This window comes from Sminthopsis crassicaudata, chromosome 6 (assembly GCF_048593235.1).
Source record: "Sminthopsis crassicaudata isolate SCR6 chromosome 6, ASM4859323v1, whole genome shotgun sequence".
NCBI classification, from domain to species: domain Eukaryota; kingdom Metazoa; phylum Chordata; class Mammalia; order Dasyuromorphia; family Dasyuridae; genus Sminthopsis; species Sminthopsis crassicaudata.
Window position 1 is genome coordinate 176,296,883 of NC_133622.1, and position 144,179 is coordinate 176,441,061.

Genomic DNA, 144,179 nt, shown 5'->3' on the forward strand with positions numbered 1-144,179 from the left:
CCCAGGCTTAGAGATCCTTGTCTCTATTCCCATCCTACCCCCTACATACATTTCCCCCCATTCCAAGTCTCCCTCCTATCTTAGGGAAAACACAAAATTGCATAATCAAGAGGGAAATCATTATAAAATTTCTTCTATTTACCTTAATGAAAGAGATTTTTAACTTAAAAAAACAAAACAAAACAAAACTATTTGAGGGGTTTTTTGTCTTGACCCTAATCCTAAGCATTTCCCTAATATTTTACAGCCTATTATCACCTCTTAATAACTTGTCAATCCTATTCAACTTTCCTTCCTTAGCCTGAAGAACAATTCCACATTCACACTCACTTCCTCTTCATTCTGGCACCAGTTTCCCATCTACTTTGCCAGTCTGCCACACCCACCAATTCACTCTATCAATCTACATATTTCCTCTAATTGCTCCATTTATCTTTTCTTAATTTGTTTCATCTTGCCAACAATCTTCTCCCAAACCTACTAGTGTTTTCCTCAACTTCTACTCCCTAATGCCTTCTCAATCCTCCTTAATCCTGTTATTAACTCCTTAAATGGCCCTGACCCTACTCCTCTTTCCACCCAGAAGTAGAATTTATACAAGTTCCTGGATTATCTTCAAATTTTTCTTCAATGTCTTCCAAATTTCTTCTCCCCTAAGTCATTACCTGACTTACTTCATTGGTCCAAATTTTTCCAAGTCATCTACATGAACTTCTTCTCTTAATTTTTTTTCTCTCACTCTTTCCACTGAAGTGAGAAGTTAAAATGTATTTATTTATACATATAGTCATTGTGCCAAATAAAACTTTATTTATACCCAGGCCAGGTACAAAAGATATGAATGAAAACATATGAGAATAACAATTTGGCTATTGGTGTTCTTAATGATTTCATTAATATTCTATGTGTAAATTAAACAAAACTCCACATTTGGAATATTGAAATTTAAATGGTTATCAATTAGATTCTAAGGCAAACAAGGAGCATCTGTTGTTAAGCATCCTTGTAAACAGGGAGCCTCCATTTCAGGGAGTTGTAGGGGATGGCACAATAGAACTTTTGCTTCTCACAGGTCATCTGTTTCTGGCACAATATTCTCTTCTATTGGCACTGGGGTGATTGCTATGGAAACATTCTCTGATATCCATCCTTTAGGAGTTCTATTGAAGGATCTTCGGCTGGAAAGAGGATTGGTGAAAGCCATGAACCTGGGATCTGTTAGCAGGAGTAGATCATAATCTGGAACTTTGAATTTAACCATTTTGGATGCTTTCTCAAACCCTCCAAATGGTGTGGCAACTCTGCAGAGAGTGAAAAGAAATACAGAAAATTTAATTACTTCTAATATTGAAAGGACCTGAATTGAAAAGAACTTCAGAGATCATAGATCAACCACTTCATTTTTACAGATGAGAAAACAGGTTTAGGGAGATGTTAACTATGACTCAAAGGAAATATAATATGGTACCATTTCCAAAGACCAACAGATCAGGGTTTTTGCTATTCTCAGAAGTCTTCAGGAAAAGACTTGGGCTTAGATTTCCTCTGAGAAGACTCATCTCATGTTATACGTCGGTGAAATACATGAATGATTTTTTTGCTTCATGCAATGATTATTAGCTTGTCTCAGATTTCAATTGAGCCTGGTTCTCAAGTCAGAAGACAGGGAATTCAATCCTTCCTCTTACATTTATAACCTTTGAAACTTTGGCAAAATTACTTTCCTTCCCTGGACCTTAGTTTCCCCATCTATGAAAGGAACTGGCTAATCTAGATGGCTTCTGAGGTTCAGGTTCAGATCTACCAAGTTTATGCATCTGTTTTGTTTTATTTCCAAATGCCATTGTTACTTGCGAGCACTTGTACTATCTCTACAAAATTGATTATTTAAATTCTGTCTCTGACTCATCATACTCAATACAAATTTAATAGTTTTGAAGAGAGTGATAGTTTATTCAGTGACATGCAGAATTTAAAGGCCAGTTTGAAAGTCAAGCAGAAAATTTCTATGCATGCTCTTGTTTTAATATTGCCACTGACCCACAATGAAAATTCAGGTTATTTTTACCTATCCAATTCTTCCTTTGCAACAACAACAACAACAAAATTCGGTTCTGCACATATATACTGTACCTAGGATATACCATGACGTATTTAATATGTATGGGAATGCCTGCCATCCAGGGGAGGGATGGAGGGAAGGAGGGGAAAATTAGGAACAGAAGGGAGTACAAGGGATAATGTTGTAAAAAATAACCTATGCACATGTACTGTCAAAAAAATGTTATAATTATAAAATTAATTTTTAAAAATTTTTAAAAATTCAAGCTTTTGAGCATTCCCTTTTAAGGTAGCCCATAGGTCTATAACCATAAAAATTCACCTACTGATAATGTCCCTCAGACTCTTATAGAATTCCATGTCACCCAGGATTATGGAAAAGATCTCAGGGCCAAATTATCCAACTTCCTCCTTTTACAGATTAAGAAATTGAGTTCTGAGGGTGTTAAGAAACTTACCTAATGTCTCACACAGACAGTAATCAAACAAAGGTGAGATTTGAACCCAGGTCCCTAGACTCCAGTCAACAATTCTTTCCTTCTACCATATGCCATATACATATTTAAATCAACAGACTTTAAGTCCGTGCTCTGGGCAAAGGTCTGGGCTATCAGCTAGAGGTCTAAAGAAAGATCCTGCCCTCAGAGAGCTTATATTTTAACTAATTTTACTACAGCGCCCAAATTGCCTTACCATATTCCAGAAAAGAGACTCTGGTTATGGATTCAAGTTGACTAATTTCTGTCCTGAGGGATCCTCACCCTAAATACTGATGCTTACTTTCTAGGTGATCTTGGGTAAGTCTTTTAGGCTTTTGAAGTATGTGTCTATATTTTTGTTTTTTTGTTTTTTTGTTGTTTGTTTGCTTTTTAATTTTTGCACATGCACATTCTTTTTTTTTTTTTTTTTAATTCATTTTTCCAAATTATCCCCTCCCTGCCTCCACTCCCTCCCCCCGATGACAGGTAATCCCATACATTTTACATGTATTACAATGTAACCTAGATACAATATATGTGTGTAAATACCATTTTCTTGTTGCACATTAATTATTAGCTTCCGAAGGTATAAGTAACCTGGGTAGATAGACAGTAGTGCTAACAATTTACATTCACTTCCCAGTGTTCCTTCTCTGGGTGTAGTTATTTCTGTCCATCATTGATCAACTGGAAGTGAGTTGGATCTTCTTTATGTTGAAGATTTACACTTCCATCAGAATACATCCTCATACAGTATTGTTGTTGAAGTGTATAGATACACATTTTTTAAAAAATATTTCCTTATGAATCATGTTGGAAGAAAATAATCAGAAGAAAAGGGAGAAACCATAAGAGAAAAAAAAAAAAACAGATGAAAAAGAGAAAAAAAAACTGAACACAGATTTTGCTGATTTACATTCAGTCTCCAGAGTTCTCTCTCTGGATGCATATGATGTTTATTGGGATTGCCTTGGATCATTGAACCTCTGAGAAGAACCAAATCTGTCATAGTTGATTATTGCACAATCTTGCTGTTACTGTGTACAACGTAATCCTTGTTCTGCTTGTTTCACTTATCATCAGTTCAAGTAATTCTTTCTAGGCCTTTTTAAAATCAGCTTGTTCATCTTTTTTTTTTATAGAACAATAGTATTCCATTACTTTCATATGCCATAACTTATTCAGCCATTCCCCAAATAATGAGCATCTACTTATTTTCCAATTCTTTGCCATCACAAAAACAACTGTTAAAAACATTTTTGCACATGTGGGTCCTTTCCCTTGGAGTATGTTTCTACTCTGTAAAATTAGGATAATCGTTCCCCTATCTGCTTCATAGGGTTACTAATAAGAAAACACTTTGTAAACATGAAAGCATTTCAAAAATATGAATACTAATTGCCTGAGTAAGATTCCAAGTAGATGCAACTGGAGGAGCAAAGGAATGAAGAAAGGAATGACTGTGACATGTTCATGACAAGACATGGGGATTGTTAGCCCTAAGATTTAATTAGTGTCAAATCATCCATAAGTAGAAAAGGCTCTATTTTCTTTGTCAAAAGATGATTTTAGAATGCAAGTTGCAAACTAGAAGACCAATCTTCTCATTTCACAGATAGGAAAACTTAAATCTCAATTTTTGAGGTAGTAGAGGATGGAACAGAGAAAGAAATGGTAAATGCTTCCATTGTCTTTGCCAAGAAAACTCCAAAATTGTATCACAAAGAGTTAGACGTGATGGAAACAAATCAACCACACCATCAACAGAAAATGGGAGAAGACAGTCACTAGCTACAACATGCTTGTTTCCGCATTTAAAAAAAATCTTTTTATTCATAATATTCTTCTAGACCAAAGCTATTTAACCTGGGGTTCAATGATTCTTGTTGGAACCTTAATCCCCAAAAGGTCTGTGAGAAGATTTCAGGGAGTCTGTAGACTTGGATGGGGAAAAATGTTATCTTTCTTTTTACTAACCTAACTGGAATTTAGCATTTTCTTTGACTATTCATATAGACAAGAAACATACTACTGAAAAAGACCATACCAGATTGCCAAAGGGGTCTATGACATTAAAAAAAAAATTAAGAAATCTTGCTTTAGATAGATTGTTGTGTTCTATTAACATGGAGGCTCAGATCTGAACTGGAATTGAATTTCTTAGTTTAGGGGATCCCAGATGAAGAAACTCCCCTTATCAATGTGGCATCTGCAATTTCTAGTCTTGGAGATTTGCATAGAGGAATGAAAGTGATTCAGCCAGGATTATGTAACCACTATGTGCCAAAAGTAGGACCTTTGGGGCCTTGCAGATATTTGTTGGACTTAAAATGTATTAGAGAAAGAACTTATATAAACTTGTACTCATGTATACACACACCCACACATATACATATAATACACCCCCCACACACACACATTTACGTGTGTGTGTAGTTTTCTTGACCATTTATCCTCAGATGTGCCAATGCTAAAGAATTTTGATAGAAAGCATTTCTCTAAATCTCTCAAGCATTCAACCAACTCAAGTGCCATTTTCTCCATGGAGACCTCCCTGCCTACTCTCTAGCTCAGAAGTGATTTCTGCCATCAGCTCTGAGCTCTGGACTGAGGAAGTGTCTTAGGGATTACATACCCAGACTCCTATCACAGTTATTTGCATCATAGTTACATCCGGGTCTGATCTTTGTATGACAGCAGGGACCATATTGTCCTCTGTTATATTTTATTCACTTCAGTGCAGTATAATGATGAGAGAATATAGCTTTTGGGAATGACAGTAAAGTACTTTAAAGTGACAATATTCAATCAATTCCTGTCACCCTAAAGAGAAAAGTTAAGGCTGAATGAGCACTTATTCATCATAGAAGGGATTCCTGCTTAAGGTGAGAATTTAACTCAAGGATCTCTGCAAGCTTTGTTCCCCAAAGTGTCTCTCACAGAGCCCACTTACACTGTGACTGCAGCTTTAACACTGCTAAAGTCTCTAAAGCTGCAATTGTGAGGCCCTGATTCTATGACCCATGTAAAACATTCAACACAGAGTCCCCACCTCCAGAGGCCATGTTTTTATGATGTCAAATAACTGGTCAGAGCAGGGAAAAAAACCAGTCCAACCAGTTCAGTGCCATGGAAATGAAACACCCAGTGGATTTCATTTCTTACCTTTCATCAAGTAATGTTTAACAAGTAGTGTGGACCAGTCTGTTTACTACTGAAAATTCAACATAGTTTTTGATTGAGAGCTTTTTTTTTTTTTTTTTTTTTAGGAACTAGAGATGGAAAGGACATCATATCATTTTGAGGATGAAGAAATGGGGCTTAGAGACTTAAAATCACTTGCCCAAAGTCACATAAGAATGAAATAGCAGAACCCAGATAAGAACTTTGATATATTAAGATAGAATCCATATCTACGGTTCTTTTTATTATAGTCATAGTTACCAAATTTTTAGCCTTTTTAGCTCTTTTTTGTTGTTGAGGTAATGGGGTTAAGTGATTTGCCCAGGATCACATAGCTAGTAAGTGCCTGAGGCTGGATTTGAACTTAGGTCGTCCTGAGTATCCTACCTATTCTGACCCCTTTATATTCTTAAAAATTATTGAGGATCCTCCAATAAGCTTTTGTTTGTGTGAGTTATATCCATCCATATTTGCTACTTTAGAAATTAAAACATATATTAAAATTTATTAATTTATTTAAAAATAACAAACAGATGTTAACATAAATGATATGTTTTTATGAAAATAATTGTATTTTCCAAAACAAAAAAGAAAATAGTGAAAAGAGTGGCATTGTTTTAATATTTGTTTGCCAGTGTTTGTTGTCTGTCTTATCAGAAGATAGCCGAATTGTCAGCTGCTTCTTCATTCAATTTGTTTTGATGTTGTTTTGGTTGAAACATAAGTTGTCCCTATAAGTCCTAATGTAGTTTAAAGTTGCCACATTAAGGTGGAGGGTAGGGATATTTATGACATACAAAAAAAAGCATATGCATTCTGCATATGAAGAAAATCTAGCTTCACACAAATATATGATTGGAAAGGGGAGGAGAATTTTAAAAGTTAAATGACATTTTAGTAATATTATGAAAATTATTTTGACCTCTTGGAACCCCCAAAAGGTTTTAGAGACCTCCAGGTATACACAAACTATATTTTGAGAACAAATACTTAATACCATGACTACTCTTCTATTTTTATTTCATTTATTTATTTTTGCTAAGGCAATTAGGGTTAAGTGACTTGCTCAAGATCACACAGCTAGGAAGTGTTAAGTGTCTGAAAGCAGATTTGAATTCAGGTCCTCCTGACTTCAGAGCTGGTGCTCTACTACTGCACCACCTAATTGCCCCCAAGACTAATCTTTTAGAAACTTGCCAAGTTTATGTGATAAATGTATCTTATAATGGTGCGAATTGAGTATTTCTGTCTTTTTGCAGAATTCAATCCATTGATCTAATTGGCCATTTTTATATATTATGTATATCACATATATGTATATATACACATACATATATACACACATGCACATTTTGCCCCATCATTATTTTACTGGACTCACTCAAAAGAAAAGAAATATTCAACCCCTCCTCTGATTCCCATGAAATCAGGCCTGTGGGTTTACTTTTTTCATTTAGCAATCCTTGCCTCTTCACCTTCATTATCTTCCTGGGGTTATTATTTTCCCAGTTCTCAAATGAGAAAATATTTCCCCCAATGAATCAACAAGAATTTCTATGGGAAGGTGAAGTTTGGGTTAATACCCCGTCACATGTTCTGCTCTGCCAGAGATCTTTCTTGCTATTTCAAAACAAGGTATTTTGATGTGCTTGAACAGGCTGGTTCTTTGTTGGAAGTCTTTATTGTTTGTACTACCCAAAACTGAGCAGAGGCTTAAGCAGCAAAAACATGTGTGACACACACTGTGAGAGTGAGAAAATGGGATTGCTTGTGGGGTTGGTTAAGATTTCAACAAACAGATTCAAATTGCATCTCAAGTTTATGTTACTGAAATTTCCACCAAAGGCTTTGCTTTAAAGCACTTTTTTGCTCCCTCATTTAACCTTGCTCCCCCTGACTACTTGTAGTGGACATCTTTGAGTTTACTTCATTAGACTTGAGTTTTAGATTGTTGAGATTTGAAGCTGGTAATGGATTGGAGTGGACTTGCAGTCTGTATATTCATGTGGCAATCTTGGCTTTGTTATTCACCCCCTATGTGAACCTGGTCCTGGGCCATCTTCTCTCTTGGTTTCCTTTTCCTGAATTGTAAAATGTGAGTCTCAGACTAGATCAGGGGTTCTTTATCCCTGGCTTTTTGTGTCATAAATCCCTAGGGCAGTTTGGCTAAGTTTATGAAGACCCTTTCTCAGAATCATGGTTTTAAATACATAAAATGAAATACATGGGATTACCAAGGAAGCCAATTCTATTAAAATATAGGTATCAAAATAAATTTTTTAAAAACATGGGCCCCATGTTAAGAATTCTTGAACTAGATGATGTCTGAGTTTCTCCTTTACACCCAAAACCTTCTGAGATAAGAGACTTCAGTTTCACTCAGATAAGCATGTACAAAATGATTTCCTATTAAATGTGTTTAACTGGCATTTGAGTATTGTAATTTGTAAGGATTAAGAATACTGGGGATTCCATATTGTATACTTTATACTAAGATAAAGTCCAAATGGGTACATGACCTAGATATGAAATGTTGGAACACAGACAAATTAGGAAAGCATGGGGAAAAAACACCCTACCTGTCAGATCTATGGATAGAAGACAAGTTCATGACCAAACAAGGGATTATTGAGATTAATGGATGATAAAAGGTATAATTTTGTTAATTAAAATAAAAAAAATTTTAAAACATACAAATTTTAAAACATACTAATCAAAGGAGATGATACATATAAAGTGCTTTGTAAATCTTGAACCATTTATTAGCTACTACTATATTTTTTTGCCAATTTTTTTTGTTAGTTTATTAATTAGATATTTTTCACCTCTTTTGAAGAAAAGACTGCCCATTTTTCTTATAATAGTAATATCAGATCCAGAATCCAAGTCTAAATCTCCTGAATCCAAGTTAAATGGTGATGCATAACTGTATCCTTAGCAGACCTCTGGTTTTTCCAACTACCCACTGGCTGCTTTTCCCATAAGTCTTCTTAAAATCAGTCTGTCTTATTTTTCTTTTTTTATCCTCAAGTATTAGCACATAGCAAATGTTTAGCATTTTTTTTATTCATTCATTCATTCACTCATTCATTCCTACTATACCACACTAAATATGCCTATAAATATCCATGGAAATACACAAAAGGGAGACTGGGTAGAAATAAACAGCTATTGTAGGAATCAGGAATCTGAGTCTATTTGGCAAGTGGCTTGGAAGTTTAGTTGTCCAATATTTTGAAGATAAACAAATTTGTGAGACTAAAGAACTCTGCTCAATCTAACGATTTCAGAGGACCAAAGATGAAGTATGTGGCCTATTTCCTTATAAAGAAGTGATGAATTCAGGCATTTTAAAAAATATGTAGCTACTGTGGGCCTATATTTTGGTTGAATACACATATGTATTACAAGGTTTGTCTTTTTTTCCCTTTTCTTCTGGGAGAGGAAGGGAGGTAACAAGGAGAGAAAATAGATTTTTGTTCATTATGAAAAAAATTAATTCAAAACAAAACAAAAGATGCTTACTTGTGTTTTTACACTAGAATTTGGGGCAGAATATTTCATTCTCTCAGACTTAGAGTGAGTTTGTTTCCTATATCTAACTGAATTGGACCTCAGGGTTCTATGTAGATTCTTACAGAATTTCATCAACTCTATCCTCAAGGGAGACTTGCCTTAAATAATAATTAAGCAATGGTGACATCACACAGGGCAAAATCAATTAAAGCCATTCAATGAAGGGAGCAGCACATGACCCAAAAAGAGAAATGAGGAAACTGGGCTCCAGGTTCACATAAGTAATAATCACAATGATAGAATCAATCCTAAATTGTATTTTGAGGACTTTATGCAAAATAGCAAGCCAGGTTGAAATTCCAGTGCCTGTTTGAATAGAGAATCAGCTCTGTGGTGGTAATAGTATGAGCTAAATCCTCTGTTTGATTAGAGAAACATTCATGATCTAGAACCTATGATTTTATTTTATTTTTTAAATACTTTGACAACTTAAAAAATATAAGTGCTTTCCTTTTTAATGCCATGTATTTTTATTTATTTATTTATTGCTTAAAAACATTCTGAAAAAGAGTCCACAGGCGTCAGCATATTGCCAAAGGGGACCATGACACCAAAAGGGAGGAAAAAAACCATGGCTAATCATAGTCTTGCAAGCCTCAGGAAGTCCTGAAGCCATGGAACTCCCAGTGGCATCCTAGCAATGCTCCTGGAGCAGAAGGCACTGACCATAGCACTATATCAGAAAGCAGAGAACAGATGAAGCACTTAAAGGTAGAGCAACATCCCTGGAGCATGAGTTGACCAAAGCATTCACATCAGAGCTGAAGTCAGAATAGGCCTCCAAAGGAGGGACAACTTCAGGACTCTCCAAGTTATCCCTCAGAAAGTTAGCTTATACCCAGAGAAAACTTTATGAGACCTCAGCAAAGGGAATATAGGACTTCTAGAAACCAGGAAGTGGAAGTTGCCCATTTGCCCTAAGCTAGGGTCTGCTTTCCCTTGAACTCTGTAGGCATTAGTAGGAGAATGTATCACAGATTCTTGGAGCAAAAATTTTGTGCTGAATGTTATTATATTGCCTTTGTAAATATTCATTTCTAAAAGCTAATTGTCTGACTAATATCAATCTATAACCATAGTGGGAAGCACAGTGGTTCAGACTTGTCAACTCTTGTAGTATGCCTTGCACACACGTAAACCTGACAAAATCTCTCAGACTTATCTTTAGAACCTTGAGGGGACAAGTAACCAGCTGCCTTCTGGAGATTCAATCTGCCAACATCAATTAGGTTCTAGAAAGAGAAAGTCTATGGTACACTATCATTTTATTCCATCCAAAGAAAATCCAGCAGACTTGGCTCTTTTCAACAATGAGGTGATCTAAGGTACTTCTAATAGACTTGTGATAGAATCCATATCCAGAGAGAGAACAGTGGAGACTGAATGTGGATCAGAATATGCATTTTCACCTTGTTGTTGTTGTTTGTCTGCTTGGATTTTTTGCGTAGCTGGACAAATATGGAAAAATGTTTAGAAGAATTACATATTTAACTATATCAGATTATTTGGAGAGGGGAAAGGGGGGAGAGAAGGGGAAAAATTTGGAACACAAGGTTTTGCAAAAGTCAATATTGAAAACTATCTTTGCATGTATTTGGAAAAATGCTATTAAAAATAAATGCAAAAAAAAAAAAAAGAAAGAAAGAAAAAGAAAATCCCAAATGGGGTCATGAAGAGATGGACTTAAAAAAAAAAAAGAACAAAAAAGAAAATCCATCATTTATTATTTGTCTGCTGCAATTAATGTAAGATTAGGAGCCATTGGAGAGAGGCCTGGCTCTCTATTAAAAGGATGGGAGACATATCTGAGTCCCACTGAGTCTCACCTAGGAAGAGGGTGATTGTACTACCTGTGGGGTAGCTGCCCACTAAATCTCCTGTTATCAGAGAAGCATTTCTTACAGTCTCATACATTAGAGCAGGTATTATAAAGTCAGAGTGCTGGAATCTAACCTTGCTCCTGTCCATCACCTTTCTCATCCAGATTACCAACATCTAGTCAATGTTATGTTCAAATATAATTTTTAACTGTACTGTGATGTAAAAAAAAAAAGTCATTCCACATAATTTTCTTAAACAGGAGAGGTATACTACCTGTTAAAGCTTCGGAAGTCTGGAAGTTCTGCCTTTTCTTCAGGCTTAAAGAGTTTGGGGTAGAAAGCCTCCAATAGTTCTGGTTCATTGCTAATGGCCTGCTCCCAGGGAGACTGATAGTACTTAGGTACAGCTGTGGTGTTGAATCTCTCAGGAGGAATTTCCTTCAACGGTCCAGAATATCCTTTAGAAAAATATGAGAATAAGTAAACACAGAATATCTGGGGGTTGCTAAGCAACAACTAATATTTTAATATGTTATTTTTCAAATGTTAGAATAAACTTGTATAAAATACAATAAAAATAAAATAAAATATACATCCTCTAGATAGTTCCTCACAAAAACTGTAATCACTTATATTTTTTAAAAAAGTAGACTCCTGGATTTTTTTTTTTTAAACAAAGATTAATTTTCTTAACATACAAACTTGAAAAATTATCATTCTGAGCCAAAACAAATTCTTTATCCATTGGTTATAATTATGCATATTTGTATTATATTGGAGGAGAAATTCTACTAATATGTTTTTATTAGACACCAAAAATAAAGGATTTTCTAACGAGGTTATTTCTGAATTTTTTTAGATTGTAAAAGTTCCCTAAAGATTAACCTCTCTTATTTCCCCTTTCCAAGAAAGACAGCACAGTGTACTGGATAAAGGATTAGTCATGGAATCAGGACCATCTAAGTTCAAGAAGTGCTTTTGATTCATATAAACTGGATGACCTCCCAGTACCCAAGGAAACTAAGACACAGATGAGGAGGCAATCTGCATCAGCGAAGATTGCTTCCACACAAGGAGCATCCTATATTAAAGTAATCATCTTAAATTTATCCCCTGTTTATCTTATTTTTATGAAAAAGTTTTGACCTTTGACTCCTTACTCATACTCTCTTGACCTCACCTTACCAGTCTATAAAATAATGGGCTTGGGCTTGGTCTATGGTCTTTCTGACTCCTCCCAGCTCCAACATTCAATGGCTATAGAATAGTCCTTTGAAAATGGAATGGCATTCTGGAATGTTGTTCAAAGGGACTAGAGTTCTCTTGCAGTTCTGAGTGTTTTGGAGTATCATAATCTTTAAGCTAGAAAAGGGACCAGAGTCATGCCGAAGATTTAAAAAAAGAGACCCATAGCTTGACGAGAACAAATGGAGATGAAGGAGTAGTAACAGCTGTGAGGAGCCACCCTGGTCTGGACCTACTTGGGCCTTAAAAAGCCAAGATGGAAAGAATGCATAACATAGGGACAACAAATAAAAGGAGAAGCTGAAAAGACAGCTGAGCTTGGAAGAGAAGGGAGAGATAAAGGTGGGTCATTGAGCCCCTTCAGACATAGTTCACTAGGATCAAAATTATGCTTTTTCAAGGACTGAACAACGTTCCAAAAAGTGTACCTTCCCCAATTTCCCCTTCCTTGTCTAGTAACAGCCACTGGACTATACAGGGTTTCCTTTTCTTTTTCTTATAAGAGTTTATCATATCCTGATTTTATTCCAAATACGTAGAAGTCAGAGATTTATTTTCCTAACTGGGGGCTGTGAGCTATTGTGATTGTATTTAATTGTATTTATTTTTCTTAGGGATTTTTTTTGGGGGGGTTATAGATCAGATTAAATCTGATATAAATGCCAAGAGATAGAAAAAACAACTATATTGCCCCCATACATATACCCAGGCTAAAAGTAAGCTAATTGTTGTAATTGGGTGTGGCCAATTAAATCTTCAGGCCCCTTCTCTTTCCATGAAAAGGAAAGAGGGTGGGTAGATTTAGAGACATGTGGGTAAGATTCAGCTCTGCCCTTTCAGAAAGGAAGGGGGAATAGAAAATACTTTCAAGTTCTTTCCATAGCCCCACCCAGCAATATTCCAGAAATACGATCCAAGGAGGTCTGACTACTACGTCTTTCACAAATAGTCTTTCCTTTTCCATAAATATAATTGATCCCCTTCTCAGAAATTTTAAGATGCTCCCAATTGCTTCTAACTTCAAGTCCCAACTCTTTGGCATGTGTCTGTACTAAATTGAATTGTCCATTTAAGAGTTATGGCTGGCATTCATGAATCAATTATAAAGCAAGTTCAAATAAGTTTAAATATGCACTATTGTGCATTATGAATTGTGAGTTTATGAAATTGTTCTGGATTGTTGGTTGTGAGGACAGTGTGGTGGAAGGTAAGGATGCTGGATTTGAAATCTTAAAACTTGAATTAAAATTCTGGCATTGATCCTGGTTCTCTGATGTGCCACCTGTGAACTTTTATGGCCCTTACTTTAATGGGTGTTAAGCTCAATACATGTGCCACTTTAAATATATATATATATATATATATATATATATATATATATATATATATATATATATAAAATTACTTGCAAAGTGAAGTGAGTAGAACCAGGAGAACATTATATATAGTAATAGCAATATTCTATGATAATTTACTGAATGACAGCTATCTCTCAAGGTATTCATCTCCAGAGAAAGAACTGATGGAGTCTGAATGTAGATTGAACTATGTATTTTTTTCCTTAGGAATTTTTTTTTTTTTTTTTTTTTTTTTGGTGTATAGAGATATGTTTTACATAACTGCATATTTGTTTGCTGTTGATCAAACATTTTTCAGTCATGTCCAATTTTATGATTCCATTTGGGGTTTTCTTGGCAGAGATACTAGAGGGATTTGCCATTTCCTTCTCCAGTTCATTCTTCAGATGAAGAAACTGAGGCAAACTGTGTGCCCAGGGTCACATAGCTAGGGTCTGAAGCCAAATTTTAATTAAGGAAGATGATAGCACTTCATGAACTGCATTACTTAGCTGAATGTGTATAACCACTATCAAATAGCTTTGTTTTGTTTATCTTTGAAAGATTTTTGTATTGCAACAAAAAAGTTAAGAATTATTGATTTAGTTCAGTATAATTTACTGGATGAAACAAACTCTGGAAAAGAAGTGATGTGTCTAAAATATACTTATTCCATGGAGTTTTTCTTTTGGATTCAATATGATTCTCATAGCTCAGTTTTTTCCAGATTTCTTTTATTATTAATGGAAACATGTTTGAAAAATACCTAGAATTCTATAAACTGTAGAGCTTTCTCTATTCTATATGAATTAAAGGAGAACGAAATACTCCATTGGCTGAATTTAAATGTTGTTTCTAACTTCCAACTAGTCTTGTAAAAAGGTCCCAGAAGAAATGGGAGTATGTGATTTGAATCTTAAATTCTTACTTATCTAAAATATATCTCTTTCCCAATATCTTAGGCAGCTAGGTACTATCCAGGGACTAGAGCACTAGGACTAGAGTCAGAAAACCTGAGTTCAAATCCAACCTCATACTAGCTGTGTTTGGGGTTACATGCACATAGAATAGCTATTCTTGACTATTGCTTATAGCTGACATTTCTAGATTTGAAAACTGCTCATTTTCAATTCATTGATTCTTTGATGTAAAACTGGCCCTATTTTAGATAGATAAAGTATTTGTTAGATGCTTACTGTATTCCAGGCACTGTGCTAAACATTGAGGAGGCAATATAAACAAATAAGATAGTCCCTACCCACTAGGAGCTTAAGACAACACGTTAAAGGGAGCTGAAAAGGATGACCTTCCTAGATGCTGTGGAGGCCTGGATCCCTGAAAAATAAAGCCAGAGTCAACTGATTAGAACCAAAGATGGTTGTAGAGGCAGAGTCTAACATTCTCATGGGGAAAGGATAGAGATGAAAGCCTAAGAAGAGATTGCCAGTATGTAGAATGGGATTTGAACTTGGGTCTTCTTAATATTTAAATCCAGTATTCTTTCCACTAAACCACACTGCCTCAATATGTCCTCCACTCAAAATTAAAAGTTATAAATGCAGCAGAAAAGGTGTTATAAAGAAATTGGGTATAAATCTTAAATTCAGTGTATTTGGAAAGGAAGGCCACAGGAAATCGACTAGACTTGGTTATATTCCCACATTATCCACATTATAACTTAGGAAATCTCTTTGTCTTAGATGTTTCCCTTCTGCTCTCCCTTCCAATTCCTTTCTTTCTTCATTTTTTTTCTATTTCTATCTTTCATCTGAAAAGGATCTTTTTCATGAAACTTGTCCTGCTCTGGTTTCATTTTGACTTTACTCAATCTTGGTTGTCTTGGACTGTTTGTTCCATTACTACTGTTCTGGTCTTGTTTTTTGAGAATGATGTTGGGAGAATGGATAGAGCCTTAGATTTGGGGTCAAATCAGACATAAAGCATGTACTTAGGTGGTCTTTTCTTAGTAGCAAGTCGTGAATATTCCTTGAAGGCAGAGACATTTTTATTTGATTTTGTTTCCCTAGCTGCCTTGCATAGGAGAGACACTAAATAAATGTCTTCTGAATTAGTTTAGGATTTCAATATGGTAAAAGTCTTCCTGCTTTGGTGTCACTAACATTTCCAATTAATTTGCATTTATAAGATATGGGTTTGCTTTTCATTTTCTTTCATGAGACATTATGTGAATCCTCCACAGGTTGTAGGAGAGTAGTTGAGAATATATGAAACAATTTAGGTGTGTAAGTATTAAAAGTGGACAAAGGACTGAACTTGAAGTTGGGAAGGCCTGAGTTCAAATCTATCTTTAGATATTTATTAGCTGTGTGACTTAAGGCACATTATTAAATTTCTCTGTCTCAGTTTCCTCATTTGTAAAACAGTTGTCCTGTTATGTCTGACTCTTTGTGACCCCTTTTGGGGTTTTCCTGACAAAGATATTGGAATCTTTTGCCATGTCCTTCTCCAGCTCATTTTACAGATGAATAAATTGAGGCAAACAGGGTGAAATGACTTGCTCACGGTCACAAAGCTAATAAGTGTCTGAGATCAGACTTGCACCCAGGGAGATGAGTTTCCCCGCCTTCAGGCTGAGCTCTCAATTTATTGCTCTAACTAGCTTTTCCATATGAGATGAGACTTGAAAAACACTTTTGCAAGCTATAGAGCACAATGTCAAAATTATCTATTAATATGTAAAGTATGTATCAATGTGAATACTAATGACTGATTTTTTAAAGAAAATTTTATAATATGAATATCTATAGAGAACTGGCACCAATTGACATCATCTATGGAGAATTGGTATCAATAACCCAAGTCTCAATCTTGGCTTACATTTTAAAATGCTATTAAAAGAGAGGGATTTGATGGTAAAAGCCCCACAGTTTAGCGAGTAGAATGCAGGCTCCCAATACCTTTTTTACTGGTGACAGCTCTTTACCTGGTGCAATGTTTTCTGGGTTGGGTGGACTCCGGGGATCTGGTGTGTTAGGAGGGGTCAAGGGGCCATGCTGGGAACCACCTTCCATGCTGCTGCCATCCAAAGTTCCATTCTGCATGGCAATCCTGTACTGCGTGGGAACAAAAGGAAAATGCTGAACTCTTATCAACATCACACACATTGAGAGAGGATACCATCATTGATCCGTCTTTATAATTGTAATTTATATGATCTTCTGAGTTTTGTGGGTTGTGGATAATTTACCATATTTGCAAGGTGCTTCACTAGTATTATCTCATTTGATCATGGAAAGTAGGTGCTATTATTATATCCATTTTATAGATGAAGAAGCTGAGGTAGACAGAGGTTAAGTGATTTACACAGTGACGAGTGTCTGAGGCTAGATTTGATCTCTGGTTTTCCTTACTCCAGACCCAGTAGCCAATTATTATATTTAATGCTTTTTATTACACATCCACCGGTTATTCCACGTTTTCCCTGTAGCTAGTTTACATTCTTTTGTGCTCATGTATTTTTTGGATTAACAATTTTTTGCCCTTTTCATGGGCAATCATTGGCAATATTTTTTCAGTCTAATCATGCCCAGGCAGCTAGGTGTTTCAGTGGAGAGATCATTGGAATCAGGAAGACATCTTCCTGAGTTGAAATCTGGCCTGAGACATCAACTACATGAATCTGTGCAAGTCACTTAATTCTGTTTGCCTTAGCTTCCTCATGTGTTAAATGAGCTGAAGAAGGAAATGGCAAATCTATCTGTATATCTGCCAAGTATGTCTTCCAAGAAAATTCCAAATGGATTCACACAAGATTGAAATGACTCAACAATATGAAATTCATATCTACTTATGTCTTCTCATTGTCCTCTGGGTCACTCACCCATATTTCATATTTTGTGTATGTGTGTGCATGTGTGAGTGTAATGGTTATATTCTCTGATGGAACCATCTTATAAGCACAATATATATGTTAAATGAATGAAGGAAAAAGAATTTGTTAAGCACTTGGAGCACATACTCAGCACTGGAGATTAAAAAACAAAAGAGGGACTGTCCCCATCCTTGAGGTTACATTATATTAAGGAGAAAAAAAGTCTATTAGAGGGTGGTGAAGGCTTGGGAAGGATGATTTGGTTTGAGAAATCAGAGAGATGGTGAGCAGGGCCTTGGGACAGTTGACTTGCCCACACCTTTTCCACAAGCAATGGTCATATTGATTTAATTACTGTCCTCAGAGCAAGATGTGGAAAGTGGATGTGGGGAGTATTATCTGAATGGGCAAAGGGTAAGATGGTAGAAGGAGATCATTCTCTGGGTTCTAGGATTGACTAGATATAGTGGACTCTTACCACTTCAAATCCTGTCTCAGACACTTAATAGCTGTGTGACCCTGGACAAATCATTTAACCCTGTTTGCCTCAACTTCCTCATCTGTACAATGAACTGGAGAAGGAAATGGTGAACCACTCCAGTATTTTTGCCAAAAGACCTCAAATAGGTTAAAAAGAGTCAACTACTAATTAGGACTGCACAGAACTAAGGCACGAACTCCAAAGCTGATCTGTTAAAGCTGATCTGTTCAATTCATCTAGGGTGTGGTCTCTGAACTCCTGTTTGAAGAGGTCAGCCTCAGTAGCCTCAAGCATGGCATGAAGATGGGGCTGGGGTAAGGAGGTATAAGGGGCAGATAAATCATGATCAGAGGGCTGGGGCTGATGAGATAAATCTTACTGTAGCATTCCATAGACCTTAATAACTGGTTTATTTACTTTCTAGGAAAGATTTTCTAAACTCATTTTCGTCATGTGTATGGCAGACTACTGCGAAACTAACTAATGTTGAGGGAATTCATTTACTCTTCATTCTCATCATGCAATGCTAAAACCATTGTCACCTGAAGCTTCAATCAAGTTGCTAACCTTGATACTTTAAAATAGTCATCCAACCGACTCAAGGGTGGGCCATTTCCTGGGGATTAATGACAGGCTAGAGAATCTACTCTTTCCAGTTAGTCATTAGTTGACAGGAAACACCAAGTACCCCAGTGGTTATCGTTTAAATACACAGTCATTCCTTATGGTGGCCAAGCAGTGCCTTATTTTAGTTATGAGAAGCAACCTAAATTATAGCCTTGTTTCCATTCTGCAGTGACTCCCTACAAAGAAGGTAAGAAAGACAAACAAAAACAAAGACCTTTATTTTAAATGAACTCAATCCAAACAAAGCATTTTTAGACTATGGTAGATTATGAATATATTTCTATATATGTATTTTGTTGTTCAATAATTTCAATCATGTTCCACACTTCCTGAACCCATCTGAGTTTTTCTTGGTAAAGATCCTAGAATGGTCTTACATTTTTTTCTCCAGCTCATTTTACAGATGAGGAAACTGAGGCAAGCAAGCAGGGTTAAATGATTTGCCCAGGATCACACTAGTAAGTATCTAAGGTCACATTTGAACTAAGTTCTTCCTGACTTCAAGTCTCATGCACTACCCACTTGGTTGTCTATATATATGTATATGCATAGCTAATGAAGTAATTGGGGGAATCTACTGGGATCTGGAGGAAGGGTGACAAAACATGGAGTATATGGGGGATGAACCCTTGTTTGGTCCCCTTCATAAAGGAATGATTGTCCAATAGATTCTAATTGATTCCCCGGGACAGGGGTGGGATGGGAGGATTAGGGGTGCTAGTGGTGGTGGTTATAATATCAAAGGAAATTGGCCATTGAGCCAAGAAGAATGGTCCACTCAGACCAGAACTAGAAAAAAACAAAATACAATAATCTAAAATAATCCCAAAAGACTAATGATGAAGCATTCTATCCACTTCCAGAGAAAGAACTGATATTGATTGAATACAGATTGAAGCATGTTATTTTTTAATTTCTAGGAAAATGATTTTATTCTGATTGTCACTTTCTGTCTTTTTTTTTTTTTCCCCTCCTACATTACATAAGAATTCTCTTCAGTTACTTTAGTCATCTAAGAATTGATTCCCTTATCAGCCCAGGTATTTCCTTGATTGTGTCTTTAATTCCTCCTATACTTAAATGATCTTAGATAGTTCGGGGGAAAGGTCTAAAAATATGCTGTCTTGTGACCATCCTGGGCATGAGCCTCTTTGACTTGCAAGCCTAATTTGGTAGTAATTTGGTAGCAGTTTGGTAGGTTCTCCTAGAATTTTAGTTTCATTGGCATCACTTCCGAAAGCCCAGAATCTCCTCTGAGTCACAAGAGGTGAATGCTAGTGAAGGTTTGGATTTTATTGTCATTGGGAAATTACATTTTTAATTATATTTTTAATATACTCCATATAGAGAAAACACCTTTTTTTGTGTGTGAGAAAACTATATGTTCATGCATCTCAATATATTTATCCTGGAATTGGGACCAGACGATTTCTAAAGTCCTTTCTAATTCTATAATTGTTCATGATTCTGGGTCATTGTTTCTACTTGCTTTTCATTCATCTTTTTTTGATCCTTTCTCCATCTCCTGATTCCTAAAACTGCTTATTTAATATCTCTGTGAACTGATAGAATTTGAATGCAGATCAAAGCATACTATTTTAAAAACTTTATTTTTCTTGGGCTTTTTGGGGGGATCTGTTTTCTTTCACAACACAACTAACATGGAAATATGTTTTGCATAGCTGCATTTGTACAAATTTTATCAAATTACTTGCCTTCTCAATTAGGGAGGGAAGCTGAGAGAAAATTTGGAACTCAAAACTGTAAAAACAAAAATAAAAATTAGAAATTTTTTATATGTCATTGGAAAAAATATTAAAATTAAAAAAATATTTCTGATCCACAATGTCTTGATTTCTAAAATCAGGATAATCTTCTAGTCATTTGGACTTGTTATTATAAAATGAATGAAATCACATTTTTAAAACCCTCTTGGGTTTTCACAAATTAAAGGATAGTTTTCCTCCCTCTATTCCCAAAATGGTACCCATAAATAAAATGAACTTGAAGTTTCTGAGAAGTTAGAGGGGGAAAAAGAACTATGCTGAGAATTTTTTATATATCTAAAAAATTGAACCATGAATAGAAGACTAGAAAAATCAACATTAATGGTCTTGCTAAATCTTTCAGCTCTTAGGTAAGCAAGGACAGGTCATTCTCATAGATTTTTCATTTGTCCAAGTTAATGTGAGATCTTAAGGGGAAAATTTACCTTCTTTCTTGAAATCAAACCAAATTAGTAGGCTTTTTAACTCTCAAGGCCAATTCACATTTCACCAAGAATTTATTTTAAAAGAAACCCCAATCATCTGTTCTTTTAAGAAGTCTAGTGAGGGGGATTCTTTTGAGACAGCTTATTCTACTTTGAAACAGATCTGATTGTTAGGAAGGTTTTTTTCCTTACCCAGAGCCATAATCAGCTCTTGTGAAATTTCCACCAATCATTCCTCATTTTGCTCTCTAGGGAAACCCGAAACAAGTATCATTTCTCTTCTATATCTCAGACTTAGATAGTAATTGTGTTTTTCCCAAAGTCTTCTACTCTTCTTAAAATATGGATCTATAACCAAATATCATGCTGCAGAGATGTGGTCTGGTCAGGAAGACTACTGCCTCCCTCTTTCTGGACATGTCCCACCTAATTCAAGTCAAGTTTGCTGTTGACTTGCCATTTGCTAAACTCCCTATACATTTCTAGATTATCTGGTTTCTAGCCATGGCTTTCTCATTTTATACTTGTGGAAATGATTTCTTAAAGCCAAATGCAAGACTTTGCATTGATTCCTATTTTCAGCCTAGAATTCTAACCTTTCAAGTCATTTTTAGTTCTTGATTCTGTAATCCAACATGTTATATCTTTCACTCCAACTCCCTACTTCATCCTGTCACCCATTTGTATCACCCATAAATCTGGTAAGCATCCAAGCCCTTGATTAAAATATTGAAGACAATAGAGTCCAGTACAAATCTACTAGAGAGCTCCCCTTAAGTTGACATTGATCCATTATTGACTACTTTTTGGATCTAGTCATTCAAGCATTTTCAAATTTGTTTGTGTCCATCCATCTAACTCACTTGTTTTTTTTTTTTGTTTGTTTTTTTTTTTTTTTCACAAGATTAAAATGAAAGACTGTTAAGTGCTTTGTTTAAAACTAGGTAAATAATATCTATATATCTAGTAGCCCTATTTTAAAAAGGGAAGTAGAATAATCTAGCATGACCTGTTCTTGATGCAACCATTTTGGCTCTTTATCATCACTATTTCCCTTTCCAAATTTTCACTAATCACCCCTTTTCTATTATATACTGGAATTTTTCCAGGATTAAAATAAAGTCATTTAAAGATTTGATTCTCTCCATTTTGTGTATATTGGAACATTAGTTCTTTTCCAGTCTTATAATCCTCTCACATTTTTTTCCCCCCTGAGGCTGGGGTTAAGTGACTTACTCAGGGTCACACAGCTAGGAAGTGTTAAGTGTCTAAGACCAAATTTGAACTCGGGTCCTCCTGAATTCAAGGCTGGTGCTCTATCCACTGCGCCACCTAGCTGCCCCATAATCCTCTCACATTATTCACTTTTTTTTTTTTTTTTTTTTTTGGTAGATCACTGAAAGTGATTGAAACTCCTAGTGGCCAATTTTTCAGTACCTTGGAAAGTAACTCCTCTGCCTTTGGTGACCTGACTTCATCATTGATATCTATCTGCTCTCTTATTATGTTCCAACTTATCTTGGGTTTTACTTCCCTATAAGCATATCTTTTTTTCCTCCCCACACCCTCACTCAAAGCTCAAAGTTTGCTTAAGTTCATCATACAAACATTGAAAAAAGTATGGCAACAACTGGACTGTAGGACAGAGATTCTGGAGATGGACACATCACAGATTCACAGATTACAGACCTATGTATCTGAAACTAGAAAAGAGCTCAGAAGTTATTTAATGCAACCCAGGTCTTTTGACTTCTAGCCCAGTACTTCCTCTCCCTCATCATACTGCCTTGTCTAGTGCTAAGTGCCAAGAATTCTAGGAATCAGTCAGCTGGGTTCTGTCCCAGGTTTTGCTGTTGTTGTGTAACTTAAATCTATAAAAAAAATCAGCACTAGATAGTGTGGCCTATCCATGTAAGAGAGATGGAAAAAAGAGTATCAATTTAAGGTTGTATAATTTTAATTAGTGTGATAGGTGCTATCTTTTACAAGAAGAACTTATTGACATTCAGTTTTTAAAGTGAGATATTATTGCTATGACTAAGATTTTCTGAGTCATTTATGGGAAGTTATTTCAGTTTTTTACTATTCTGTCTCCCTTTTTATTCATTTGAAACTTATTTTCTAGAGATTACTGAACAAAGACTCAATTAATGTATGATGGGAACATTAGCTTACAGATTGATGACATGTACAATAAGGAGCAATAAATGGGAGTTTCAGAAAGGGAAATCTGATCTGAATTTTAAGGAAGATCTGAGCAGTTAGACCTATTCAAAAAACAGTGGAGAGAGAGCACTGAGTTTAGGGTTAAAATTAGATATCAGGGGAGTTAGGTTCATATTTCGCCTCTGATACTAGTTACCTGAGTGATCATTAGACTCTTTGAAATTCTATTTTTGTAAAATGGAGGGACTTGTATTCAGTGACTGCTAAGGTTCCTACCAGTTTTGAATTAAAGGTTCTCTGATGTCTATGAACTTTATTTGGAAGCAATAGGGAGCCATAGCAGGCTTTTCAAGAAAAAGCTGGCATGACCAAATATGTAATCTGATAAAAAAAAATGGAAGAGGCATTGGGATATCCATCAGTAGAAGTCTTTAGTCTAGGATTAGATAACAAAGCATCAAGAATACAGAACCACAGACCCATAGAACAGGGGCCTCAGAGACTTAGTAGCTGTGTGATATGACTGAAATAACTGAAAAACAACAATGAAGCATAGTAAAAATCCAATCTAATTTAGTCCAACCCATTCCTCACTGAAAATTCCTTTTTCAACATCTTTCCCAAAGTGAAAAAGAGAGATAAGCCATCATTACCTGAGATAGTATTTTCCCCCTTTTGACATTTTGAATGACTAGGAAGTTTCTCCTTGTATTGACCCAAAATGTACAATCTGGAACCCAAATTGAGGCTCAGAAAAGTCCTTGCCCAGAGTCACACTACTTCCTGTTCTACCCATTGGGACCAAGTAAAAGTCTAATGCCTCTTCTATGTGATGGCCCTTCAAATACTTATAGACAATTACATCACCTCCCCCCCCCCCCCCCCACACACTTCACTGCTGGTCCTTCACTTTGGCTCCTGGCTTCTTTTCTTTAAATGAAACATTTCTAAATTCTTCCACCATGACATTCTAGGGAGAATTCCTGTTTAGGTCTGAGATAAACTAGATGATGACCTCTGAAATCTCTTTTTAGCTCTAAGACTCTGGGATTCCTTATATGAAATTATGGACTGTCATTTGGGATACAGACACTCAGACTATAATAGTAGAAGTTCCTAAGAATACTCTGTCATACTGATTTGTTTTTTTTTTTTTTCTAAACTATAATTACAAATTCTGTCTACAGATTAGCAGAATAAAGGGAAGAGATTAATAAATGATGTAATTCCCTTGTTTCAGAGATCTCTGCACTTACTCAACTGTTTGAATAACTGCCTCTTTTTTTTTTTGTTGTTGTTGTTGTTGTTGTTGTTGTTCCAAGATAGACCTATTGGGAAACTTCCTTCCTTAAAAAGAAAGATTATCTAATCCGGACAGTCAGATGGTGCAAGGTGGCTTACTCTAGGGGCCACAGACATATTTTGCTAAGAGCATACTAGGCATAATTATAGGGTCACAATTTCACATTTATCCACACTGTAAAGCCTCAAGCCATTCTTCACAATGTTGGGAGGTAACTGGGACATGCTGTCTGACTGGCTTCATAATTGGGTCTGGATTTTATCTTAGGAAAACTAAAGAAGGTTCATTAACATGGGGAAAAAAGTTAACAACAAAACAGTAATACCTTGCATTTCTAGAGAGCTTTCAGTTTATTTAATCACTTTCCTCTTAAGAACTACATGAGGTAGGTAGTATAAGTTTTATTATCTCAATATATAAATCAGAATACCTCAAAGATTTCTTTCTTTTTTTTTTTTTTCCTGAGGCTGGGGTTAAGTGACTTGCCCAGGGTCAGCTAGGCAGTATTAAGTGTCTGAGATCAGATTTGACCTAGGGTCCTCCTGAATTCAGGGCTGGTGCTCTATCCACTGTGCTACCTCCCTGCCCCCCCCCTCAAAGATTTCTAATGCGATTTGCTAGAACATATCAGCAGCAAAATAAATTTAGATTATAGCATAATAAATGAGAAGGGACCTTGGATAGTATGGAGCCCAATTCCTCTATTTTATAGATATATAACAATAATTAATAATAGCTAACATTTATATGATCTTACTATATGCCATGCAATATGCTAAGTAATTTATAATTATTATCTCATTTGATCCTCCTAACCACCCTGGGAAATGGGTGCTATCTCCCATTTTATAAATGATGAAATTGAGGCAAAGAGGGGGGGTATAGATATATATTCAGGATTACATAGCAAGCAAGAATCTGAAATAAAGTTTGAATCCAAATAGTCCTAATTCTAAGCACAGCACTCTGGTGCATTTATAATTGATATCAGAGGCATGTCTCTGTGAGTAAAGGGGAAAAGGTATATGAGAGAATTGGGTAGGTAGAATCAATTTGACTTGGCAACTTAATAGCTAATTTGATATAGTTGCATTTTTTTTCCTTTTCTTAAATTTTTATTATCAGGTAAAAATGAATAAGATGCTTTCCTCACAAGAATCCTTTATAGCAGGTACTGTCTGTTGGGATTCAGAGAGGTGAAGAGGTTTTTCTAGGGTCACACAGCTAATAAGTAAAAGAGCCAATTCTGAATGTTGGCTTGAGGCTGGGACCAACAGGCTCCTTCTACTAGATCGCAAATAATATGATATCAGATGCATTGTTATCCCTGCCCAAACCAACCAATTCCCATTTACAATGTAAAAAAATGTTATAGGGTTTTCTGATTCCAACTCATCCTCTTCAGAACCTCCAGAGTGATGGGACAGTGTGGTTTCAATCACATCCTCTCCCTCCCCCTAATAAACTCCAGAGTTTTCCTATTGATTCCAGAATGAAATAGATATTTAAGTCTCTTCCCAACCTGACCTTTCTATCTTTTCCAGTATTTTTAAGCATCACTCCCCTCCTTTTACTTGACAATCCATCCTTGTGGAGCTGGTCAGTGTTCCACACCATTCTATCAAGGGGAATGTGCCTCATCAATGGGAGTGGGAATGTCTCTTCTCTACTTTTCAAAGTTCCTTCAAGACTCAAGTTGAGCATCACTTTCTCTGTGATGTCTTTCCTGATCCTCATTCTTCTATTGTTAGGGCCTTTCTTCCCACACTATCTTTAGTTTATAATATAAACACAGATATTGTCTTCACTGCTAGAGTGTAAGTTCCTTGAGGGCAGGGACTGTTTTGCTTTTGTCTTTGTATCCCAACTACCTGGCCCACAGTAAGAACTTAACTACTTGTTAAGTTATTGATCTGAATAATAGGAAGGGAAAGATTCCTTCAAATGATTTTTTAATATTTTAAAATAATATTCCATTGAAGTCTGGCAGTGAAAATCATAGTGTTTGGCATACAGTAAGTATTCAATTAATTTTTTTTTTTGATTAATTGCTTAATCTGGAAAATCTCAGCAAAAAAAAAAAGCATATTCTAAGTTTATTGCCTCAGTTTTCCTTCTTGTTTTGTTGCTTAATAGTTAGTCTTAGATTAGTTTTGCTCAGAATATTATTCAAGAAACATATCTATTTGTACCTCTTTTCAAGCCTGGAAGAAAGCATTTTATTTATTTATTTTTTATTGACTTTTTAAATTGAAAAGTGTGTGTTGGTCCATTTGTGTGTGTATGAGTATATATGTACAAGTATAGAAATATATGTGCATATGTATATGCATGAATATACACACATCTATGTGAATATAAATGTGTATGCATGTGCATGTAGACATATGTGGGTTTTGTGGTTGGTAGGGGGATAATTACATTTAAATAGCACAGAGTTATAGAGCTTGGTGTTATAGGAAGAACAGTTCTCTAGCTTCACATCAGCTTGATTCATGCTACCACTTTCCCCCTTGGCCCCAGTTTCCTCAACTGCAAACAATATGGTTGAATGAGATGATCTTTGTAGTCTTTTTCATTCAATGGAAGAAACCCTAGCCCTGAATTCAGAGCACCTAGGTTCAAATCCCACCTCTAATGTGACTTTAATCAATCACTTAATCTTTCTGGACTTCATTTTCCTCATTTGTAAAAGTGAGGGAGTTGGAACTAGATGAACTCTCAGGTTCTTTGCATCTTTAAATCTAGGCTCCTTCTGGTCTCTACTTCCTAGAAGATGAACTTTACTTTCATTCCAAAGCTTGCAAAGCACAAAAGAGATGTCCTCTCATTTGTAGTTCTTTATTGAAGATACTAAGTGAGACAGATGGAAGACCAGTTAGCTACCCATGCCCACAATAGGATGGGCTGCAGGGATTTTTCTGGAGTTCTCCCAAAGCATTACTGGTGAGGTCAGAAATAGAACATGGCTTCCTGACTCCAGGCTCCATGCCGCGTTCAGGAGGACACACTGTTCCCATAAAAATGGAAAGATATTGAGATCATACATCAGAAACCCTTTGATAATCTATCCAAGAGATTCAGAGTTATCAGGAACATTGTCTCAGAGCCAAGTAATATAAAAGGGATGGAACTTGGACAATTGATTTAAAAAATAATTTAAGACAGTCATGGGCATCTTACACTTCTCTGTGGTCATCAGACAAATGGTGTCAGGTTCTGCTTTGCTACCTGTCTGTTAAAAAGGGACAAAACTGATAGATATGTGTAATCTGAAGTGCTGTTCTTGATACATCACTTATCCCTCCTTACTGGTTTTGCCTTTCTTTGTGTCCCCCATGTTTAGCAAAATATCCAGTATATAATAAGTGCTTGTGAAATGTTTGTTTATTGACTAATTGATTGATTCCATAAGTCTCTTTTCTTATGGATGTGAAAAGGATGGAAAAAATTGATATAGAATTTGCTTAAATTCTATAGAGAAAAGATTCTAAATAATCTAGACTTCTGTTACTATTAAGCTATTTTGAAGGAGGTTGGTCATACACACAATTGGATTATTTCCTATTTCATGACGTACATGGAGGAAAACACAATTTATTATCAGGAAAGACATCGGTTTTTGAGCTAGTAATGTTGTCCAATTCCTCCATTTGATAAGTGAGAAAATCGAGACTCTGAGAGAGGTTCTATCTACTTAATATCTAGAAAGAAGCAAATCTGTGACTCAGACTCAGATCAATTGATTCCAAAAGTTAGTATTCTTCCTGTGATATAATACTGCTAATCTTCAGGACATTAGCTGAGTCATTTTATCAGGAGATGGTTGGATGGATAAATGGATGGATGGATGAGTAGATGGGTAAGTGAATTGATGTATAGGTAAGTGGGAAGAGAGAGAGAGAGAGAGAGAGAGAGAGAGAGAGAGAGAGAATTTCCAAAGTTATTAAAGACAGAATTTGGAACTCAAATTATTTTGAAATGAGTGTTAAAACTTTTTTTACATATAATTAGAGAAAAATAAAATACTGAATTTAAATAATTTTTTGTTGTTCCATGATCCTGAGGCTAGATTATTTCACCTTGTTAGACAAGATATTCGGAAATTCATATTTTTTAGGACAGGCTGAGGTACCACAGGGCATAGGCTACATATCAATTTCTTTTTAAAAAAATAATTTTATTGATTTCATTTCTTTTAAAGTTTTTCTTTGATTTTTATATTGCTTAAATTTCCCCCTCCTCTTCCCTCTCTTCCCACATCATCCCATCAAATTATATGCTGGTTTCAAAAAGTTTCAATGCCTTCATCAAAAAGGAGGTCATTTTGTTACTATGGTGGAGAAAACCAGAATGACTTAGTAATCAGATCACTAACAGATGAGATCAGTAACTTGGAGTCAGGAAGACATGCTTACTGTGTAGCCCTGTACAAGGAGAGAAGCATGACTGTCATAGAGGACATTCTTGTGAATCTCAAATTTGGATAAAAAAAAAAAAAGTGGAAAATAAGTCACTGATTTCTCTCCTTTCAGTGCTGTATAATGGGGGCTTCAAACATAACTAAGGTGAATTTTAAAAGGACAGAATCCAGAGAAAGAGCAGGAGCTTACAGGCACTCTCCAAATCATTCAATTTCCTAGTCTTAGACCCATCTTTGTCACAGTTTCCTTCATTCCTTAAATCAATCCAGTCACCCTATTCTGTTTATTTTTCCCTTCTAAACATCTCTCATTTCCATCCCATTCTCTTACACTCTGTAGTCCAAACTCTTTTTAACAGATTCTTACTAGATCTTTGTGATTCCAGGTATCCCCATGTACAAAGTAGGAAACAACTAGGCAGCTTAGTGGATAGAGCATTGGACTTGGAGACAGGAAGACCTGAATTTGAATATTACTTCAGACACTAGTTGTGTCAAGTCATTGAATCTCTGCCTGCTTCAGTTTTCTCACCAGTAAAATGGGGGTATCAAAGTACCTCCCTCCCTCCCAGAGTTGTTATGAAAATCAAAGGAGATAAACAATGTGAAGGAAGTACTTTGCATACCTCAGAACACTAAATAAATGTTAATTATTATTGCAATTCATTCTGTGTATAATTTCAAATGGATCTTCCTTAAACACTGTTTCCTCCAGGACCTCTTCTCCAGAATCTTGATTGTCTGCCTCTGTGTGTCTAGGACGTCTGTCTGTGCCACCCTGGCTTTTACACCCTCCCTTGTTTGATGTAGCCTTGCCTTATTTCCTACTCCTCCCAGTAGATATACTTCATCTGAGTCAGGCTGGGCTCTTCCCAGTCCCATGAATTAGTTGCCATCTTTGTGCTGTCCTTTATTCATAGAAAGTTCCTTTCTCAGGGACACTATGGTCTCCACCCATCTGACTATTATCCTCCCTTCAAGTTCAGCTCCAACTCCACCTTCTGTGAGATGCCTTCTCTGATGTGCTACAGCACTCACTGGTCTTATTGCACAGCTGACAATCCATTGCCTTTTTTGCTCATTGCTCTATAATCATCAGCTTTATTCCTTTCTAACATTATTATGGCCAGAAACTTTTATTCCTTGATAATTAGACAAAGGGTCAAAGATTTAGGATCTGAAGGAACCTTAGAGCTCAATGAGTACAGTCCCCTCATTTTACAAATAAAGAAACTGAGGTGCAAAGAGATTATGGGACTTTCCCAAAGTCAAACATGTTAAATGACAGAGGTAGGATTTACAGGACTATAGATTCTAGTAAATATCCAAGGTAGGATTTGAAACTACGTCTTCCTGACAGTTCTAGTGCTCTTTAGAGAGACAGGTGACACAGTGGATAGAACAGTGGGCATGAAGTCAGAAAACCCTGAAATCAAAAGTAACTTCAAATACTCACTGCCTGTCTTTCTCTAGGCAAGTCTTTCTATCTCTCTTAACCTTTTTTCTACCATAGTTTCTTTTATTATAAAATGGGAATACTAATAGCACCAACTCCCAAGGATGTTATGAAGATCAAATGAGATTATTTATAAAACATATGGCATATAACATCAAATAAATGCTTGTTCCCTTCCTTCTTCCCTCCCTCTCTCTTTCCTTCCTTCCTTCCTTCCTTCCTTCCTTCCTTCCTTCCTTCCTTCCTTCCTTCCTTCCTTCCTTCCTTCCTTCCTTCCTTCCTTCCTTCCTTCCTTCCTTTTTTCCTTCCTTCCTTCCTTCCTTTCTTCCTTCCTTCCTTCCTTTTCATCTCCTTTTCTTTCTTTCCTTTCCATACACAAACCATCCTATGTTTCAGGCAGCAAATACACAATTAGTCTCATCTCAATAATACTGTAATTTCCAAAAGAATAGAGAAAATATCTTAAACTCCTATCCTTAGGGGGAATGATACTTAGGAAAATGTAGATGAATAAAAACAAGAGATATTAATGAACATTTATTTTTTTTTTAAAAAAGAAATGCTCATTTTGTGTCTAGTTGATTAATAAAGTTGAAGACATGGATTGGAAGTAAGCCAACAGTTATAGTGAACAGGTGAATGCTGGGGAAGGGCCGAGGAACTGATGATCAAGTTTATGTTCAGTCATTCTTCATACTCTACTTGGATACTTATTATTTTGTTAAAAATTTCCCAATCAGCTTCTCATGACATTTTTGTACTTTTATTATCCAAAGAGTTATACCTAATTTGAAAAATACTGTGGCTTTCCCCTGGTGCCATGTACCCCACTGGGAAATTACACATGTTGAAAAGTCAAATGTGCCCTCTGGTAGATACTCACGTTCATTTCTGCTTTAGATTCACAATGGAAGTTTTCAAATGTGTACTTCTCTGATCTCCTTTGGCGCCTCTTAAATAACCTGGCCCCTCGGTTACTGAGGACTGACAGTTCTTCCAGCATGATGTCTCTGGGAATGCTGAGCTTTTTGCCCAGGTCCATACCATCTACTTCTGCAAAGCAAGATGCAAGATCTTGGTCATCCTACATTCAAAGATTTTGTATACCAGCTCAATTTGACATCCATACTACACCCTTAAAAGCTGAGATTATCTATTTTGAAGCTATTGTGATATCAGCAAATAGTAATTTTTTCTTCTGGTTTCCTGCTTAGCAGGACTCCTTTACCACCACTACACAAAAGAATAAAACCCTTCTATTTTCTTCATTGGAAGGGGAGTTAATCAGATTGAGTGTGACCTGACCATGGTTTCTACCATTCTCTCTGTGAGTAAACTCAAGTTAATAATAAAAAAATGTAATTTAAAAATTGATTGGTAAATCTGACTCCAAAGAAAGTGATGAACAGGCACTTCTCTTTTTTTGCAGAGGTAGGGGACTAACTATGGGTACAAAAGATTATGGACAATGTCAGAATTTTGTATAGCATTGGTTAGTTTTGCTGAACTATTTTAAGAAATTCATTTTAAAAAATCATTTTATTGCCTTCTGGGAAGGGAAGGGGGTGTGAGACTTTAAAAACTGCAGATGATGCAAAAATAAAAGGTACTAATCAAAATTTATTTTTGAAAAAGAAAAAATGGTTACGAGAAACATTCTCAGATTAAAGAGCAACTAAATCATATAATGAATATTTATGAGGGTTTGAATTTTCTGGTCTGTGTGTCTGTATGTGGGGGAAGGAGGAAAGGGTAATATAAGGCAACATAAGTGCTCTCCCAGAGTGCTGTCCATTGTACCCTCATGCTGCCCCCAAGAATGGCTGATCCCAGTTCTAGTTTTCTCTGATTGCTGGTCAAGAGATAGCAGATGACTCGATTTCCAACTTTTCCCTTTGAGGATTTCTAATTCACCTTTGGGCAAGGACAGAGGTTATTAACCTTGGCTCAGTGAACTTGCTTTTTAAAGTGTTTTGAGAATTGCATTTCAATGTAACTGGTTTCCTTGGTAAACATATGCATTTGATTTTATACATTTCAAAAACGCAATTGTGAGACGGAACTTCCCCAGACAAGTGACACATGACACAGAAAGGGTAGGAACCCCTGCTCTGATGAATCCCTGATGAAAGTTAGGGATTGCTGACAACATCTACAGACCTTCAGCCATAGAAACCAAATGACTGAATACGTGTGGTCACTGGCAAGTCACAAATACTTCAAACCTCAATGTACTATGCTGTAAAGTGAACCATTTGGACTAATCCAGATTTCTTGTCTACTTCCTGATGAAATCCATGGAGTCCTTGTCAGAACGTTTTTAAATGCACAAAATAAAGACCACAGTATTTCAAAGGAAACCAGAGGCCAATTAAAATTAAGATATAATACTTTTCCCATTCAAGTTCAGCAACTCTGAAATATAATCATGGACACTGTGGACACTCGATTATCCATCAGTACCTGTGGATAACAAGTTAAGAACGCATGGACTCTAAGGTCCTTTATGGTTCTAAAGTCTATGATGCTACAATCGCTCTTGGTCTCAGATTTCTTCTTTGTAAAAGGTGTGTGTGTGGGTGGGGGGACAAGGAGAATGCCCTTAATAATCTCTAAGTCTCCTTCTGGCTTTAAGATTCTGTGAGAAAATGGCTTTGAATGAAAAAGAACCAGAGCCACAGGTGGCAATTGTTGTACATGGAGACAGTGGCCTTCACTGTGCCTCCAGTTCAATATCCAATGCTGGAGGAATAGGGGAGCAGAGAGGAATGGGCCTGGAAGGAGCTCATCTGGGGTATGGTTATCAGGGGGAGAAAGTGGGCCATTTGGTAGCTTCCTATTTTAATGAATGATCCTTGCCCAGTTCATTTGTTTTTACATCACTGAAGGGATTCAATTGCTAAGAATAGCCTCTAAATATGGCCACCCTAGGCACAACACTATTAGCTATACCTTACTCTATGGCTTTGATGAACTTCTGCACTTCATTAAAACTGCCATTGAACCAAGCTTATGCTTGAGTCCCATGAAGCTGTGTCCTGCCCTTTCTTGGCAGTTGCCATGTAGGGTCTGAACAATGTACATCATAGTGGTGCCTGATAAATGATATGCCTCTTCTATTATCTGTTTCCTCACACTCATGGCTGGGAAGTCTGCTTCTGTGAGATTAGATCATCCATTGAAAATAACTCCAGTCGGCCGCATTCATGGAGTGCCAGCACCATGCTGATTAACTGCTGGGGGGGAATTCTGCCCTTAAAAGTTCTAATATGGGAAGAACAACTATAGCACCAAACTAATTCTCGATGTTGGTTCAAGGTTTAGGACCCTTTTTTGTATCCTTTTAAAAATTATAATTATAAAAGGGCTGAAAGCCATCTTTTTCATAATGGATGATGGCCTTAGAGTACACCTAACCAATTCTCTTGGAGAATTTGAGGTTTCCAGCCATTGGAAAGCCTTTGCCTTATGTCCCTGAGCTGAAGCCTCATGTAACACTCCCTATTCTGGACAGCTAGAGTTAGGGTTAGGACAGCTAGGTAGCCCAGTGAATAAAGCATTGTTTCTGGAATAAGGAAGAAATCAGTTCAAATCTGGCCTCAGGCACTAACAGTGTGACCCTGGCCAAGTCACTTAACTCTGCTTGTCTCAGTTTCCTTATCTGGAAAATGAGCTGGAGAAAAACATAGCAAACCACTCCAATGTCTTGAGCAAGAAAACCACAAATAGGGTCACAAAGCATTAGACACGAATGAACAACAAAAAGAGTTAGAGTGACTGACTAATTATACACAAGGTTCAGATTTTCAAATTTAGATTTTTTTATGGACCCACATTTAACACCACATACTAAGATTAGATCAAAATGGGTCCAAGATTTAGGCATAAAGAACGAAATCATAAATAAATTGGAGGAACATGGGATGGTTTACCTCTCAGACTTGTGGAGGAGGAAGGAGTTTGTGTCCAAGGGAGAACTAGAGACCATTATTGATCACAAAATAGAACATTTTGATTACACCAAATTAAAAAGTTTCTGCACAAACAAAACCAATGCAAACAAGATTAGAAGGGAAGTAACAAATTGGGAAAAAATTTTTACAGTTAAAGGTTCTGATAAAGGCCTCATCTCCAAAATATACAGAGAATTGACTTTAATTTATAAGAAATCAAGCCATTCTCCAATTGATAAATGGTCAAAGGATATGAACAGACAATTTTCAGATGATGAAATTAAAACTATTTCCACTCATATGAAAGAGTGTTCCAAATCACTATTGATCAGAGAAATGCAAATTAAGACAACTCTGAGGTATCATTACACACCTGTCAGATTGGCTAAGATGACAGGAACAAATAATGATGAATGTTGGAGGGGCTGTGGGAAAACTGGGACACTGATGCATTGTTGGTGGAGTTGTGAAAGAATCCAACCATTCTGGAGAGCAATCTGGAATTATGCCCAAAAAGTTATCAAAATGTGCATACCCTTTGACCCAGCCATACTACTACTGGGCTTATACCCCAAGGAACTACTAGAGAAGGGAAAGGGTCCTGTATGTGCCAAAATGTTTGTGGCAGCCCTTTTCATAGTGGCTAGAAGCTGGAAGATGAATGGATGTCCATCAATTGGAGAATGGTTGGGTAAACTATGGTATATGAATGTTATGGAATATTATTGTTCTATAAGAAATGACCAACAGGAGAAATACAGAGAGGCTTGGAGAGACTTACATCAACTGATGCTGAGTGAAACGAGCAGAACCAGAAGATCGTTATACACTTCAACAATGATACTGTACGAGGATGTATGCTGATGGAAGTGGATTTCTTCAACATAGAGAAGAACTAATCCAATTCCAATTGATTAATGATGGACAGAACCAGCTACATCCAGAAAAGGAACACTGGGAAATGAATGTAAACTGTTATTTTTACCTTCTGAATCCAATTCTTCCTGTGCAACAAAAAAATTCGGTTCTACACACATATATTGTATCTAAATTATACTGTAATATATTTAACATATATAAGACTGCTTGCCATCTGGGGGAGGGGGTTGGGGGAGGAAGGGAAAAAATCTGAATAGAAGTAAGTGCAAGGGATAATGTTGTAAAAAATTACCCATGCATATGTACTGTCAAAAAATGTTATAATTATAAAATAAAATTAAAAATTAAAAAAAAAATAAAATTAGCACAGTATCTACATTAAAAAAAAAAAATTTTAGATTTTTTTTCCCCCTTCTTTAGTTTTCCTCTACCCTGCTTATATTATGCTATTATAAATTTCAGAAATCTGAGTTTTGTCTAGAGAACGGCAGGAATCCTTGTTGATGTTTTGAGAGAATGCCCCTGTCTAATGGGTACACACTGAAATTCTGCCCTTTCCTTCTCCAATCCCTGCCTTGTCTTTTGGGTGTGGAAGGGTTTGTTTATTGCTTCAAATTTTATGCACCCTCTCAAGTCCCAAAGAGGCAAATAACTTGTTCCATTCATTACCTTTTATGGCTGAGTGATTATCTAATTCCATTTCTGTTAGTAAATTTTCATTCTAAAATTGTCATCTGTCTTTCTGAAATCCCATTTCCCCTTCTAAATGATGGGGACAGATAGAAAGCTATATAAAGAAGGGTCAAAAACTTCCTTTTTCTGGTACAGTGGGTGAATGCTGGTTCTGGAGACAGGGGCCTTGAGCCAAGATCCACCCATGATATTTTTGTTTTTGCATGCTTAGCCCAACACAATGCCTGGCATTTAGTGGGTGAATATTTAACAAATATTGATTGATTGACTAATTGCCACTTATGTGATGTTGGACATCTGTTTCCTCTTGGGTAAAATGTTAGAGTTGGTCAAGATGACCTAAGATATCACTTCCAGTTCTGGCTCTGTGAGATCTTGGATTGCATTCTTGGGCTTCAGTTTCCTCATCTGTAAAATGTAGCAGGTGACCTTTGAGATCTACACAAGATGGATCCATCCTTTCCTGGGGACAAGAGTTCATAGGTAGACTGCAAGAGGACTGGCCAAATGAATGTGTACATCAGAGGTCTTGCAGACTGCCTTTGTGTTCCTAAGCCTGAAATTTCATAGGATTAGGAATCTAGAGTTGAAGAAATCTTCAAGATTATTTAAACCTGTTGTTATTTAGTTATTTTCAGTCATGTCTGACACTTCATGACCACCTCTCCCTTTTTTTTGTTTTTGTTTTTGGCAAAGATTCCAGAGTTGTTTGTAATTTCCTTCTCTAGTCCATTTTACAGATGATGAAACTAAGGCAAAAAGGGTGAAGTGATTTTTCCCAGGGTTACATGGCCGAGTGTCTGGGGCTAGTATTTAAACCCAGGACTTCCTCACTTTACGCCTGGCACTTTAACCACTGTGGCACCTAATGCCCCTATTTAGACTTACCTCCTCATTTTTGTAGATAATCTGAGACCACACTTGCTCAAAATCACACAGAAAGGGAAGAACAGGATTAGGATTTGAATTCACTTTCTCTGACATAAAATTCACTACTCTCTGCCCCATTAAATTATCATCTGGTTCACAAAATACCTGTAAAAGTTGTCCCTCAAGATTTTTTTTTTCCTGGGTAAAGGACATTGTGGGGAGGAAATAAAAAGAAGCTTCTTTTCCCCCTCCTGTGCTAAAGGTGGTACTCTTTGGAATTCAAAGAAAGGTGAAAGGGACCACTTGTATACCCAGTTTCAAGGGATTTGATGCATGTAAACTATACACAAATGCACTCTGAGTGGCTCAGATGAACTTTTATGTGATCTGTCTCTTCTCCTTCTCAACCCCCATTAATTAATTTTAAAAAGCCAATATCTCCCAATGGATCCTGAGCTGTCATCAGGATTGGCAGTGTTGTGGGCCCCCTTTTTAAATGACATCAGATCTGTCTTCCCTGGGTAAAATGAAAGAAAAAACAAGTGATCACTTGGCTCATTGCCAATGAAAATCCATATAGATTCTTCATATCCAATGAGATATAATGTGCGACAGTGGACAGTGTGGTTGGTATTCAGTGCCAAAGGACCTGAATTTAAATCTTGATTTAATTTCTAGCTGAGACCCAGGATGGATCTCAATAGTCTTATCTGCAAAATGGAGATGGATTAGATAGAGTAAAAAGTTCCTTCCAGCTCTGGATCTATGATCCCATGATGGAAAAAACTGCCCAAGTTTCGTGTTTTATGCTTCCACACCTCCTTTTAGCTACAGACAAGGTACCCACCTGGTCTAGCCCTTCTTTTGGCCCATGTGTTCAAGACTCCACATGATCATGCTTGAGATGAGGATGCTGACCTTCATTAATTTACAAGGGGATTTGAACAGGGAATTAAACTTCTCTCCCAAACTGCAGATTTTAAAAGTTCTTTCTATCAGATCCCTCATTTAACACTAGGCATAGTGAAATCTCATCACTTGTGTTTCAAATGGTGGATCTGGGAAGAGACAGGTCATTTTATGGTACACTGACTAAGGGGAACAGGAAATTGTTTAAAAGGTTTAATCTGAGTTTGACTATTTGTGTGACCTTGGCCAGGGTCCCTTTCCTCTCTGCACTTCATTTCCCTCTTCAATCAAATGAAGAAGTTGGAGTGGGTTTGACAGGGGGGGTTAACTAGGAATCCTTCCCCCCCATCTCTGAGAGAAATGCTGGAGGTAGCTTATATTTGCTTATGAGGGTGATTGGTAAATCTTCAATCTGAGCCTTGAAAATCAGCCAGTGCTACAATCAAAGCTTGATTTATTGTTTTGTTTATTGTGTACTTGAAACAAATGATGGAGAAAATGTTAATAATGCAAATTAAACTGAAGAGTATATTTTGAATGCATATATTCCTCCTCCCCCCAGAGAGCTGGCTGTTAAACCAGCACAGCCCTAGGTCCACAAATCCAAATTTGAGGGGACTGGTGGATGTGGGTGGAAAAAGTACACTTTTGCTTTCACTAATCTTAACTGAAATTTAGCATTTTGTCCAGTTGTAAATTCAAAACAAAACAAAACATGGTATTCTGAGAAATGGTATATAGCGTTTATCAGACTGACAGAACAACTCTGGACAGAAGATACATTAAAAACCATTGGATTAGATAATTTCCAAGGGGGCTCAGTAGATAGAAAGTAATAGATCTGGAATCTGAAAGATCTGAGTTCAAATCTAAACTCAGACATTTACTAGCTATGTGACTCTGGGCCAACCATTCCAGTATCTTTCCCAAGAAAATTCCACGGACAATCCAGTCCACAGGGTAATGAAGAGCTGGGCACAATTAAAAAACAAAGATTCTTCCCAGCCAGGACATTTATGATCCTAGGACAGAAGATATATGTCCAGCCTAATAGCTCAGGATTCTCAATTTCCACTTGTAAACAATTTTATTCATTGGTTCTTTGTTGATCTTTTCTGTAGCTCCCAAGCCCCTCCCTGGTGTTCCACTGGGCATTTTGGCAAGATCACCAGTGCATTCTGGTCCCAGGTTGGGCTCTTGGAATGATTATTCTAGCATACCTACTGAACAGCCTGGGGCCTTGTTCCTTCCCGTGACTTCCTTCCTCTGGTTTCTCCGAGTCATGTTGATGTGAAAATAAACCAAAGACATTTTCACCTCTCACCCCTTGAGATCCTTCCCTTGATTCCAAGGTTTCTGCTGTGTGTCCCAAACCAAAAATGCAAGAATTTCTAAACAGTCATTTTGAAAGGCCCAGTGATGGGATGGAAGGAGACTTTAGTTGTAGCTGGAGAAGACTTGGCTTTGTTCCTCCTTGGCTTAATGCCACTGGGCAAACTACTGCCCCCCCATGCCACTGCACTAGTTTATCTCTCTAATCCTTCCGAGCTTTCAATCCCGTCTTAATCTGTGATATTATAATCCTGATTGCATAATTGCTCAAATTTATGACATAATCATCATATAATGAACAGTCACTTTCTGGGAGAAGCCTCTAGATTCCCTAAATGGTAATTAACTTTCAAAAAACTCTGGTAATTCAGATGAATATTTTTCTCTTCATTTGACAAGTCATAAAACTGAAAACCATGAGTCTGCTTGATCTCACGGCAACAAAAGAACTAGAATTAAATTCTCATCTTAGTGTGTTTCAACCTGGATTTGGAGTTGGAAGATTCAGATCGAGTCTTAGTCTTACTACTGAGAACCATTAAATCCTTGAACTAGACCTGGGAAGAGTCTTAGTTCTCCCACCTCATCATGATCTACTCATTCTAAGAGCTCTGAACTCCTTCCCATCATTGTACAAATCTCATTCTCCAATGCATGTTCCTGTAGCCCCATTCCCCTAGAGTGGCTCATTCTATAGATGAGGAGACTGATGATAAAGGGATTAAATGGCTTTTCTAAGATTATAGAAGCATTAGATGTTAGAAGTTAAATTTGAAGCCAGATCTGCAGCCTCCTAAGTCAATATTCTCTTCTCTGTACCAATTCACTACCTGTGTGAACTTGACCAATTTACCTGATGTCTCTGGGCCTCAGTTGCCTTTTCTGTATAAAGGATAGGTTGGAGTTAATGACTTTAAAATCTCCATTTGTCAATCTCTGAAAATAGGATTGGATCCTCAACTTTACATCATATGCTAGAGAAGACAAGTGGACAATCACAGAGCAGAAAGATCCTTTCCTCAACAAAACTCCAGTATAGACAGAGAGTCTCGATGACCCAGGATTTTTCACCCTTTATGAAGCTATCTGTCTTTCTCATTTTTCTAAGCAATATGGTTTGGTGGGAAAGAGGAAGAACATGAAGACAAGGTATTGGAATGAAAATTCAATTCTGACATTATCCATCTGTGCGATTGTGGACAAATCATTTAACTTCTTGGAGCTCCTGCTTCCTCATCTGCAAAATGGGGATGATAATTTCAGCAGTGTTTGGTTGGTTATTGTGTGGTTCAAATGAGAATAAGATAATATTGTTATTGTGGTTCAGTCATGTTTCATTCTTCCTGATTCCATTTGGAGTTTTCTTGGCCAAGATACTAGAGTGATTTGTCACTTCCTTCTTCAGCTCATTTGATAAATGGGGAAATTAAGGCAAATAGGGTTGAGTGACTTGCCCAAGACCACCATAGCTAATTCAAATGTTCAAATGTGACCTCAGGTCTTCCTGATTGTAGACTTGGTACTCTATCTATTGTACCACGTTACAAATCATCAAACACTATACGTTCAGGTATCCTCTCTCCTTATGGTGCTAGATGTCAAGGTCTTTGTTTCAGCTTTTCTTGAAGTCACTTTAATCCCATTCCCCTTCTCTGCAAGGGGGTAACAGGTAGAGAGAGCTTCTTCTCTTCTCTCTTCTCACTCTCCTTCCTTCTTCCTCTGCCAATTTTTTCCTGTCACTTCCTGTCTCTTCTCTTTGTTGCTCAGTCTCAAAATGGTACTAATATTTGTGGATAGGAGGGGCATGGGAGTGGTTAGCACAGCAGAGATCCATGAGTTCATTCAGTAAATTGGCCCTCATTCATGCTTCATTTATTCATGCACAAAAAAGAACAGTCATCAGCAATTACCGACATGAATAAATGTACATCACGATGTCAATATGCAGCTGGCATTTCTATCATGTTTTAAGGTTGCAAAAAAAAGCACTTTGGGTCATTTGGTTGTCATCATCCTCAGGAAAGTGAGGATTGAAAAAATCAACTGATGTCCCCAGGGTTACACAGAAAATAACACTCAGGCCAGAGTGGAAATCCAGGTGCTTTTGGTGTCAGTTCTAGAATTCATCAACTTATAGAATTTGAGAATCAGAAAGACCTCATCTGAGGAGAATCCTCCTCCTTCAGTAAACATGATGAGTTCAGGTGTCGAGTTTGATGACCTCCAAGGATAAGGAGCTCATCACCATTTGGGGCTACCCGCTCTTCTTTGGATGGCTCTGATTGGTTGTTGAGCCTCATTTGGGTTATTTGCAACATTCTCCCATTCTTTCCCTTGGGTTCAAACAGAATAAGCCTAATTCCTTTTAAATAAGACAATCCTTTAAAAGGCATTCTATTTCCCTTAAATCTTGTCTTCTCCAAACTGTGCCTAATTCCTGCAATTAATTCTTATAGGACATAAAATCATTCACTAGGTTACAATGGATTTTCCATCATGGAGAGATTTGTTGTATGTGTGTATGTGTAAATATACATAAACATATTACATATATGGAGTGAACCTGTATACATATCTATATATACATACAAATGGAATAGTTCCATCCCATATATGTGTATAAAATAAGTGTGTACACGTTTATGTATATGTGTATGTATATCTAAGAGGCACTATAGTAGTAAGGCATAGAGAGATTTGGCTTTGAGGTCAGAAAAAGGTGAATTCAAATTCTTCCCTGGATACATGATACATAACCAGTTGAGTATCACTCAATTCCCTTACACCCAGGCCCTTCTCTAAGACTATAAATTAGAGAAAGTTTCTAATTTGCATTAGTGGAGGGAGGTTCCCTATTGGGAGCTTCCTTACTGAAATGAAATGATAGATTTAGTTTATGTATGTATATATATATATATACATACAAACATACATATTATGTATGTGTCTATACATATACACACACATTTATCATACATATACACACATACATGTATCACACATATACAGGGAGTTTACTGCAACCAATCTGTATTTTAAAAAAAATAAAATAATTGACTTATGAGAGCTGGGTAAGTATTACATTTTCAAAGTAAGTATTTATACCTCAAAAATAGGTAAATGCTATAAATCTGGACTTGATTTATTGTTTTGTTGAATGTTTAAAGTTGAGAAAATGATGTAGAAAATTAGGCAGATTAAACTTAAAAGGGTGTCATAGGTACTTTTTTGGGAAGAATCAGCTGTTAAACATTTGCAAACACTTTTGTATGCATGTTTACACAAATATATATGTACACACATATAAACACATATACATACATGTATACATACATAATCTATATAGGTATATGTGTGTGTATGTATGGATTCAATTTGTGATTTCATTGATCTAGAGAACTCCCAGAGGAGGAAAATCTTTCCCTGATTGTAGTTCAACCCATTCTCCGCAATTTATCTTCTTAGGAGGATTTTTAGAGGCCTGAGGATTGAAATGTGACTTGTCCAGGTCCACATAGCTCCTACCTATCTGGAGCAAGACTTGAATCCAGTTTTTCCTGGCTTTCCAGATGTCTCTCAGTCCTCAATGCCAGATGAATATTCCCATGCATTAAGCATAGTGTCCTGGGCTCCAGTGGGACACTATCTTGAGGGAGACTCCCAGAGTTCCTTGGCTTGATAAGCTGCATTAGCCCAGGAAGGGAGAAGACTGTTCTCCAAAGCAAGCTCCTTAGAGAATTGCAAGCTCAGCACTCTGTTAGGAGCCAGCATAAGGAAGGGTGGTTGCTGGTTGGGAAGGCAAGAGCTATTTCATGGGGGATAATGATCTCAGTCCCTAGAATCCGAGCACTGAACTCAAATCTCATGTCATCCACTTCTGAGCTATGTGACCTCTTCTCTAGGCCTCAGCTCCCCACAAGTATAAAATGGATGGGACAGAGTTGAAGGTCTATAGCAATTTCCAGCTTAAAATCCTCCATAGACTCAACCTATACATTTGATTTGAATTTCAAAGGATGGGTGGAGTTCAGAAGGCAAAAGGCTTGAATAAAAGTCCGGGGTAGGAGAGAAAATAAAAACATCTTACTTCTCTGGTCTTATGTCCTAAAACCTATTTAATAATAATTAGCATTTATATAACATTTTTAAGATTTGCCAAGAACTTTACAAATATCATCTCAGTTTATTCTCCCAATAACCCAGGGAGGCAGGTGCTATTATTCTTCCCATTTTTCAGATGAAAAACTGAGATAGATAGAAGTTTGGTGCTGTACTCAGAGTCACATAGCTAGAAAAGTCTGAAGTGAGATCTGAACTCAGATTTTCTTGATTCCAGGTCTTGGGCTCTATATACTGTGTCTCAAACTAAACTTGGTATAGAAGACAGTCATCATTTCTTTTATATAGCTCTTTTGTTATGTTGTTGTTGTTTTTCAGTTGTGTCTTCATGACCCCATTTGGGGCTTTTTTTGGCAAAGAGATTAGAGTAGTTTGCCATTTTCTTCCCCAGCTCATTTTACAGATGAGGAAACTGAGACAAACAAGGTTAAGTGACTTATCCAGGATCACACAGCTATAAGTGTCTGAGGCCAGATTTGCATTCAGGAAGAAACATCAGATCCAGTGCTCTGTCCGCTGTGCCACCTAGCTACCTAATTTAGTTGCTTACCCTTGGGAACTTTGAATAATAATAGTAATGATGGGTAATATGAAAGAAAAGCAGGTAACTGAACACAAGGCCCCTTTAGCTTCATGTATACCCTGAGAACTATACATGGGATCTCATACCAGCACAAGCGTACACAATACTCACATCCCTGACCTATCAAAAAAGTGTAGGGGATAGAGAACTGGAGTCAGGAGACTTTTTGACTCACTCTGGCCAAACAACAAATCTCTTAGTTTCGAAGACAACTCTTCAAGATTCCACCTTGCAGAAAAGAAGCCACTCTCCATGGTAGAGAGCATTTCCTCATCCTGGGAGTTCCCTCTGCCTTTGAGATCCCAGGTCTACTCCCTCTTCCTACTATAAGGACATGCTAACAGAAGTTAACATTTGTGTAACATTTAACAACATATCAGGAAGTTATTCAATCACTGGTATTAGTCAGAGACCAAGATCCAGAGCTGGAAGGATCTTTGGAAGGCTCCTTGTCTCTCATTCATTTTATAGATGAGGAAACCGAGGGTCATGGTGGGATTATGGTTTAGCCCAGGTCATCCTCCTCACTCAATCATACCCATGAAGTTAAATAGTAGAAAGAATCTTGGTTGGAATCCCACCTCAGCTCTTACTACTTTACCTGATCTTAGAATTCCTCATTCCTCTTTCTGGAATTCAATTTTTTATTCAGTCACTTAAGTTGTGCCCAACTCTCCATGACTTTACTTGGGGTTTTCTTGGTAAAGATCCTGGAATGGTTTGCTGTTGTTGTTGTGTTTTTTTTTTTTTTTTTTTTCCAGCTCTTTTTTCCAGATGAAGAAACTGAGGCAAATGGAGTTAAGTGACTTGCCCAGAAACACACAGTGAGGAAGTGAGGAAGTGTCTGAGTCCAGATTTGAATTCAGTTCTTCCTGACTCCAGACCCAGCATTCCGTCTATTGAAGTCACCCATCTGCTTTATGTACTACACCATCTAGTTTCCTGGATTTCAATTTACTCAAGTGTAAAAGAAAGGGTTGGAAAATTTTTAACCTGAAAAATCATGAAATTTTACTGTGGTTTCATGAAATTTCAGCTCCAATTCTGTAACTGGCTGGTAGAAGAGATTTACTTTATTTCCCCTTCATAGGAGATCACCCCACTTCTGACACCCATTTAGCTATCTGATAGAGAACAAAGCCTTCTGTTTCTCATCCCTCTAGAGAGCTTAGTCAATCACTAAACATATTAAGTACCTAGTATGAGCCAGGCTAAGAGCTGAGAATATAAAAAGAAGCAAAGGACAATCCCTGCCTTCAAGTAGTTTACAATCTAATCTAATAACTCTTGAAGATAAAAGAACTCTAGTAATACTAGTGAAGATTCCTCAAAGTGAGAGCAGGGATGAATTTAGTGAAAGAAGGACCCAGGTTTACATTAAAGCTTTGCTATTACGACCTGTGAGCAAGACACGTCATTTATCTGATCTCAGTTTGTTCATTTTGAAAATGAAAAGTAGGAGACAGATGATTTCTGATGTCCCTTCTAGCCTTAAATCTATGACCCCATAAAACAATCTTTATCAGTAAAGGGAGTTCCCATATTGAAAATACCCCAAACCTTTGAAATCACAGATCCTAACAACAACAAAAAAGATAAGGAAGAAGCCACGAATTTCTGTGACAACTAAGTGTGGGTTCTCTGAAAAAATCAGACATACCAATTTCTTTAAGGAGAAAGACTTAGAGAATTTGGGAGAAGAATGGGGCAGTAGAGGTAGTCTAGGGCTGGTAGGTGATAAAGAAAATAGAGCAATTATACCAGAGTTAGGAAGACAAGTTCAAATCCAGTCTCAGTCATTTACTAGCTATATGATCAGGGCACAGGGACCCTTAGCTTTCTTCAGTTTCCTCAGCTGTAAAATGAGGATAATAATTATTTGTACTTCTCAGGGTTGTTATGAAGATAGGTGAGATAACATTGGTAGAGTGCTTCCTAAATGCTAGCAGTGCTTTTTTAGCCATCAGTCCAAACCCTTTCATTTTACATATATAAGGAATTACAGGGTCACACATATAGTGGCAAAACCAAGTCTAGAATCCAGGGCTGCTGACTCCTAGGCTGAAGTTCTTTCTACTTCACCAGGCAACCATTTTAATTACATAGAAAGAATTTCATTGGGATAGCCAGTTCTCTTCAGGAAATGGGAAGTCATAAAAATGATCTGAAAGATACTTTTGTGGGTTTATGTAGGAGGAAGCAAAAATATCTGCCTCTCTAGACCCAGCCCACTCACTTAGATGAATCAGCTCTGCACACAGCTGTATACATCTGCATGTTTCTGATTGTATATGTTTATATATGTTTGTATATCTGTATCATTATTTTGATAGAGATAGATAGATAGGCTGACAGATGGGATAGATGGATAGACAGATAGGTTAAATAGACAAACAGGATAGATAGAAAGATAGGATAGAAAGAAAGATAGGTTAGGTAGATTAATAGATAGGTTGGTTAGACTAATAGGATAGACAAGATAGAAAGACAGGATAGATAGATAGAAAGATAGACAGATAGATAATACAGATAGATGACTAGATAGATATGAGGTCATGGGAACTGCAATAGGAAGGAAGCCAAAGAGTGAGTCAATCATGGGCTAAAGGTGAAGTGAATTACCCATGAGAGTTTTGAACATCATAGCTAAAGATCATTTAGTCCAGTTTGGCCTAGAGTAATTGATTTGCCCAAAGTCACATTCCTCCTTGCTTGTTATGACCTCATAGATTTCGAACTAAAATAGCTATCTAGGGATTCTTAACTTTTTTATGTCACCAGATTTTGAAAGTCTGGTGAACCTTATAGATCTGTTCTCAGAATAATGTTTTAAAATGCATAAAATAAAACACATAGGATGACAAAGGAAATCAATTATATTGAAAGATAATTATCAAAACATTTTAAATTTTTTTAAAAGTTCATAGACCCCAGAATAAGAATCACTGACATAATCTATCATTTTATATTTGAAAAAGCTGAAGTCTACTTAATAAAAATGAACTGTCCAAAGTTATATAGATATTAAGTGTCTGAATGAGCATTTGAACTCAGGGTTTCCTGCCTCTATGTCCTTTCCATCACACTTGCTGCTTTGAGCTGACCTTTTGGCTCACTGATTTTCAGCATACAATGTCTGCAATCTGTGTGACTAGATTCAATGGACCAGGGTTTGAAGAACACTTGGTAACTCTCAGAGGATTATGGGAAGGAAGGTTCTTCTTCTCTTTCCTGGCATGATCATGGGGCCCATGTTTGTATAGAAGAAATTGGCTGCAAATTGGGGTGACAGGGAACATCCGAGATAGAAAGAAGGGAAGTCTACCTCCTTCTGCACCAGAAGGCCTTGGACTTAACCTCTTCAGATTGGCAGTGGGAAGAGGGCATTGTTCCCCTTAGAAAGAATCTGAAATTAGTACTGTGAGTACACAATATCCCCAGTGTTTGAAAAAGGGATTTCATAAAAGAATTCTGAAAACATTTTACCCTTGAATCTTTCCCTTTTTAATAGCTTGAACTGACCTAATAACAGCTAATATTGGTATCACAATATGAGGTTTTCAAAGCCCTCTATAGACATAACTGCTTTTTAATTCTGTCCCTGAATTTCAGGACATTTTTTTTTGTCTTGCTAGAGAAAAGTTTAAGAATCATAGACTCATTGTGCTGTAAGAAACCTCAGTGGTCACCCAATTCAAACTGTGTCTAGACAGAAATCACCTCAGCTTCATGCTCAGTCAATTTCTGCTCAAAGACCTCCAGTGATAGGGAACTCACTAGTTCCTGAAGCAGATCATTCCATTTTTGAATAGTTTAAACCACTGGGAATTTCCCCTTACATTGCTTCTAATTTTGCCAAGTACAAAATGTTTACTTCTTCAACACCTGAGAGTCCTTATGGTACTTGAAGTCACTGATGCTATGATCCTCGAATCTTTTTTTCCTAGGCTCAACAGCCCTAGTCCCTAAAGTTAATCCACAGATGCCATGGTCATTGTATCTCTCCCTGAAGTGCTCACATTGGAACTAGAGGCTCCCAGCCTCTTCTTAACTCTAAAAGAGAGTTAGGTCCAACCATCTCCCTTTATAGCTTAAATATGTGAGATCTGGGGGTATTGAGGGTTTTATCCAAAGTCTCAGAGTGTTAGAGGCAGGATTTGAACCCAGAATCTCTTTATCAGAACCAGTTTTATTTCCAGAGTATCACAATAACTCCCTTCTCAGTTGCCAGCATCCAGAGCTGATCACACTAGCAATATTTCTTTTTGTTGTTGAGCTGTTCCAGTTTTGTCTGACTCTGTGACTTCATTTGGGGTTTCCTTGGCAAAGACACTGGAGTGATGTGCCATTTCCTTCTTCAACTTATTTTAAAGATGAGGAAGCAGAGGCAAATAGGTTTAAGTGACTTGCCCAGGGTCACACAGCTGGTATGTGTCAGAAGTCAGATTTGAATTAAGAGAAGAGGAATCTTTCTGATTCTAAGCCTAGCACTTTATCCACTGGGTCATTTAACTCCCCATAATAATTCTTTTGGTTCCAATGAAGTCAGCCCAGATAAAGGCCATTGTCAGTCAGTGAAGATTTCATGGCCCACACCTGTCCTTCCTTCAACTGCTCCTTACACACCTGTCACACACCTAGCAAACAAGACTGCTAAGGCCCTTGCAAGGACAGCATCTGTTGTGAAGAGGCCTGGCTTTGGACTTGATCTCCTTTGGGCCCCATGCCCAACTCCCAGGGCATCAGGAGTACTTGCCTAGGACTCCAATCTTCCTGAGAAGGAACGGGATTTTTGGTAGGAGGTTATTTGAGAAAGAGATAGCTGTCGGTATTCTTTGTCATCCATGTGAGGCATTTTCCTAACTAGACAATAGTATGCTTGTCATTATTAAAAATGATACAAACTCTTAAATTATAATCATCGCACCAACTTCACAGTAAATGACTTTTTAGGGTCCTTTGCAAACCTTCTAAAATTGTTTTCATAGTCTATATAGGGTTTTGTTTTGGGGAGGCAGTTAGGGTTGAGGATCTTGCCCAGGGTCATACAACTAGGGAGTGTCTGAGGCTGAATTTCAGAGAGAGAGACAGAGACATTCAAACAGACAGACAGAGACAGAGACAGAGGGAGAGGGAGAGGGAGAGGGAAAGAAAGACAAAAAGAGAGAGGAGAGAGAGAGAAAAAAGAGAGAGAGAAACAGAAAAAGAGAGAGATGATGAAGAAAAAAAAAAAACACACACAAAGAACCTAATTAAGTTTTCACTATGAAACTTTACCTCTCAGAAATCAGCTCTATTGACTATTTTGTTTATTCTCTAGACTTAAGCAAGTGATAGAGAAAATGTTATTCATGCAGGTTAATCTTAAAAGTTCATCATGTGTCACATTTCCTCATCCTTCTCTCAATTAGTTGTTAAATATTCACCACCAGCCCACTCATACTTAGAGCTAAGTCCCAGCTCTGAACCTTATTATCTGGGTTGGTGCAGGATCCTTCTATTCTCTGAGCCTCAGTTTCCTTTCCTGTATAATGAGGGGACTGGACTAGGTGTCTTCTAAGTATCTTACAACATTAAATCTATGATCCTATGTTTTTAAAGATCATTTCATTATAGAATTCTATGGTCCTTTTATCCATTTCATTGTTTCACATTTATCTATCTAATCATCTACCTGTCTATTGTCTGCCTGTCCATCCATCTATCTGTCTATTTGTTTATTTATCTGTTGGAGCATGGACTCTGGATACAGGAAACAGGTTGAGATCCCTCCTATGATGCTTACAACTTCTGGGATCTTTGGTGACTCCCTTCTCTTTTCTGGTTCTCAGTTTCTTCATCTGTAAAATAAGAGGATTGGGCTTGATGGCTTCTGAGTCTCCTTCTGCCTCCAGGGCTATAATTCTACTATCCTCTGACCCCTAAGATCCCTTCCAGCTCCAAAAATGCTATGGCATTTCACTCCTTTATACATTTCACTTCTCTTCATCTATTTATTTTTCCTTGCAGAGTGTGCTACTATTGTTGGAAATAGTTAGCAATAATAAAAATGGCAGGAGACAGAAATCTGGGTTGTATTATTAAAGATCCTTGCACTTGCTAAATGCATCTACCCCACCCAAAGATTTTTGATTAGTCTTGGTTCAACTCTAAAAGATGACATTCATTTTTTTCCCCCTGAGGCAATTGTAGTTAAGTGACTTGCCCAGGATCTCACAGCTGGGAAGTGTGAAGTGTCTGAGGTCAAATTTGAACTCAGGTCCTCCTGAGTTCAGAGCTGGTGTTCTATCCACTACACCACCTGGCTGCCCCATGACATGCAATTAAAAAAAAATAAACACATGGCATCATAGACTCTTAAGTAAGGACAGTTGTAGGTGACATAACCTACTGATGTAAAACTAAAACCAAAAAAACTCAACAAAAACACCAATACATAAATATCCTTTTTTTTTTTTTTTTGGTGGGGGCAAATTGACTTAGAAAAATCATAAATAAATATTATCTATGCTCTCGTGAATTTTTATATTTTTTGTTACATATCTCCCAATTACATTACTCTTGCAGTGTTTCTTTCAATTTAATTTAACCCCTCACTTGACAAATAAAGAAACTGAGGCTGGGAGCTCTTGACTTGTGGCAGATCCCACAAGCCCAAGGTCCTTTGCTTCCAAAATCAGCCATCCTCAAGGTACCATTTAGCACTAGCCCCTTCTGCTTTGCCCTTTCCCCAAACACAATTCACAGAGGCTGGAAGAGGAAATCCGATAGGAAAGGGAGGAATCTGAGTCCTTTTCTGAAGCACTGCAGCTATTTTATCTGCCAGGAGCAAGGACGAGTTTCTGATTGTCCCTGGGTTATCTGGAATAGTTAACACTCCAGCAAAGGCACGGCATGTGATTATGTGGGGGACAGCTGGCAAGTGTTCTGTGGCAGCCTGCAGGCACTCCTCATCAAGCTTTAAATGGCCAGGCCCATCTCAGGAGCCTTGTTCCACATCAGTCCTACAGCCTTACTTTTAGAATTGTTTGGATTGGTGCTGACTTTCCATGATCATACTTCATAAATCTTTTAGACCTTGGCAATGGAGGAAGCTTTCTTGCATTCCTAGCTCTGTTTCTAGACCCCAAACAGTGGTGACCATAGCCTGTTGATAGATTTGCTTAGATCAGGAGGGATTTGTGATTTCAACATCTGCACCTCTGGTAATTTGAAAATCAAACTGTGATGGTGGGGTGCTTAGACAAGGATGATTTAGGACTAAATTTGGTCCGAATGCTGCACTCATTGGGTCAGTCTCTAGGACATGAGTGCTTAAGGGAACAAACTAGCAAATAACCTTGGTGTCCTAGGACACAAGCAAGGGCAATATCTGCAAATTCGATTCTGGGCTTGGATTCCAATTCAATCTCACTTTATGCAAACTAGTTGCTCTTTCAGTAACCCTAGAGTTGGCTTGGAGCTCTTCCTAAGATGGAAGAGCTATGAACCTTCTCCTGAATAGATCCATCAGATTCTCTCTTTACACAAAGTAAAAACAAAATTTTCAGAATCCAGCTCTTAGGTAAGACTATAATCTAAGTGCTCAGAATAATAGATGAAATTTCCATAAGACAATCATGATTACAAAGCATTTTATAAATATTACATCAATTGAACTTTGCAGACAGATACTGAAGGTATTGTCATCCCCATTTTATATCTGAGGCACAGAGAGGTTAAATGACTTGCTTATTTTACAGAACAGGAAACTTAGGCAAGGAAAAATTAAATGATTTGCCTCATTGCCCAAGGTAGCCCAACTACTCAGTGTTGAAGGCAGAATTCAAATCCAGTTCTTCCTGATTGCATGTTCATCACATTATCTACTACCTCATGTTACTATGTCTAAGAAGTGTCTTCTTGCATTATTCATTTTGCTTCATGGAGAGTGAAATATGAAGACATGGATATGTTCAAAAAAATCTTTCTGTTTTCCTAGAGATAGAGATGCTCACATGGGGGGAGAATGAGGCTACTTAGGTTTCCTGAAAATCACCAGGAAGATATTGGAAATGCTCAATCCTTCTGATCCCCCAAACTCCAATTAGGAGAATGGGCTATTGCCCTTCGCCTGAGCTCTGAGGCTGATTTTCAGCATTAACAAACTTATAGATTTAACTCTTGTATTGATGAGAGAATATAGAAATTAGTTGGAGGGAGAGACAGTTTAAAGAGAAAAAATGAGAAACTAAAAGCACAGCATTTTCCTAAAAGGGTTAATTGCTTTGAATCACATTGTTCAGATTATATGTGTCAGAGTTAGAATAGACCTTAATTGATAGCAGTCCAACCTTCCATTTTACAGATGACAATTCTAAGATCTAGAGTAGTTGAGTGCCTAAGATCCTATGGGTATTTGAGGTAGAATTTGAATCCAGCTCTTATTAACTCTACAGTCAAAATCTTGTCCATCATGCCATGATGATATGATGAATCTTTCCTTATTTTTGGAAGTATAGCATACAGAGAATAAAACTTGCTTTCCAAAATATCATAATCAGGTAGGAAGGTGATGAGAGAATGAAGGGTGGGGCAAGTGAAATGTGAGAAATGGGAAACCCTGGAAACTCAGAGATGACTGGGAAGAAAAAAACAAACAAATAAACCAAGCCCCTAGAGATGAGCCTCTTTGGGTGGCCAAGGATGACAAGCTTTTCTAGGACCTCACCCAATCAAATGCAATTAGGAGAACTTCAGATTAAATTCTGCAGGCAGAATGTCCCTCAGCTGTCCCATGGCTCCATGCCTTTGAAACAGTTGTTCATCTGGAAATAACTTTCCCATGAAAAAGGACAACTACAAAAGGCAGAGGGACATGGCCGTAGGCTCTCACACCCCCTCTCTCCAGCACCGAGGTTATTTATGACAGTATGACCAGATACAACGGTAGGAGGAAAACTGAGTCAGTTGTGTTAGGAAGGACAGGAACAATGTTAGGTGCCCCCATAAGGATCGGTTTTCTACCGTTTCCATGAATTTCCTTCATGATTGCTGATACTCGCTGCTTCCTTTGCTTTTCCAAGGTGCTGGGTGTTAATATTCCACGGCAGCTTCCCTGCTGAAAGAGAAAGAAATGCACACAAACGCAAAAGATTGAGCCTGGATGAGAGGGTCAATCTATGATATCTTTCCTCAGCCACTATCTATGAGCATCAGTCCATCAACAAGCATTTGTTAAGTACTTAGCACAGTGCCCGGCACTGTGCTAAGTACTGTGCTAAGTACTGTAGATGTGAAGAATGTCAGCAAAAACCCAGCTCCCCAGAGCAAATATTCATTCTAATGGAGGCGACAGAATGCAAAAAATTGGACATGCTGCATGCAGATAGTGGAGGAAGATAATGAGGTCATCTCAGAGGAACGAAAGGTGCTCATGGGGTTGTGGGCTTGGCTGGAAAGACTTTAAGAGCAGCCTTCAATCTGCAGCCCCATCTGATGAGAAACACTGATTGATGATGGCTTGTGGAGAAAAGGGGAGTCCTGAACACAGGTACAACCCACTCCAGGCCTTTGTAAAGGATTGAAAAATCAGTCTCCTTTCCCCACTTTCCCATTATTTCTTCCTTTGCTTGCAGTTAATTGGCGATTTATTGTAATCTGCCTGTCACTTTGTCATTTCTCTCCCATCATTGATAGCACATGCATAGATTCCAGGATAGTGCCTGACAGAGGAGTGGGGTGCCAGTATAAACCAGAAGCCACTTTGGTCCTGGTCTTTACACCTGGGGCCAGCCACCTGCCCTGAAAAGAAAGGAGAATGTCCATCTCTGAGCCACGAAAGGGTGACTCTCTCCCTGGAAGACCAGAACCAAGAGTTGGAGAAACATTCTACTCACCAGGTTATCCAACCTTGTTTTGCAGCAGGGAAGAGGCCTGGCCAGTGGCTGGAGGTTTGGAAGTCAGAGGGATGTGGATGGGGAGCTGGCCCAGACAGCTTCTATCCTTGTGTCTGGGTCTGCATGGTACCTCACACCAACATGAAGTGAGGACTGAGTCTCTCTGAAAAGGCTGACATCCAGCTGACATCAAGGAGCTAAATATAGAACCACACACTCAAGCCCCTCCTCTTACCCTTTTGAAAGGGGAGACCTGAGGATTCCATTGCCTCCAATGGGTCTCATGGTTTATGACAACCTTCCATCCATTCAACATCCACCCTGGACTTTGAGAATACCTACTGTGTGCCAAACATGAGATATTAAGGATAAAATGGCAGACTTTTAAGACGTGTATCTCCAGCAATGTATAACAATTTGTTGCTACCGGAATGAATTTGACCTGGATCTACCTAAGGTACCTGGGGATCTGTTCTGGAGGATTCTCCTGTAAAAGAAGGGTGGATGCCAGTCCTACAATAGAAAGAAGCTGTTGACTAAGGTGACATGGCCTTTACTCTTGATTTTAACTAGAGATGTATAAAAAGAGATAGATTTGCATAGCATTTGATCTCGGTTCACCTGCAGAATAGTAGACTTTACTCTGATGAGATGACTAAAGTCTTAAGGAGATCACATACAATTAGCCACTGTAAGTAGACTGTAAGCCCCTAGAGGCCAGGGGACTTCTCCTTTTGCCTCTTCATGTATCATAGCAGCTGACACAGGGCTTTGCCCATCGGAGATACTCTGAGTCAAGATTTTTTAAACTGGATGGACCTAATCTAAGATGAAGACTTTCATCTCATAGTCTTCCAAAAGCATCATATTCCAGTTAGTTTTGAAAACACAAAGGGATTTTAAATGATGTGGTAGTCAAGTCTCTGACTCTGGAAAAAGCATGAATAGAAGAAAATTTACATTTTGGAGGTCATCTTTAAATAATGGCACCTCCATATGATATCACTTTAAAAATTATAATTATGCCTTCAGTGTTTTCCCCCTTAACTGTGACCAACATTTAAATCTATTTTTACATTTTTCAACATTTAAATCCAAATAAATATGAAACAATATATCTCAGAGCATCCAATTTCTTATTTTTGGGTTGGTTGCTTTGATAGGAGTTATTTTTGATTCTTTTAAGCTATGTTGTCATTTATTTATTTATTTTTAGCTCATTGCCTCCTGTTCCCTGTTATTTCTCTGGTTTCAGATATATTGTTTATCCTGCACAAAAAAAAGGAGGCTGGAATCTAATTGCTAATGGCCTGTACAGTCAGAGACATTGTGTTCAGTCTTTGTTGGAAGGACCTTCTCCCTTGAGCACAGATCAGTTTGTTAGCTTGGAGAGTTGACACATTGACCCAGGACAGGATAGAATGCAGGGCAGATGAGTTTAGCAGGACAGGGAAGTACTGAGCTGTGAGAGAAAGGATGGCAATATCTGGGAGGAGGAAGGGGAGAGGGAACTTCTCTGGAAACCTTCACACAAAGGCATTCATGGTCTTGTATTATACTGATTTAGGGGTACAGATTCAGAACTGGGAAGAAGCTTATCAGGCTTCTAGTCCCATGCCCAGTTTGTAGAGGACCAGACAAGGTAAGATTTTGCCCCCAATCACATAGGAAGTCAGTATCAGGCCCAGCTATGAATTCTGGTTTTCTGACTCCAAATCCATAGTTGTTATTCTTGAGACACCTTCCTTGCATATCAAGAAAATGGATACTTCCTTGCAGTCAAGAAAATGGATACTTTTTATATCTGATAAATAGAATTAAAGTGCTTAACACAACTACATGGGTTTTTTATTTAGTCATTTTCAGCTGTGTCTGACTCTTTGTAACCTATTTTGGGGTTTACTTGAAAGAGATACTGCTGAAATAATTAGACATTTCCTTCTCTGACTCATTTTACAGATGAGGAAACTGAGACAAATCAGGTTAAATGACTCGACCAAGATCATATAGCTAGTAAATGTCTGAAGCTATACTTGAACTCAGGTCTTCCTGACTCAAAGTCCAGGACTCAATTTACAACATCTAGTTTCCCTAGGGATGACTCTAGGGAAGATAAGATAGGTTGAAGAATGTCTGAATTCCATGTCTCTTCTATGTAGTCTACTCCCTCTCAGCACCTTCCCTATTCCTTTATGCATCTTGACCACCTTCACCATCCTGTCTATCTGACATATATACTGTTCTCTCATAAAGGTTAATTTTCTATTTCTACAAACTGATCTGTACTGAAGGGGTTGGACTCCTTCCAAGGAAAAAGCACCATCATGCAGTGACAAGAAAGCTGGCCATCAAGCCTTAGGTCAACACTATGCCTCTGACATGGACCAGCTGTATTATATAAGCATAGAAAGGTCACATAATCTCTTAGACCTTCAGTTTTTTAATTTATAAAATGGAAATTATGATAATAACTCTAGTATTTACCTAATAAGCTTGTTGTCAGAATAGATGAGATTTTACATGTATTTATATATATATATATATATATATAAAATGTATAATAATCTAACACAATATTTAACCATATTAATATATAATATACTTATAAATCTAATAATATCATCATATATTTATTATCTACCAAAAGTCAGGTACTATTGCTAGGCAGATTTAAAAGCACTATTAGCAAATATGGAAGTCACTAATTAATAGATATATTTTATTTCATTTTAATTTGATTTTATTGATATATTTGATTTTATTTTATGTGATCATTCCTGGATCTAACCCATTCTTCCATGGCCATTGTCCATGAGTCTTCTTTTCTAACAAAGAAAGGCAGTTAAGCAAAACCAATCCACACAATGACTAAATCTGACTAATTATTTAATATTCCATGCATGTAGCCTCCCATTTTTCTACTGAAAGGAGAGAAATATGTTTCATTTGTTTTCCAGGACCGATCATTATAGTTACCCATGCCCTAGCTTCCCTGCTGACTTTCAAACTGAAATGTTCACTGCTTTGGGGATATTTCCAACTGGATGTCCAATAGACATCTTAACCTCAACATATTCAAAATAGAACTCATTATCTTTCCCCCTAAACTTTACCCCCTCTCAACTTCCATATTGGCATTGACAAGGGTAATATTATCCTCCCAGTCCCTCAAGCTCACAACCTAGGAGTTACCTTGGATTCCTCACTATCTCTCACTCCCATATGAAAGTTGTTGCCAAGGACTGTCCACTTCACCTCTTTAGGATCTCCTAAATATACCCCTCATCCCCATGTAGGCCCTCATCACCTGGAGTTTTATGAGGGTTTTATGAGGATTAGTACTTGGCTCTTTCTATCCAATCTATTCTTCATTCAGCCAATCAAAATGATTTTCCTAAAACCCAGATCTGACCAGGCCCCCACCTCAATAAATTCCAGCAGCTCTCTATTGCTTCCAGGAGTAAATACAAAATGCTCTGTTTGACATTCAAAGTCCTTCACAACGTAGTTCCTTCAAGTCTTCATTTACCTTAGTCCCTAAAATGTAATCTTCAATCCATTGTCAATGACCTCTTGACTGTTCCACAAACAACCTCTATCTCTTAGCTCTAGGCACTTTCTCTGAAATCCTTTCTCTCCTCAGTTTTGCCTACTGATTTCCCTAGCACCCTTAAATCTCAACTAAATCCCATCATTTATAGGAACCTTTTTTAATTCTAGTGCTTTCCTCTGTTAATTATTTCCTATTTGATCTGTAGATTGTAAATTGTCATTTGCCTCTTTTTATATTTAGTGCTTAGCACAGTCCCTGGCACATAGTAAGTGCTTAGTAAATGATTATTGACTGACTGATTCATAATTAGACTTCGCAATATAGATTTCATATACATTCTTTTAATGATTGTTCTTCTGTCTTCACTTTGCATCAGTACAATTTTTCCAGGTTTCTCTAAATTCTTCATATTTGTCTTATGGTATAAGAATATTTCATTAATGTTGGAGGGGATGTGGGAAAACTGGGACACTGATACATTGTAGGTGGAATTGTGAATTGTGGAATTGTGAACCATTCTAGAGAGTGATTTGGAACTATGCTCAAAAAGTTATCAAACTGTGCATACCCTTTGATCTAGCAGTGTTACTACTGGGCTTATATCCCAAAGAGATCTTAAAGAAGAGAAAGGGACCTGTATGTGCAAGAATGTTTGTGGCAGCCCTCTTTGTAGTGGCCAGAAACTGGGAACTGAATGGATGCCCATCAATTGGAGAATGGCTGAATAAATCGTGGTATATGAATATTATGGAATATTATTGTTCTGTAAGAAATGACCAGCAGGATGATTTCAGAAAGGCCTGGAGAGATTTACATGAACTGATGCTGAGTGAAATGATCAGGACCAGGAGATCATTATATGCTTCAATAACAATGCTATATGATGATCAATTCTGATGGACGTGGCTCTCTTCAACAATGAGATGAACCAAATCAGTTCCATTTGTTCAATAATGAATAGAACCAGCTACACCGAGGGAACTATGGGAAATGAGTATGAACCACTACATAGCATTTCCAAACCCTCTGTTTTTGTCTGCTTGCTTTTTTGATTTCCTTTACAAGTTAATTGTACATTATTTCAAAGTCCAATTCTTATGCAGCAAAATAACTGTATGGATATGTATACACATATTGTATTTAACATATACTTCAACATATTTAACATGTATTGGTATACTTATCATCTGGGGGAGGGGGTGGGGGAAGGAGGGGAAAAATTGGAACAAAAGGTTTTGCAATTGTCAATGCTGAAAAATTACCCATACATATATCCTGTAAATAAAAAGCTATAATAATTAAAAAAAGAATATTTCATTAATCCATATATCATAGTTTGCTTAATCACTCTTCAACCAACAGACAACAAATCTATTTCCAATTTATTATGATTTATAGGATCTTTTTAATAGGGATTCTGAAAAGCTGTTTTCAAACCTATTAATGACTCTTTTGGAAATATTAGGTTATGATAGTTTGAAATGATATACCACCAGCTATTCAGGGATAAGCTCAAATGCTTATTTATCCAGTTCATCCTTTTCCTGAAGAATAATTGATAGCAAATCAAACAAACCACAGTGGGTTCTTAAAGGATAACCCAAACAAAATGATTCTACTAATAATCTATGGTAAGGTACCATTTTGGAGTTTATGGTGTGTTAGAAAGATGTAGCTAGCTGGAAAGCAAACAAATATACACACAAACAACCACTACCAATAAAAAAAAAACCCCAAAAAACATTGTGGTGTTTTCAGGGTTATGTATGCCTGGTTGTGTTGAAGTGTTTACTGTCTATTTTAGGGACTTGTGGGCAGCAGCCAGATTAAAAGAAGATCCGGAGGTGGGAGCTGGCTGTTTGGGGGACAGATACCATGCTGTTCTTTGTTCACATTGTGGGTGAGCTGAGGCCCAGCTCCAGAAGGACAGCTGCTGACCACTGTCCAGGGACACAAACAAGTAGCCAGGCATTGCTCTACCTCTCTTCAAGGCCTCCAGTATAGAACTTGGTCTGACAGGAAGGAATCTTGACTGAGGAGAAAAATCTCTTAGTAAGACTGGAGAAACTAAAGCATTGAAAAATTCATAATTAAATTTTGATAGTACATCATAGTTAGCAAAACATGTACAAATACAATCTAATTGGAACCTCAAAACAAGTCTATGAAGTGAGAACCAGGGCAATCCTTAAAAGATTGTATATAAAAACTACATCTAATTATGGATCCATTGAGTGATCACTCAATCAATGATCATTTATTAATCACCTCCTATGTGCTAAGCCCTGGAGATATAAAAAGAAGCAAATGACAGTCTGTGCTCTCAAAGAGCTTACAATCTAGTGGAAGACACAAGAAGCAAACATATATACGAAAAGTAATCTACAGGACAAATAGGAAATAAGAGAGATATTGTTATCTCTTACAAAAAGGAGGAAACAGTTTGAGATAGGTGAGATGGTTTGTCCATAATTACATAATTACTAGTATCAGAATCAAAATTTGAACCCAGGTTCTTTCTGATTGCATATCTGCTTCTCTGATCCCTGTTCTTAATTCTGCCCTCATAAGTCAAACAAAGTCCAGTCACTTTTTTCCTACATGGCAGCCTTCAAAAACTTGAATGCAGTCATCACTTGAATGCAGACCCTAAGGATTCTCTTCTGCACATAAAACATGCTTGGATGTTTAAAGTTTTCCTTGTTTGAGAAGGATGAAAGAAGCATATCTAAAACCTACTTATTATATGCCAGGCACTGTGCTAAGCCCTTTAATATCTCATTTAATCTTTATAATAACCTTAGAAGGATTATTATCCCCATTTTATGGTTGAGGAAACTGAGGCAGATGTTAAATGATTTGCCCAGGATCATATAGCCAGTAAATGTCTAGGGCTGTATTTGAACCGAATTCTACTTGACTTCAAGGCCATTGCTCTATTCTTTCTAGCATCTAGCTGACACAAAACCTTATTTCCTTTGCTAATATTAACTATTATTAACACAACACTATATAATTTACAAAGCACTTTATATATTTTAACTCATTTGAGTGAACTTAGAGCAACCTTGCTATTATTATCCCAATTTTACAAATAGTGAAACTGAGGCAAAAAAAAAAAAAAGATTAAGTGACTAGTTCATGGTTGCATAGCTAAATAAACATCTGAGACAGGATTTGAACTCATCTTCCCCAAGTCTAGCACTCTATCCACTGTGCCACCTGGCTTTCCTCATCATAAGTTTATTAGTTGTTTCTCCTGGACTTCTAGTCCTTTGATGGAGTAGGAAGGGCTGAGAGAGTGGAAAGACAGCTTAAATCAGGTTTTCTTTCCTCCAGGGTTAGAACGGGCAAGAACCAAGTGTTTATAGGCACTGCTGCCTGGCTGTTTCTCTTTTTACACATTTCTTCCTGGTGGCCAGTTTTGTGGGAGGCAAATTCATTCCTTTTAACATCAGCCCTTCTTCCCCATAATCTTTGCCTATTATATGTTTTTCTGCACTGGGGTGCTTTCTAAAGCACCTCCCCTGAGTGCTCTGCCTCAGCTGTGCAAATACTCAAGTTATTGAGGTACTAGGAATCCAACAAGGAGGGAAATGTGTAGCTTGGGTTGCAGACAGCTCCTCCCTTTCCTTGTGTAAACATTACACCACAGCTGTGTACCTGCAGCCAAAAACTGGCCACATCCTCCAGGATACTTGGTGACCTTGAGCTTTGGCTTCTGGACTTGTCCATCTCTCCTCAGCTTATAAAGAGGGCCTCCCATTGGCCCATCTTCATCAGCCATGTTATTTTGTTCACTTTTCCAGATCGCTGCTTGGGGTCATAGGCCAGAGTTTGCCAGACCTTAACTACAAATCCATGGGCCACATCAAGAAAAGAAGTGAATGTGATGGAGAAGGGAGCTTGGATAGAAATTCTTGTGTTCCAGAGCATGTGGCCAAAGCAAACTAGTAAATCCTTTACCTTGCTTTGCTTGTAGAAAACTGGCATTCCTCCAGGAATTTGGCCTTATTTCCTCTCCAACTTGCAGCCAATCTGTATTTTTCCCCTTGTATCCTGAAGCCATTCTTTTTTCCAGGTATTTCACCTATAGGAATTTTGTCCTCTTGTCTACTGCACAAGGTGAGGCAGATTAAGTGAAGTCAAGGATAGATAATCACAAGATCTGTGAAGGGCAAAACATCAGGTGGGTGGTGAGAGAGCCTAGTGGCTATCTACTTATACTTCAATGGGAAAGACTTCAAAGAATGAAAGAGAGCTCTCCAGGTATTTGAATGGCTGCTGTGGAAAACAATGAAATTTTATTTTGGTCCCAGAGGGAAGAACCTGAAGTATTGGGTGGCTGAGAATCAATGGAATGGGAAATCTCTTAACAATTTAACAGCAAGCATTTATTAAGCACCAACTATGGGCAAATAAATGGTGTAGGTTCTAAGGCATCAAAGACAAGTCCCTGGTTAAGTGATCTTGCATAAGCAAGGGCAAAGTCATACTTGTCATGTGTCAAGTGGGCATCCTCTTAATTCTAGAACCTTCCCTCTGTTAATTATTTCCTATTTATCGTATATATGGCTTTTTTGGTCATATTTGTTTATTTGTTATCTCTTGTAAGCTTGTAAGCTTTTTGAAGGTAGGGACTCTCTTTGACTTCTTTTTGTAATCCCAGCACTTAGCACAGAGCACGGCACTTAGTAGAGGCTTAATAAATTTTTATCAACTGCATCCCTAGCCTATAGCTAGGGAGAGACAATCTAAGTTGAAATTAAAAAGAAATTAAGGAGCCTGCATAGGACTTGAGAGACAACATGTTGTAGACGTAGATGTAGATGTAGCAACCAGTGCTAAAATTTGTACAATACCTTGAGTAATGAACCAGCATATCTGAAGTGCATTAGATCCTCAGGGTCTTAGGAAACTGAATTGATAAGGTAGATAATTTTTAAAAATTAAATATAAACAAACATTTATCAAATATGTATGTTGACAGGTGCTGTTTTCCAGCTCCCTGCCAATAAGGTTGAAGCCAGGCTAATAATAACAATGGCCCAAATGAAAACAAACAAGTCTGTCAGGTCCAAAGTACCATCCTCCCTTCCTAATACTGGTTTACATGGGATTTCCCCCAAACAAACCATAACTAAAGTTTATGTGTATGCTGTATTTAAAAAAAAAAAAAAATATATATATATATATATATATACACACATACATATATATATTTATGTATGCTTGTATGATAATGTTATTTCTTTCACTTTTGCTTTATATATTATTTCTATAATATAATAGCTAACAAATGTTCATCTTGCTTTTTTATTATTAAAATAATTATTTGCTGACATCTGTTGCTTTTATATCTCTTACTTTTCCTGACGTATCTTTATGTCCCTAGGTATCCCTTACAACAAAGAATTAAAAAAATGAAAGATGACAAGTCAGCAAAATTCCTAATGTGGGCTACTAACTTTGTATTTCAATTTTCCAGAACTAAAACCAGAAATTTAAATTGTCAGAATTTTTCTATTGGGCTATACAATGTTGTTTTCTTCTCTTTTGCTTTAAAACATTATTGGATATCTGATGTCGAAAACAAAAACAAGCAAAAATTTCATTTGACCCTGTTCTTCAAGTAATGATACCCTTCCTTCCTTTCTTGCTTCAATTATTGCAACAGACTACTAATTGGTCTTTCCATCCAAGCCATAATTCACACAATTACAAAAGTGATTTTCCTACAGCACAGATCTCTCTTGTTCGACAAACTCTAGTGACCTCTAGACTAAACACATGCTCCTTTGTTTTAACATTTTAACATTGAACATTTAAACATATCTGACCTTAACCTTCCCTCTAGCAAACCTTGGCTCTCTACTACTGTAGACACATGGCCCATTGGAATCCTCTTCCACACCTGTAGCTTTAGCTAACATGGGGCCCTGGTTGATTCTGACTTCCACTGGTAATGCCTCATTTGCATTCTGGCATCACAATTCTCCAACCCATCACATTTCCACTTGAATATCCTTATATCAAGAGAATGATGTCTCAAAATGAACTCTTCCCATCTCTTTCATGTAATCTTATTCACACAGAAATTACACTAGCAACATTTTTGACATTTATCACCCCTTCTCCATTCCAATGGCCACCAAAAAAAGGAATAAACTTCCCCCAAACAATCCCTCTTACCTCAATGAGCATTTACTTTCCCTTCCTCACTGTGCAATATGGCCAAAATAGTCTACACATGATACCCCATATCCCTTTTGTTCCTTTTCCTTACTTCCATCTCATGGAATAGAATCCCATTCTTCCTTCAAGGCTCATCTCCAGTCCCAATTTCTGTGTGAATGTTTCTTTTTTTAAATGAAATTTTATTTTTTAGAAAGCAAGAATTACAAAACTCCTGTTATAAATATGTATAGTCAAGTAATAAAAATTTTCTCTTTGGCCATGATGAAAAATATTCCAACATAGCCTTTGAATTTATTACTTCTCTACTAAAAGATAAAAAAAAAATGCTTTATTATGAATTATCTAGAATTATGGCTAGTCATTGTGTTGATCAGTCTTCTTAAATCTTTCAAAGTTGATTGTCTTTATGATATTGTCATTTTGTACTAATTCTCTTAGTTTTGCTTGCCTCACTCTTTATCAGTTCATATCTTCTAAGGTTTCTCTGTAAAGCTTTTCTTGATTTCTTCAACTTGCTAATGCCTTCCCTCTCAAAATACTTAGTATTTAATTATATTGTAGTTTTTATTTTTATATTTATCCACATGCATTTATTTTCTTTTTTTCTTTTTTTTTATTAATTTTATAATTACACATTTTTGATAGTATATATGCATGAATATTTTTTTTATAACATTATCCCTTGTATTCATTTTTCCAGATTTTCCCCTCCCTCCCTCTACTCCCTCCCCTAGATAACAGGCAATCTCATACATTTTAACATGTGTTACAGTATAACCTAGATACAATATATGTGTGTAAATTCAATTTTCTTGTTGCACGTTAAGTATTGGATTCCGAAGGTATAAGTAACCTGGGTAGATAGACAGTAGTGCTAACAATTTACATTCACTTCCCAGTGTTCCTTCTCTGGGTGTAGTTATTTCTGTCCATCATTGATCAACTGGAAGTGAGTTGGACCTTCTTTATGTTGAAGATTTCCACTTCCATCAGAATACATCCTCATACAGTATTGTTGTTGAAGTGTACAGTGATCTTCTGGTTCTGCTCATTTCACTCAGCATCAGTTCATGTAAGTCTCTCCAAGCCTTTCTGAATTCATCCTGCTGGTCATTTCTTACAGAGCAATAATATTCCATAACCCTCATATACCATAATTTACCCAACCATTCTCCAATTGATGGAAATCCATTCATCTTCCAGTTTCTAGCCACTATGAAAAGAGATGCTACAAACATTTTGGCACATACAGGATCCTTTCCCCTCTTTAGTATTTCTTTGGAATATAAGCTCAGTAGTAGCACTGCTTATCCACATGCATTTATACTTACATACATATTTATACACATACATGTTCACTTGTATAACTGAGCGAGGGGAGATGTATCAGAGTAGCCATTAGAGGGTCCATCATTGTTACATGAGAAGGGAGCTCTATCTGCTAACCAACCAAAATGGGGAGGTTGTGATATTGTTTCTAGAAGTTTGTGATTATATGATAGGTGAGTCCTGTCCCCAGTTTAAAACATCCACATGCATCTTTTAACTTTCTTGTCATCTAGTTTCATGGTGAATTAAACTGGTTACTGAACTGAAAATGAAAGTAAATGCAATAGGCTTTGATGGAGAAATTCCATCTTTTTTGCCTACTTATAAATTAAGTTACAACTACTGTACAATTCCATGTAGGAAGATGTGGTTCCATAGGCTTAATCTTCCCACCTAGGCCACAGTGACTTTGAATGCATAGTACTAATGTTTCTTCTGTGCTGGTTGAGTGTCTTCTTTCTCGTTGTTCAATCATTTCAGTCATGTCCTTCTCTCCATGACGTCATTAGCTGTTTTCTTGGCAAAGATACTGTTTGCCATTTCCTTTTCCAGTTCATTTTACAGATGAAGAAACTAAGGCAAATGAGATTAAGTGACTTGCCTAAGATCACACAGCTAGTAATTGTCTGAAGTCATATTTGAACTCAGATCCTCCTGACTCCAAGCCTGGCATTCTCTCCATTGCAGCAACTAGCTGCCCCTTCTTTTCTTTTATTCCTAGGTATATGAGCATCAGAGAGAAAACAGACTAGACTATGACCTTCAGAATAATCATCCAAGGAACAATTGCTGAATCCAGGAAGAAACTAACCTTGATGAGCAATCTGCTTTAACCCAGCAGTGGACTCTTCCCAAGATTCTGTGTCTTGAAAACAAAATAATTTAACCATTGATTATGATGCACCTCAAAGTGAATTTGGGGTGGGATAGTGGGGAAAGGCATGTTTATACTTGCCATTTTATCATTTAGTGGTACAATCTCCAGGGATGAAGGTTGTAGAAAAGAAAATGTACTCTCTGGTGTATGGTGTATCTTAAAGGTGCTGAGGAAAATGTTTGCATGTTTTGGATTTTGGGTTTTTTTTGTGGTGATGTCTTTGATATCTCTTTTGTAAAACCTAACTTGATGGTAAGTGGTTAAATGGAACTCAGGTGCTAGTCACTGGTCTATAACAGATGTGTCTATAACACAAATCCCATATATGTGCACTGATGCAATGGGCATCCACAAAATTTTAACAAGTACTATAAAAGAAATAATTAATAAATCAAATAGCATGTGCTCACTATGTTCTAGCACTTTTCCCATGGGGATGAGCTGATAGTAATAGAGAAAAAATTATCCATAAGACCCTTAGCATACCCTGGAACCCTGAGATAGATGTAGCCCAACTGAGCTACAACTGTAGACAATTGTCTCTGAGACAGAGAGAGCACTCCAACTATCCTATGAGTGATGCTCTCTAGAACTAAAAGTACACATACCATTATAATTAACTCTATGCTAAAGAGTTACAAAATTTTACAACTGGAAGGGACCTCAAGAGTCTGTTTAGTCCAACACATTTCATTATTTATTTATTTTTGCTGAGGCAATTGGGGGTTAAGTGACTGGCCTAAGATAGGAAGAGTTAAGTGTCTGAGGCCAGATTCAAACTTAGCTCCTCCTAACCTCAGGACTGATGCTCTATCCACTGTCCCAGTTCAACACATTTTAGAACAAGAATTCCATCTACAATAAACTTACCAAGTGGCCGTACAATATTGCCTTAAAGTCCTTCCAAGAGGAGAGGCTCCAAGGCAGCAATTCCATTCTGGCACAATTTAAATAATTATTAGGAAACTTTTTTTTCATCGCTGTTAGTTTCTTTTTCTTTAATTATTTAATATTTTTCCTTCTTAATTCATCTCTTTAAACCTTCCACTCATTATCCCTATGTCTATCTAGTGGGATCAAGCAGTCTTCTATTTAATACCTGTTCAAATACTTAAAGACATCTATAGTTCCCTCCGATTGCCCAAATCTCTTCTTGTTTAAGTTTAACAACTGAGGTTGTTCTTCATATGACATAAACTTGATGTCCTTTAGTATTTGGATTGCCTTCCTCTGTACATTCACTAATTTGCCAATCTTCTGCCTAAATGTAGCACGTATAACTAACCCTAATAATCTAGATGTGGTCTGACCAAGGCTATTTACAAAAGCAAACATCCAGATGTGATTCCAAGTCCAGTTGGAGGACTCCCTGCTCCCCATCTGTGACTGGAGAGTTAGTCTGAATCCTCCTGCCTAACCCTGCCCTTTTAACAATACACAGGGAGTGCTAAGAACCACAAGTTTGAGGGAAATAAATGTCATCTGAAAAAGTGGACTGAAAATAAGAGGAGCGGCGGAGCCAAGATGGCGGAGAAGAAACACAGGACTCAGTGAACGTCCTCACTCCCTCACAACCAATTAGATAAATTAAGTCTCAAAATTAGCTCAGGACTGATAGATACCACAAGGACTGGAAGCACGACTTACCAGCTGAAGAGAATCTGGAGTTTCAACAGGAAAGGTCAGTTCTCAGGGGAGGAATAAGAAAGACCAGCACAGACGGTGGGGTAGGGGCACACTGCGCCCATTGCGCTGGGAGGGGCTCTGGGATCAGAGAAGCCACTGAGGTAAAGGAATCTGGCACAGGCTGTTAGCTCTTCTCTGCTAATTATTTAGCAGTTCAGAAGAGAAAGCCAAAATATTTTAAAACTCAGATTAGATTCCCCCCCCCCACCCTGGGAGTGACTCAGTAGACTCGGCACCAGGGGGTGTGGCCTCAGCTACCTCCTGAGAATAGTTAAGAGACTGACAAGTGGGTGGATACGGCCCAAGGCAACACACACTGCCTAGCTTAGCTGGAGGGAGTGGAACTCAGCTCCAGGAAGTCCCAGAGAAGCGGAACCTTTGAACTAGGGACCGCGGTTTCTGGCAGACACTTCCAGTTTGAGCGCAGGGGCTTCTCACATCACCTGCTGCAGACATCCACTCCCCACCCGGACACATAGACTGGGCTTCCTGCTGTCTTCACTATTCTACGCCCTCGAAGCACAGAAGTGCTAATCACCTCTGAGGCACTTTCAGGGAGGGGGTGGGGAACTCTCTCCCAGAGCTCTCTCTTAGCGAGGGCGCAGGGGCGGCTGCATCCATCCGGTCTGGGAGGAAGCTGGTAAAGAAGTAAATAATTTCCTACCCCAGGGACAGACCCCAAAACGTTTTTTAAGTATGAGCAAAAAAGCTAGAAAAACTATAGATTCCTTCTATACAGAGAAAGAGCGGGTATCCAACCCCGAGGAAGTTAACAGCAAAGATTCAGAAGATAACAACCTAAAGGGGAACGATTCCTGCCCCCCATCACATAACTCTCTCCTAGAAGAAGCTCTTAAGAAATTGAGGGAGATCGAAGAAAAATGGGGAAAGGAAAGAGAAGTTATGATAGAGAATAACAATGTCCTGAAATTGGAGTTGGAAAAAATAAAGAATTCACAGGAGATGCAGGGAAACAAAATTAGTGAATTAGAAAAGGTTAAAAAAACACAGGAAAGTAGGATTTCTGAATTGGAAAAGATAAAAAAGTCTCAAGAAAATAGAATTTCTGAATTGGAAAAAGAAAATAATTCTCAAAAAAAAAAATTAGGGAAATGGAAAAAAATTCAATAGAGCAAAATAACTCATTTAAAAACGAAATTGGGCATTTACAAAAAGAACTAAAAACTGTGAAAGAAGAAAATAACTCCTTAAAAGTCAGGATGGAACAAATAGAAATGAATGATTCACAGAGAACCCAAGAATCAGTCAAACAAAACAAAAAAAATGAGAAGCTGGAGAACAACGTCAAATACTTACTGGGAAAATCTATAGACCTGGAAAATAGATCTAGGAGAGATAATCTGCGGATTATTGGACTTCCCGAAAACTATGACCAAAAAAAGAGCCTAGATTCTATTTTACAGGAAATTATCAAAGAGAACTGTCCAGAGATAATAGAAACAGAAGGGAAAGTAGATGTGGAAAGAATTCATCGAACTCCTTCTGAAATAGACCCTAAAAAAAGAACACCACGGAATATTGTGGCTAAGCTGCAGAATTACCACACAAAGGAGAAAATCCTGCAAGCAGCTAGAAAAAAACAATTTAAATACCAAGGTGCCACAATAAGGGTCACCCAAGATCTGGCTGCCTCCACATTAAAAGATAGAAGGGCCTGGAACCTAATATTCCGAAAGGCAAAAAATCAAGGACTGCAACCGAGAATGAACTACCCAGCTAAGTTTAGCATCTTTTTCCATGGAAGAAGATGGTCATTCAATGAAACAGAGGAATTCTATATGTTTCTAAGAAAAAAACCAGACTTAAACAAAAAATTTGATCTACATCCACAAGACTGAAGAGAAACAGAAAAAGGTACACAGAACCCTTGAGAACTGTAACTCTGTTGTGGGTATATAAAAAATACTCAAGGATAATTTGATTTTACTGATATAAAAGAAAAAAAGGGGGGTGTAGTAAAGGGAAGGAGGTCGGTTCAGAAAAAGGGGAAGGAATGATAAAAAGAGGGAAACTACATCCCAGGAAGAGACATAGAAAATACACCATATCTGAGGGAACTTAGTGAGGGGGAGAATCATTGTGTGAATCTTACTCTCATCAGAAGAGGCTCAAAGAGTAAATAATTAACATATTTGTTTTTCAGAGAATTTTCTCTCACCTCATTAAAAGGGGGGAGAGGAAAAGGGAAAAGGAAAAGGAGAATAAGTGAAGGGACTTGGAGGGAGGGGGGAGGGATCCAAAAAAAAAAAGAGGGAGGGTTGTGCGGCACAAGGGGGGTCTGTAAATTAAATATTGGGGAGGGGGATCAGGGGGGTCAAGGGAAAAAAGCATAAGCTGGGGATAATACGATGGCAGGAAATACAGAATTAGTAATTTTAACTGTAAATGTAAATGGGATGAACGATCCCATCAAACGGAGACGGATAGTAGATTGGATCAAAAAGCAGAACCCTACAATATGTTGCCTACAGGAAACACACTTAAAGCAGGGAGATACATACAGAGTAAAGGTAAAAGGTTGGAACAGAGCCTATTATGCTTCAGGTAAAGCCAAAAAAGCAGGGGTAGCTATCCTTATCTCAGATCAAGCAAAAGCAGAAGTAGATCTTGTTAAAAAAGATAAGGAAGGAAACTATATCCTGCTGAAAGGTAGCATAAATAATGAAGCCATATCAATACTAAACATATATGCACCAAGTGGTATAGCATCTAACTTTCTAAAGGAAAAGTTAGGAAAACTGCAAGAAGAAATAGACAGTAAAACTATAATAGTGGGAGATCTCAACCTTGCACTCTCAGATTTAGACAAATCAAACCACAAAACAAACAAGAAAGAAATTAAAAAAGTAAATAGAACATTAGAAAAACTAGGTATGATAGACCTTTGGAGAAAACTGAATGGCAATAGGAAGGAATATACTTTCTTCTCAGCAGTTCATGGATCCTATACAAAAATTGACCATATACTAGGACATAAAGATCTCAAAATTAAATGTAGGAAGGCAGAAATAATAAATGCCTTCTTCTCAGATCACAATGCAATAAAAGCTACATTCAGTAAAAAGTTAGGGGTAAATAGACCAAAAAGTAATTGGAAACTGAATAATCTCATCTTAAAGAATGACTGGGTGAAAGAGCAAATTATAGAAACAATTAATAATTTCACCCAAGATAATGATAATGATGAGACATCATATCAAAATCTTTGGGATGCAGCTAAAGCAGTAATAAGGGGAAATTTTATATCTTTAGAGGCTTATTTGAAGAAAATTGAGAAAGAGAAGATTAACGAATTGGGCTTACAACTTAAAAGACTAGAAAAAGACCAAATTGTAAACCCCCAACCAAAAATTAAACTCGAAATACAAAAATTAAAAGGAGAAATCAATAAAATTGAAAGTAAAAAAACTATTGAATTAATAAATAAAACCAAGAGTTGGTTTTATGAAAAAGCCAATAAAATAGATAAACCTTTGGTAAATTTGATCAAAAAAAAGAAAGAGGAAAATCAAATTGATAGTCTTACAAATGAAAAGGGGGATCTTTCCACCAATGAAGAGGAAATTAGAGAAATAATAAGGAGTTACTTTGCCCAACTTTATGCCAATAAATTTGATAACTTAAGTGAAATGGATGACTTCCTCCAAAAATATAGGCTCCCTAGATTAACAGAGGAGGAGATAAATTGCTTAAATAGTCCCATTTCAGAAAAAGAAATAGAACAAGCTATTAATCAACTCCCCAGGAAAAAATCCCCAGGGCCAGATGGATTCACATGTGAATTCTACCAAACATTTAAAGAACAATTAGCCCCAATGTTATATAAATTATTTGAAAAAATAGGGGATGAAGGAGTCCTACCAAATTCCTTTTATGACACAGACATGGTACTGATACCTAAACCTGGTAGATCGAAAACTGAGAAAGAAAATTATAGACCAATCTCCTTAATGAATATTGATGCTAAAATCTTAAATAAGATATTAGCAAAAAGACTTCAGAAAATTATCTCCAAGATAATACACTATGATCAAGTAGGATTTATTCCAGGAATGCAGGGCTGGTTTAATATTAGGAAAACTATTAATATAATTGACCATATTAATAATCAAATTAATAAGAACCATATGATCATCTCAATAGATGCAGAAAAAGCATTTGACAAAATCCAACATCCATTCCTACTAAAAACTCTTGAGAGTATAGGAATAAATGGATTATTCCTTAGAATAATCAGGAGTATATATTTAAGACCGTCAGTAAGCATAATATGCAATAGAAATAAACTGCAACCTTTCCCAGTAAGATCAGGAGTGAAACAAGATTGCCCACTATCACCATTACTATTCAATATAGTACTAGAAACGCTAGCCTCGGCAATAAGAGCCGAGAAAGAGATTCAAGGAATTAGAGTAGGAAATGAGGAAATTAAACTATCACTTTTTGCAGATGACATGATGGTATACTTAGAGAACCCCAAAGACTCTGCTAAAAAGCTACTAGAAATAATTCAAAATTTCAGCAAAGTGGCAGGATACAAAATAAATCCACATAAATCCTCGGCATTTTTATATATCACTAACAAAATGCAACAGCAAGAGATACAAAGAGAAATTCCATTCCAAACAAATGTTGAGAGTATAAAATATTTGGGAATCCATCTACCAAAGAAAAGTCAGGAATTATATGAGAAAAATTACAAAACACTTGCCACAAAAATAAAATCAGATTTAAATAATTGGAAAGACATTCAGTGCTCTTGGATAGGCCGAGCGAATATAATAAAGATGACAATACTCCCCAAACTAATCTATTTATTTAGTGCTATACCAATCAGACTCCCAAGAAACTATTTTAATGACCTAGAAAAAATAACAACAAAATTCATATGGAAGAATAAAAGGTCAAGAATTGCAAGGGAACTAATGAAAAAAAACTCAGAGGAAGGTGGTCTAAGTGTACCTGATCTAAAGCTATATTATATAGCAGCAGTCACCAAAACCATTTGGTATTGGCTAAGAAATAGACCGGTAGATCAGTGGAACAGATTAGATACAAAGGACAAAAAAGGGTACATCTATAGCAATCTAATCTTTGACAAACCCAAAGATTCCAACATTAGGGATAAAAATTCATTATTCGGAAAAAAACTGTTGGGAAAACTGGAAATTAGTATGGCAGAAATTAGATATGGATCCACACTTAACACCATATACCAAGATAAGATCAAAATGGGTCCATGATTTAGGCATAAAGAGGGAGATAATAAATAGATTAGAGGAACAGAGGATAATCTACCTCTCAGACTTGTGGAGGAGGAAAGAATTTATGACCAGAGGAGAACTAGAGATCATTATTGATCACAAAATAGAAGATTTTGATTACATCAAACTAAAAAGTTTCTGTACAAATAATACTAATACAAACAAGATTAGAAGGGAAGTAACAAATTGGGAAAATATTTTTAAAAACAAAGGTTCTGACAAAGGTCTCATTTCCAAAATATATAGAGAACTGACCATAATTTATAAGAAACCGAACCATTCTCCAATTGATAAATGGTCAAAGGATATGAACAGACAATTCTCAGAGGAAGAAATTGAAACTATATCCACTCACATGAAAGAGTGTTCCAAATCACTACTGATCAGAGAAATGCAAATTAAGACCACTCTGAGATACCACTACACACCTGTCAGATTGGCTAAGATGACAGGAACAAATAATGATAAATGTTGGAGGGGATGTGGGGAAATTGGGACACTGATACATTGCTGGTGGAGTTGTGAAAGAATCCAGCCATTCTGGAGAGCAATCTGGAATTATGCCCAAAAAGTTATCAAACTGTGCATACCCTTTGACCCAACAGCGCTACTACTGGGATTATATCCCAAAGAAATACTAAAGAGCGGAAAGAGACATATATGTGCCAAAATGTTTGTAGCAGCTCTTTTTGTTGTAGCTAGAAACTGGAAGATGAATGGATGTCCATCAGTTGGAGAATGGTTGGGTAAATTGTGGTATATGAAGGTTATGGAATATTATTGCTCTGTAAGAAATGACCAGCAGGAGGAATACAGAGAGGCCTGGAGAGACTTAGGTCCACTGATGCTGAGTGAAATGAGCAGAACCAGAAGATCACTGTATACTTCAACAACAATACTGTATGAGGATGTATTCTGATGGAAGTGGAAATCTTCAACATAAAGAAGATCCAACTCACTTCCAGTTGATCAATGATGGACAGAAATAACTATACTCAGAGAAGGAACACTGGGAAGCGAATGTAAATTGTTAGCACTAATATCTGTCTGCCCAGGTTGCATGTACCTTCGGATTCTAATGTTTATTGTGCAACAAGAAAATGATATTCACACACATGTATTGTACCTAGACTATATTGTAACACATGTAAAATGTATGGTATTGCCTGTCGTCGGGGGGAGGGAATAGAGGGAGGGGGGGCAATTTGGAAAAATGAATACAAGGGATAATATTATAAAATATATATATAATAATAATAAAAAAATATATAAATTAAAAAAAAAAAAAAAAAAAAAAAGAAAATAAGAGGAGCTAGTCTAGTCTTTTCCCTAGCATGCAATATAAGACAAAAATCTGGACTACCCTATTTTTATCATCTTCAATATGAAGATGTTGAAGCACTCCTTGAAGATCTGTGACAAAGTGAAAGGGGGATAGGCCAGAGAGTGAGGAGGCTTTCCAAAGATAAATGATGGAAAATTCTAAGGAAAAGCTGATAGTTCTAAAGCCAAAGAGAGGAAGAATGAGAAAAAAATCCTTTCTTAAAATCCAAAAGACTAAAAAATAATATAAAAAAGAAGAAAGAATGATTGAAACCTCAAAAAGAAACCAAACTCCTTTGGACAAATATGGTAATATGAAGGAAAATGAATCAATATTACTCAATAAAAGAGAGAATCTTGTGGATTCCACAGAGATCATGAAATATCTTCAGAATTATTCAAGATAAAATTAAACTTTAAAAAGAAGAAATTGGGTCAGACACAGGAAGTCTTAAAAAGATTTTTTTCTAAAACAATGCACAAATAGCAAAGAAAAAAATGGAATATTTGTTGGAGAATTTTTCCAAAGAAGTATAACTTGGAAGAGAAAATAACAGATGAGAACACAAAAATATTGAAGGGAGGGAAATTTTACAAAAGAGGAAACAATGGGTACTATTAAAAAAAAAGAAATGAATTTTATGTGATCAAAGAAATTAACTATTTTGAAGTTACAATGTACGTAGATAATTTAAGGATCATAGATATCTCAGAAGAACAGGTAGGAAAACCTTATGCCATAATGCAAGAAATAATACAAAAAATGAAATTATTCAGAACTTCTGAATAGTGACAAAAATCACGTTAGAAAATCCAGAAATTATTGCCAGAAAAGTCTTACACTTCAACTCCAAATTACATCGTAATTATATTTCTAAATTTCAATAGCAAACCACAAAATTTGAAAAGTGAAAGTTGTAAAATATGAAGAAAAAGCAATTCAAACAACACAAATCATACCACATTCCTAAGAAATCACTTGGAAAGAAAGGAATTTTTTTTTGTTTAGATCCAAGGAATTTGCAGCTAGAACTATTATATCCTGCAAAGCTGAGCCTAATTCCTGATACAGGAACATGAATTGTCAACATGAGAGAAATGTGAGCCTTTCTTGAGGGGAAAAACAGAGACCAGCATATTATGCAACATGCAAATACCTTAAGCAACAGGAACTCAAGAAAAGTAAATAAATACCATAAAAAGATTACCTAATGAAATGATTTCTTAGATGTTTGTAGATTATTGTTAAAAGAAGAGGGGTACTGCTATTTAGTGTAAAAGGAAAGAACAAAGAAGGATCATAAAAGAGTGGGGAAAGAACCAACCAGGCTAAAGATATAAGGGGAACTTCAAAAATCAAGGGGAATGGAGTAGTGATGTAAGGGACTTAAAACATTTTGTGGAAAGTAATAGTAGAATGGGAAATTGCTTGCATGAGGACAGATAATGTCCTTTGACAGAGTGGAGTAGATGTTCTCTACTAAGAATATAGCAAAGGAGGAGTAATTTCCTTAGTTTTCCAACAAATTTAAGAAAAGAATGAATGTGTACAAACATGGCAGGACCCCAATTAACAGCATCAAAAGGAAATAGAAAGCATTTTCATAGGAAAAAGATTTGTTATTGTTGTGGAAGTTATCCTTCATTTATCTGTGATCAGTTAGACCATCAATTAATCCAAGGTGAGATTATAACATTACAAAAGTAAGAATATATATATATATACATATACATATATATATATATATATATTTATAAATGATTTATAACTGAATCCATCTAAAAATTTAACCAATGAAAATTTTCAATAAGAAGGTCAAAAGAACTGAGAATACATTTAGTCTGTAAATGTGTGGTTTACTGACAGTTGGAGAGAGGTGGTTTTTAAATATAACATGGGATTAGAATACAAACTTACCTACAAAATTCTAGGAAGAAAAAGGATCAATGATTGTGAGTAGATGCAGCTTACAAATCAGTGGAGAATAGAACCAGTTTAAAGAAATCTTGGCCAAATAACTAAGCAAAGTCACATAAAGAGCATTCAAGGAAAATGGCAGAATGATAAATGAATACGAGACAAGAATTGGTGAGTGGAACCATCACACTTAGACCTTAATATTTCTCAGTCCTTGAGGTGCTTACAAAGGAGGTAGAAATGTACTCAGGAGAGCAAAAAAAGGGGGAAGAAAGGACCAGGTTTGGATTTGAAAGATCTATGATGGAGGAGATACAATGAAAAGAGCATTGAGGGACTGACATGTATATGAAGGATGTAAGACCAAAAATGTGGGGGAAATGAAAATTTTATTAATATTAAAGTGGCCAAGAGAATGTTACTTAATAACAGCTTTTATGCTTACTCCACAATCTATAGAAAATTTCTATGAGAGCACTGACACATGAATGGAAACATCTTCAATGAAAGGATTATTAGAAAAGGAACAAGAAGGCTTTCACAAGCAATAATCAATAAAGGACTGCATCTTTACTATCTTACAATTAACTAAAAGACATAGAGAATATAAAATCCTATTGTGCTTATTGTTTAAAGATTACAAAAAGGCATTTGATTTCATAGAATAAGGCATCATCTTATAGGCTCTTTTACATTCATACATTCAATGATGCTTGGATAATAAAAATACATTAAAAAAGGCAAAAAAGACCCCAGCAATGTCTGATCATTCATGTCATAGAAGGTAACTGGCTCAGAATCCAGGCGAAGTGGGATTCCTAATTAATGTTGAGGTTCTTCTGACAGTCTTTTGGATGTTACTGTTTTTTCATTGCACTATTCCCCAAATCACTGCAGATCCTCCTGGGAGAAGAGAGAAGGAGTTTATCTGAAGAATGTAAGTTAAAGGCTATCCTACTCTTGAGATAAAAAAAAATAGCTTCCTTCCTAAACTCCATAAAACCATACTCCTAGACTTGACTTTTTTGATGAGTAATTTTTGTACAAAATCCTTCTTGAGGAATGGAGGAGAGATTGGCCAGCCTGGGAAATCTTAAACCTATTTGCCCTTTCCTTCAGCTAGCTACTCATTGTGCTGGGACACTCTTACTCCTATTTTCCACAGGGATGAGCCAGACTTCATATCATATCCATCCTTGCCATCCCTAAGTTATACCTATAGTGCCAAGATCATAGAACAGCTACCACAAAGTTCCAGTGGAATAATGTTTGTAAGGTGTTTAAAAATGTTGGCAGGCTTCTCAGCCTCTCTGAGCCCTCCTTTACTAAACTGTAAAATTAAGGAATGATCTCAGACATTTAACACTTACTGACTTGCTTCATTCTCTCTCCATCTTCTCCAGCAATTCTCCTGAACAATCAGTAAGTATTAGGACACTCAGGCCAAGGCCCTGTCAGACACTTCAGCAACATCTCTGTGACCTCAGACACTTCATCCTTATCAGAGACTAGTGGATAATCCATTCTCTTCACTTTTCTCTCCTGCCAAGTGACCCAAGTCTGCCTGATGAGATTCCAGGGTCTAGGCATAAGGCATCCCACCAGCAATGTGTCCCTAAATGTTTTCAACATAGGTCAAAGCAGCCAAAACATTAAGAAAAAGCAACAGATGCACTGTATCCACACATTAGGTAGCCAAACAGAGGATTGAACATAGATCTTTGCAGTCAGATCTCTTTCACTGTAGGAGAATGGCTGAATAAGTTGTGGTATATGAATGTTATGGAATATTATTGTTCTGTAAGAAATGACCAGCAGGATGATTTCAGAAAGACCTGGCGAGTCTTACATGAACTGATGCTAAATGAAATGAGCAGAACCAGGAGGCCATTGTTCATGTCAACAGCAATACTATGGGATGATCAATTCTGATGGACGTGGCTTTCTTCAACAATGAGATGAACCAAATCAGTTCCAATTGCTCAGTAATGAATAGAACCAGCTACACCCAGAGATAGGACTGTAGGAAATGAGTGTGAACCACAACTTAGCATTTCCATTCCTTCTGTTATTGTCTGCTTGCATTTTTGTTTTCCTTCTCAGGTTATTTTAACCTCATTTCTAAATCTGATTTTTCTTGTGCAGCAAGATAACTGTATAAATATGTATACATATATTATATTTATCATATACTTTAAAATATTTAACATGCATTGGACTACCTGCCATCTAGGGGAGGGGATGGGGGGAAGGAAGGGAAAAATTGGAACAGGAGATTTTGCAAAGGTCAATGCTGAAAAATTACCCATGCATATATCCTGTAAATAAAAAGCTATAATAAAAATAACATAGGTATTGCCAGGTTTATAAAACATTTTACATATATTATCTCATTTGATCTTCATAACTACCCTGAGATGTAGGTGCCATTATTATCTCCATTTAACACATGAAGGAATTAAGGCAAATGAAGGCTAAGTGCTTCAGCCTGAGTCACACAGCTAATAAACATCTGAGGAAGGATTTGAACTTGAGGCTTGCTGACTCTAAGTCCAACTGGGCTTGGAATCAGGAAGACTCATCTTCAAGAGTTCAAAACCTAACCTACTTGTGTGACCCTGGGCAAGTCATTCAACCTCATTTGCCTCAGTTTCTTCATATGTAAAATGAACTGGAGAAGGAAATGGCAAACTTCTCTAGTACCTTTGCCAAGAAAAGTCTGAATGGGGCATGAAGAGTTAGACATGACTGAAGTGAATGAACAACAATCACAATAGAGGATAGTCAGAGAAGATAAGGGATCTGGAGGTAGAGCTCAGGAAAATTACCCAATTTCCATTTTAAAAATATTTATTTAATATTGTCCCCAGTTACATTAAATTTTTTTTTACATTTGTTTTTAAAACTTTTGAATTCCAGATTCTTTCCCTTATCCCTACTCCCAGACCCCATTAAGAAACCAAATATAAAATTATGCAAAACATTTCCATAAAAGTTATGTTGTGAAAGAAAACAAAGATCTCTCACTCTATTAAAAAAAAACCCTAAAAAATAAAGTTAAAAAGAGAAACAGACAGACCAAGAGACAGAAAGAGAAAGAAAAGAGAGATGGAAAAGGAGAAGGAGAGGGAGAATGAGAATGCTTTAATCTGTATTCAGACACAATCAGTTTCTTCTCTGGGTATGGATAGGAATTTTCATTTGCTATTTCAGAGTAGACATGGATGATTGTACTGATGAGAATAGCAAAGTCATTTACAGCTGGCCATCCCAGAATATTGCTATTACTTTATGTACAGTACACTTTGCTTAAGTTCACGAAGGACTTTCCAGGTTTGTTTTTTTCCAAGAGCATCCTGCTCATCATTTTTCCTAATAATCACATACCACAATTTATTTAGCCATAATTATGCGATTTCTTTAGGGCAGTTGCTTAATGTTTCTGTCTTAGTTCATAACAGATCATTAGACTAAATGAACTCCATAGTACCTTCTTTTTCTAGAAGTTACAAGATCATACATAGATTCAGAACTGAAAGGAATCTCAGAAAAACCCGAGTTTAAATACAATCTGAGACACTTACTAGCTATATAGCTTAACTTTTGTTTGCCTCTCTTTTCTCACCTATCAAATGGGGATAATATCAACCCCTACCTTATAGGGTTGTTGTGAAGATCAAATGGGATAATGTGTGCATAATGCCTGGCACACAGTAGATATTTAATAAATGCTTGTTCTCTCTCCCCTTCCCCTCATAAACCATTACCTTGCAGTGACACATAATTATACGTTATAATTTATATATAATTATATAAATATAACCAACTATAACCCTTAGAGATCATAAAATCCAATCCTTTCATTTCACATATGAGAAAACTGAGGGGAACAAGAGATTTAGGATTATAGATATTGAACCAGGAAGAACCTTATTTAGAAGGCACTGAATCTAACCCCCTCATTTTTTTAAAGTAAGGAAACTGAGGCCCAGAGAGATCATAATCATCATGTATTTGGAAGTGGAAGGGCACTTGGAGGTCACTGAATCTAACTCCTCATTTTACAGATTAGGAAACTAAGGCCCAGAAGAATTAAGTGATTTGTCTGGGCTACCCAACTAATAGTATCTGAAGTTTAATTTGAGCCCAAGTGTTATTGACTCTAAATCCAGGTTTCTATCTATGACATTTTGGTTTTCTCCTGCTCTTTTGGGCTGGTTTGATGTTGCCAACTGAAGGCCCTCTTCCTCATCACTTTTCCTTTTGAATTCTCTCCCCCGTACTTGCCTCAATTTGGCCAAAGTGGAACTGCATTTTCTCCAGAAAGACACAGAAACTAGAAATGTATTCTAGGGGAAAAAAGGATTGGAATCTCTCTAACTCTTTCTTCAATCATGGCTCCTAATGGAAGCTGGGTCCTTATGATGCCTCTCTGATTGAATGACACTCCTCCCCAACTGTGCCAAATTCCACCACTCTCTGTATCCATGGTTGGTGGGGTTGGGCTGTTTATTTACAGGGTGAACTATCTCTTACACTGCTAAACAGAGCCTCCTCTAAAACTTCTGAGATCAAGAGCGTGTGGTCATTCAGACTCACTCAGCTAGATATGTCCTGCCAGGTGGAAGTTCTTGACTTCACTCTCAGAACTCTCATACATATTTCATTGTCATGCTGGCTTGACATTTCTGGCAGGATCAGCTAAGCCTTCAAGTGGGATCTACAGAATGCACGCTGTTTCATACTTAGCTGAAACATCTTTTTTCGTAACCAGTGGACAGCTAGAGAACACATGCTTTGGTATTTTGTATATAGCAGAACTGGATTTGGATCCCAAGTCATTCTGATGAGGTTTGGTGCAGGGCAGAGAGTTGTGGGAACCCCCTTCTGGTTGGTGCAGGTCCTTCTTAAATGAATTTATGAACCTCAAAAGTTAAACTGGCAAAAGAAGTTTATTATTAGAACTGAGAAATCAGCTTTTGCAGGCTGACTTCCTTAGTAGCCAAGTCCCCACAGAGAAGTAAAGATCTAATAGAGAAATCCCAACAGAGAGGTAAATAAAGTCCTGTTAGTGAAATAGGTGAGAGAGATAAAGGAGGGAATAATGCTAAAAAGAGAATGTCTTTTCAGTGGATAGAGGCTCACAGCTATGCCAAGGAGAGAGAGGTTCCTTGACATGATTCCTGCTTTTGGTCCTCTGTAAAGGATTGAGCTGAAGGAAGCTTGTTATATAGGTAGCTCTTGGTGGGGACTGGGAGCAGTTTTCAGTTGAAAGCAGAATAGAGAATCTTCAAATTGAGTGTCCCTGGACTAATCTCCAACTCAATAGAGTTAGATAGAAATCTAGATCTCCAGCTCAGGCTAAGTAAGAGTGGTCCTGGACTCAACTAATCCCACCCAGATAACAGAATGAAACCACTTTATCTTGATTCCCTGGGGCGGGTCTCTCAGGGGAGAACTTCTCTGAGGGAGTTTCCCAAGCTTTCCCACCAAAGTCGGAGTGAGAGTTTTGGGGCTCCCCTCATCAATTCCTTTGCTGCTATCATTAAGGTTCTCTGTCCCACCCCCTTTTCTTTGTGTGAGGAATCAAGCCCAAAGGAGTAGGAAAATAAAAGTTGTTTTATGTAGATTTGAGGAGACCTATATAGGAGATAATTCCAGAAACCAGTCCCATTTAGTAGACTGAATTTTATTTCATTCATTTAACAAATATTTTAAAATACATATTATATGCCAGATACTATGCTGAATATATATAATATATATAATAATAATATAATATACATATATATATAAATGTGTGTATGTACATATATATGTATATATATACATGTATACATACATATACATACTTACATACAATCTATTTCCTTGAGAAACTTACATTCATTCAATTGGATGTGAATGTGGATGTGAGGGATAATTTCGAAAAAGAAAACATAATTAAGACAAAATATAGACAAAGTAAATATGGAATAATTTCAAGATGAAGGTACTAGCAACTTGAATGATCAGAATAGGACTGTATAGGAATTTGTACTAGAGCTGGTAGATTTGATAGAGATTTGATAGAAACTAGGGATTCCACAGAGGTGAGAAGAGAGATCATTACAGTCTCATGGGACAACTAAGGAAAAGGCATGGATACTGAAGATATATATCTATATATATCTAGACATATATAGATATAGATTATATATATATCTATATATATATCTATATATAGATATATATAGATATATATATGAAGCAGCAAACAGGCTAGTCTGGCTGAAAGATAGAGAACATGAAGCAGAATATTATGAATTAAGTATAGACTGGAAAGGTAAAATCAGACTGTAAAGGACTTCAAATGCTAAACAAAGGAGATATTTGAATTGGGGTAGGATATCATCAGTCCTATGCTTTAAGACTATCTATGTGTCTATTGTGTGTAGAGGGTCATGGAATGGAGAGAATAGAAAAAGAAATAAAAACCAGGTTTTTAAAAATAAGAATCTACTGTGTGCACAGCACTGCTCTGGATGTTGGAGAAGATACAAAGTTTTATTTATGTAAGACATAGTCATTTCTCCCATGGAGCTTTCTGTGTAGGAATGGAAAAGAAACATCCATGGGTCATAATACTATAATATTTTAGATCTGGATATTGTTAATCTTTTGGTTAAAATGTTCTCAATCTGGGGTCAGTCCACACATCCTCAAGGAGTCCATGGATAAATGACTTTCTTCTTCTTTTTTTTTTTCTTTTTTAGAGGAAATTGGGGTTAAGTGACTTGCTCAGGTTCACATAGTTAGTGTCAAGTGCTGATGCTGCATTTGAACTCAGCTCCTCTTGATACTAGGGCTGGTACTCTATCCACTGCAATTTAAGGATTCTGTTAACTTGAATGAGAAAAAACCAATTACATTATTATTTGGTTTCTTTTGTAATCCTATGGAATTTATTTTATACATTTAAATCCTGAGAATAGGATAATAGGTTTTACTAGGTTATCAGAGAGGTCAAGGACACCCAATGGTTAACCTCTGATCCAGAACAACCCATATTGCAAACCAATATTCCAACTTGAGCACCTCTTACAGATAGTCATTTAGCCTTTGAGATATGCCTAATAAATCCAATTAGTACAGGACAAAATGCAAGGGAAGAAGATGGAGAAAATAATTATTAACTGAGAGTATGGACTCAGGTTTGAGAGGTGAAACACCATAAGATATATTTGGAGAATCGAGAATAGACCAATCTCGTTGGAGCCCAGTGGTGATGGAGATGAAGTTATATAAAATAAAGCAGGGAAGAAAAGGTAGAACTAGATTACCAGAGGACCTTAAATGTTATAGGAATATGAACTTGACTCAGGAGGCAATAGTGAGCTATAGCAGGTTTGTGAACAGTGAAATGACATGGTGAGGTGTTGATATATTCTGTTTCGGAAAAAGGGAACTCTGTGTTCTACATTAAAAGGAAGAAACATTCTTTCCTATAGACAGCTGGAGAGACTACATAGTTTATGAGGAACTGGCCAGTCCTTCCAGCTCCTGGCTCCTGCAGGTATCTATTTATATTTACTTTTCTTTGCCAAGTCACCTGACTTTCCAAGTGTTGTTAACTCGTTTTTCTGGCCAAAAGCCATGCAGCTGGCTTAATGAGCAGGGCTCTGTGCCTGCCACCCTGTGCCCTTTGTTTTACATTGACTATATAAAGCACTGAGGGCTGACTAATTACTGCACTCCACTATTTCTTCTCTGGGATTGGAGGAGGCAAGGATCTGTTTGTCCTGCATTTCCTTGTCCCACTGTGCCCCTCTGCTGTTTGTTTCTGGAGGTATACCAGCCCTTGAGAGCCTTAATTGTTAGTTGAACAGGGACTCACCTCCTGGATGTGCAATATGGGATTTGTTATTGTGAAGAATAAACCACTTAGGGAGAATTGCATGTTTGGGAAGCCTGTTAGCTAGGAAGAAGCCTGCACTCCTGGTCCATGCAAACTGGCTCAATCTGGTTCTTGTGATCTTGGACAAAACTTTCTGCCCCTTAGGGTCTCTGTGTCCTCATCACAAATAGGCTGTTTGCACCAGGGCTTTTAAAACATTAGGATTCTATGCCATATTTCTGAATCTAAAATTGCTCAAGGAAGCAAACCATATTTGAAATGGGAGTTCTAATTCTTTCCCAGAGAATTGTGACTCCAAATCAAGACATTTCTACAGTTAGCCAATCAACCAATAAACATGGGAGTTATTAGTTCCCATGTACAGAGCCTCATGTTAGGTGAAGGCAATGAGAAAGAGAGATTAAACAAGGTGATATGTCTTTGCCCATACTGGTTATGTGATTTTTGTTTTTCTCTTTCTTTATTCCAGTGGGAGAGGGAGAAAAAAAAGTGTGTATTAATTTGAAAAATTAAATTGAACTTTTAAAGAGATAGTCTATGCTCTCAGGGGGAGGCTAGGTGGTGCAGTGATAGTGCTGAGATTGGAGTCAGGAAAACCTGAGTTTAAATATCATTTCAGACATTTAATTACTGTATGAGCCTGAGCAAGTCACTGAATCTTTGCCTCAATTTCCTTTCTCATCTGTAAAATGAAGATAAAGACAACCCTACCTCCAAGACTGTTGTGAGAATAAAATGAGATAAAATTTACAAATCTTAAATAACTATATATCTATGTGTGTATGTGGGTATAAATAATTATGTATATAATTTTGATTATTATTAAAGAGCATAGAATTCTCATTTTGTTTAGAGGACATGAATAATCTATAAAAAATCATGGTTGTGAAGGCCCTTGAAGAGTAACCATAATCTCTTGAATTTTATTTGAATCTTGCCTTAGACATTTCCTATTTGACCTTGGACAGGGCATTTTTCTCTCTTTGGACCTCAGTTTTTTCACCTGTAAAAAGACAGGACTTGATGAGCTCTCAGGTTCCTTCCAAGTCTAAATCTATGACCTCTGCATATTTACTTAGGAAATAGTAGGGTGCCACTGAAGACTTTGGAAGGAAGACAAGATGGTCAGGATGTACTTAAGAATGATCATTCTGGCATGAGGAGGGCATGGAGAGGAGGGGAAAATAAAAAGCCTGTTAGCAAGCCACTGGAAAGGTAAGCTAAAGAGAACCTTGTGGTCCAGGTGGACGTCTTGTTTTTCTCCACTCTCTACAGCCCTGACCCCTTTCCCTTTGGTACCTTTTAAAATGCTACCTGAGAGGATAAACTTGACATCAGAGGAACCAATTAAATGTGCATAGGAGAGTCCTTATATCATGCTGCTTCTCATCAGAATCTCCAAGTTAGCAGATGATTAGAGTGGTAAGGATTTGGGTTTAAATCCCACTTCTAATGATTATTACTTACATTTAGGCAAGTTACTTATTCAGGCTTCAGTCTCCTCATCTATAAAAAGACTAAATAGCCTCTGAAGTCCATTCAGATCCCTTGGATGGCCCTAAGATCTAGAAAACTTGGTATACTAGAGGCTTTTGCTATGACCACTGTACATTTCTACATTATGCTCTGACTGGTGCCAAAATCTCTTCCAGATTCTTTCATGACATTTCTACTGATAAAATCACATCACTGTCTGATGTTGAACCATTTGACAGAGCCAAGGACTTTGGTGGCCAGAATGATCTTTTCTAGGTCTTCAGCAGCAGTGATTGCTAAGGATGTAGGGGTACATAACCTGCAGGACAATTGTCAGGCTGTGCTTGATGAGAGAGAGGACCGATTCTTTGGATGATGTCTTCAGGGACTGGGCTCAAAACAGGTTAGTGGTTTGATGGTTGTTGAGTTATTTCAGTTATAATCCCATTTGGGGTTTTCTTGGCAAAGATATTGGAGCAGTTTGCCATTTCCTTTTCTTTTATAGATTAGGAATCTGAGGCAAACAAGGGTTGAGTGACTTGCCTAGAATCACATAGTTAATTTATGTTTGGAGCTGGATTTGAACTCATGAAGAATTTTTCTTAACTCTAGGTCCAGTACCTTATCCACTCTGCAGCGCCACCTAGCTGCTTACTGGTGGATATGGACCACTATTCTTCCTTATGCTTTTCTAGTTACTGTCTGTCAGTAGCAATTGGCCAGTGCCTGGTGTTGATGGTGGTCCAGATGAATGGGAAGATGGAATTAGCAGATCTTTGTCACTGGCTCTGAAAAGAAGGCGTTTCTCTTTTCCTTAGAAGGCGAACCCAAAGCATTTGAGAAGTCTTTCCTTACAGAAGGAACATTGAATGAAGATACTGAAAAACCATCAAACAAAAGCAACATCAAGAAATCTCCATAAGGGAGGTAAGATTTTATTGAGTCTCTCAGGATTATTCACAAAGTTCAACAAAAAGTGTCAGGTCCAACCCTTTGGGAATCTCTCCTGGAAATTCTAACCTATGTGAACCTTTAATGGGACCATATTCTTTGATAATATCATTAGCTAGTATTTATATAGTACTATAAGATTTGCAAAGATTTTCATATGTTATTCAGATTTCACATATTTAAAAGTTAAAATTATTTGTCCAGTATATATTTGTTGGTTTCTTATGTCATAAAATTTTAATATTTCATATATTACATATGGTAGATTTGTTATTTGTTTAATATATAATATATTGATTATCATAAATTTTTCATATATTATACATAATATATTTATTCTTTAACATATTTATATAATTCCTACATTTCATATTATAAGATATTCTTATGTCATTCATTTTAATATATTATATACTAAATAGTTAATATTTAATTATATTTAAATTTATATATTTGTATATATTTCTTATATTATAAGATTTTCATATATTATCTATTTGATTTTTTTAATCATTTGAGGAAGGTGTTATTATAATCTCTATTTTACAAATGAGGAAATTGATTTACAGAAAGTTTAAGTGACTTGCTCAGAATTACACAGAGTTAGATGTCTAAGACAGAATTCAAATTCAGGTCTATCTGATTCCAAATCCAATCAATGTTCCATCCACTATACCATGTGGTCTAGATTTGATAAAGATTTATCTTTCCTAGCACTGTTTAGAACCAAGGCTCTTCAAAAACTGACCTCTCTCTTATGCTTGAAACCAGAAAACAGAAAGGATTTTTTTTTCTTTTGCTTTTTATTGGTTACATCTTGACTGTAAGCTCACTTGGAGATTATCACAACCTAGAAACTAAGAGAATGGTGGCTTTTTAGAGCCATGGAGATATTTTAGGCCCCGGCCTCTCAGATTTTACAACTGAGGCCCAGAGATCAAATAAAGATTTAATGACTTCTCAGTGCAGAATAATTTCTGTCCTACTAAGTATCCAAATCTAGAAGGGGAATCAGATGTAATTTTAGGGAGCAATTTTATATAATAATAAATGCTGCGTTCATTAGCAAAGTGATGTATGATGGACAGGCAAGGCAGCAGGACAGAACTTAAGGTCACAGGCACTCAGTACAAGGTAAAATAATCAGAGGACACACCAGGAACAAATGTATGTCACGCAGCAGAAAAGCATCTAGCTTCAGCTGCCAGCTAAGGATCACAGGCTTGAGTCATATCCCTGGAATTAGCTCTCATTTTAGCCTGATTGCAATAACTCTTGGGTAGTCTCTGAGGAGGAGAGGTCAATCACTCACCAGCAGAGGTGCTAGAAGGAATACTGGAAGGTAGGCTGGAGCTGAATGGATCTTTCCTTCTTCTTAGTGCCCAGTGCCAATGGAGCAAGATGCTGCAGATGGTGGTTGATGATAGACTGAAAGAGGAAGGGTTTCCCTTGCCACCTGATCTCCCAGAGAGCTGCCCTAAACCCCTGAATTGGACCAATCCAAAGCAAAGGAGAGGGGAGAAGGCATTTGAAAGAGGAACACATCCATGTCAGCATGATCATAAGAGCAAGCACAATCCCAGAATGAGGGCATTAGACTAAAGTAGACTAGACTAGATTATGAAGAGTTGGATACATATGAGCAACAATGAGGGGATGATAATTCTTCTTGCACTGTGGTTCTGACAATGATGCTTAGAAAAAATGTACTTTAAATCAGGGCTTCTTTCACTTGCAGCCCCTTTTGGTCTGAGAAATTTTTATATGATACATAAATATATAAAATAGGGATACAAATCAAACATTTATTGATAGTCAATCATAAATTCATGACCCCCACATTCAGTTATACAACCCCAAACAGAGTCACAACCCAGAGTTTAAGAATTTTTGCTTTAAATGTGCTATAGAAAATGGGGCTTATTTATTATTAGTGTAACTTTCAAATAAAAGATAAATTATGATCTAATATAAATAGCTCTGTATTTTGAGACTGGATATCTAGGTTATAATTCTGCCTCTGAGTCTTACTACCTGTATCATTTGGAACAAGTTACCTTCCCTTCCCTGTACTCCATAAATCATCTAAAACATGAGGATCTTGGACTCATTGGCCCTTAAAGTCCTTTCCATGTCTAAAGTCAGGTTCCTGGGGTCCAATATTCAGAAAAACAAAATTTGGATGCATATATCTTCTGGCACCTTACTAAGAACTATCAAGGGTTGAAAGAAGCCTGGAATGGGAGGCGGTTAAGTGGCGCAGTGGATAGAGCACCAGCCTTGAATTCAGGAGGACCCAAGTTCAAATCTGGTCTCAGACACTTAACACTTCCTAGTTGTGTGACCCTAGGCAAGTCACTTAACCCGAGCCTCAGAAAAAAAAAGAAAAAAAAGAAAGAAGCCTGGAATGGTTCAGCTAGAACTAGAACCACAATTCTCCTTTCTATTTACATCAAACAATTTTGTTGTCACACTACAATGAGACCATGACATGTAAGTTCTATCCAATAGCCAGCATTTATATAGAACACTGAAGTAGGTAAAGCACTGTCCATATTATGTCATTTGAGAACATCAGTCCTAGGAAGGTATATGTATTATTATGTGCATTTTAAGGAAACTGAGGCTAAAAGAGGTTAAGTGACTTGAGGTCACATTACTAGTAAGTATCTGGCACAGGATCTGAACTTAGGTCTTTCTGTTTCCAAGTCCAAACTCATTGTACTATCTAGTTACTCATTCCTCTTTTTATTTTTATTATTTTTAAAATTTTTTTTTTCCCCAATTACATGTAGAAACAATATAACTTTTCCGAAAAGGCCAGTGACATAGAATTTGTTATATATTTAACAGGGGCAGTCAAAAGAGACTATAGTCTTGTCCTGTGCCCTACAAAGCAGGACTATTAGACCTTAATGCAACAAGGAACAGGAAATTCCAGAGTTTTTGATAATAATCCTTCCTTCACCTCCCTTTTCTCCTCTGTTGTAATATGTAACTGCTTAATACTAAATAGAAAGGGAAAAGATGTTGCTCACACTAGAAAATTTAAATTTCAGAGTGTGAATAAACACTGAGTGTTTTGAGAGGAAGCCTGATGTAAAAGACAGAAGACTGAGCCAGGATGATCATGATTCTAGACCTAACTCATATTAGCTGTCTGACTCAATTTGGACACAGACAGCTGTCATAGTGTGATCAAGGCCAAGTCCCTCCCTTAAGTCTCTTAGGTTATGTTCTAAGATCGTATTTGCTGAAAAATTGCCCAACTGTTTCAGTATAAGTAGTTTTAAAACCCATAGTTCTCTAAATAAATGAAATTAGAAGGCCAAACATAACCCCAAACAATGTCATACATTGAAAAAAAAAAAAAAAAAAAAAACTTTTTACAAGTTAAAGGAACTTGGAAAGTTAAGTATAGAGAAGATATTTACAAATATCCCTTTAATCACAGCTAATTGATGAAAGCACAGAGTCCCCCAAACCCCAAACAGAGCTACATAAGAACTTGGCAAATTTAGCCTATAGGAGATTCTTACAAATGAGTCCCCTTCAATATCAGTCTAGATACAAGGTACCTTGTGGATGTAGATCACAACCCTTTTAAAAACATAATAGTATGTTTGTTTTTTACTAAGCCAATCAAAAAGAACACATTAGAATAAAATACATTTGATTAAATAGCATTGAAATTAAGTGACAAGAAATACTGTCTTCTGCACATATGGAATCTACTTTTTCACACATTTCTGTACCATCAGTTCCAGGAGGGCACATAGAGACATGCAAGTGAATAGGGAAAATAAATAGAAGGGGCACACCTTTAGAGAAACATGTAGCTCAACATGCAAGAAAGATCTTGACATCAAGAAAAAACTTTTTAATAATTAGAGCTGTCCCAAATGTCAGTAGATTGCCTTGGAAGGTGGTGAATTCACTTCCCTATAAGTTGGCAAGCAGACTAGCTGATCATGTGTTAGGAGTTTCCTGATCAGGTGCAGTTTAGATCATCTAGATCCTGAGGTCCTTTCCTGCTAGGTGATTTCTATTGCTCTAATTCTGCTTTTTGGTTAGGCTATGTTAAAGATACAAATCTAGAAGAGGACTCAAATGGGTGGCTAGACTCTTTTCTGATATTCAACATCTCCCACTTGGGAAGGTCACAAATGCCACAGAGAAAAGTTGTATTGCTAAATCACATCCATTACATTTGAAAACCTCCTTCTCTTCTTTCCATGACTCTCTTTTCCCTCCTCCCTACTGCTCCCTGGACATCCATGTTTAGAATGATCATGGCCTTGACTTGGTCCATGATGGAGTGTTTTCTGCTATGACATCAACAATGTATCAAGAGTTGGGGTATGGGGCATTTAAATGGTAGAGTAGATAGAGCAGCAATGCTGAAGTCAGGAAGACTTGAGTTCAAATCTGGTCTCAGACACTTAACACGGCTTAACTGTGTGACCCTGGGCAAGTCACTTAACCCGGGGCGGGGGGGGGGGGGGGGATAGTTGGGCTATCATGGAAACCTGAGATTTCTATTTGTGCATGCATACCTCTGCTTCTCTGTAAATCGTTTGGTCCTCCCACACTTAGAAAGGTTGATGTCTATTGTTAGTGACTGTGGGTGGTAAACGGAGAGTGCAGCCAATTTCAAGGGTTTGCACAACATCCCCTTGGAGCATACAGAGCTTGAGTCTTGGAGAACGGGTGGAAGGGCGTGATATTTTCCCACTCCCACTCCGTCTGGCTTAGTCTCCTGAAGCCAGGGCCATGGACCTGTGCCAAACCACATACCAATGTCAGGTATGTGAAGCCAGAAGAGATATAAGTCCTCTAGGGCAGTCTACTCATTTTATAGAATGGTATATCAAGGACTAGAATGGGAAAATCACTTATCCAAGATCACTCAGGGCATTAGTGTGAATCTGGTCTATGGACCCAAGTTTTCTAAATTCAGATCCAGGGCTCCTTCAATTTATTATGCAATCACACCTCTCCTTCCCCTCTCAGTCCTTGTGGAATCATACTTGACATTTTCTTTTAGCTTTTTAATAAAATAAAATTATCTGGAGGCAATTGGAACTAAGAGACTTGCCTAGGCTCCCATACTCAGTAAGTCTGAGGCTGAATTTGAATGAAAATAAAATGTCTTAAGTCCTGCAATTTCACAGAGGGAGTATCAAGGGTTTTTCACATGTTCTGAAAGGTTCTTCCTTGTTTAGAGTGAACATTTATTTCTCCTGGAAATCCTTTGCAAATCCACTCACTGGGGCTTCTCCTGGTAGCTTAGCTGATACTATTACTACTCTCACCCAAACACAAAGAGGCCCAGCCTTAACCATTCATACTAGGAAGTAGGCTGTGTGTGAAGTCAGAGTTTGTGGGTCTTGATCTTGGATCTGTGGCTTGGGGAGATCTTGGACAGTTCACTTCCTCTCTGGACCAGTTTCCTCATCTATACAATGAAACAGACTAGACAAACATTGAAGCTTCTTTCAGCTTTTAATATGAATGAGTCCAGGAAGTTCTGGATTCAGATTCCGTGTCTGACAAATTCTGGTTATCTGATTCTAGACAATTGGTTTAACTTTTCAGTGCTCTAGGCAAATTTACAAGATTAAGTTTCAGAAAAACTGGGACACTGATGCATTGTTGGTGGAGTTGTGAAAGAATCCAACCATTCTGAAGAACAATCGGAATTATGCCCAAAAAGTTATCAAACTGTGCATACCCTTTGACCCAGCAGTGCTACTACTGGGCTTATATCCCAAGGAAATACTAAAGAAGGGAAAGGGACCTGTATGTGCCAAAATGTTTGTGGCAGCCCTTTTTGTAGTGGCTAGAAACTGGAAGATGAATGGATGCCCATCAATTGAAGAATGGTTGGGTAAATTGTGGTGCATAAATGTTATGGAATATTATTGTTCTGTAAGAAATGACCAACAGGAGGAATACAGAGAGGCTTGGAGAGACTTACATCAACTGATGCTGAGTGAAACGAGCAGAACTAGGAGATCATTATACACTTCAACAATGGTACTGTATGAGGATGTATTCTGATGGAAGTGGATATCTTCAACATAGAGAAGAGCTAATCCAATTCCAATTGATCAATGATGGACAGAATCAGCTATATCCAGAAAAGGAACACTGGGAAATGAGTGTAAACTGTTAACATTTTTTGTTTTTCTCCCCAGATGAATCCAATTCTTCCTTTGCAGCAACAACAACAACAAAATTCGGTTCTGCACATAGATATTGTCCCTAGGATATACTATAAGATATTTAATATGTATGGGAATGCCTGCCATCTAGGGGAGGGGGTGGAGGGAAGGAGGGGAAAAATTCAGAACAGAAGTGAGTACAAGGGATAATGTTATAAAAAATTACCTATGCATATGTACTGTCAAAAAATGTTATAATTATAAAATTAATTTTAAAAAAAGATTGTTTCAGAGAAGATACAAACTTACATTGGGGGGAGGAATTTCTTCACCCGGGAGTTCTCTGTACCAGCTGTTCTCAAAGTGTAGTCCACAGATTCCTGGGAGTTCCCAATAGTATTTTATTTCCCAAATATACATAAAGATAGTTTCCAGTATTCATTTTTGTAAGATTTTGTGTTCTAGATTTTTCTCTCCCTTCCTGACCTCTCTCCTCAAAATAGCAAGCAATCTGATATAGATTAAACATGTATATTCCTTTTAAACATATTTCCATATTTGTTATGTTGTATGAAAAAAATCAGATGAAAAGGGAAAAACAACATGAGAAAGAAAAAGCAAGCCAACCAACCAAAAAAAGATGAAAATAATGTGCCTCGATCCACATATAGTCTTCATAGTTATCTCTCTGAATACAGATGGCGTTTTTCCATTCCAAATCTATTGAATTTGTCTTGAATTATGCATCACTGTTTTAAGTCCTGACAATCAACAAAACAATAAATCAAGCCTTGATTTATAGCTTCTACCAGTTTTCAAGGTGTCATGTCCATAAAGAAAATTTAATAAGCTGAATTCATATATATATATATATATATATGATACACCTTTAATATATGCCATATATTTTTAAAAGCCCTCTGTGAGATCCCCATTAATTTTTAGAGTATAAAGGGGCAGATCCTGAAGCCAAAAACATTTGAGAACAAGTATGGTATGCCCTATACCAGGGATATCATAAGTCTAGTCCTTATTCTCTATGGTCTGAATTTTAATTCTCATTGTCCCTTTTAATAGCAGCATGACCTTGGATAAGTGACTTAATCTCTCTGGGTCTCAGTTTCCTCACTTATGAAATAGAAATATTAGCCTCAATGATCTCTAAGGTCCCTTCCAATCGTAAATACTGCCATGCTAACCTCCCTATGACTATCTGTAAATTTCCAGGCCTCAGGCCATACAAGTAGATCTATTTATTAGCAGTTTTGTGTCTTTGGAGGGAAGGGAAACATTTCCAAAGGAGCATTTAGTGGAGTAAGAGGATGAAAGATGTGAATGAATGGCAATGGTGAGCAAAGATAGAAACTTTTATTCGAGATGTAGTGATTTAATAGAATAGGAACTTTTTGGTATTAGATTTAGGGATGAAGGACATATTAGAAATTCCTTTCATAAACTAAGGAGGAAGCTGAAGCTCAGAAAGAGGAAGGAACTTAACTTAAAACCATATAGATACTGGGAGACCAATGTGGACCAAGCACTCAATGCAGCCCCAAGGCAAGGGTAGATATTGAGGCAGAAACCTTGGGCATGGGAAGCATGTGCCCTTCAGTATTTGTGGTATGGGGAAGGGTTCACAGGTGTTGGTATTGGTCTAAGTCATACCTTCTCTTATTGCTATATTACTACTGGCTCCACCCTGAGTGTGTTATGAATGAGTAGACCATGATCAAGATGTGGTTATCAGCTACTGGATCATTTCCAGGCTATGTTATCCCAGGTGAACTAATGTTTCCAGCTCCCATCTGTAGTACAGAGTACCTTGGTAAGGGACAAGGAAGAAATCATGGGAAATTACCTTGTGGTTCATCAGGATCACTGGCTTATTTCTTATAACTACCTCTATTTTTGATCCTCTCCTGGCCATGACTAATTTACAAGAAGTGGCCAATCAATGTGTCCTTCATACTTTCGAGACTCAACTTATGGTTCTCTACTTAGCTCTAATGACTAGTCAATTGGCCTCAGAATAGCCAGTGATTACTATGATGGAGACATTTTCCCAAGAGAGAAGCTGTCTACTTTGCTTCTGGTTGGTCATCCTAGACAAAGAGAAATCAGAGGGATCTGCCTGCCAAACCTATACGTGTGGGTTGAAGCAGCTATTTATTTGCCTGCAGATCAGTGGAAGAAGTCAAAAGCATCAGTTCATTACCCAGGGTCTTACATAAGTTCAGTAAGCTGGACAATGAGAAGAGGAATGTTCTCTGTACTCATTTCACAGGACCCCTGTGATCTTATTTGAGGAGCAGGATTGAACTCCAGAGAAGTCTGGTCCTTTCCAGAAGACTATCCCACTTTCCTCTCCCATTTTTCTTATCCTGATTCTTCCCAGGTATCGACTCGTTCTTGTGATAGACAATTAGCATTCCCTAACCCTTCTGAGAAAGAGAACAAAGGAGAAAAAGTCCAATTTTCTCTCTGGGATCTTCATTTAAAGTCAGGTTGACTCCAGCATCCTGTGTCACTATGTCTGTTCTCAGCAGCAGGCCCTCACTTTCTGCCCTCCTCCTCTCCTATGATTTCCTGTTGCTGTGAGTATGATACAAATTCCTCTGTTTGAAGCAGTCTGACTCCAGCCTTTCTTTTCAGACTGGATTCTGTTAACTTGCCTCACCCACGCTGGTGCCAGCCAAACTGGCCGCTCTACTCCCCCCCACAGGACGTTCCATCTCCCACCATGCCTTTGTGCAGGAGTCAGGAATGCCTGCCTTCTTGCTTTCAGGCTGCTGGGACTCTGGAGTTCTTTCCAAGGTTCAGCTCAACCCATCTACTATAAAAGGCCTTTTCTGCTTCTGAGTAGGCAGTGCCACCTCCAGTTCCAGAAAGTACTCTGGGTTGATTTTGAATGCATTTTGTATTTATCTTTGTTTAGGATGTACATCCCCATCCTTCCCCCAATTCAATAAACTTGAATTTTGACCTTTTTTAAAAAAACAAACAAAACAAACAAAACATTTTTAAGTAATATACTTTACTTTTCCCTCTCCTTCTCTCTTCTTCTTCTCTCCTTCTTTCCTTCCCTCCCTTCTTTATTTCCTCCTTCCTTTCATTTTTCTTTGCTTCTTCTTTGTTCCCTCTTTCTTTTCTTCCATTCTTTCTTGCTTCATCTCAACTTCTGTTCTTATCTCCCTCATTTTCTCCATTCTTTTCTTCCCCCTCCCTTCCTCTTTCCTTTTTTTTTACTTATTCCCTCCCTCCTTAAATTTTTCCTTCCACTTTTCTTCCCTCTTTATCTGCCTCCCTTTCTCTTCTTTCTTTCCATCCTTGTCTCTTTCCTCCCTTCCTAATCAAATTATAAAAAATCAAGCATGACTCAAATGAAAAAAATTGAGAATCCAATCCAACCCCTTCATAGAGATGGGTTATATCTATCACTGGAGCTAATTGTTTTTCTTTTAAAATATTGTTATATGGGATATTTCTTTGGAAGGAGAAGGAGGAAAAGGGGCAGTAGGAAGAGGAAGAGAAGAAGAAAGGATACTGGGGATGATGATAATAAGAAACTGAAGATGGAAAAAGAAGTTAAAAAAAACATTATTGTAGTGATTGTAAGAGATTTGGTTTCCTTTACCTTTTTAATCCATCACTACTTTTCCATAATCCCATCATGAGCTGAATCTAAAACCTAGGTGCTAAATTAGATCACAAATAGACTCGTATCATAGGATCTGAAGTTAAGAAGGGACCATAGCAGGGACATACTGGTAAATTTTAATGACCAGCTCTCTGAAATATATTTCTGTATATATTTCAGAGAGCTGGTTGTTAAATACATATTGTGATTCAATAACATTCATATATATGGAACACTTTAAATTTAAACTGCATCACTAACATCTTCATCACTTAAGTCTGGATGATCAATGGAACAATAATCAAGCTGTATTTTGTAGCAGTTGCTGATTTCTAAGGTGTAAATAAATACTCTGGAAACTTAAAAATTGGTTCTTCTGTGTCGATTCTAGCAGGCCCCAGTGCACCCTAAGAATCATCAATCCAGCTGTCTCACTGTTCGGAGCAGAAAACAGAAACCCAGAGACTAAGAATGCCTGTCTATGCCATGTATATAAGCAGTAATACTGCAAGTAGAAGCCAATCCTTTCATCCTCCAAACTCCTGCTCTCGGCTGCACAGTGGTGATTGAGTCTTTCTAATGTCATCCACCCCTAGAATCTCTTTCAACTTTGGAATTATGGATTCTGTCACTATATTTCAAGTCTAGTAATTTCCTATGCCCAAATTCCTTTGGGGGACACCAGACTAAGGCATTAGGTTATAGAGCAAGATTCTCTGAGTCACTCCGGAACTGTAAGCTAATCAGTATACTTCTCAGAGGCCCCATTTCCTCATTTGCTGAATGGGAATAGTAATAATAGTACTGTACTTCCTATTGCCCTTGAAAAGGCTGTTCTAAGGCTCATAATGACATGTGTAAACCAGAAAGGAAGCAGAGCTGGGAGAAGGGACAAGGTCATTTTGGCAAGGTTATGAGCTGCTGCCTAGTTAGACGGAGAGCACAAATAATAAATAAGAATCCCTGCTCTGCTACTTGCTAGCTAGGTGATTCTGGGGAAACTGAGAGTGGACTTATGGATAAGTCACTGCTTTGGGCTTCAGTTTCATAATGAGAGGAATGGACAAGGTGACCTCTCTTCTGCCTTCCAGCTCCAAATCAAATTCCTGTTGTTGGGGTTAAAAGGAGACCCCAAAAGTTTGGTGTTCCAGATCAGTGCTGCAAAGTGTTTCAAAAGAATTTTCAGGCTTGGACTCTACTCCAAGTCAAGGCAAAGTTTTTTTTTTTTTTTTTTTTTTTTTTTTTTTTTTTTTTTTTTTTTAATAATTGTAATGTGATTTAAAGAGGTCTAGATTCCAAAAGAAGTGAGCAAAAAATCAGAAGGAAAAATAATAAATTTCTAGGAAAAGACAGAGAGATCAGGTGCTTCAAGTCAGTGATATGGTAATTTTATGGCTTTGAGATGGAATCGAGGAGTGGTGGTATGCACCTCATTATTGTCTCAGAAACTTTGTAATTATGATTACTGATCTACAGATTGTTATCTGACAGCTAACTATGTTTGTGGAACTAAGGCCAGGTGGCCTTAGGGTTATTGCTACATCTTCCCTAGGAGCTAGCTATACCACATCACTGTGATCCCTCGCGTAGAACTCAGTTTCTTCTGTAAAATGAGGAATTGGACTAAATAATCTATGCATTCTTATTCGACTCTGGTTTTCTGTGAGATGTTAGAGATTCATACCAAATCCTTCCCTAGAAAGATACAGTCTCTAGATTAGTTCATCAGCACTTAAATCTTTAAGTAAGTCTGCCTACAGAATTGGAAAGAGGAAGCCAGTGTGGAATTATGATGGCAGGAGTTATGCTAACAAAGGCTGGACCTCAGTTTCCTTCTCTGTATGAGAGATCCTTTTGGAAGATAAATTCCAGGAAAGTCCAAATTCCTTTGAAGGCAGGGAACATGTTATATTAATGTTAACTGATGATGATGATAATGATAAAATTTAGCACAGTGTCTTGCACATAGTAGGCACTTCATGAATGTTTATTGACTGACTTCTTTGAAGCTAGTATTCCCTGACAACATTCCTGCAAGATAGGTTAATGTAAATACCATTAACTCCATTTTACAGAAGAAGAAAGCAAGATTCAGAAATCTTCATGACTTGCATAGGCTATGTTGAGGAATAAGCATCTGGATGGGGTTTGAACACAAGGATCTTGCTCAGCTGCTACTTGTTTATTTTAACATTTTTTTAATGTAAATTTTTAAAAAATTGTTGAACTAAATATAAAATAAGAAAAAACAGAATAGAAAAAGGAAAGAGAGAAAGAAAAATTAAAAATTAAAACAAAAGATTATCATGTGCACAGCAGAACATCTTTTCTTCTTTGCAAATTATTCTTTTATTTTTTGATGAGCACTTTTTACTTTATTCTTTTTTCACCTTCCCCAAGTGGGCTACAGTTAAGCACACTCGCATGCTCAGATACACACACCCATACCAACACACACATATATGTATGTATAAATATATACACACATAAATATAGATAAATATACATACATGTATGTAGTCCATCCACAGATCCAGACACATACATATATCTATATATACACATACATAGACCTATATGCATACATACTCCCATATATTCCTATACATATATATGCAAATGATGAGGTGTGAGATGAGGTGAGAGATCCCCTAACAGCAATGGGATTCCCTTTGGCCAGGGGCAGGCTTTGTGAAAGAATTCACAAACCCCAACAAATACAGGCCAGAGGTTTGTGGTTAGAAGGGGTTTATTTACGCTAAGAAAACAGCTTTCTTAGTGGGCAAACTCCTGTTAGGAATTAGCAAAGGTGGACTGACAGGCCTTCAGTTTTATCAGGCTTGTCCAGGCCCTGAGCTGTAGAGCAGTTTGACTGAGATTTCTAATTGAATGAGATTACTTATCTAGGAGTTACTCTCAAGAATGGGTGTAGCTCCTCCCAGGGACTGGGAGGGTTTGAGAGTCAGGAGCACCCTTCCCCCAAAGGTTTCTTATTGACCCTTCCCCCCAAGATTAAAGGGGTCACCATTTACATCACATATGCATTTACCCATATGTTAACATGCATCTAAAATAATATGCCTGACATATAGTTTTCTCTCTTGCTTGAATCTTTAAGTTTGCTTTGTTTAAGATCAATGATTACTAGTCCTAATGTTTTCCTTAGTAAATTCTGCTACAGATCCTTGTAATAGTATTTCTGTATATCTCTTATTTCCTATCTCTTATAACTCTTCTACTTTAATTCTGCTCCTTAACTTGCCTTATTATTACTTAACCTCCCTGCCACTATGGATCCCTCCCTTATCTTCTCCCTCCCTTTCCTTCCCTCTTTATTCCTTTCCCATTAATCTATACAGCTTATCCCACTCCCATTAATCTAAACACTATTCTGTTTCCCATCTTATCTTTATTCCTTGCTCATTAATTTATATGCCTTCCTTGTCCCACTGCCATAAATCTTCTTCCATACCCCACCTTATCCTATTCATATATATATATATAGGTTCTTATATATTAAATTTTCTATTAAGTTGAAAGTCCTGAAAATTTGCATATTTGCTGAATGTCCATTTTTTTTCCATTGAATATTATGGATAATACCTAATATCGTATATGAAGATAAGGTCAAAATGGGTTCATGATCTAGGTATAAAGAATGATAGAATGATATTATAAATAAATTAGAAGAACATAGGATAGTTTACCTGAGAGGTAAACTACTCAGACCTGTGGAAGAGGAGGGAATTTGTGACCAAAGAAGAACTAGAGATCATTATTGATCACAAAATAGATAATTTTGATTATATTAAGTTAAAAAGTTTTTGTACAAACAAAACTAATGGAGACAAAATTAGAAGGAAAGCAATAAACTGGGAAAGAATTTTTACATTCAAAGGTTCTGACAAAAGCCTCATTTCCAAAATGTATAAATAAACGGTCAAAGGATATGAACAAACAATTTTCAGATGAAGAAATTGAAACTATTTCCAGTCATATGAAAAGGTGTTTCAAATCATTATTGATCAGAGACATGCAAATTAAGACAACTGAAATACCACTACATATCTCTCAGATTGGCTAAGATGACATGAAAAGATAATGACAAATGTTAGAGGGGATGTGGGAAAACAGGGACACTGACACATTGTTGGTGGAACTGTGAATGAATCCAACCATTCTGGAGAGTAATTTTTTTTTTTTATTATATATATATATATATATATATATATATATTTTATAATATTATCCCTTGTATTCATTTTTCCAAATTACCCCCCCTCCCTCTATTCCCTCCCCCCGACGACAGGCAATACCATACATTTTACATGTGTTACAATATAGTCTAGGTACAATACATGTGTGTGAATATCATTTTCTTGTTGCACAATAAACATTAGAATCCGAAGGTACATGTAACCTGGGCAGACAGATATTAGTGCTAACAATTTACATTCCCCTCCCAGTGTTTCTTCTCTGGGTGTAGCTACCTCTGTCCATCATTGATCAACTGGAAGTGAGTTGGATCTTCTTTATGTTGAAGATTTCCACCTCCATCAGAATACATCCTCATACAGTATTGTTGTTGAAGTGTACAGTGATCTTCTGGTTCTGCTCATTTCACTCAGCATCAGTTGATTTAAGTCTCTCCAGGCCTCTCTATATTCCTCCTGCTGGTCATTTCTTACCGAGCAATAATATTCCATAACCTTCATATACCACAATTTACCCAACCATTCTCCAACTGATGGACATCCATTCATCTTCCAGTTTCTAGCTACAACAAATAGAGCTGCCACAAACATTTTGGCACATATATGTTTCTTTCCGCTCTTTAGTATTTCTTTGGGATATAATCCCAGTAGTAGCGCTGCTGGGTCAAAGGGTATGCACAGTTTGATAACTTTTTGGGCATAATTCCAAATTGCTCTCCAGAATGGCTGGATTCTTTCGCAACTCCACCAGCAATGTATTAGTGTCCCAATTTCCCCACATCCCCTCCAACATTTGTCATTATTTGTTCCTGTCATCTTAGCCAATCTGACAGGTGTGTAGTGGTATCTCAGAGTGGTCTTAATTTGCATTTCTCTGATCAGTAGTGATTTGGAACACTCTTTCATGTGAGTGGATATAGTTTCAATTTCTTCCTCTGAGAATTGTCTGTTCATATCCTTTGACCATTTATCAATTGGAGAATGGTTCGGTTTCTTATAAATTATGGTCAGTTCTCTATATATTTTGGAAATGAGACCTTTGTCAGAACCTTTGTTTTTAAAAATATTTTCCCAATTTGTTACTTCCCTTCTAATCTTGTTTGCATTAGTATTATTTGTACAGAAACTTTTTAGTTTGATGTAATCAAAATCTTCTATTTTGTGATCAATAATGATCTCTAGTTCTCCTCTGGACATAAATTCCTTCCTCTTCCACAAGTCTGAGAGGTAGATTATCCTCTGTTCCTCTAATCTATTTATTATCTCCCTCTTTATGCCTAAATCATGGACCCATTTTGATCTTATCTTGGTATATGGTGTTAAGTGTGGATCCATATCTAATTTCTGCCATACTAATTTCCAGTTTTCCCAACAGTTTTTTCCGAATAATGAATTTTTATCCCTAATGTTGGAATCTTTGGGTTTGTCAAAGATTAGATTGCTATAGATGTACCCTTTTTTGTCCTTTGTATCTAATCTGTTCCACTGATCTACTGGTCTATTTCTTAGCCAATACCAAATGGTTTTGGTGACTGCTGCTATATAATATAGCTTTAGATCAGGTACACTTAGACCACTTTCCTCTGACTTTTTTTTCATTAGTTCCCTTGCAATTCTTGACCTTTTATTCTTCCATATGAATTTTGTTGTTATTTTTTCTAGGTCATTAAAATAGTTTCTTGGGAGTCTGATTGGTATAGCACTAAATAAATAGATTAGTTTGGGGAGTATTGTCATCTTTATTATATTTGCTCGGCCTATCCAAGAGCACTGAATGTCTTTCCAATTATTTAAATCTGATTTTATTTTTGTGGCAAGTGTTTTGTAATTTTTCTCATATAATTCCTGACTTTTCTTTGGTAGATGGATTCCCAAATATTTTATACTCTCAACATTTGTTTGGAATGGAATTTCTCTTTGTATCTCTTGCTGTTGCATTTTATTAGTGATATATAAAAATGCCGAGGATTTATGTGGATTTATTTTGTATCCTGCCACTTTGCTGAAATTTTGAATTATTTCTAGTAGCTTTTTAGCAGAGTCTTTGGGGTTCTCTAAGTATACCATCATGTCATCTGCAAAAAGTGATAGTTTAATTTCCTCATTTCCTACTCTAATTCCTTGAATCTCTTTCTCGGCTCTTATTGCCAAGGCTAGCGTTTCTAGTACTATATTGAATAGTAATGGTGATAGTGGGCAACCTTGTTTCACTCCTGATCTTACTGGGAAAGGTTGCAGTTTATTTCTATTGCATATTATGCTTACTGACGGTCTTAAATATATACTCCTGATTATTCTAAGGAATAATCCATTTATTCCTATACTCTCAAGAGTTTTTAGTAGGAATGGATGTTGGATTTTGTCAAATGCTTTTTCTGCATCTATTGAGATGATCATATGGTTCTTATTAATTTGATTATTAATATGGTCAATTATATTAATAGTTTTCCTAATATTAAACCAGCCCTGCATTCCTGGAATAAATCCTACTTGATCATAGTGTATTATCTTGGAGATGATTTTCTGAAGTCTTTTTGCTAATATCTTATTTAAGATTTTAGCATCAATATTCATTAAGGAGATTGGTCTATAATTTTCTTTCTCAGTTTTCGATCTGCCAGGTTTAGGTATCAGTACCATGTCTGTGTCATAAAAGGAATTTGGTAGGACTCCTTCATCCCCTATTTTTTCAAATAATTTATATAACATTGGGGCTAATTGTTCTTTAAATGTTTGGTAGAATTCACATGTGTCTGGAGAGTAATTTGGAACTATGCTCAAAAAGTTATCAAATTGTGCATACCCTTTGACCCAGCAGTGTTACTATTGGGCTTATATCCCAAAGAAATCTTAAAAGAAGGAAAGGGACCCACATGTGCAAAAAATTTTCTGGCAGCCCTTTTTGTAGTGGCTAGAAACTGGAAAATGATTGGATGCCCATCAATTGGAGAATGGCTAGGTAAATTGTGATATATGAATATTATGGAATATTATTTTTCTGTAAGAAATGATCAACAGGATGATTTCAGAGAGGCCTGAAAAGACTTACATGAACCGATGCTAAGTGAAAGGAGCTGAACCAGGAGATCATTATACATGGAAACAACAAGACTATATGATGATCAATTCTGATGGACATGGCTCGCTTCAACAATGAGTTGATTCAGACCAGTTCCAATTGTTCAGTAGTGAAGAGAGCCATCTACATCCAGGAAGAGGACTGTGGGAACAGAGTGTGGACTACAACATAGCATTTTCACTTTTTCTGTTGTTCTTTGCTTGCATTTTTGTTTTCCTTTTCAGTTTTTTTTTTCTTTCTTGATCTGATTTTTCTTGTGCAGCAAGATAACTGTATGGATTTGTATACATATATTAGATTTAACATATATTTTAACATATTTAACATGTATTGGACTACCTGCCATCTAGAGGAGGGGTAGGGGAAGGAGGGGAAAATTTGGAACAGATGGTTTTGCAAGGGTCAGTGTTGAAAAATTACCCATGCATATGTTTTGTAAATAAAAAAAACTATAATAAATAAATAATTTTTTTTATAAAAAAGTTGGTAAGGGATATCTCTTCTGTCTAAGAAATAAAAAAAACAAATATTATGGATAACTTTGCTGGATATGATATTTTTGGCCACAGACCTGGTTCTTTAGATTGCTGTTATATATGATTCTAGGTCCTGTGCTCTTTTGTTGGGGCTGCTGATAAGACTTGTACAATTCCAATTGAAGCCCCTGCATATTTGAATTGCTTTTTTTCTTGTTTCTTGGAAAATTTTCTCTTTGATGTGGGGTTTTCAAATTTGGCAATAATATTCCTGTGCATTTTCACAAAGGATCTTTTTAAAATGGTGATCTATGTATTTTTTCTATTTCTATTTTCCCCTTATGTTCTATCACTGCAAGACTCATTTCCAGTATTATTTATTGCATTAGTGTGTCAACTTTGTTTTTGGTCATAGCTTTAAGGTACTCCAGTTATTTTTATATTTTCTCTTCTTGATCTATTCTCCCGATCTGTTGTTTTTCTTATAAGATATTTCACATTCTGTTCTATTTTTTTGTTTTTTTGTTTTTTTTTTCCATTCTTTATATTCTGCTTCATTATTTCTTGGTCTCTTATAGCTTCCCCTTGCTCAGTTCTAGTTTTCAAAGAATTATTTTCTTCTTTAAGACTTTGCAAAAGTCTTGGTTGACTTTTTTTTTTTTCATAATATTGTTTTTCTTGGGTGGTTTTCATTTTACTTCTTTAGTTTTTCTTCAATATCTCTCATTTGATTTTTAAATTCTTTTTTGAGTTCTTCTATAAATTCTCTCTGGACAGGGAGCCATTTAATGTTACTCTTTGGGATAGAAACTTATTTTACTTCAATGTTATCCTCTGAAGATGAACCCAGTCTTATGTATTCCCATAGTAAGTTTATATAGAGTTTTTTTGCTTTTTTTTTGATGGCTTATTTTTCTAAAATGAAAAGTATTTGTATAAGTACTTTTAATTCTCGGTTTGGTGGGATGGTACCTCTAATTTCACTTCATCTCTCCTTTCTGGCCTGGATCCCCAAATCAAGAACTCCTACCTCCTGTCAGTGTCCACAGTCAGCAGCTTTCCTGCCCCACTGCTTCTGCACTCATAGGTGCTGGGTCCTTCTTGCACAGCTAGGCCTGGTATTCCTAATCAGCTAAGGTTCCCTCAGTCTGCCCAGATTCAGACCCCTAACTTCACACAAAGTCCAGGAGGTGAAAGTTCCAATGGTTCCCCTGAGGCTCCAGTCAAACCCATCTAGCCTCAAAGGGCCCCACTTGATGTTCCTGTAGAGCTAATCCTGAGGTACTTGCACTCACATGAGTTAATCCCAGCTTGGGGTTTTTCTTTGGATCTTTTTGGGTTATCCCAGGAGGACCCCTGTTCTGTCCCAAGTCTTCTCTGTGTTTCGCCAGTCTTTTGTCAACCTGAAGTGCAAATTTGTTCTGTTTGCAGGGAAAATCTAGAGAGCTTGAAATTTATTGACCCACTCCACCATCTTCCCAGAATTCCCTCTTAGCAGGTATTTTTGCAGTCTAAAGTGATTAAAAACACTTTCTTCTCCCAGAGGCCAGTGGCTGGTATGACTGTCAGAAAAGGATATTTGTGAGTCCCTAAACATCCTCTATGTCCTACACCATATTCAAATTGTAGCCCCAAGAGTATTCTAATCAATGGTAGATCTGTCACTGATTCCCAACATTCCATAGGTGCTCCCTCTTTCAGTGCATCTATTATGCACATATCTCTGGGATTTAACTCTCAGGGTATAGCTCTAGCAACACAGAAATATTGACTCACCCACACAAGAACAAGAATTGGACCTGTTGCCACTTTAAACTGTAACTCCCAGTTTTCTGCCTTGTGACCAGAAAACAAATGGGGTGAGGATAATTTCTCTTTTCTTCCTGGGAGTATGTTCATAATTGTCATACCTGGTTCTGTGTGATCAATGGTGTGGGTGGTTCTGTGGATCAATGGGAGTGAATGGTTTCTTCCAACCATTGGTGACTCAATTACTTCACAATAAGGCACTTTTATTATGAGGTGAAAAGAAGCCTCTTTAATGATGACTCATTGGAAGTACTAACGAGAGCAGCCCAATCCTTCACCTCTCTCTTGACTTCTACTCTTTCTGGTGCCAAATACACATTCTCCAGACTCCTGCAAAGAGATGGAAGGAAGAATGGGTAGCATTTATTTCCCCCATTCTTCTGCCATTATCCACAGTAGATAGGGAGCCAATTAGGCAAGCTTATTTTTCTTTCCAAACTTTTTCCACTTTCTCTCCTTTCCTGAGAAGATAACGGATGATTGTTCTTAAGAATGACATATTCAGATTCAGGCAAAATAACTAGAGCTTCTCAGTCCGAGGACTAGTTGCTATGGATACAGAAGTAGTTGATTTCAGAAGCAGCTAAGTACCAAGTTTGGAGCAGGTACAATTAGAGTGAAGAACCAAAGTGAAATGTAAAATATCTAACCAACAATCTCACAAACTGCTTTATGTATCATTCTCCCTACAAACCCCAACAGGATTTACAAGTTGTTGCCAAATCATATTCTATTAATGCATGATTATGAGTATTTAATGCTTTTAGCATTAGTATGTTTATGCATGTAGAAATAAATTACTTGTCCCATAGATGATTTATATTATACTTTGAATATTTGATTTTGGTTTTGGTTTTTTGCTTCCTCCTCCTTTAGGAGGATGTGAACCAAAAAATAAAATCATCCTAAGGGAACTGGGTCAGGGATGGCATAATAATTATGAAAACAAGGAATCCAGGTCTCATCATTAAAGTCAGACATCTCCAAAACGGAATTTAATCCAAATTGCAAATCAGCATTCCTTTAGTGGAAAAGCAAATTAACCACAGCACAGGTGGGCTCAATAGCATTATCACTACTAGAAAAAGAATCCATTGTACTGTTGCATCACTTTCCCTACAGATGTCTTTTGTTGACAAGTTTACTTGCTTCTTTTGGAAAAAACCATTCAGGGCCAGTATCAGCATGGCCTTCTGCTATTTTCAATTTTGATTAAAATTTCCCAGAAGCTTTGATTTTTTTTCCCAACTAGAGACAGATTTTGCTATTAACAGCCTTAAATAAGGGAGCCGGTCCAATTTGGCTGAGTTTCTGATGGATAATGTGGGAAATTTCCAAGTTGAGTAATTCCCAGCACCTTGTGTGGTTATTGAGATAGGAAAAGACGTAGTTTGGGGAGATAACTGCAAGCATATTGTTTCCTGGTCTTTTTTTTTTTTTTTTTTTCTTTTCTTTTTTTTAAGCCACTTTTATCAATGATGCTGGGTCAGTCATAAGATAACTGGATTTTCTGCTTTAGGAGAAAAATCTGATACTCAACCTATAAGCATAACTGATGATCCTTTCTTCTTTTCTGTTCTTGGTGTGACAATCAGTGAATTATACTTCATGCTTCTGAGTAACAGCATTTATTTTACAAGAGGATCCTTTCCAAATATTATTTTGTATCTCTTCTATTATTTAATATCTCATCATGTGATTGGTTTTGCATCTGCCTTGCCATCTCATTAGCAAGTATTTATACTTTGCAACAAAGAATTTAAGAAAATGAAAAAAGTGATTCAGCACAACCAATGAAAATAGAACCAACACATAACCAAACCCATACTCACACCCACACACACTCCAGTCAAATATATTATATATACACATAATATATATATATGATGGCCATATATTATATATAATATAATATATATTATATTCACATGTGTATCTAAACACATGTGCATATATGTGTTAAAATACACACATATCTACATCTATACAGGTCATTTCAGTTATGCCTGATTTTACATGCCCCCAATTGGTGTTTTCTTGACAAAGAGTGGTTGGCTATTTCTTCCTTCAGCTCATTTTGCAAATGAGAAATCTGAGGCAAACAGGGATAAACTACTTGCCCAGGGTCACACAACTAGTAAATATCTGGGGCCAAATTTAAACCCACAAAGATAAGTCTCCCTGACTCTAGGCCCAGACCTCTATCCACTGTGCCAACTATCTGCCCTTATTTATATGTATATTCTCCTTATTAGAAATATTTGATTTAGAAACATTTTTCCCCTGCTTAATCAACAACTTCCTTTCTTATCCTAGTGTGAATTAACTTTCTCAGTACAAATTTTTATAATTTCATCTAATCAAAATTATTAAATTATTTTGTGATCAATTCTCTCTTGTATAATTAAGAACTCTTTCCTAGCTACAAAAAGGGTAAAGCATCTGATCTGATTCTCCTCTAATTATCTTATGGTATGTCCTTTAATATTCATTTTCACATATCCACGATACTTGTATAGTGATGATTATTATGTTGCATTTTATAGGATGGTGGTCTAAACCTAATTTCTGCCATATTGTTCTATCTTTTTTTTTTTTTTTAGCAGTTCCAAATGAAATTTGGTGTTTATATTCTTCAGTCTATAAAACATTAGGTTATCATTTCCTTTTGATTCTGATTCTTTCCTAAGCAAGCTGCCCCATGTATCTACTTTTCTGTTTTTTAGACAGTACCAAAAAGTTTTAACAATTACCACTTTATAGTATAATTTAAAGTTTAGACATACTACAATTCTCTATTTCTTAAAAATAATTTTATTGAAATACCAATGCAAATATCTGGCAAATAAAAACTATTATTAAAAAAAAGAAAAGAAATTTTTAAGGACACAATTCATATATAAAAAGAAGTCTATAATCATCTTCAATTAAACAAATATTGCCATTATATATGGTTTTCTAAATTATATATAAATGAGTAATTCCAAAATAAATTGAAAACTGTTTTAAAAAAAATAATAATTTTATTGCTATCATTTTCTTTTACATCTCTTAGATCTCTACCTGTACCTTTCCTTCTCCTTCTCCTTCCCATCCCATATAAACAGTTTTTAAAAATAATAATAGCATTCACACAGGCCATATCTAATATATTCATATTTAAGCTATATATGATTACATCCTTTTACCTCATGCCTTTCTTTTGACTTTGAAAAATTGGATATTGGGGCAGCTAGGTGGTGCAGTGGATAGAGCCTCCTTGAATTCAGGAGGACCTGAGTTCAAATCTGATCTTAGACACTTAATACTTCCTAGCTGTGTGACCCTGGGCAAGTCACTTAACCCCAGCCTCCCCAAAAAAAAAAAAAAATGGATATGGAGGACAAAAAAAAGGCAAAGTTCTCAGAGGGATGTTTGGAAGTATTTTCCTAGTCTTTCCACTCTTCCTGTCTAGTTAATCTTCATGGAAACAATTGTATGTTATAGACATTTATAGACATTCTGACTAAGGGAGTAAGATGGATAGCATATAAAAAGAAGGCATTTCCAGCTGAATGAAATAGTAAAACATCAAAAAGGAAAAAAGGAAAATAAGAAGAATCGGGTTTGGGAATAAAATAAATCAAAATCATAAAGGAGTGTAGTGTAGTGGGAAATTCGGTCAGTCCTCAATATTCCTGTGTTTAATTTTCCTGACTTCAAACATTCATGTCATTTTATTAGTACCCTCATTTATACTTTCATATTGGCAGCCACATGCTTGTAGCTATGTATATAGAGAAAAACAGAAGACTTATGATGGGCTCAAGTTTGTAGAGTGACTGGTATTCTCCTAGAGATTTCATTGGTCTGCTGTCATAAAAAGATCCTAATATATTGAAAAAAATATTGTATATTTTCATTGTTTTCTGATCCTGTCATCAATTACAATATCAAGGTTAAATGTCAACTTATCTCTGCTATGCTCCCATACTGAGAGACCCCTACACATGAAATGAATGTCTCTGATGAATTATTTCAAGTTGGTGCATCCTTCATGATTTCTAATACTCATCTGCAAGCTCAGAAGAACAATATCAGTGGTAATGTTGAGACTTCACTGGTTGTGGCATCTTCTGACAGCAGAGGCTAAAGTCCCAGAAACTTGGTTTTCAGAGGACAGCCAAAGTAGCAAGATTTATAGCAGTTTAGTGTTTAGCAGTACACTGCCATCTGACATGGTAGAAAATAAGATTCAGTTTAAAAAATGTTTTAGTTTTAAGAATTTTGTTTGATGTATTTATAGCACTGTAGATTTTATGTTTTATGACAACTGAATATTGCCTGAAATTAATGTTTTGTTTTTATTGTAGTTGAAATGTTAACATAAAAGGTCACAAAATTCTAGGAAATTACTAGTGAGAAAAAATGTTTTACATGTTACCAATTTTATAGTATTTTGTGTACTGCATTTTATAAGTTATTTCATGGTTACTATGTTAGGAAAAGTCCCTATAATTAATGTGTTTTTTCAGCAATCTCTAATGGTAGATTATAGTTTTTGGTGGTTATAGTAACCTAGTCTCCTATTTCCCATAGGTTCAATGTGTCAACATTCAAATTATTAATTTTTTTTGCCATTTTCTAAGACTGTTACCCTTAAAAAAGTTAAAAATTGACTATATATTTACTTTAGGTTCAGGAGAAAGATGGTTTAAACATGGCTCCAGTTCTTAGTAGCTGTGTGCACTCAGGGAAAAGTGCTTAAACACCTAATGCTTTGTTTCTTTATCTGTAAAATGATATTTGTATTATCTATCAAGGATGTTGGGAGAAATAAATGGGTTCTCATTTAAAAATTAATAATAATATCATTCTATATTATTTTGAGGTTTGTAAAGGGCTTAACATATATTCTCATTTGAAATTTACACTAGCTAAGTGAAGTAGGCACTATTATTATCCTCCTTTTACAGATAGAAAAAAAAATTAGGCTGAAACAGAAAATGACTTGCCTAGAAGTAGCAGGATTTAAATTCAGATCTCCTCAACTTGAGGTCCAGCACTTTAGACACAGTACCTGTTAGTTGTCTGGGTTTTTTTTTTTTTTTTCCTGTTTTCAAACAGAAAAAGAAGAAAAAGAGAAAAGGAAAGAAAATTGCAAAACTATTCAATCCTCCTTCATTTCTACTTTTTTTTCTCATTGTTTTCTTCAACATTATAGATCTTTTGTTCAACCAACTGATTTTTTTTTTAAATCTAGTTTCATTGTTCATGCCATTACTAGTATATGCCCAGTTATGATCACTGAATTAATCTTATGCAGGAATTGAGTGTACTATCATAGATTAACTCCAAGATATTTTATGCCTTTTGTAGATATGCTTAATCCTTCTCCTTCCATTCTTTTCTCCCAGATTTTTCTTGGGAACTTCCAACAAGGGAAGTCTCTCCTTTGAAAAGTAGAAACAACACCAGCTTCAGAGTCAGTTCTATGTTTGATAACTCCCAGTGACAGTTGCAAGTCACTGAACCTTGCTGAACCTCAGTTGCCTCATTTGTAAAATGGAAACAGTAATTACTATTATTAAAGAAGTATCTACCTCAGCGGGTTGTTGTGAGGATAAAATGTGATCATGTATATAAAATTCTTGCAAATCTCAAAGTGTTCTACAAACTTCCGCAGTTCTTATCATTACCTCTCAGGCAAGCCCATTCCATTTTTTTGAAAGCTTTAATTGATAGGGATTTTTCCTGACATCAAGCCAAAAATCTACCTCTCTCATTTCCACCCATTGCTTATATTTCTGCTCCCAGGGACCAAGCAGAAAAAGTCTCATCCCTCTTTCCCTAGGACAGTTCTATAAATACATGAAGGCTGTTCTCTTCTCTTCTCCAGGCTAAAGTTGGATGAGTTTTATGCTCCAGTGTTTCTTCAGAGCCCAGGGAATCAGACGATCAACTTTTGTGTGTTAGGACTTTCATCCAACCATGACAACTTATATTCTTCTCTTTTTGGAGACTTATCTACTTAAGCAAATTAAAGAGTCTCATTCTGGTTGGACATACTATCTAGATTTCCAAATAACAATGAAATTATGCACATTGGCCTGGAAATCATGAAAGCTGGCTTCCAAAGTTATTGTTGCTACTGTGAGGTTCTGGGCAAGTCAGGCACTGGATCTCATTTTCCTCATTACTACAGTGAAAAGGTTGGACCAGATAATAACACACATTTGCATGAATTTTGAAATTTACAAATTTATGAGGGGCAGGATGGTGTCATACATAGGGGTTCAACTTTAGAGTCAGGATAGACCTGGCTTCCATTCTTACTTTTTACTTCTAATAGTTGAGTGACCATGGACAAAGGATTAGCCTGTCTGGATTTCATCTTCCTTCTCTTTAAAATAAAGAGACTATACATCATTATCATCATTATTGTCATCATTGCTATCATCATCATCATCATAATTGTATTAAAGGCCCACATTTATCTAGTACTTAAGGATGTTCAAAGCTTCCATTCCTAGCAGAATGTAAACCCTTTAAAGGCAGGGACTTTCTTGTCCTGTGGACTAAGTAGATGTCTAATAAATGGTGGATTGACCACTTTCTTCCAGTCAGTTTAGTTTTCTGATGTCTCCCTGCCCCCCCCCCAAATAAAGAAATTAGATATGAAGAAGGGGATGGGATCCCTGACTAGATAAATTACTTGACTGAAATAAGTAAATTAATGAATTTAGATGAATGAGTTAAAATATCAACAATGATATGATGATGATGATAGTGGTAGTGGTGGCATATTCCCAGCCTAGATTTACTCCATTTTGGGGGAGATATTTAACCAAAGGACCCCCAAAATCTGAAAGATGGCTTGGAGGTGGATTAGTCTAGATTCACAATATCACAAAATAAATTCTCTTTTTCCTCTTTGGGCCTTATAGTAAGTGGTTCTTGGAGCCATTTCCAGACATTCTGTGTGTCTGGTACTAGTTCATCCTCAACAGGTTTCCTAGTGTGCCTAGAGAAAAGGGAAGAGCTTGTTGGTCAAGATTTTTGGAACCTATGGATAGAAACATATTTTGATGCATAAAATACAATTAAGTTAATTTTGAGGGTTTAAGTTTACTTCTCTTCAAAATTCTACTAATTGTGAATAAAATGCCAGACAGTCAGAAGCGAGAACTGCGTTTCAATGCCTTCTCAGACATTTACTGGCTATGTGACTAGTCATTTAACATCTCCTGACCCTAGTTTCCTCATTTATAAAATGAAAACATTGGTCCACATGACTTCCCAGGTACCTTCCAGCTTTAATCTCTCATCCTGTGACTTTTATTACCTGCCCAACAAGAAGTTCTGGCATTTCTGATATGTGGGCCAACAGGAAAAATGTAATCCCTAACTCTCAAAATGAAGCTAATGCTGACAGATAAGAGATTAACGTAAGGTTCCACAGAGCCTTGTAAGACTTAGAATATGTCATATTTTTTTCTATTGCAATAAAGGGCATTACTCAGGTCAGGGGGAAAAATCTACTTAGCTGAGCCTGTTTCAGCATACCTTAAAATTGGCCTCAGCATATGGATGATATTGATGCTAAATCTTCCAGACGTGCCCACAGTAATATAATTCAACAGACCAATTTTAAAACCCGAGATGGGACTATGAACTGGAGATACAACATGTCGTCCAAGGAGAGGACCCTTCTTCACATAGAAATTTAGCTTTGGGCCAAGTTTAATCCTGGGGAAGTCTGACTTCTAAAAGAAGGGCTGAGACTTTTTTTTTTTTTTTTTGCACCCTGTGGCTAGTTGAGAAAAATGGAGATGAGATTTATGAGAGTTAAGCCCCAGATGTCACCTCTCCCTTTCATAGTCAAATTCTTAGAAGAAGCCATCTACACTTGACGACTCCCTTCTATATCTCATCCTCTTCTACCAGTCTCTTGAAGTTTAGTATTCAAATTGCATCACTCAACTGTTCTAGACAAGGTATCAACAATCAATTAATTACAATACAGTCTAGGTACAATACATGTGTGTGAATATCATTTTCTTGTTGCACAATAAACATTAGAATCCGAAGGTACATGTAACCTGGGCAGACAGATATTAGTGCTAACAATTTACATTCACTTCCCAGTGTTTCTTCTCTGGGTGTAGCTACCTCTGTCCATCATTGATCAACTGGAAGTGAGTTGGTTTTTCTTTATGTTGAAGATTTCCACTTCCATCAGAATACATCCTCATACAGAATTGTTGTTGAAGTGTACAGTGATCTTCTGGTTCTGCTCATTTCACTCAGCATCAGTTGATTTAAGTCTCTCCAGGCCTCTCTGTATTCCTCCTGCTGGTCATTTCTTACAGAGCAATAATATTCCATAACCTTCATATACCACAATTTACCCAACCATTCTCCAACTGATGGACATCCATTCATCTTCCAGTTTCTAGCTACAACAAAAAGAGCTGCCACAAACATTTTGGCACATATATGTCTCTTTCCGCTCTTTAGTATTTCTTTGGGATATAATCCCAGTAGTAGCGCTGCTGGGTCAAAGGGTATGCACAGTTTGATAACTTTTTGGGCATAATTCCAAATTGCTCTCCAGAATGGCTGGATTCTTTCGCAACTCCACCAGCAATGTATTAGTGTCCCAATTTCCCCACATCCCCTCCAACATTTATCATTATTTGTTCCTGTCATCTTAGCCAATCTGACAGGTGTGTAGTGGTATCTCAGAGTCAGTAGTGATTTGGAACACTCTTTCATGTGAGTGGATATAGTTTCAATTTCTTCCTCTGAGAATTGTCTGTTCATATCCTTTGACCATTTATCAATTGGAGAATGGTTCGGTTTCTTATAAATTATGGTCAGTTCTCTATATATTTTGGAAATGAGACCTTTGTCAGAACCTTTGTTTTTAAAAATATTTTCCCAATTTGTTACTTCCCTTCTAATCTTGTTTACATTAGTATTATTTGTACAGAAACTTTTTAGTTTGATGTAATCAAAATCTTCTATTTTGTGATCAATAATGATCTCTAGTTCTCCTCTGGTCATAAATTCCTTCCTCCTCCACAAGTCTGAGAGGTAGATTATCCTCTGTTCCTCTAATCTATTTATTATCTCCCTCTTTATGCCTAAATCATGGATCCATTTTGATCTTATCTTGGTATATGGTGTTAAGTGTGGATCCATATCTAATTTCTGCCATACTAATTTCCAGTTTTCCCAACAGTTTTTTCCGAATAATGAATTTTTATCCCTAATGTTGGAATCTTTGGGTTTGTCAAAGATTAGATTGCTATAGATGTACCCTTTTTTGTCCTTTGTATCTAATCTGTTCCACTGATCTACCGGTCTATTTCTTAGCCAATACCAAATGGTTTTGGTGATTGCTGCTATATAATATAGCTTTAGATCAGGTACACTTAGACCACCTTCCTCTGAGTTTTTTTTTCATTAGTTCCCTTGCAATTCTCGACCTTTTATTCTTCCATATGAATTTTGTTGTTATTTTTTCTAGGTCATTGAAATAGTTTCTTGGGAGTCTGATTGGTATAGCACTAAATAAATAGATTAGTTTGGGGAGTATTGTCATCTTTATTATATTCGCTCGGCCTATCCAAGAGCACTGAATGTCTTTCCAATTATTTAAATCTGATTTTATTTTTGTGGCAAGTGTTTTGTAATTTTTCTCATATAATTCCTGACTTTTCTTTGGTAGATGGATTCCCAAATATTTTATACTCTCAACATTTATTTGGAATGGAATTTCTCTTTGTATCTCTTGCTGTTGCATTTTGTTAGTGATATATAAAAATGCCGAGGATTTATGTGGATTTATTTTGTATCCTGCCACTTTGCTGAAATTTTGAATTATTTCTAGTAGCTTTTTAGCAGAGTCTTTGGGGTTCTCTAAGTATACCATCATGTCATCTGCAAAAAGTGATAGTTTAATTTCCTCATTTCCTACTCTAATTCCTTGAATCTCTTTCTCGGCTCTTATTGCCGAGGCTAGCGTTTCTAGTACTATATTGAATAGTAATGGTGATAGTGAGCAACCTTGTTTCACTCCTGATCTTACTGGGAAAGGTTGCAGTTTATTTCTATTGCATATTATGCTTACTGAAGGTCTTAAATATATGCTCCTGATTATTCTAAGGAATAGTCCATTTATTCCTATACTCTCAAGAGTTTTTAGTAGGAATGGATGTTGGATTTTGTCAAATGCTTTTTCTGCATCTATTGAGATGATCATATGGTTCTTATTAATTTGATTATTAATATGGTCAATTATATTAATAGTTTTCCTAATATTGAACCAGCCCTGCATTCCTGGAATAAATCCTACTTGATCATAGTGTATTATCTTGGAGATAATTTTCTGAAGTCTTTTTGCTAATATCTTATTTAAGATTTTAGCATCAATATTCATTAAGGAGATTGGTCTATAATTTTCTTTCTCAGTTTTCGATCTACCAGGTTTAGGTATCAGTACCATGTCTGTGTCATAAAAGGAATTTGGTAGGACTCCTTCATCCCCTATTTTTTCAAATAATTTATATAACATTGGGGCTAATTGTTCTTTAAATGTTTGGTAGAATTCACATGTGAATCCATCTGGCCCTGGGGATTTTTTCCTGGGGAGTTGATTAATAGCTTGTTCTATTTCTTTTTCTGAAATGGGACTATTTAAGCAATTTATCTCCTCCTCTGTTAATCTAGGGAGCCTATATTTTTGGAGGAAGTCATCCATTTCACTTAAGTTATCAAATTTATTGGCATAAAGTTGGGCAAAGTAACTCCTTATTATTTCTCTAATTTCCTCTTCATTGGTGGAAAGATCCCCCTTTTCATTTGTAAGACTATCAATTTGATTTTCCTCTTTCTTTTTTTTGATCAAATTTACCAAAGGTTTATCTATTTTATTGGCTTTTTCATAAAACCAACTCTTGGTTTTATTTATTAATTCAATAGTTTTTTTACTTTCAATTTTATTGATTTCTCCTTTTAATTTTTGTATTTCAAGTTTAATTTTTGGTTGGGGGTTTATAATTTGGTCTTTTTCTAGCCTTTTAAGTTGTAAGCCCAATTCGTTAATCTTCTCTTTCTCAATTTTCTTCAAATAAGCCTCTAAAGATATAACATTTCCCCTTATTACTGCTTTAGCTGCATCCCAAAGATTTTGATATGATGTCTCATCATTGTCATTATCTTGGGTGAAATTGTTAATTGTTTCTATAATTTGCTCTTTCACCCAGTCATTCTTTAAGATGAGATTATTCAGTTTCCAATTACTTTTTGGTCTATTTACCCCTAACTTTTTACTGAATGTAGCTTTTATTGCATTGTGATCTGAGAAGAAGGCATTTATTATTTCTGCCTTCCTACATTTAATTTTGAAATCTTTATGTCCTAATATATGGTCTATTTTTTGTATAGGATCCATGAACTGCTGAGAAGAAAGTATATTCCTTTCTATTGCCATTCAGTTTTCTCCAAAGGTCTATCATACCTAGTTTTTCTAATGTTCTATAATCAATTAATTACAAATTCCCATGGCTTTGCCTTATATTTTGACCTTATTGATCTTTCTACAGTTTGTAATCTTATTAACTACTCCTTTCTCTTAAACACTTTCTCCTCTATGGATTTCCATGCTGCTGCTCTCTCCTCACTAGCTTTCTGTGTATCTGACCATTTTTTCTGTCTCCTTTGTTATCCAATGATAACTAAACTTGTCCTACCTATATGTCACAAACATAGATATGAGTTTTGGGTGAAAGAGAAGAGATGAACACAGTTCAGGTTATAAAATTGTGTGATTGGAGGGGTGGTGGTAATCTCACCATAAACATGGAAATTAGAAAGAAGGAATGGTTTGGGGATGGGAAATGAGTCTTATTTTGGCTTTGTTGAATCTCAATAATTTCTGAAGAACATTTAATTAGAGATGTGCAACAGGCAACTGGGGATGTAGGACTATAGTTCATAGGAGAGACAGGTGCTGGCTAACTGGATATGGGAGTTGTCTGGAAGAAGGGATAATTGACTTCATGGGAGCTGATATGGTCACCAAGAAAGAAAGTGTAGAGAGAAATGGTAACCTGAATTCAAATCCCATCTCTTCCACTTGCTAGCTATGCAATGTGATCATATCTTGTCTAGACTATTACAGCATTCTCTTAATTGGACCCCTTGACTCCAATTTCTTCCCTTTCCAATCTATCTTCAACAAAATTGTCAGATTGATGTTTCTTAGTATGGTTCATGTTTTAGAAAACAGAATCCCCCACTTTCTTCCAAACAGATTCACTGACTTCCTCTTATATCTTGGAAAACATATGAACTGCTCCCACATTTGGTATTTAAGGTCCCCCATAAGACCCTACTTTCCCTCACAAACAATGCAGTTCAGCCAAACTGGACTGCTTGCTTTCCTCTATTCATGAAAGTCCTTTTCTGCAAAGTCTGCCCTGCCTCCTCACTTCTTCATAAAATCCCAAATTTTCTTAGAAGATCAACTCAAGTATTATAAATAAAGAAAAACAATCTTTTCTCTCAAGGATCTCAAAATATGGAGACAGCTAGTAATCTAGTAGGTTAAGTGCCAGACCTGGAGTCAGGAAGACCCATCTTCTTGAGTTCAAAAATGGCCCCATTCATTAATAGGCTGTATGACTCTGGACAAGTACTTAAAACCTATTTCCCACAGTCTCCTCATCTTCAAAATGAGTTACAGATGGAAATGGCCAACCATTCCAGTATCTCTGCTTAAAAAAACCCCAAAGGGGGTCACAAAGATTCAAACATGACTAAAAACAACTGAACAACAACAGCAACAATATCTCATAGCCTAAGGGTAATGACAATCCTCCAAGTGATAGTGGAATGAAGGTGGCAAAGATAGTATGGATAGATGTTTCAGTCTCCACCTCCCATTTTGTTGGAAAAGAAAAAAAAAAAAAAAAAAGAACTACTCAGTGTAAGATGCCCAGCTTCCTTTTTATATTCATAAATACGATATTGTTTAGCAAAAACTTTGGGGTAGATATTACAGTGTAAAAGGTTGTTATCTGAAATGAAATTATTTAAATATTCCTGGAATTTGCCATCATGGAAAGTGGGAATGGAGTAAATAGAATGGGCTTTGGAAGGGCTAGAAAATTCATATTGATTTTTTTTTCTAGGACCAAATTAGATGGCAAACATGACATTTGAATTGTAGTTGCCAGTGCTCTGATTCTAGATTCAGACAGATGATCTAAGTTTGAATCCAAGGTTGGTACTTTCTAGCTTTATGATTTTGTTCATATTACTTTTCTCTGGGCTTCTATTTCTTCATTTGTAAAAGGCAGAAGTAGAGTAGATGTCCTTCTGTTGCTGTTGTTCAGTTATTTTACAGTCATGTATGACTCTTCTTGAGTTTGAGGTTTTCTTAGCAAAGATACTGGAGTAGTTTGTCATTTCCTTCTCCAGATCATTTTCTAGATGAGGAAACTGAGGCAAACAGGATGAAATGATTTACTCGGGCTTGCATAGCTAGTAAGTTGCTGAGCCACATTTGAACTCAGGAAGATGAATCTTCTTGATTCCAGCCCCACATTCTATTCACTGCAGTGGCACTTAGCTATCCCTCTAAAGTCCATTCAACCTTAAACACTATGATCTTAGATAAGGAAAAACAAGTCTTTTACTTAATTTTGACAAGATAATTTTTATTAATGCAACTTTCATCATCGACATGCACCTTTCAAACCCAGTCATTGGTGATAAATCAATGTAAGTGGAAATCACAATTAGATTTAGGTAAGATTCAAACATTTAGATGGTAAGGAATTTCTTACAATGGAAACCTGTGATGAACATTGTTCAGAAACTAAACCTGAGCAGTGAGCACTCACAACAAGCAAGCCTTTGCATAATTTCCCTTGCTTTAATTAGAGCTGAATCTGCATCCACCTGATCCCATTTCATGCAATCTATCTGTGTGCAAGTTGGCATTTGTTCAGGTTATATATACTCTACCTTTGTGTGTGTGTGTGTGTGTGTGTGTGTGTGTGTGTGTGTGTGTGTGTGTGTGTATATGCTCTTCTGAAAGCTAAAACGTGCTTTGTGGACATAACTAAGAGATGCTTCTAAGGAATAAAGTTGTGTGGATTAGAAAGAGTGTTGAATTTATTTTCAGAGAAAGGGGATTCAAAGGGGATTCAAATCTCAGCTCTGCCGCTGACAGCCAGAGGATGTTGGCCAAGTCCCATTCCTTCTCTCTGATTCAGTTTCTTTACTTATAAAATGAGGAGGTTGCACTTGTTCTTTCAGGCCTTTTTCAGCATATAATCTGTGAACCTACGAATAGATTTGTATGTTCATAAAACACACAAGGAAAGAAAAAGTTAAACTGTAATAATTCATAAGAGACATCCCAGATAGCCACGTGGGATTCTGTTTGATGTTAAAGTTGAAGATGGAAGAATAGCATCCCTAGAATTAGCACACAATACTTCTGAATGAGGACCTGCCTTGCTTGTGGGAAGCTGCATTTTTCTCTAGCTCTGAGAGCACCTGGAAGAAGCTGGACCTACCACAAGAGGGCACTGTCCTTACAAAGCCATAGGTCCCAGGGAAAGTATATTGGTTCAGTATATCAGTTTGCACTTCTTTCCTAAGATCATTCTTCAACTTATGAGAGTTGAAAGAGTATTAGACTGGATTCTGAAAACAACAGTTCAAATCCTAGCTCCACTATTTACCTTGTTAAATCATTTCTTTTCTCTGGCTGAACCTCAACTTCCTATGTAAAAGGAGGAGTTTATAGTAAATGACCCCCCCTTCCAGCTCAAAAGTTATATTCCCACTCTGAATCTCAATTTTTCCCTCCCTAAAATCAGAGGGTTTCAGTATGTATTCTCTAAGACCTCTTCCATTTCTCAAGCTTTGGTTTAATAATTCTAATGGGACAATTAGTTAAAACCAATTTCTTGCTCATCAAATAGGCCTTTAGACTTCAGGAGGAGCCAGTGCTGCACGCCACAGGGATAGTCATGGATCCAATGGCTAATATAAGTGCTATCAGTGATTAAAGGACAAAAATGGTAGCATATATTTAGTAGCTAAGCAGAACATGCAGGTTGGGGAGGAAGGTCTTTTTGGCTAAACTCTTAATATCCTCACACCAAACTGAGCCAGTGAATAGCTGAATGATACTGTGATGGACATGATGAATCCAGAGAAGGGTTGTCAATGGGAGAAGGGCAGTCACTATGCCAAGAATTTCTCAAGAATCCCCTACTATTATGCTGTGCTTCTGTATTTGGTAGAATTTGTGCTATACCATCTTTCTTCTCAGCGATTAACATCTCTAAAAACAACACTCACCACCACCCCCATTTTATCATGGTGTTTTTTGGGGGATGATAGCAAAGATATTGCCAATGTTACATTTCTGCAAGGCAAGCATTAGGATTGGCTTTCCCCTTTTCCTTTAAAACTTAACATTTAGTGAAAGAGACCAGTGAAAATGACATTTCCTAGAAGAAAAGTTCACCTAGGAAAAGTTCTCAGCTTTCTAAGCACTTATGTATACCAAATAAAAATCCTCAATTTCTTATCATCCAAGTGTTAAAAAAAATTCAAACTGAGACATTGAGTCAGATTTGGACCTTGTTTTCTCCTACTCAAGCTGACAGGGATCTCATCAAGGACCCTGAGCTCTGTCAGTCTTCTTTAAGAATTTCTCCCAATGATGCCATTCCTCTCTCATATTTAATAACTAATTCCAGAGTCACAATGATTACTTTATAATTTATGAACTAGATCTTCAGTTTCTTGGTGTGGATAAAAAAAAAAGGTAATGAATGCATTGAGAATCAGGGATCCTGGAACAAATCTTTTCCTCCCACTGACTTTTTGGCCTTGAGAAAATGTTACTTTGCTTCTCTGGATCTGACTTTATGCCTGTGAAAAATAAGTGTTTGGACTCAATTACCTCTAAGATCCCTCCATTCTGAAAATTTCTAATCCTGTGTCCTGCTCCTTGCAAGCCCAGCCTGTCTTATTCTCTTTGATTTGCATCCCTAGTACTTCATGTAGTGTCTGGTGCAGAGTAAGCACTTAATAAATGTTCTATCAGTCTATCCATCAGGCTAGTTATCTTTCTATTTATCATTTATTATCTGTGTCTATTAGTTATCTGTCTATCATCTTTCTACCATTTATCCATCTATCGTCTACCTGTCTACCATCTATCAATTTATCCAAGTTATTAGCTGTTAGGAGTTGATTGATTGATTTATGGCTGATTGATTTGTTGGCCAACAACTTTCTCCATATCTCAGTGACTGGCTATCATGGACAGTAACAAACAGTTAAAATGGGCTGTTTTCCTAGCCCAGCAAAATACATGACAACTCCCCTATGATCTTTTCCTCTCCATCACATCAGCACTCACACCCTATAGCACGTAACAAAAAACCTCCATTTCATAATTCTTTTGAGTAAAGAGAAAGAAGCATGTCATGACATTCATGGACTCACTAACCTTGAGATTGAAACATGTCTATATCATGAGTAAAAGACATGAATAACCCATCATATTTATTGTGCTAGAGCCGCTTTCGTTCTTTAGAGGCAGCTAAAGTCAGCTTGGATGATGAGAAGTCTTGAGTTCCAGTTTACTCTCTGATAGATGTAGACTGTGTGAGCCCAGAGTCACAATCTTTCATTGCCTCAGGAAACTCTCTAAAACTATTAATTGCAAATAAGTTTCCAACTTATTTGGTAGAAGGAATTGACTCCCTGAGAAGCCCTTTATATCAATGTAATCAGTCCCTATCCTTATACCTATTTTATTCTTAGAAGGTTAAATAAGAATTAATTAGAAATAATACAATCTGCAAATCTTTCCCTACTTCAGGTATATTATTCTATTGGTTTCAAAATAATTCTGGCATTCTTAGTGACATTATTCAAAAATGTCCATTTCATTAGCCTCTTTCACAAACTACCAGTTTTTAAAAGAAAATTTAATTTAATTAAACATTAATCTATCAAAATATTTTTAAAAAATCATCCCCAGGGAATTCATTCATGTACAAACTACACTGATGTATTGCTATTGAAAACCTCCCCCAGATTAGGTTCCTGGTTGTGGATCTCTAATGACAGATTTAGAAATATCAGGATATTCCTTTTCTTAACTCATGGTAGACCAAAAGTCAGATGGAAGATCCAGTCTTGTTAAGGGACAGGTCAATTCTCCCAGAGCCTCCACAACTATGGATCATAAAATCTGAAGGAGTTGCAAGGCCTTTTGCTGATACAGGTGTTGCAGACTGGGAATGAGATAAATTGGAGGCAGAGGGAAGAAGAGAAAGATCAGACAATGCAATGGTCTTTCAGTCAGAGAGGTCAGAAAACAGCAACTGCCTCTCAGTCTCCTCGTAGCATTCTCTCACAAGAGGAGATCCATTCTGCAGGTCTGGGTTGGATCTCCAGCAGCTACTATCAGGTGGCTCCCGTTTACTCCAACATATGGCACCCGAACACAGTCTCTTCCAATTCTCACAGAATTGAATTGCTAGCCCTGCTGGGAAATGTGTTGGTGACATAAAGAAAATTAGGCTGAGGACTCCAGTAACAAATTTAGACTATTTCATTTTCTTCTCGCAAATAGTATCTCTTTTCCTCCATCCCATGAGTGAGTAGTAGGGAAGAGTAAGACCAAAAAAATAAGAAAATCTTTCATACAGAAGAGTCTCAGAGCCGTATAAGTCCAAATCTATTTCTTTTGTGGAGAATAAAATATTTTCATGTTCTAGACAATTGGCTGAATCAAGAAAAGCTCTCTTGGCTTATTCCATGACTTAGTCATTAGAAGTGGTAGATGTAGTAAGCACTATAGTAAGCTATTAGAAAAGATAGATGTATTAAGCACAGAATGGGAGGATTTATCTACTCTGTAGCCTGAGGAATTCTCAGGTCTCACGCTTCCATCCTCTTGGATGTGGATTGTAGTTCCCATCACTGAAGGAGAGGCCATACTCAGACTTGGTCTCCATGGTCATTCTTTCAAACCCAGTCCTAGAGGGCTTCCCATAATAGGTGAAATATGGCAATGGGGCATCATACTGACTGTTGGCATAAGAGATTGCCCTGGTGTTTTTTGGCAGGTTGGGGATGATGCCATTCTCCTTCCTGTGGAGTAGACCCAGGTTTGTTTTCTCAGCCTGAGGTGCATAGGAAACTCTTAGTTTCCATTCCTCAAATGGCTCTGGAAAGCTTTTCCTATGGGCAGCAGAGACTACATTGGCCATGATGGATTCCTGGATGTTTCTGGGGCCAAAGGCATCATCCACAAGGCCGAAGGGTGACTTAGCAGCTGCTTCCCAAGGTGTGAGTCTCTTGTTGACTTTTGCAGGCTCACCAGCTGGTTTGCTAGGATTAATGTAGGAAGGTTGGAACATCAAAGAAGTGGGAGATGTGGTAGTTGCAACAGGTCTTCCAAAATGTGGTAAGGATTGTCCACCATCCTAGAAATAGAAAAATTGTTAATAAACCACATTGACTGTTGTCAAAAATAATCAATGAGAAGGGTACCCCATAGAGGAGGGGCTAATATTTAATCCTACCCCCAACATATATGGTAGCCAATCCTTCTCAGTACTCCAATCCTGGTGCTGTGACTTTAGATTTCCTTATCCTTCAGTCCCATTTCAGTATTTATATCAGCACATCATCTCTGTTCACTGTCTCATTAAAAACAGCATTGAAGGAGGGAGGGCAGTTTCAAAACTTTCTTCCAAAACTATTCCTATTCATATCTATATATCATTGCCTGTTGCTCCCACACACCCTGAGGAAGTTGAATGGCATATCTCTTAAAAAGAGCATCAATAGTCACATTAAAAAAATTATCTAATAATGAATGATTAAAGAAATATAAATTAAAGCAACTCTGAGGTACCACCTCACACCTATAGGATAGGCTAATGTGACAGGAAAGGAAACTAGCAAATGCTGGAGGGGATGAGGAAAACCTGAGATACTAATGCACAGTTGGTGGAGTTGTAAAGTATTCTAATCATTCTGGACAACAATTAGAAATCATGCCTAAAGGAATGTAAAACTGTATATACTTTAATCCACCAATACCACTACTGGGTCTGTTTCCCAAAGGGACCAAAGAAAAGGAAAAACAACTTATGTGTCCAAAAATATTTATAGCAATTCTTTTTGTGGTAGCAAAGTATTGTTTAAAAAAAAAAAAAAAGGAAGAATACTCCTCAATTGGAAAAAGGTTGAACAACTTGTGGTATATGATTGTGATGGAATACTATTTTGCTATGAGAAATGATGAGCAGGATGGTTTTAGAAAAATCTAGGAAGATTTGTATGAACTGATGCAAAGTAAAGAGAACTAGAAACAAAACGTTGTGCACAGTAACATCAATATTACAACAATGACCAATTGTGAAAGGTTTAGCTACTCTGATTAGAATGATCCATAATTCCAAAGGATACATCTCCAGAGATAGAACTGATAAACTCTGAATGCAGACCAAAGTATACTATTTTGTTTTTTTTTGCTTTTTTTCCCCTTTTTTCTTTTACAATATGGTTAACATGGAAGTCTTGTATGATGTCACATATATATTTGTTATAAAATTGCTTACTTTCTTAAGAAGTAAGGTGAGAGGAGGGAAAAATGTTTTAAAACTTTAAATTTTATATGTAATTGGAATATATCTAAATAAATAAAAATATGTTTTTGTAAAAGGAACCAGCATTGAGTTTGAAGTCAGAGGACCTGAATTCAGATCCCATCTCTGCCACTTGCTACCTATGCAATGTGATCATATCATACCAATGATGAAAGTTACTGAATTGTTTATAACTTTGATCTAATTAAACCAGACCTATGTTCCAAGGAGATAAAAAAAGAAGAAGAAAAAGACTATATGTACAAAAATATCAATAACAGCTCTGTTAATGGTAGCACAGAAACTAAGAGGGTGAACATCAATTGGGGAAAGGCTGGATAAATTGTGGCATATGAATGCATTGTAATATTGGATTTTAAGAAATTACAAAAGGAAAGCTTTCAAAGGACTCTGGAAAGACTTATTTGAGCTAATGCAGAATAAAGTGAGCAGAATTGAAAAAACAATTTCAGCAATAAATAATATTGTAAAAATGAAAACCTTTCAATTTTGTAGGACTTAGGAATTTTGATGAAGACAATGATCAGTCGTAATTTCAAAGGGTCTATGATGATTCATGCTATCTACCTCCAGATCTAGGGATTATGATCAAGATGCAGAATTGACATGGTCACTGTAGGAATTTCCTTTACTATGCATATTTTAATAAAAAGTTTTGTTTTTCTTTTTTTCTTTTTTTATTCTCTTTTTAAAATTAATTTTATAATTATAAATTTTCTTTTTTTCTTTTAAATTGTTGGGGATAGGAGCAAGGAAGATGGGAAAGAGGGGGAAATGCCCACTAATTAAAAAATAAAATGAAAGATAAAAATAATATTTAAAAGAGACAATTATACAAAATGGAAAAAATAATGAAAATACTTAGTTGGCCTCTGCTGACAGAATCCTTTTTCTGCTCATTTTTCTAAGGATTTTAAATACTTGTTGATTGATTGGTTCTTATTTATAGTCCCTGAAGTCTTATTCAATTGTTCTCTTTTTCTTTCATGTCCCTGCCTGTTTCTTTCTTTAGCCTCTTAATTTTCTTATTTGCAAAGGTAAGAGTTTTCCCAAAGACAACACCAGAGCTTGGAACTCTGGATCAAGAACTATTGTGAAGAGTAGTCACACTGGAGTCAAACCAATTAGAGAATCTGTGTCCTGAAAGACCAAAGACTTAGTCTCTAGGAATAGATTTTGAAAAGAACACAGATTTGTTCACAGCATATTCAAACCAAAATTAGCAATCACTGTCACAACATCACTTTACATGGTTATAACTTTATATTTACAAAGCACTTTCATTGGGAAACACAAAAAAGCAATGGGTCAGGAGTCAGTGGATTTGGGTTTGAATCACATATAAAATAAAAGCATCAGACTCAATGGACTTCAAGATTCTTTGTGGTTCTAAATGTATGCACTAGGAGCACCTCTAGCTTACCTGTGCTTTAAAAGAATCAACTTAATTTGAACTCAATACTTTTAATCATGATTATATTGATTTCACTTATTCATCTGACAATCCTGAAGTGGTTATGCAACAAAAACCTCCATGATGCATAGAGAGCTGGGCTGGGAGTAGAAAATGGGAATTCAAATTCAATCTCAGAAACTGTATGACCCTGAGCAAGTTATTTAACTTCTCTCTGCCTCAGTTTCTTCATTTGTAAAATGGGAATGATAATAATAGTAGTAGCTACCTTTTTGGGTTATTGTAAGGTGCAAATGAAATTAAATTTGTTAAGAACTTTGCATGGTATCTGATATAGGGTAGATACTGAAGATTGACAGTTACAGAATCAATCAAAAAAGCTTTCACTCTCAGAGTCCCTTTACCAATAAAAGTCTAGGCTTACACCCCAAAAAACTCAACCTTCAAATAAACAACTCATCAGTAATATTTCTGACATAGAACATAATAATAAGCAACATTTACAAAACACATGAAGGTTAACAAACTGTTTTGTGTTTGATGCTATTAGCAACTCAATGAAATGGCAACCATCACCCTTATTTTAGAAATAATGGAAAAAAGACTCAGAAATATCCACAGTCACCCAATAAATAATTTCTGAGAGTGGAATTTGAACTTAGGTCTTCCTGACTCTGAGACCTACAGTCAGCTGACTCTATAATGAATAAAACAAAACAAAGAGATTTCACAGAATGAAAGAGAGCATGAGGTGGCAATGGCATAGAATTCAAAGTTTAGAGTTAATTTGGGTTTGAATCCTGGTCCTACCACTTATTGCCCATGTAACTTAAGGTAAGTCATTTAACCCAGGTCTCAGTTTCTTTATCTGAGGGCATTAGGGAGCCACTGAGGATTTTTGATAAGAACAGTGACATGGTCAAACTTAATCTGGCTGTGGACTGGTTGACCCAGGAAAATTATTTGGGAAATCATATGAGGAATGAATTGTAAAAGAAAAGCCTGAAAGTAGGAAGAACAGTTAGGAAACTACTACAATAGTTCAGGGTGGAGATGATGAGGAATAGAATTAGGTAGTTTTAAGTGAGGAGACAAGAGGATGGGTGCAAGAAATATTGTGAAGATGAAATCTATAAAAATTGACAATTAATTGAATATGGAAGGAAAGAGTGAGAGACAGAGGAGAGTTAAAAATGACTGTCAGAATCTGATTCTGGATGACTGGTTATGGTCCTTGCAAACCAAATGGGAGAGCTTGGAAAAGAACTACCTAGTTACTATGAGCCATAGAGCTCTAAATCCATGATTTGATGAAAAAAAAAGTCTCTAATCCTTTTTCATATTTCTTTGATTCTAAGGAGTCTCCCCCCCACCGTCTTCACATTTTGTATTTGCTTCTATTGCAGAATACACATAGCATCTGAAATCAGAAAACTTGGGTTCAAATTCTAGTTCTACCATTTACTGGCTGTGTGATTTTGGACAAGTCATTTCATATCTCTGGCTCTCAGTTTTCTCACGTGTAAAATGAGCAGGTTGGACTCCATGGCCTTTGAGGTCCAGGTCCTACAATGCATCTATCCTAAGGTTCTGGTTGGTCTCTGTATTTAGAAATGTCCAATGATATCAAATATTACACTTAGAATCCAGATGTGGGAGCAGCTAGGTGGTGCAGTGGACAGAGCACCAGCCTTGAATTCAGGAGGACCTGAGTTCAAATTTGATCTCAGACACTTAACACTTCCTAGCTATGTGACCCTGGGCAAGTCACTTAACCCCAGCCTCAGGAAAAAAATAAAAAATAAAATAAAAAGAATTCAGATGTGGTCCAAAGGACTGGAGACAAATAGAGCTTTTGTTTTAGCTTTTGCATAGAGAAACATATAATAATGTCTTTCAGCCAAGAGGGATCCAAGACTATCATTGTTTCCACTAGACATATTTTTCTCAGCTTATTTTAGGCCATAAAAGTCTATTTAAACCTCTAAGAGTTATATGTTAATATTAGTGTTTCAATATTGTCAGAGACAGATAGTACTTCAGGACAAAGAGAAACTTCCCTTATCTCCTGGTTCCTTCCTTACTGCCTACAGACATGTTCTGGGCTCTCCCAGATTTCATCCTCAAGAAATCTTCAGTTGATTCTACCACTTCCTCAGATTCATCTCCCTTTCATGGCCAAAGTCATATTGTTTAATTTACTTCCTCATCTTCCACCCAATTCTCAATCTCTTGTTCTTTGGCTTCTGTTCCCTTACTCTACTAAAGCCCATCCATCCAAGGACACCAAATGATATCACTACTGATATATCCTAGAGCCCCTTTTCCATCTTCATCTTCTTCATCCTCTCTGCAAATTTTGACATTATTTATTATGCCATGCTCCTGGATATTTTCTCCTCCTTTACCTTTTGTGAAAAGTCTCTCTTCTGGTTCTTTCATATATATCTTAACCCTCCTCAATTTCACTTGCTCTATCATCCTTCTGTGATCCTCCTTCTGCCCCTAATCATGGTTATCACTCAAGGCTCTGTCCTAGACCTATTTCTGTTTCTACATTTATTCCCTGCGATCTCATTAATTTCCATAGGTTCAGTTATTATCTCCAGGCAGACGACTCCTCACTCTAGCTATCTAGCCTCAGCCTCTATCTTTAGCTTCAGTTTTGTAATGCCAACTGACAGCTGGACATATCATCCTGGGGCTTCCATCTCCACTATGCCCAAAGCAAAAATTATCATCTTCCATAAACACTATCCTCCTTCATGTTCTTCCATTTTGGCTGCAGGGACCATGACATTTCTAGTCACCCAGACTTAAATTCTGTGTCATTTTTAAGTCTCCTGTCTTTCATCTCCACCCTCACCCCATATTCATCCAATTGCCAGTTTTTACTGATTTCACTTCCACAACATTTCTTGCATCCATCCCCTTGTGTCCTCACCCAGGACCACCTGTCTAGCCCTAGAACTCACCATCTCTACCGTGGCCTATTATAGTAGCCTCCTAACTATCCTCCCCATTTTCAGACTCTCTTTTTTCCAATTCGTTCCCAATATAGTTTCCCAAATCATCTACCATGTACTTCTCTGGTCAAAAACCTTTAGCATCTCCCTATTGCTTTAGGAATAGAAATCAAATTCCTCAGATGGGTATTTAAAATCTTTCAATTAAATGCCAATCTGTCTCTGGCTTTTTTTTTTCAGAATGTCCCCCCACACCCAGTCCCTGCTGTAGCCAAAACTATAATTCACTACTCCTATATAATTCTCCATTCCCATCTCCATGCTTGTATGGACTATTTGGAACATACTCTCTCCTCAGTTCCAGTCTCTCCACCTCTAGGAATCCTTCATGGGTCATCTCGGCTATTACTTCCAACATGAAGCTTTCCCTGATTCTCCCTTTTCCCCAATTTCAGTGATTGGTGTTCTCTCTCTTTTCCTTCAGATTTGTTATATGGTTCTTATTTGCATTCATGTCATGTCTTAGCAATGTAAGTTTTTTGAGGGAAGGGGCCACTTCATTTCTGAGGCAGGTAGATATTGAAAGGAGAGATCAATGGAGTAAAAGGAATTATTTAATTAATAGACATGTGGCTTTGGGAAAGTCAGTGAATCTCTCTCAGCCTCAGTTTGCTTATCTATAAATTGGGTATAACAGTACCTACCTCACAGTCTTATTTTGAGGATCTCATGAGATAATAGATGTAAAGTGCTTTGGAAATCTTAAAGCACTTATACATTTTAGCTATTATTATCAGTATTTTCATAGTAAAGCGCTTTGAAAACTTTAAAGCTAAATGTTAGCTTTAAATAATTAGTATTTTTGTCTTTGTTTTGAATAGAGGAGGTGCTTATTATTTGTTATATTAAATTCAATGAATGATGCTATGTATCAGAAAGTAAATAGATGGCACAGTGGGATGAGTGCCAGCTCAGAAGTTAGGAAGATTTATCTAGCTGACTTCAAATCTGGCCTCAGATGCTTACTAATCATGTGACCCTGGACAAGTCATTTAATCCTATTTTTCCTCAGTTTCCTCATCTGTAAAATGATATGGAAAAGGAAATAGCAGTATTTCCCAAGAAATACCTGAAAGGGGTTATAGAGAGTTGGATGCAACTGAAATGACAGAACAATAACAATAGCAAAATGTGTCAGGTAAGATGTTAAGCATTGGAAACATTTATATTTCCTTGTATTTACAAGTATTGGAAATACTTGTACTACCTTGTATTTACAAGAAAATGAGATAACCCCTGACCTCAAGAAATTTACACTTTAATGGGAGACATAACATGCTTGGATTGAATTATTATGTCACCTTCAAATGAAATAATTGCCAATGCTGTATCTAAGTTCTAGTTAGCATGATAAAATTTTTTGAGGTTTCAAATCATTGCAAAATAGTATCGTTGCCATCTATTGATTTATTTTGTCTTCTTAAGTGTTGCCTATACATACTTATATAGTGGAGAAATATGCACACTTTATATTCTTTTCCATAAATAAGAAGAAAATATCCTATTCCTTTATGAGCTGTCCCTGAGCTGGTGGAAAAAGGCAAGGAGCTTGGCTTGAGGGGCAGCCACAGCTGATAGATGACCTGTGGAGTTGGAATGCCATAGGGGGAACACTGAGAATCTCTATATTTAAAGCAGCTCATTACTAAAGTGTGATGAGCTCAGCCTTGGCTTCCAAATCCCCTTAAACATATCACTTGTCCAATTCCAGGAAACAATATGAAGGTTTCCCCATGGCTGAAGCCTCCTGTCATGCTATTTACTTCTCCCAGAGGGCTAAGCTCCTTGGAGTCATTTCCTGACCTTGAGACATGCTTGACCATAGAGAACATGTCAGAGGAAATGACTGTCATGTTTCATGAGCTCAGAGGATCTAGATTTGGAAGGGATATGAAAAATCAACTTATTCTACTTGCTCAATTGAGGGATGAGAAAAGTGAAGTTCAGAGAGGTTATGGAGGTGGCCAAGGTGGTATGGATTTCAGATTTCAGGTCTAGAGCTTTAGTCTCCAACTGCAGTGATTTTTCAGTCCTACCAGACTGGTTACCAAATGACTAGTCTATTTTTTCAGCAAAGTTCTATAGCAGACTGCATTTATTCCTTCTCCACTAAATGACAGCATTTCTTTGTATATTCCCCCAAAACTTTTGTTTCATACATTGCTTCCCCTCAAATCTGTGACTATTTTTTCATGAGACTTTTGAAAAGGAACTAGGAAAAATATGGAGTAAAAGAGCTTTTCAGTTTTAAAAACCAAAGTAATCAGAGCTCAAGAGAGCAATACCAAAAATGTCTTTCTGGCCATTCAAGTTTTCCTCATTCTGTCATTTACATTTGGAGGTAGGTATTTGATCAGGACAGGCGACTAGGTGAAACAGTGGATAGAGTGCTGAACATGGAGTCAGGAAGACTTGAGGCCAAATCAGCCTCAGAAATTTACTACCTATGAGTAAATAGGTAGTAGTAAATAGGTAAATAGGTAGTGGATAAGTCACATAACACTCTTTGCCTCAGTTTTCTCATGTATAAAATGAGTTAGAGAAGAAAATGGCAAACCACTCTAATATCTTTGTCAAGAAAACCTCAAGTGGGTCATTATCAAAAAACAATTGAACAACCACAACAAAATTTGATCAGTAGCTATGTGGAGTGTTGCATTGTTCTTGCTATCAGTCTTAAGAAAGACATCGAAAGGTAGACGGCATCTGGAGGAGAGTGATAGAGAAAGGAGAAGGGGAGGGAAAACATGCCAAGGAAAGATCATTTGAATGAACTGGTAATGTTTAATATGGAGATGAAAACACCAAGGTTAAGGGGGAAATAATTCTATTGTGATGAAGGGCCATCACAAGGTAGTGGGACTGTACTGCCTCTGTTTGTTCTGAGGAGGCAGCACTGGGTCAGTAGATAAATGTTCTGGAAAGGCAGAGTTCTAGAAGGAGAGAATTCTGGAATCTCAGAATTCTGAGGGACATCAGAGGTCCCCATGCTGAGCTCAGAATTCTCTACAACATTAACAAGAAAAGGGTCATGCAGCTTTCAATGAAGATGCCCCATTCCACTTTGGGATAGCTATAACTGATGGGATATGTGTATATGTGTATGTGTGTATACATGTTTATATGTGTACACAATTTATATATGTACATATTTAATATACACGCATAAATATACAAATACACATGTGTGTTATAGCTTGAATTTTTAACATGTTTATCCTACATCTCCCAATCTATTCTACTTTACTTTGCTCCTAGTTTTTCTTTCTGGAGTCAAGGAAAATAATTTCAGATGTCAGCTTAAAGCCAATACCCGAAGACTTCAGACTACTCTCTTCTCCAGGCTAAAAAGTGTAACTGAAATTTGTCTTCTAGAACTAAGAACAACACATCCTCAGAAGGAGACTGACCGTTGATTGGTTACTCTAATAAATTTATAATTGGTGGGAAATGACAAAATCCTCCAAATTAGAATGACATTGAATTTGCTTAGAGTTTCCCAAATCCCTGACAACAGTAGCTCGATGATCTCATCTGCAAGTGACTTCAGCACCCTGGGATGGAGTCCATCCAAGCCTGGTGACAAGAGCTCAGTGAGAGTTACTGGCATTCTCTCACTAGCTCCTCATTTATCTTGGGTCCTAATTCCGTGAACTACTTTTTGTATGTGAATTCTATACTCTTTAGTTGGAGTATTTTTCTTCTCAGGAGAGAAGAAATGGGAATAAAGAGGCAGAATACAAACAAACAAAAAACAACAACAAAACTTCCTAATTACCAAAGTGTCCTGCAAAAGACATGGGATCCATGAATATTTCTTCAAGTGGATTGTTATCTAATCCAACCCTCCTCATTTAACAATTGAAGAAACAGATCTTTAGAGGAGTAAAGTCACTTAACCAAGATCATAGGGTATTATAGATGGAGTGCAGATTCCAAACTAACTCCTAATGAGATACTATGTCTTCTGCACCAGGTTGCCTCTTTAGAAATCAGTAATCACTTAACAGGGATGGTGTTGACAAGACTAATCATTCCCTGGATGGGAGCTAAGACTCCTCCTAATTCTCAGATGTTATGATTACTTGTCAAGCAGCTGAGTGTGGTGAGAAATGCTGAGTCTCTTGTCTTTCCTATCATATTTTCTCATTTAGCTTTCTATATTGGAGGCTACAGTGTTGTTGCAGTTGTTTCCATGGGGACATTCTATATGTTCCATCTCAGGTGGGTGGGGCTGGGGGGGAGGGAATCTTACATTGGTACAGTACATCTCACTCCTTTACTATTAGCCATTCCAGATATGGAAAACTTTGTCTCATGGGAGTTCTAAACTGCTTGTGTAGGAACTTTGCATAAAATACAATCTGGGGAGTAGCTTTTTTTGTTATGTTAGCCTTGTAGAAGAGAGATGCACCAAACACTACATTATCCAAGTAACATCAAAAGTGCAGAGCTGAAATCATCCATTCTACAGGCAAAGGAACTGAGGCCCAGAGGGGTATAACCCTCAATCCATCTTCTATCTAACTTAAGATAGACTCAGACTAAAAACCACTTTTTCTGGAGGTGTTTAAATACTCCAAATCCTTCCATGGTGTCTTCTCAAGAATAATGATTCATAATTTAAGAAAATTCTACTGTAGTCTTGGCATGATAGGATCATAGATTTAGAACAATTTGGGACCTTAGACTTTCATCTGGTCCAATTTCTTAAGAGGGAAACTGAGACCCAAAAAGATAAAAGTGAATTGCCCAAAGCACTGTTCATCCTGGAGGTAACTGCAGTTTTGAGGCAACTTGGTGGTTCAGTAAGTGGATAGAGCACTAGGCCTGGAGTCAGGAAGATCTAAGTTTCAATTAGTAAGTGAAATTCAATTTCACTTACTAATTGTGTGATCATGGGCAAGCCATTTAAACTCTGCCTCAATTTCTTCAACTGTAAAATAAAGATTATAATGGAATCTATTTCTAAAAATTGTAAAGAACAAATGGAATATTTGTAAAGTGCATAGCACAGTGCTTGGCATATAGTAGGTGCTCAATAAATGTTTGTTTCCTTTTTTCTTTCCTTCTTAGAGGCTATTCCTGTTTAACAAAAACTCAGCTTAGTCTAATTTAGCTGATATTAGATTTAGAACCAGGATAAATCTTTGCTCAAAACCATCCTCTGATATTTCAATCTATGGGGTCATGAGCAAACTATTCTTTTTTCTTACCCATGAAATGGGTATAATGATACCCATAATCCCTACCTCTTAATGGGGAATCAAGAGTGGAGTAATATTAATATAGAATTTTAATTATTTCTAAGTCAATAAACATTTGTTAAGTGCTTACTATATGCCAGGCACTGGAGATACAAAGAAATGTTGGGGAGAAAAAAAACAGTCCCTGTCCTTAAGAAGCTCACATTAAACGAAATAAGAATCTGAGCGCTGAAGAGGTTAAACAAGTTATTCAAAGTCACACAGTAAATGGCAGAGTGAAATGTCCAACATCTACCTCCATGCTTTTGCAAAAGTCCATCCCAAGACAAGAATCCAGATCTCTCTTCATTGCCGTCTCTTAGAATCTCTATCTGATGTCAAGGTTCACCTTCCTTCATAAAGCCTTTCCTAATCTTCCCACTTATTACTGTTCTCTTCCTCTTTAAATGATCTTATGTGGACTTTTCCCTATGAAGAGTCATTTCCTTAGAAATTCTAGAAGCTAGCAGAGATAGATAAGTAGGTATATAGATAGATAAGTATATAGATAGACATAGAGAAGTAGACATAAATACATAGGTAGAAAAGTAGAGAAAGAGATAGATAAATATATAGAGACATATGTGGGCATGTGTATGTATTTGTGAATATATATGTATGTATGATGGAGAAGTGATTGACTTGTAATTTTATTAGTTTAAGAAATCTTATAGAGAAAACTCTCCACCAGTATAAACTAGGAGCTCTTCTGTAACTTAACAAACTTAGAGAATCACTTGGAGGCCCTGAGGGATTGACCATCTTGATCTTAGGTGCCCAGCAAAGACAAGACATGAAACTAGGTATTTCACCAATGCTGACCCCTCCAAGGTTGATCCCTTTACACTTGTTGAACTGAATAAATCTGTATCTTTCTGATCTAATTCCAGGATCAGAGAGTTTATTTTTTGAATTTGGATGGGTTTTGATTATAGCAGAAAGAGTTTAGGTTAGACTCAAGGAAGCACAGGGTAGAGGAAAGTGCTCTACTAATATGAAATGGGAAAGAGAGAGCCTAACCTTGGGATTTATTGTTTGTCTTTTGTTCTCAAAGAGACCCATGACATTAGGGAAGTGATGCTATAACATATAAGAGATTGGACTTAAGTGAGAGAAGACTGCAAAGTCACCTGCCTCACTTTCTCCTCCAGAGCCATCTGGTTCCAGTAGCTAGATATAGACCAGGATAATTGGAGATGACCTTTGATGAAATGGGAAACTTTGGACTTTTTAAGCTAAGGTCAGAACTCATACATGAGGAAATTCTCCCAACTGAAGTATCTTACCGCAACTAAAAGTCTTAGAAAGATGTTTATAGCACCAAGAGGTTTGTAATTTCCCCAAGACCACTCAGCTAGTATGTGTCAGACTTGAACCCAAGTATTTTTAGCTTAGAGGTCACTTCTCTGTCTTCCATATTGGACTCAAGAGACCCATGGTATTATCTCATTTCTGATACTTATTAATTCAAGTAACTTTTGAGCTTTTTGAGCTTCACTTTCTCCATCACAGATTGTGGTGAGGAAGTACCATGGAAACCTCAAAGGGTCATTGTTATTTTCCAGGTAAGAATTTACTGACAGAAGCCACTAGTCTACAACTGATGAAGCTTTCCTCTTGTAATGTCTCTGAAGAGAATTAACTATTCTCCTAAAATATTTTCCATGTATTTTCAGTGTATTCTTGCTGACCTCTCAAGGTTTTCTTTAATCAAGAGGTCTTATAAATAAAACCTCTGAAGTCCAAACACCATTTCAATCAGTTTGAGGATTGCAATAGGGATGTTATTGTGTAAAGGGCATTTGCTGCCATCTTCTGGCCATTCTGCAGAGGCTTAAACCAAAAATTATTCCTTCCCCAAACCAGGGCAAGCTAGGAAGGAATCATGGGCCTATAGGAGCACAGATTCAGAGCTAAAAGAAATCTTAACAGCTAAGACCATTTGGAAACAGGTGTAATTGATAAACCTGGCTAACTCTGGGTGAGCTGGCCTGCCAAGCCAGCCACAGCCTTACAGAGCTGACTAATGGGCTTCTGGGTTTAAGATGCTATGAAGACACAGGTTGGCTACAAATAGGAGATACTGCATGGAGGGAAACATCTCTCATCTCTTAATGATCTAAAGGGAAAGATGAAACATTTAAACATCAAAGAAAGAGTTCTGAAAAAACTCCACACATTTTGCCTCCTTGTTCAATCTTTCTTCTGGGCCTCAGTTTACTCCTAGGGTTAGAGTTGGAAGGGATCTCAGAAGCCATCAATTGCAATCCTTCATTTTATAAAGGAGGAAAATGAGACATCAAAAAATAAAGTGAGGGCAAACTCCACATTCTGGGCTCTCTTCCACTGCTCCACACTCACTTTTGTTAGAATAATAAGAGCTTAGCAGTGTTTTAAAATCTCATGAGAGTCAATTGTAAATTGGCAAAATGCTACAAATAAAGGTTTGGTTGATTTTTTTTTCTCGATTCCTAGACTTAAAGAGCAAGCTAGTTGGCATAGTGAAGAGAGTGCCAGGCTTGGAGTCAGGAAGACTCTTGTTCCTGAGTTCAAATCTGGCTTCAGACAGTTACAAGCTATGTCGTCCAAAGCAAGACCTCAATTTCTCATCTGCAAAATGGAGAAAGAAATGGAAAGCCACTCCAGTATCTTTGCCAGGAATACCACAAATGGGGTCACAAAGACTCAGATTGAATCAAAACAAAAGACTTAAGGAAGTAATGGAGAAAATGTTAATAATGCAGATTAAACTGAAAAGTGTACCTTCCAGGACTGGTTGTTAAACATTTACCAGCAGCCCCTAAGGATGGGGTGGGGTTAAGGCTCAATGATATCTAGGTTCCTTTTAGCTCTAGATGAATAATACTAGCCATGACATGGTATGACTCTTCATTGATAGCTAATAATACAGAAACAGAGCCAAGATGGTGGAGTAAAGGCAAAAACTTGCCCAACCTCTCCCCCAAACTGCTCCAAATTCCTTTAAATAATGACTCTAAACAAATTCTAGAGCATCAGAACACCAGAAAAGACAGAGTAGACTATTTTCCAGCCAAAGGCAACTTAGAAGCTCAGCAGAAAAGGTCTATAATATCAGGGTGGGAGTCCAACATGTAGTCCCAGTGAAAGCTATGCCAGAACAGCCCTGGCCCTGGTCCTAGCTTTGACCCCATATCAACAAGGCAAGACCTCTGAATCAGTGGTAATATTGATGGCTCTTGAACCTCTCATTCCCCTAAGGGGACTTGGAAAATCAATGGTGAGGGTCTGTGCCAGGAGGTGGGAGTCAGGCATGCAGTCCCAGTGCAGACCCACCAGCCCTAGCCCTGGTGTCAGCAAAGGACTCTTATGTTAGCCCAGTAGATCTTATAGCCACAGTGGGGTAGGGACACTCCTAACAATTCCAGGGCAGAAAAGAGATCTTAGAAGGATATCTGAAAACGAAATATCTGTACAAAATATCTGAAGCTTGGGACAGTGCACCCTCCACCCTGGAAATAGAGCCCCACTTTAACAAAGAGTTAAAAGTTGAGTAATAGGCTTGGAAAATGAACAGACAACAAAAAAATGCTTCTGATCATACACTGTTAATATGGTAACAAGAAAGCTCAAAACATAAACTAAGTAGAAGATAACAAAGTCAAAGCTCTTACATTCGAAGCCTCCAAGAAAAATAAGAATTAGGCTCAGGCCATGGAAGAACTCAAAAGGGATTTTGAAAATCAAGTAAGAGAGATAAAAGGAAAACTAGGGAAAGAACTAAGAATGTTGCAAAAGGAAATACAAAAAGCTACTAAGGAGAAGAATGCCTTAAAAACAAAATTGGCCAATTGGGAAAGGAGATATAAAAGTTAACTGAGGAAAACAATTCCTTAAAAATTAGAATTGAACTAATAGAAACCAATGACTTTATGAAAAATCAAGATACAATAAAGCAAAACCAAAAAAGTCATGACCAAAAAAGGAGCCTAGACACCATTTTTCAAGAGATTATCAAGGAAAACTGTCCTGATATTCTAGAACCAGAGGGTAAAATAGAAACTGAAGAATTCGCCAATCACCTACTAAAGGAGAACCCCAAATGAAAACTATCAGGAATATTATAGCCAAATTGCAGAACTCCCAGATCAAGGAGAAAATATTGCAAGCATCCAGAAAGAAACAATTCAAATACACAGTCAGGCTAACACAAGATTTAGCAGCTTTTACACTAAAGGTTGAAAGCTTGGAATATGATATTCTAGAGAGGAATAGAGCTAGGAAAGTAATCAAGAATCACCTACCTAGCAAAACTGAGTATAATCCTTCAGAATAAAAGGTAGATATTCATTGAAATAGAGGATTTTCAAACACTCATGATGAAAAGACCAGAACTGAATGGAAATTTTAATTTCAAATACAGGACTCAGAAGACACATAAGGAGATAATCAGGAAAGTGATATGATAAGGTACTTAGTAAAATATTTAATAACACAAAATCCTAAAGCATTTCAGCACTAAATGTTAGCATGGGAAGAAGGGGTAGCATTGCCTGATAGACAACCAACTGCATCCAGAATCTTAACTTTTCCAAGGTTCTCAGGGATTATGTTGTCTGCCTAGCACCTAAACACATCCACTTAGTCATTGAGCCTTTTCTGAAAGACCTTCAGTAAGAGGGAGCCTCTCCTGCTCTTGAGGTAATCCATTCCTCTTTAGGAAAGCTTAATTTGGGAAAATTTTGTTCTTCTATCAAGACCAAATCTTCCTCCCTTGCAGCTCCCCGCCATTTTTCATTGTTCTGCCCTCTGAATTCAAAGCTGCCCATTCCTTCAGCTGAGCTTCTTAGGATAAGATGCCAAGGCTCTTCCGTATCCAAGTCACTATCCCTCAGGTGATAGCCCACTTATCAGTACCCTTCCTGAGATGTGGCATCAAGAAATGGAGAGAATGCTTGATTTATGGTTTGACCAGGAGAGAGCAAATACAAATGAGCTAAGATCTCCCACATTCTGTTTAGGCTGCCGCTCCAAATACTTTCTGTGATCATATTGGCTTATTGAAGCTACCATGTTACACTGTTGGCTTATAGTGTTCAGGGAGTCATAGGATCAGCATCATAGATTGAGTGTTAGAAGGCATGACAGAGTTTGGCCCACTCATTTTACAAATGAGGAAACTGAGGCTCAGGATTACACAGCTGACAAGTGCCTGAAGCAGGATCTATATCAGGTCTTCCTAGTTACAGGGCCATTGATCTTTTAGCTACATAGAATGTCTAGAGATCAGAGAGATGACACTGCTCCACAGAAGTCTCCAGGACTGGACCCCCATACCCTAGCCTTTCCCATGCCCTTTCCAGAGATGAAGGAGGCTCACAAGCCTTGGAGAGGTAACAGCTCCAAGTCATTTCCCCTCAGCCTGGCTTTAGATATCTACAGTCCCAAAGGGATGGAAGACTGCCCACTTGCCTTTTGTTTATTTTGGGGGACAGCAGTGAATGGAAAGAGAAATTGGGATCGAAGTCATGAGACTTCAAACTGTACATGTGCTGCTTATTGGATGTAAGTCACTACCTCCTCATGAGAAAAACACAGGAGTTGGACAAGACGGCCATTAAAGACCTTCCCAGCTCTAAATCTATGATACTGTGAGAACAAATGGAGCAAAACTCTTATTTGTATTATTTAACTTTTTACTTTCAGTGTCACTATGGGCTATAAAAGTCATAAATTCTCGATTTTATGTGAATCAAAGATGAGCTAAAGAAATTATAGATATGTTAATATTATTATATCACATATATTTATTAAAATAGAGGAAGGGCCCAGGATTTGGAGGCAGCTAAGTAGCTCAGTGAGTAGCGTTCTGGGCCAAGTCAGAAAGATGTTCAGTTGTTTTTCAATCTTCCTGACCTCATTTGGGATTTTCTTGGTAAAGATACTGGAATGATTTGCCCTTTCCTTCTCCAGTTCAATGTACAAATAATGAACTGAGCCATATAGGTTTAAGTCATTTGCCCAGGATCACCCAACTAGTATAATGACACTCTAGACACAACTAGTATCTGAGGCTGAATTTAAGGAAATAAAAATGACTTCCTGATTCTAAGCCTACTGCTCTATCCACTGCACCATGAATCCTCAGACATTTTCTGGATTTGTGAACCTGGGCAGATCACTTAACCTCTGTTTGCCTTAATCTGCTGGAGAAGGAAATGCAAATCACTCCAGTATTCTAGCCAAGAAAACCCCAAGGCCAGTGTTGGTATGTTATATATAGTCCATGGTGTCACAAAGAGTTGGATATGATTAATCAGCAACAGGAAGGGCAGCAATTTTTTTTGAACCAAAGGGGGCATCATTAGATATGGTCAATATCAGAATTTTCCTTACTTGACTATGCAAATTTGTTAGGAGACTATGCTTTGTAATTGTGGGAGGAGATAAGGAGAGAGAAAATCAGTTAATTTTTACAAAATAAGCTTTGATGAAAAAATAAAGCACACTGAGTAGGATATAGTGAAGAAAATAGGGTATTGCTTTGGAAAGTTTGGAAACTATTGCCTTTAGGAAGTCAGCCTACACTGAGGAGACCACAGAGTTGTGAAAGGAAAGCTGATTTCAATTAGAGGAGAGTGTATTGGAGCTTCCTTTCATCCCTTACTAGCATATTACTATGATGAAGGTCTTTCCCCTGTATGGGTCTTTGTTTCCCCATCTATAAAATGAAGAACTTGGATTATATGATCTTATGATTTCAAAGGATAGGGTCAATCTCCACTTTGAGCTTAACAGGATTTCATAAATCTCAGAATCTCCCTTGTCCTTCATCTGTCACCAACATAAACAGAAAATCCCTGGGCTTGAGAAACATCTGAAGTCATATGTGCTTTCTGGAACCAGACCTTTGAGCCATCTGAGAACCATCTGTCATCCCTTGTCCCAAAGGCAGCTACCAGCTCAGTGCAGGCTGACTCTTCACAGCTTTCATTTAGCAATTGATCCTAGTCCCAAGGAATAGATGACTTCAAAGGGAGCACCGAACCTCTGGCCCACAATGACAGTGAGCAAGGAGGATGAGGACATATCTCTGTTTGCTATTCTCTGCAAAAGCTGGTCTGGCCAGATCTGGCAGGACTGACCTAGGGTACCTATGGGTACTCAACTGCCTACCTCAGAGGATTCAGGAAATCAAGGCATTTTGCAAGCTTGAAAATGAGCCATAATTTCTATTCTCCATACTCTGGGACTAACTCAACCAAATGTGAGAAGCTTACCAATAGATGATCAAAGATTTTAGCCACACAGATTCTCAAAGACTTTCTACTAAGTTGTAAAGAGAATTTATATTCTATATCAATGGGAAAAAATAGCCAAACTTGGGGAATCACTGCTGCTTAAAGTATTGATGTTATTAATTTTTTTAAATGGGTAAGCATGGGTGGATGATGATGCATAACATTAGAAGGACTATTTAAATTGATGAGATAATGGATCCATCATTTACTAGAGTATTATTGTTTTTACTGTTAATTAGCATATTTTTATCTTATTTGGAGTTTAGACAGAAACAATGTCCTTAGATAGGTCCTTATCCCGATATTATTCTTTTCCACTTAATATTCTATAAACATCTGTACAGGAAGGTGAAAGAAATGCTTTTTTGTAATTGAATTAAAGTGTTTATTGTGTAAGCTTATTTTCTAGAGCAGAAATTTTAAAGTTTTTAATATCATGGGCTCTTTGGGGAGTTCAATGAAGCTTATGGGTTCCTTCTCAGAATAATGCTTTGTTGCATATCTTCATAATTGAAGGAAGTGTTCAATTTCAAGTAGAGAGTAGTGAAAAAAGGTGTCATTCCCCCCATTCCAGTTTAATGCCCCCCAAATCAATCCATAGACAGACTCCCCAGTTAAGAACCTCTACTTTAGATATTCTCTGAAACTATCTTCAAGACAATATTCACAGCAGACACAATGCCAGCTGCCTCACACTTTTCCCCAAATGGCTTTAATTACTTCTGTTAGGTCTGTGCTACCATCATCAGAGCTTTGTTTTCATCATCATCATCATGATTGCTGTTTGATGGTATTAATTTGAACTTCCTGTGATTTCACTTTAATGGATGGAGAATTCCTAATGAAGAAATTCCCTCCACTAATGCTGATTGCTACCTTTCCTGTAATTGACAATTGTAGAGAATTATAACACTGAGAAGTTAAATAATTTGCCCAAATTCATGCAAACAGTAGAGGTCAAAAGCAGGACTTCAAAGCCAGCTCCCTATTCAACAAGGTTAACTTTATCATGCAGGTATATGAGAAGACTCTCTCATTCTGTCAGGGACTCCTGGAACAACCCCCCTCAAAGTTCCTGCTCTATTTAACCTTCAAAATGAGTGAACTCTCAAAGAGCCTCTTTATATCCATATGGAGAATCCAGTAGGGCCACAGGATTTTGTAGGTAGTCATCAGGAAAGAAGATCTCAAGCCTCAGCTCTGATGACTTCTGGCTGTGTGAGCTGGGCAATCCCCTACTCTCTCAGTCCCCAAGGAAATCTCTAAAATTATAAGGTTTTTATTTGGATTTAGTATCTTTGACTCAACATACAGCACTTTTACCACTGTACCAACTAGATGTGTCTAATGTATCTATCCAGCAGATGGGCTGCTGCTTTGTGTTGGTGACCCCATATGGAGTTGCAACCCATAGTTTGAGAAGCTTTGCTGTATATAATATTACCCTAGACCATAAAAGAGGAAAAAAGGGAAATGCACACAAACTCTCTTCTTAATTGAATCTCAACAATTGTAAAACAGACCAGACAGTTTCTTGGAGAGGTGGATCTTTGTTCCTTATATATCTGATTATATAGATATATAAAGAGAGGCATAAAGATCTATATGTTTATATCTCTATCTCTATTTATCTATCTATCTATGTACATATATATATTGAGGGACAGATAGATACAGAAAGAGAGAGAAAAAGAAAGAGAGAGAAAGAGAGAGAGAGAGAAGAGAGAGAGAGAGAGAGAAGAGAGAGAGAGAGAGAAGAAAGAGAAGAGAGAGAGAGACAGAGAGACAGAGAGACAGAGACAGAGACAGAGAGAGATAGAGAGAGAGACAGAGACAGAGACAGAGATCTTCTATACCATGTCTGCCTTTATTTTCCTTTATAGAAAGGTTGAGATAGTTTCTTGGTCGGTCAGTTAATATGGATATCTGACCTGTTTATTGGACAGAAAGATTGGCAAAAAACTCCAAGATTGAGTCAAGAGACCTTAAAATCAGTGACTCCTGAAGATTCAAGTTTGGAACAGCTTGTGAGACTATCAAGTTCAAATCCTTTCTCTTTGAAGATTCAGAAAAGTTGATGTGATATTTTCAAAGTGGCAGCTTAATTCCAACCTAAATTTTTTGATTTGGTATTCAATGTTCTTCTCATTGCATACCCCATACCTTCCTGTTATTTCACTGGCTGTTTGGATGGCTGACCCTGCTTTCA

The 144,179-nt window shown here is 36.9% G+C and overlaps 2 protein-coding genes and 1 long non-coding RNA gene across 7 annotated transcripts in view; 1 reads left to right on the plus strand and 2 right to left on the minus strand.

Moving 5' to 3' along the window:
- Positions 1-786: 786 nt before the first annotated feature.
- Positions 787-67,257, minus strand: MYOZ2 (myozenin 2). 5 transcript variants are annotated; one of them, XM_074272994.1, is made up of 6 exons: positions 67,022-67,191; positions 52,546-52,639; positions 31,085-31,254; positions 16,646-16,775; positions 11,394-11,577; positions 787-1,301 (listed from the first exon to the last, which is right to left on the minus strand). In XM_074272994.1, the coding sequence occupies exons 2-6, from the start codon at positions 52,565-52,567 to the stop codon at positions 1,067-1,069; spliced, it is 741 nt and encodes a 246-aa protein (XP_074129095.1). In that variant the 5' UTR covers positions 52,568-52,639; positions 67,022-67,191; the 3' UTR covers positions 787-1,066. The 5 variants fall into 5 exon arrangements, with proteins under 5 accessions (XP_074129095.1, XP_074129093.1, XP_074129094.1 ...); XM_074272992.1 differs by lacking the exon at positions 67,022-67,191 and adding an exon at positions 53,418-53,594; XM_074272993.1 differs by lacking the exon at positions 67,022-67,191 and adding an exon at positions 53,418-53,588 and having other exon boundaries at positions 52,546-52,636.
- Positions 67,258-85,602: 18,345 nt separating this feature from the next.
- The window catches only part of LOC141546977 (uncharacterized), a 69,328-nt gene continuing 10,751 nt past the window's right edge, over positions 85,603-144,179 (plus strand). The window contains exon 1 of the long non-coding RNA XR_012483479.1: positions 85,603-85,886. This is a non-coding gene — a long non-coding RNA (uncharacterized LOC141546977). The remainder of the gene's footprint in view (positions 85,887-144,179) is intronic.
- Positions 118,985-144,179, minus strand: part of SYNPO2 (synaptopodin 2) — a 210,921-nt gene continuing 185,726 nt past the window's right edge. Inside the window, exon 5 of the mRNA XM_074275234.1 lies at positions 118,985-123,813. Within this exon, the coding sequence (XP_074131335.1) occupies positions 123,259-123,813 (555 nt within the window). The 3' untranslated portion in view covers positions 118,985-123,258. The remainder of the gene's footprint in view (positions 123,814-144,179) is intronic.

Excerpts from the sequence above, each read along its gene's own strand:
- MYOZ2 (XM_074272994.1), bottom strand. The coding sequence starts at position 52,567 with ATGAAGGAAATTCATGGAAACG. Across the intron at positions 31,255-52,545 it reads GAAGGAAATTCATGGAAACG|AAGTAGATGGTATGGACCTG; the intron begins GTAGAAAACCGA and ends CTTGCTTTGCAG. Across the intron at positions 1,302-11,393 it reads GACTTCCGAAGCTTTAACAG|AGTTGCCACACCATTTGGAG; the intron begins GTAGTATACCTC and ends CACTCTCTGCAG.